The sequence below is a fragment of the Rana temporaria genome, chromosome 6 (genome assembly GCF_905171775.1).
Source record: "Rana temporaria chromosome 6, aRanTem1.1, whole genome shotgun sequence".
NCBI lineage: Eukaryota > Metazoa > Chordata > Amphibia > Anura > Ranidae > Rana > Rana temporaria.
Genome location: NC_053494.1, coordinates 34514660 through 34658838, shown reverse-complemented (window position 1 = coordinate 34658838; position 144179 = coordinate 34514660). Strand labels below are relative to the sequence as shown.

At 43.4% G+C, this 144179-nt stretch overlaps 1 protein-coding gene and 1 long non-coding RNA gene across 2 annotated transcripts; one reads left to right on the top strand and one right to left on the bottom strand.

The window, feature by feature from the left end:
- Positions 1-31236: 31236 nt before the first annotated feature.
- On the bottom strand, positions 31237-110601 carry LOC120944390 (heparan sulfate glucosamine 3-O-sulfotransferase 2-like). Its single transcript, XM_040358448.1, has 4 exons — positions 110479-110601; positions 110239-110388; positions 84796-85421; positions 31237-32674 (listed from the first exon to the last, which is right to left on the bottom strand). The coding sequence occupies exons 1-4, from the start codon at positions 110599-110601 to the stop codon at positions 32056-32058; spliced, it is 1518 nt and encodes a 505-aa protein (XP_040214382.1). The 3' UTR covers positions 31237-32055.
- Positions 110602-111294: 693 nt separating this feature from the next.
- On the top strand, positions 111295-113134 carry LOC120942621. The gene is made up of 2 exons (XR_005750202.1): positions 111295-111376; positions 112473-113134. It is a non-coding gene; the product is annotated as an uncharacterized LOC120942621 (long non-coding RNA).
- Positions 113135-144179: the final 31045 nt, after the last annotated feature.

Here is a 144179-nt window from a genome sequence, read left to right as displayed (position 1 = left end):
ATGCTGAATATACAGTATAATAATAATATATTATAAGAATATTGCATCAACTCTTCAAATCCGTTAACCCCTTCACCCCCAGAAGATTTGTCTGCTCAATGATCAGGCCATTTTTTGCGATACGGCACTGCGTCGCTTTAATTGACAATTGCGCGGTCGTGCGATGTTGTACCCTACCAAAATTGATATTTTTTCACACAAATAGAGCTTTCTTTTGGTGGTATTTGATCACCTCTGCGGTTTTTATTTTTTGCGCTATAAACAAAAAAAGAGCGTCAATTTTGAAAAAAATTCAATATTTTTCCTTTTTGCTATATATAAAAAATATTTTTAAAACTAATCTTTTCCTCAGTTTAGCCTGATATATATTCTTCTAGATATTTTTGGTAAAAAAGAAAACGCAATAAGTGTATATTGATTGGTTTGTGCAAAAGTTATAGGCCCGGATTCACGTAGCACTTACGCCGACGTATCTCGAGATACGCCGCGTAAGTGTCAATGTGCGCCGTCGTATCTATGCGCCGTGCCCATAGAACTAGATACGCTTCCTCCGACCGACGTAACTTTCCTACGCCGGCGTATCTTGGGCGCATATTTACGCTGGCCGCCTCGTTGCAAATATGCAAATAAGGGAGATACGGCGATTCACGAACGTAGTTGCGCCCGGCGCATAATATACGCGGTTTGCGTAAGGCTTACGTCCGGCGTATAGTTATTCCCCATCTATGAGGCGCAACTCATGCAAAGGTATGGACCAGGGAACAGCCGTCAGATTTTACGTTGTTTACGTAGTAGTACGTGAATAGGGCTGGGCGTAGGTTACGTTCACGTCGTAGGCATTGAGCCGTCGTATCTTAGGGAGTATATTCAACGTGATTCTGAGCATGCGCACTGGGATACGTCCACGGGACGGCGCATGCACCGTTCGTTCGGCCCATCATTTGCATGGGGTCACGCTTCATTTAAATGCATCACGCCCACTTCCACCTACTTTGAATTAGGCCGGCTTACGCCTACGATTTTACGTTACGCCGACGCAATGTTGGGAGCAAGTGCTTTGTGAATACTGTGCTTGCCTCTCTGTGTTATGTCGGCGTAGCGCATATGAGATGCGCTACGCCTGCAGAAATATGCGCCGATGTATGTGAATCCGGGCCATAGTGTTTACAAACTATGGGAAAGATTTATGGCATTTATATGGCTTTTTCCTTTTTTTTACTGGTAATGGCGGTGACCTGCGTTTTTTGCGGTATTGCGACATTGAAGCGGACAGGTCGGACACCTTTGACAAATTTTTGGGACCATTGACATTTACAGAGTGATCACTGCTATAAACATGCACTGATTACTATGTAAATGTCACTGACAGGATAGGGGTTAACACTAGGGGGCGATCAAGGGGTTAACTGTGTTCCCTATTGTGTGTTCTAACTGTAGGGGGATGGGACTAACTAGGAGAGATGACAGATCATGGTTTCTACTTTTTATAAACACACAATCTGTCTTCTCTCCTCTGAAAGCACAGAATTTGTGTGTTTACACACACAAAACCCCCGTACTGACGCTCATGCACACTATCATGCATGGCCGGCGCAGCACTGTGCAGCGGGTGCATGCGCACCTCTGGTGGTGTTCGTGCGCCCTCTGGTGGCTCTCCTGGGAGAAGACGTATATGTACGGGATTTCATCCAGTAGAGCCATTCTGCCGCAACAAATCTGTGTGAGAGGGGTCGGAAACCGGTTAAAGAGACCCTGTCGCCAGACCATTTTTTCAACAAAAATCTTTCCATAAGGTTTTATGGACGTTTACCTACAGAAGATTTACCCTCCTTCTTCACCAGGCCATTTTTTTTATTTTTTGGCACTGCGTTATTTTAACTGACAATTGTGCAGTCATGCAACACTGTACCCAAATTAAATATATATCGTCCCGTCCCCCCCCACAAATTGACGCGGTGTTCCCGAAACATTTCTGGTGCTTGGAAGCACAGGAGCTTCTGCCCCACTGTAACTTAGGCAGCTCCGGCTCCATCCACTGATCGTCACCCACATCAGATGAAGAGTCAATGTCAGAAGTATCATACTCCTCAGCAGGCAAACAGACACGTCCTTTTACAAGTGTACTGACCTTGTCGTGTCTGGATATAGGTGGGCCTCGACTACAGCCGTGGGAGACCTTGACGGGGCCCATTTTTCCAGTTGCGAGCCAGTCGGGGACCACCGCCATACACGCGGTCTCTGCAGAGACACCCACCTCTGGAACAGGCACATTTTCCTTATCACTCACTTCTGACGACACAATCGGGGTAGCAGCCGATTGCAGGGTCAGGGTAGAGGAAATAGTCACAACTTCGGGATCAGCGGTCAAAGTAGTTGAAGGGGGTTCAGGCCATGGAACCTCTTCCTCCGCTGTCACTGTTCTGGCAACCTAGTCTACCCGATACTCACGGGGAGACTCAGTTGGTGGCTCCACATGACACAAGTAGTCCCGGCATCTTTTGCACCGAACAAATATCATGATCCGGATGGCCAGCTCCAAACAGCGGGGGCAGGACAGTCCAAGGGCCTCCACGCCACCACTAGAGAACAAGACGAACTTCCCCTGGGTCCTCATTCAGATCCCGGTATCGGTCAGGGGGACTCCGGTGGCAGCAGGCATCGGATTAGTTCCCGGTATAGACATCGGGGGTCTTAGCCTTTCAAACAGCGTCGGTGGCACAGACATGGTTGCACGACTCTCTCTCGTGGGCGGGCAATCACTCTGTCCTTTGGCGCCAAACTCGCCCTACGTCTCACGCAGGGGTGGGTAACTCCTCCCACTCTGAGTTATTTTTCTCGCACGTTGCAGGCTTACGTCACTCCGCTGCACGTGCGCCCAGACTTCACTCTCCGGAGTTAACTCTTTCCTCACCAGCACAGTCCAACACCACGACAATTCCTTGTAGCAATGGTGGAATGAAACTTCTCAATTCGGTTGTTAAAGGTAACAGCCTATCCCGGACGAGCCCCCACGTGTAGCACTACCCCTGTAGGAGCTGCTGGTTTGTTTTGGGTGGCATGTTACCTCATGGCTCCTCCGCCGTCTTAGGGGTGTATAGTGAATATAGCAGTAACGGAATGTCCACGACAGGTGTCTTTTTCTGTGCTCTTTATTACCCAGCCGGGTAAAAACATTAAAACTTGTGATGAAGAGTAGAGGTGAAGTAGAAGGAGAAATAGCAAACTCAGGCGTAACAACAGGAAAACAGTCCTGCTCCCAACAATACTTTGTATTCTTCGCCACTCCAGCCAGAGTGGGTATAGCGTACATGGACAGGCCTCTCTCACTGGCCTATCAGCCAGAGTATCACTCGGAACTTGAAGGAAAAGTGTCTGCCAAAAACCCTCCTGAAATGGACTCAGGGAGAAACCTCTGCCACAGACCCTCTCTGTAATTGTAATTACAGAGATGATCCTCCTTGATAGAATTGCATCTGGATCTCCTTCAGATAGTTTTCAGGTACCGACTGACAGGTGACCAGCCTCTCAGTGTCCGGCTACCTTGATCCCTGGTGGTTTGTCGAGACCCTATTGAATCGCCAGCCTCTCATTGGCTCTCCTCAGATGGACTCCCCACCGAACAGCTATCTCGCTTGGGATCTTCAAGATTGGGAACCCAGTCGACCACTGGGCTCCCCGCCACAGCTTTGATGTTCCGGACCAACATGGTCCCGGAACCAGGAACACTTTGTGGCACGCACACCCCGGCCTGGAAGGCCATTTCGCCGGGGCGCTGTGATGCAGTCACCCTGAAGGTGGGTGCAGCACTCCGAAGAAGAACCCAGACCAATGGCGTCTGCCCCACAAATACCCTCCCCCAGCATGCACAGCGAGGCTCAACCCTCCTGATAGGCCGCTAGGGAAAAGCACCCAAACCTGGACTCCGCTGCTGCCACCCATCGCCCTGGGGTAGGAACTACACCCCAGTAACAACAGACAGCCCACAGCACAGCCAAGCTGAGAGAGAGACCCAGTTTTGAACATAATAATTGGATCAGATTCAGTTAACACTCTGATCCCTCTCTAAATTTAACTAGCACCGGTACTTTTTAAGTAACCAGGCGCTACATATATTAACCATGATTTTTATTACGGTATTTAATTTACACTCCTAATCTACAATATTAATGGTTAATAATTGATATTCAGGTGTATAGATTTAACTTATTCAATTGGTATTTAGTACATCTTCTTATCTTTCTGTTATGTAACTTTTGTATAACCAGTGATTTCTATCATTTTTTGGTAATCTTTGTTAATACTTCCGGCTAGTCCTTGTAGCTTTTTAACTGTACCTGGCAGCTTAAAAGCCTGTTCCATGGTCACCATTGGGTGACTTGACAAGGGGGCAAGGCCCCTGAAACGCGTAGTGCCCGTCCACTATTCATCCTCAGTGTTGCGGTTGAATGTAAAGGATGGCTGAGAGACGCTGCCCTTTCTTGCTTTGGCGGGTCCAGCTCCACGTGTCCCGGCTTTTGCTTTGTGTTATCAGCAGGGGCGGCCCCTCCATCATAGGCCCCCCTGTCCATTGCTGCTCCCACATCCAATGCCTCTGGCCCCTTTAAGGACACTGGCGCATGGATTCCAATGCTGTTTGTTTGAAGCACAGAGACTCTAACAGGCTTCAATATAGGGTGGGCTCAGGTTGCAGAGAGTACACTCTGATCCCACCAAGGTAACACTGATCCTCCTCCCGGCCAATCAGGAAGCCGATTTTGACACCCGTCACCTGATTGGCTGAAATGACAGGCGATCCTATTGGACACCAAGGAGGAGAAGAGGAGCTGGAAGCCGCCATGGAGGAGAGGACACTCGCTGCACCACGCTGTCTGCTGCCTGCCACTGATGGGATAAGTGCCGGACTGACTGGCAAACAGTGAGGGAGGTGGTTGTTTGCCCCCCCCATCAAAGAAAACCACCAGCCACCACTGGTTATCAGCACTTTCGGTGTTACATTGCATCTTTATAAAATCTCCCTCTGTGTTCAAAGCTGCACACCCTCTTCTCAGATGTAAGTGTGGATATCTTTATAAATAAATGTGATGATGCTTTACCAATCCCGCGCCTGCCAACTTTGTTCCTCTTTTATATCTGACTTTGGAGGGACTTGGTGTTAGATGCTACCGGTAATGACTTTTAGGTGGAACTGTCACTTGCACTTCATGAGCAAAGCCTGGGTTCACATAAGGTTTGTTGATTTGTAGGATGTGCAGGTGAGATCATACTGATGTATTTCAGACAGCAGAATCTGGGTCAGACGGGATACACCAAGACTCTGCATTTTCTATATGTCCTCATAGAAAGAGGATTGCTGGGGGGGGCGTGGCTAGCCGAGGAACAAGCTGGCTGCATTATAAGGGAGCTCCGTCATTACTGACATCCCTGAGCGACTCACAGCGCAACTAGAAAGCCTTGGAAACATACCTCTGAATCCGGACAGCAGTGGGAACAAGAGGAACATGTCGGCCAAACGTAAGAACAAGGAGGGACCCCGAAAATTGGCTGAGTTTGTTGGTCCGTTTAGGACACAGGGGAATAAAGATGGCGCTGACTCCTCCCTCCCTCATCACAGCTCAGAGCATAGAGCAGAGCAGAGCTCAGAGCATAACATTGCTGACTCAGATGGGGAAGAGGAGACATCTAGTGGACAAAAATGGTATAGCACCCCTGATACACAAAATGAACTGGCAAGCCCTCTCAGACAAAAAAGAAGGATTTCTTCTGAGGAAGGCAATAACCCCTCATTGGAAAATCACATACCACATATAAATCCGTATGATGAGAAGCTAAATGCTATTCCCACAGCAGGACAACCCATATTGGATTCTACCATAAAAGACATGATCATTTCCCTGAGAGGCGCATTACAATATGATATGATGAACTTCATGCAGAAATCCAAATTGGAAATGGACGCGCTAGGAGAAAGAGTAGACTATGTAGAAAATAAAATGTGTGAATTCACATCTGCACACAATGAAATGGTCGACTCTCACTTTGAATTAGAAGATGAAGTTAAACATCTCAGAATGAAAATGGCAGATTTAGAAGACCGCGCCAGACGCAACAACGTAAAATTCAGAGGCGTCCCCGAAAATGTTAAACCACCGGAACTGAAACGCTTCATAAAGGATATGATTAAAAAATTACTTCCAACAATCCCACAACAGCAACTTGAAATAGACAGAGCTCACAGATTGCCCAAACCGTCTCACATCTCAGAAAAATTACCAAGAGACGTCATAGCCAGAATACACTTCTATGAAGTGAAAGATCAACTAATGCAATTCGCAAGACGAAATTCCCCGCTACCGGACCCATACACAGGTATCATCTTGTATGCAGATCTCTCACAAGCAACAATACTAGCACGAAAAAATCTCAACTCGATTACCAAGATCCTACGGAATCACAACATGATTTACAAATGGGGATTCCCTACGAAAATACTCGTAGACCATAAAGGTACCTCATACTCGATCAACAACTTGGAGCAAGGTCTGAAAATCTTACGCTCATGGGGCATTTTACCAAAGGAACACAACATACCGGATAAATCCACACCTGGAAAAGTGTCTCAAGACTGGCAAAAAAGTCACAAATGACTCCTCTATACATGGTAAGATAATAATATGCCCTGTATATAGTCACATGCTGCAGTTTCTGGAGCTGAAAACTACTCAAAAGTTAAATATCCAAGGCTTTTCTCCTTGAAGATCAGGGATCCATATACCTGATTTACCCAGTATTATTTCCCTGTACCCCCTGGAAATTGGTACACGTTCAATGTACACTAGAGTTGCCCTGCAACTCTTTTATTTTTCTGTTGTTATGTTTGCGTTACAAGACTATGTTTTATTTTTTCGTTTCTTTAAAATCACTTATATTGAATACTCGGTCCAACACCGCCATCTAATGGCAGGAAAATATATCTACATCAAAACCATTACCTTTACAAACTATCTGTATAAAAAATATTTGACTACCTATAGCAAGTACACAAGTAACTATAATGAATCTTAAACTCTTTTCGCTGAATGTGAAAGGACTTAACAGTCCTTACAAAAGAAGAGCTCTGTGGACGGATGCCCTAAAATATGACTGTGACATCATGTGCATCCAGGAGACCCATTTCGCATTAAACAAAACTCCCAAGTTCAACCATCATAAATTTCCTCATATCTTCATATCCAGCTGCAAAAAGAAGAAAAAAGGAGTGATAACAGCAATCAAGGACACTATCTCTTTCAAGCAGATCAACCTAATAACCGACAATCAAGGCAGATACATAATTTTGGTGGCCTCAATAGACAATGTAATCTACACAATTGTTAACATCTATGCTCCCAATAGAAATCCTCACCAATTCATCCGGAAAATTCTCAAGAAAACAAGGAAAATACAAGAAGGAACTCTTATACTCTGCGGTGATTTCAATGCACCCATGGATCCCGTTATGGACACCTCCAAGGAAGGAACTATCTCCAGGAAAGGTTTAGCTCCCATCTTTTCCTCAGAAGACATGTATGACACCTGGAGATGCCTGCACACGACAGAAAGGGACTTCACTTTTTTTTCACAGGTTCACAAATCCTATTCTAGATTAGACCACTTCATTGTCGACAAGCTTCTCCTGCCAAAGATTGTCAAAGCTGACATCCACAATATAACCTGGTCCGATCACGCACCAATCACACTTGAAATCAACCAAGGGCTATCTTGCTCTAATAGCTACATATGGAGGAATAACACCTATATTCTTTCGCAGGAGAATCACTTGTTGGCTCTGAAAAAAAACTTGGAAGAATTTTTTGCAATTAATGATAAAGAACCGATAAACAGCACTACCCTATGGTGTACACATAAAGCCTATGTTAGAGGCCTCCTTATACAAGCAGCAACAAGGGAAAAAAAAAAGAAAACCAATACGATAAATAATATCTTAAAAGAAATAACCAAATTAGAAGAATTGCATAAAAAACAACCCCAAGATATTAATCTAGATCGCCGACTTACTCAACTAAGATCTGATTTGAGAGCCATTCTGATATCAGATCAAGACAAAATTTTAAAAAGAATGAAAATTAATTACTACTCCCAGAACAATAAAGCAGGGAAACTACTAGCCTCCCAACTCCGCCAACGCCAAATAAAGAATAAAATCCATAAACTAGCACACCACACCTCCGGTAAAGTAGTAATCAACCCTCAAGAAATAGCAGATACATTTGCACAATATTATGAGTCACTATACAATCTAAAAGAGGAAAGCAATACTCCTCAACCTAACCTAGTAAATATAGCAAAATTCCTAGATAATATAAAACTACCCAATATTGACCCTATAGACTTAGAACAATTGAATAAACCAATATCACCTGAAGAAACCCTTAAAGTAATCAAAGAATTGCCTAAAAACAAAACACCAGGAGCTGACGGCCTATCAGCGGAATATTACATAGCCTTTAAAGAAACTCTAGTTCCATATCTAACTAACATGTTTAACCATCTAGCTATCTCTAAATCTTTTCCCAAAGAACTATTGGAAGCAATAATAATAACAATTCCGAAACAGGGCAAAGACCCCTCATCCCCTCTCAATTATAGACCAATTTCATTATTAAATTCTGACCTAAAAATTTATGCAAAAATCCTGGCCAATAGATTAATAAACATTACCCCCTACCTAATAGGACCAGACCAAGTAGGATTTACTAAGGGGAGGCAAGCACCAGACAGCACTAGAAGAATCCTTAACTTAATTGACCAAATTCACACAGACCGAACTCCCTCCGTACTTTTAGCATTAGATGCTGAGAAAGCATTCGACAGAATGCATTGGGCCTACATCTCCAAAACTCTAGCCAAATTCGGATTTCGTGGATTTATCCATTCGGCAATTATGGCACTATACTCTCAACCTACGGCCAAGGTATTTACATCGGGTATAATCTCTAAAACATTCTCCCTTACTAACGGAACCAGACAAGGCTGCCCATTATCCCCATTAATTTTCTCACTAGCCATAGAACCACTTGCGGAATATATAAGATCAACTCCCGACATCAAAGGTATAACTATAGGACGATATGAACATAAAGTAGGACTATTCGCAGATGATATTATACTTACATTATCTAATCCTACTTCTTCCCTGCCAGAAGCTCACAAATTATTAGAAAGATTTGGTGAGGTGTCGTATTACAAAATAAATCAAAACAAATGTTACGCTCTTCCTATGAACATCCCTATGACGCTAATTAATACTTTACGCAAAGAAAATAATTTCAACTGGGACAACTCCACAATAAGCTATCTGGGAATACAACTCTCCTACCCACCAACCAAAATTTACGAAGTTAATTTTCCCAACCTTTTAGAAGTAGTCAACAAAGACCTACAAAATATTCAAAAAACACAACTTTCATGGGTAGGGAAAATAGCCGCATTTAAAATGCAAACTCTCCCTAAAATATTATACTATTTTAGATGCTTACCCATCCCAATCCCTGCCAAATTTTTCATGCAACTAAATACAAAACTTAAAAAATGCATATGGAATGGGAAAAAACCCAGAGTGGCATTCTCCATTTTAACCACCAGAAAATCTTTAGGAGGAATGAACCTACCTGACATCAAAAACTACTACTATGCAACCCTATTAGACCAGATGAGATATTGGTTCATCAATAGGGAAGATAAACTATGGTTAAACATAGAAAAACAAGTCACAAAAAGACATGACCTGTATGCCCTAGCAATAGCTTACGCTATACTTCCAAAGATTAACATTCCCAACTTACTTAGTATCAGATCCACATTAATAGCTTGGAAACATATACTTTCAAAAACTAAAAATATCCAAAATAAAATAAAATTGATGATACCGACAGGTGCACTCAACTATTGTAGAATACGTCTAATTGTAGATGAATGGGTTAAGGAAGGTTTTCAGCTTTACGCAAATCTACCCTTACAATACAAAGAGATCACACTAACCAAGCTGAGGAAACACACCAGACTAAAGGAGTTCAATCCGACTGACCCTGTAGAAATCCCCTTAATTATATGGCAATTTTTTACCCGACAAAATCAACAAATGATAAAAGGAATCTCTCTCTTTTACGATCTACTATCTACCCACCCATTTGACAACAAAAACGCACACATGATTAAATGGGAGAAAGATTTAAAGCAAGAATTTACCTGGGACCAATGGAAAAAAGCATTCTATATAGCTAGCAAGTCATCAGCATGTATTGAACACTGGGACAATGCACAAAAAATAATAAATAGATGGTACCTGACCCCATATAAGTTAGCGAAAATATATCCCTCAACGTCTAATGAGTGCTGGAGATGCAACGATCAGATAGGAAACCTTTTACACATATTATGGAGCTGTAAAAATCTACATAGCTTCTGGAATTCAATTACTTCCTTTATAGCAGATCTCACAGGCATCCTAAATAAACTAGACCCTGCCACAGCTTTACTAGGTATCAATCTGGATATCTATCCTAAAGAATATAGAACAATTGTATTCCACACACTAGTAGCAGCAAGACTCACTATAACCAGCCTGTGGAAATCCAAAGACGCGCCCAACTTATCGACAGTTATAGCTAGAATCAATATACAGGCCCAATACGAATTAATGCTGGCTTATAAAAACTATTCCATTACTACGTTCAGAAAGAAATGGTTAGCTTGGATCACCCATCCTAGAGCATCCAAATACTTAAAAGAGTGTAATATTTAATATATTGTCAAGTTTGAATTACGTCAAAGTCAGATATATGCTTGCCCCAGCTGTAATGTATTATCCTGGACCTACTTTATTGATCTGTGTAGCAAGTTTTGTTAAGTTCATTTAATTTCTGTATGTGTGTATGTATGTATGTATGTGTATGTATGTATATGTGTATGTATGTATGTATATATATATATATATATATATATATATGTATGTATATGTATGTATGTATATGTGTGTGTATGTATATGTATGTATGTATATGTGTGTGTGTGTATGTATGTGCATACATTAGCTGTTTCTTTATGATTTTCTATATACAAATAGTTAACACAATTGGGAGCCTAGCCATGCCTACAGATTGAACCCAATAGGGGTAGGCTGGTACAGGCTACCAAATAATGTATTGTTATAAGAACAATCTTATGAACCAAGGTAACTTGGTTGGTTACTTAGGATTAATGTGACAATTTTAATCTGTACTGTTAAGTTAATACTTTCAATAAAAATCTATTGTTAAAAAAAAAGAAAGAGGATTGCTGTATTAAGAATTAGGATTCATAAGGGACAACCTTTTAAATGTAACTCAACTGGTTGCAAAATATTAGTGCAATTGTTCCTGAATTCCTACTTTAGTACCCCTGACACAGCCCAGGGGAGAGGAAGCATTAGGGCAGAATTCTGTACATGACTCTGTGTTTTGATTGGACACCAAAGAAAACAGCAATGCCCCTAACATTTTCTTCATCGCAATATAGAGTGAAAGCGCTCCATGTTCTTCATGAATCCCAACCGTGATACTAACTGCAGGAAGTTTGCATGTTCTCCCCAGGGCCGGATTCCAGACAAGGCCAACAAGGCCAGGCCTCGGGGGGGGGGGGCAGTGGGTCCAGGGGCAGAGGACACTTTCATTCCCCCCCCCCTGTCATTTCACGGATGGTGAGAGGAGAGAAAACAGAGGGAAGAGGAGGTGAGATGGTTTTCAATGTAATTTTCGGCAGCAGCACCCCCCCCCCCCCAATGATCAATGTCATTTTTGGCAGCAACATCCCCCCCCCCAGTTCTCAATGTCATTTTCAGCAGCAGCATCCCCCCTGCTTCCCAGTGTCCTGCCGAAAAAGTCCCCCGTCGGATAATGTCCCCCCTGTACTGCGCAGGCGGGGGCGACATTGAAGGACCCGGCCTTGGGGGCGGCAAAGGGAGTAAATCCGGGCCTGGTTCTCCATGTGTCTGTGTAGGTTTCCTCCAGATACTCTGCTTTCCTTCCATACGCCAAAGACATGCTTGTAGGTTAATTAGCTCTTGTCTAAATTGGCCCTGATATCAGTATGTGTGGCTAGGAGCTGGATAATATTGCCTGCATAGTCAGGGGATAGTGATTGTACAGTGAGACAGTTCTCTCTTAGTGCTCAGCCTGGACTCTATGTCATCAGATCCTGAAGACAGAGTGACTGAGACCTAAGAGTGAAGCAAAGTATCTTGGGACATGTAGTCCAAAGAGCCAGGTTTTTCACTCAAGTCAGGTTGTTATGGACTGCAAGTATCAGCTGGCTGGAGAAGTGAACAGAATGCTGGGAGAGGTAATAAAAAGCCTGGGTGGGGACGGAATAGTCCTCTTGGGACCACGGCCTGGATCTGCAAGCAGTGACTTGGTTCTAAACTGTGCTGTGGCCGAGTTGCGGCCTGTGCTACTGGAAAGCCATATTCCAAGGATCACCAGTCTCCATATGTGGCCCCCTTTCAGGTAAATGTACACTCAATGTCATTCTTATAGGAAGGAGAGCTGGCTTAACCAAATGCCCACATATTGGCACTTCTAATCCTGCTTATCTTACTTCAAAGGCCATGCAGTACATTATGGTTAGAAACAATCTTCCAGGCAAATCTGCACATGAAGTAACCAGAATCGCAGACTACAAGAACAGTTCAGCTACAACAGGAAACTCTCATAGTCAGTCCTGAAGTCTTCTGGGTATGTGCAGACAAAATCTAATTTCTTCCTATAATAATAGACCATCTATTATGTAACCCAACCAAGCCAAGTCTGTTTCCAGCAGTGGGTTTCTTGTGTGGATCTTGCTAGGTTCTATGGGCCAGATTCACAGAAGAGATACGACGGCGTATCTCCTGATACGCCGTCGTATCTCTGTGATCCGCCCGTCCTAACTATGTGACTGATTCATAGAATCAGTTACGCATAGATAGCCATAAGATCCGACAGGTGTAATTGACTTACACTGTCGGATCTTAGGATGCAATTCTATGCCGGCCGCTAGGTGGCGATTCCATTGCGGTCGGCGTAGAATATGCAAATGACTAGTAACGGCGATCCACGAAGATCCGCGCGTTCATCGCAATCCTGTACGTCGTCGCTAGTCGTTTTTACCCGTCGCAAAGTTACACCTGCTTTAACATGGCTTATCTTTAGATCAGCCATGTTAAAGTATGGCCGTCGTTCCCACGTCGAATTTCGATTTTTTTTTTTGCGTAAGAGGTCCGGGAATACGAAACGGCGTAACGCACGTCGCATTTAAAAGAAAACGTTGAGGCGCCGTAATTTCGCGCAAAGCACATCGGGAAAATTAAACACGAAGCATGCTTGAACGCGCCTAATTTAAATGGTGCCCGCCCCATTTGAATTAGGCGGGCTTGCGCCGAGCGCATTTACGTTACACTGCCGCAAGTTTACAGGTAAGAGCTTTGTGAATCAGGCACTTAAATCAGATACGTTACGCCGCTCGGGAGCAACGTAATTGTATCTGAATCTGGCCCAAAGTGCCTTGGAGGGGATAGGAAAGTAATTTAAAGATTATTTACATGAAGTTATAGTTACCCTTTAAATTACAGGTATACTTTTATTATGCTGACCCCAACTCACCCCTTCCCACCCTTTTTGAGTATCAGACCTTGGAGTAGAGATTTAACCACTTCAGCCCCGGAAGAATTTACCCCTTCCTGACCAGAGCACTTTTTGCGATTCGGCACTGCGTCACTTTAACTGACAATTGCGTGGTCGTGCGACATGGCTCCCAAACAAAATTGATGTCCTTTTTTCCCCACAAATAGAACTTTCTTTTGGTGGTATCTGATCACCTCTGCAGTTTTTATTTTTTGCGCTATAAACAAAATTACAGCGACAATTTTGAAAAAATTCTATATTTCTAACTTTTTGATATAATAAATAACCCCCAAAAAATCTATAAAAAAACATTATCTCCTCATTTTAGGCCAATATGTATTCTTCTACACATTATTGGTAAAAAAATTGCAATAAGCGAATATTGATTGGTTTGCGCAAAAGTTATAGCGTCTACAAAATAGGGCATAGTTTTATTGCATTTTTTCTTTTTTACTAGTAATGGTGGCGATCTGCAATTTTTATTGTGTCCGTGACATTGCGACGGACATATCGGACACTTTTGACACCCTAGACGGTGGGGAAGCCCAGGACGTCATATGACGTCCACCCAGGATGGGTGGGGAGGGGGTTAAGTGTGTCCTAGGGAGTGATTCTAACTGTGGGGGGGGATGGGCTACCAGTGACACGACAGTGATCACTGCTTCCGATGACAGGGAGCAGTAGATCCCTGTCCTGTCACTAGACAGAACAGGGAAATGCCTTGTTTACAGAGGATACTCCCCGTTTTGCCACTCCGTGACACGATCGCGGGACAACAGCAGACATCGTGTCTGCAGGTCCCACGGGCACGCTTACGGAGCTCGCTAGGAGGCAGATTCAAAGCAACGTACCTGTACGTTGCTTTGCCTGCCCGTGCCATTCTGCCAACGTATATCTACGTTAGACAGTCGGCAAGCGGTTAATTGGCTTCAGTCTAAAATTGGCCCCAGTATATGAATGTGAGTTAGGGACCTTAGATTGTAAGCTCCTTGAGGGTAGGGACTGATGTGAATGTACCATGTATATGTAAAGCGCTGTGCAAATTGATGGCGCTATATAAGTGCCTTAAATAATAATAATAAATAATTAGAAATTAGTTGTGAATGGTCTATTTTCATGCCCGCCAAGCTGGTGTCTTTTCAGGGAAACAAGGTTACCCAATCCTGGTCTCTCATCTCTAATAACAGAATTTTATGTGACAGTCACAGCAGGCAAAACTCATTATCCAGGAAGCCCATTATTAAGCAGCCCCATAGCTGATAAGTGGTAATGGGTGATAGAGATTCACTTTTTTCCTGAGCAGCGTTTGAAGATCAGCGAGAAGAAGCTCGGAGTAATAAGAGTTTATCTGGCAAAAAAAAAGATACATCACAATCACATTTTAATCTGGAAGCGAGTACCTGACAGAACATTGACTTGATAGTTGTATTCGAGGTCGCTGAGCGGGTTCATTTGTCACGTACAATATTAAATCCATCTATTTCGCCTCTTCACTGGAAATTGATATGCCATCATCTTTGCTGACTGTATGTTGTGCATTTATTTTAAGAAAAAATAGGCAAAAAATAAACTTAAAAAGCAATGCCACTAGACTGTTAACATGAATTGGTGAACTGCTTTTGTCAGAAAGTCTGTATAATTAACCCGAGTTTTACATGACCTATTGAAGGATGTAACAGCGGTGGTGTATCTTGGGTATGGAAGACATGGAAAGTGCCATGGGCGCCATATGAAGGGGGCGCTGTTGAGTGGCTGGGCAGCAAGAAACTTTTCAGGGCCTGAGGGTCTCTTCTTCCCTCCTCCTGAGCATAGGCAGGATCTCCTTTTCAGCACCTTTGCTAATGGACAATGGCAGCGCTATCCCTGCTGTGTTCAGCCACAGCCTCCCCTGTTCTCCCAGGCTCTCCCATTCCATCTGGTCGGATTGGCAGCGCACAAAGAAGAAGGAGGGACATCAGTTTCTCCCTCTCCTCTGTGCTCCGATCCCACCCAGGTGTGTTACAACAGCAAATGAATATTCGCTGTTGTAACACTGATCCTCCTCCCGTCACCTAAACCTTGACTCCACTGTTGCCACCTACTGCACAGGGGTGGGAAGAACACCCCAGCACAACAGAATAAGCCTACAGCACAGCCAAGCCGAGACAGAGACCCTGTTTTGCACATAACAATTTAGATCAGAGTTTAACTACACTCTGATCTCCCTCTAAATTGAAATAGCACCGGTACCTAAAGTAACCAGGCGCTACAAATATAAATGCCAAAAATGTCACAATTTCTGCTAGGGTATACAAACATTTGAGCACATCTGTGTGTGTGTGTGTATATATATATATTCATTTGCACATCAGTATATTGTAAGCAATTACTGCCAATATGTGAAACTGGCAGCATTTGATGGGGCACAGTAGCGGCAATTTATGGGCACACTGGCAGCATTTGATGGGGCACAGTGGCAACAATTGATAGGCACACTTGCAGCAATTGATCGGTACAGTAGCTGCATTTGATGGCACAGTGGCGGCAATTTATGGGTACAGTGGTTGCGTTTGATGGCACAGTAGCTGCGTTTGATGGGCACAGTGGCTGCGTTTGATGGGCACAGTGGCTGCGTTTGATGGCACAGTGGCTGCATTTGATGGGTACAGTGGCTGCATTTGATGGGCACAGTGGCGGCAATTGATGGGCACAGTAGCTGCGTTTGATGGTCACAGTGGCTGCAATTGATGTTTTGTTTTTTTTCAGTTTCTTTGCGCCCCCCCCCCCCCCCCTAAATTTTGTGCACCAGCCGCCACTGTATTCAAGTATGATATTTTAACTGAAAAAAACTCCCTTTCATTGTTCTCAGCCTCCTGCAAATACCCAAATTCTGTTAGAAGGTGACTACGGTTCAATATCTCACTGTATGTTGGAATGTAGCCACCCTCTCTTGCTTACTTATGAGATCGACTATAGACTATGGGGTTTGTAATGTGTATAGAGCGCTGTATTTGACCGCAACTAACGTAGATTTCTCATTATTCATGAAAAATAGATTACAGGGCCATTAAGTGGTATTTATGGATTATTTATGGAGAATAAGGGTATCATTTAATGTCATCTTAAGTGCTAAAATCCAAAGTGGCATTGATTTACTTTACACTTTATATAAGCTCTGGTGTTACTCAGAATGTTGATAGATGGCCCATGCTCACCCACCTTCTACAACAAGCTAATGTTGAAAGACCGATAAGCAATGTTGGATTGGTAAAAACTGTATATAAAAAAAGGTTTCGGATTGCCTAGATCATGGATCTTCAAACTACGGCCCTCCAGTTCTTCAGGAACTACAATTCCCATCATGCCTAGTCATGTCTGTGAATGTCAGAGGTTTACAATGCCTCATGGCATGTGTAGTTCCGCAACAGCTGGAGGGCCATAGATTGGGGATCCCTGGCCTAGATACTCAATAGTACAAGTCATTTGGATCCCTATTGTTACTGCAGCTGCACAAATTAGGGCAGTTGAATTGTGTACTTACAGTGTACCCAAACTTTTAGCACAATATGGTGACAGTTGCCCTTCTCTTCTAGACGTTGGTTACTGACACCAAGTGGAAAAACTGTCTCTTTCAGCCTCTTCATCCCAGCATTATTGTGCCACTATGACGTCCAATGTGATACTAAGAACTGCAGGTTGACAGGGTTGCGGGATGGCACAAGACTGCTGGTCTAGGAAAGTAGAAAGTATGAATATGGCCCTGATAATACTAGGTTGCGGGGCAGTCTAAATATACATGCTTTTGAGTACATACAGAGTCTAAAACCAAGAAAACCTTAATGCCTCGTACACACGATCGGAAATTCCGAAACAAGAAAAGTCTGATGTGGGCTTCTGGTCAAAAATTCCAACCGTGTATAGGCGCCATCGGAATTTTTCTGTCGGATTTTCTGCCAAGAAAAATTTGAGAGCTGGTTCTCAAATTTTCCGACAAGAAAAGTTCTTGGAGGAAATTCCGATTTTCTGTATGCAATTCCGACGCACCAAAACCCACGCATGCTCAGAATCAAGTTGACGCATGCTCGGAAGCATTGAACTTAATTTTTCTCGGCTCGTCGTAGTGTACGTCACCCCGTTCTTGACGGTCGGAATTTGGTGTGACCGTGTGTATGCAATATAAGTTTGAGCCAAGATTCGGTCGGAAAAATATCTACAGTTTTCTTGTCGGATTTTCCGATCGCGTGTACGCGGCATTACTGTCTAATAGAATTAGAAATGTTGAAGGATCAAAATTATAGTAAAACTGCAGATAATGAAATAAAATATAAAAAAAATAATAAACTGCATAACTTTCATATTTTATTTTTTATTTTTTGTAGCCTTGATTATTGGGGGGTAGTGTTGCCCCCAAAATGCATTTGCTGTTTTTATATAACTTATTTGCAAACAATTAAAATGGCCTTGGACTACTTTATCCATTTTTGGTCTGGACCTCCGATTTGAGCTACTGTTGGGTGCTCATTGAGGGAAGCCTTGCAGTGTGGGAGCTGCCTCAGCAAAGCCATTGAGCTTATCTGATGTTTTCCTTCATTTACAGACACATTTGAAAGTTTCCATTGCCTCTTTAAATATGTTTGTTGGCAGGCGTAAGGCCCTTTATTTGTAGCCCTTCAACTGGTGATGTAGTAGGTTGAGTTTGTACCTTTTAAATACCAACCTTGGGTGAGGCCTGACAAAGTTGAGGTATGGGAACAGGACACCCTGGACTGGACCAACACTATTTAGGTCTGTGTCCAGGGTTGAGTGGGAGAGAGCCCTTTGTAGGGCTGTACTGCTGTTCTACCAGGAGGGCTAGGGATAGACGCACTAGGGAGTAACTGGATGAACATGATACCCCTGAAGTTTGCTAAGCAGATCTGTGGTTTGGCTCAGGTCATCCTTGGGGCCTAAGATTGAGGAACACCCTATGGCCTAGATTCACGTAGGGCGGCTTTATGTTGTGCGGGCGTAGTGTATCGTATTTACGCTACACCGCCGCAACTTAGGCCCCGTACACAGGAGAGGATCGATCCGCTGGAATTGATCCGCGGACCGGTTTCAGCGGATAGATCCCCTGGTGTGTACGATCCAGCGGATCTTTTTCCGCTGATTTTTCTGTACAGATTTTTCTGTACAACTATATAGATCAGACTAAAATGAGGGACAATGAGAGGGAAAGAGGGACAGAGGGACTTTGTTGCACATCAGGGACAGTTATGCAAATGTTCTGTAGTGTGAATCAGTAGAGAGTGGCCTAAGTTTACAACTAGACATGTGCATTCGTTTTCGTCCGAATTTCAGGTATTTTCGTTGTCGTTTTAACAAACGAACACTCAGAATCCGAAAGATCCGACACAAAAAATGCTTTATTTTCGTTTTCATTGCTACAACAGTTCGATATAGATAGGAGATTCGACATGACGCTGACAATATCAATCTGTGTCTATTGAACCTGTGGTCGAATGTGCCTAACCTTAGTCCAAGATTATTCTACATAGAGAGGAAAGATTTGACATAGAGAGAAAAGGTTCGACATAAACGACAAAGATTCGACGAAGCAGAGAAAAACATACAAACGTTGAATCTGTCATTGAAGGCTTATGGTGTCTGTCGAGAGTTCTAAGAAGATTCGACAAGCAGCTAAACTGTACGACGCCGCAATCATACATTTCCGGTCAAATGTTTGGCTTATAGGCTATAGAATAATTATAATGTTGGTTGACTAGTAATAATAATTTATTAACATAATTATTACTAGTGTCATACAACATTAGAATTCTTCTATAGCTTGTAGGCGGAACATTCAACGGAAATGTATGATTGCGGCGTCGTACAGTTTAGCTGCTCCAGTCTTCTTAGAACATTCGACAGACACTATGAGCCTTCAATGACAGATTCGACCTGAATTCATTCGGATTTTCGGACTAATGCATTTCTCCCCTGTGAGCCGGGAGACCACACTTCATTAGCGGAGCGTTTTTCGAGGAGAGAGCCACCTGTAGGAATCTGGTGAGGACCAGCTGGAAGTCGAGGAGCCCATTACTCCTGTGATCTCCCATCTTTGGATCGAGTGGGGTTACATGCCTGTTTGACCCCATCTAACAGGGGGTTCTACGTATCTGGTAAGAGCATATACTTACCTTACTCTTGGTGTGATCCCGAGGAATTCCTCCTTTCCCAATCAACTTCAATCTGAATCGGTGGTGGACTTCTTTTTCACTTTTTTCATCTCTACTGTTTTGGATGATTTTGGAATTGGACTATTTGTTCTATTTTTGATGTTTGAACTTTAACCTATCATTAATTTCATATGTAAAAGTTACATTAATTTAGGGATTTTTTAATTTATAATTTAATTACATTTTTCCTCACTTTATTTATTTTATATATTTATTTATTGTTTTGTCCATTTATGTGATACTGGTTGTGTCATCTAATGGGACTGTTCACAACATAGGGCTAGATTCAGAGAGAGTTACGCCGGCGTCAGTAGATACACGTCGTAACTCTGAATCTACGCCGTCGTAAATTTAAGCGTATTCTGGAAACCAGATACGCTTAAATTAGGCTAAGATACGACCGATTCAGATACGCTGCTAGGTGGCGCTTCCGTTGATTTAAGCGTAAAATATGCAAATGAGCTAGATACGCCGATTCAGAAACGTACGTGCGCCCGGCGGATTTTTTTACGTCGTTTACGTAAGGCTTTTTCCGGCGTAAGGTTACTCCTGCTATATGAGGAGTAACCAATGTTAAGTATGGACGTCGGAACAGTGTCAAATTTTGCGTCGTTTACGTCGTTTGCGTAAGTCGTTCGCTAATAGGGCTTTGCGAAAATTACGTGCACTTCGAAAGCATTGACTATTTGCGACGTGATTAGGAGCATGCGCACTGGGATACCTTCACGACGTTTTTAAACCCGCGCATGCTCAGAAGCAAGTAATGAAGCTAGCTTCAATGGAAAAGAGTGCTGAACGTAACCGCGCTTTGCTAGAGCATTTTGAAAAAACGATGGTGTGTAGGCAACGTCGTTTTTGAAAATGAAGTTTCAAAAACTTTGTTTTATTTCATGATTTAAAACGTCGTTTTTTTTCATCACATAAAGTGATGGTGTGTACGCGGCATAAGTGTTGTCACCCTAAGACAGGAAGTGTGTTGCTGGCAGGATCACCAGGTGAAAATAAAGAAAGAGAAACTGAAAAAAAAAATGAATGCAGCCACCACATCTGATGGCTGATGAGCTGAAATATAGTACAATTTTGTTCTTGGGTTTAGATACAATTTAGCATGTATGCATTCAGTAATTTAACTATTTATTTCTCTGTACAGGTATAAAACGGCAAAACCAGATATTATTTTCTGCACACGAGTCCCCTAAACTCTTCACAGACAAGAGGCTCTACAAAATGTAATTTCATCTGGGTTTAGAGCTTTAGTATCCAGATGTGTTACAAAATAACTCCAAAGACTGTTGTAAATAATCTGGATCAATCAGGACTAATCTCTTTATAACAGAGTGAAGTATTCAGCCCAGCTGTGGCAGACCTTTAAATTGAGCGCGGGTTGTCACTGGTATCTCCAGTGTAAACGGCAGCTGGTTTATAGATAACATGTAAATAGATCTATTACGGCACTACTCATTTTTGGACCAAAAGTGGGTAGGAAGTGGGAAGGGCTTATTAAGATTGGTGTGAAATTAGGCAACTATAGTAAAATTACGGGTGAAGTTGTGAAGATGAGGAGGTGGGTAAATTACCATTTTATGCATTCGCATTCCCAAAAAAGCTTTACAATATCATCTATACAATTACTTGCATGTATTAATGCCACGCCTTCTTGGTTGACTTTTGATTGCCCAATTGAACCTTTTGGTTTAAGGCCAGGTTCACACCTATGCGAATTGAGTGCGGCTTAAACCGCATCCAATACGCAGAACATTTCTAAATACATTGTTTTCAATGAGGCTGGTTCACATATGTGCGATGCATTCGCACTGCGCATTGCAGTAAAACCGTGTGCGTCTTTTAGGCATTGCGGTGCGGCTCAGGTGCGAATTCAAGCCCATTATCTTCTATGGTACGCAGCTGATTCGCACATGTGTTCAGTTCTCTTCAGGAATTTCTCTCATTCAGCTCAATACACTTCTCCCCCACTCTCCTCTCACCCGCAACTTCTCCCAGGTCTCCAAATTCGCATCTAAAACGTTGTTAATCTGCTGAACACTTCTCTTATCTCTTAGTGGGGTACATTCATAAAGAAGTTACGCTGGCGTATCTATTGATACACCACGTAACTTCTAGGATGCGCCGGCGTATCTTTTTTCTGTATTCAGAAAGCAAGATACGCCGGAATTTTGCTAAGATACGACCGACGTAAGTCTCTTACGCCGTCGTATCTTAGGGTGCATATTTACGCTGGCCGCTAGGTGGCGCTTCCGTTGATTTTGGCGTAGAATATGCAAATGAGCTAGATACGCCGATTCAGAAACGTACGTGCGCCCGGCGGATTTTTTTACGTCGTTTACGTAAGGCTTTTTCTGGCGTAAGGTTACTCCTGCTATATGAGGAGTAACCAATGTTAAGTATGGACGTCGGGACAGCGTCGAATTTTGCGTCGTTTACGTCGTTAGCGTAAGTCGTTTGCGACGTGATTAGGAGCATGCGCACTGGGATATGTTCACAGACGGCGCATGCGCCATTCGTTAGAGACGTCATTTACGTGGGGTCATGTTTTATTTACATAAAACACGCCCACCTCTTCTCAATTTGAATAGATCGTTTTTCATTCATAGAAGCTATAATGGAAAATTGAATACTGTTGTAATTTTCCTTTCCTGGTGCCTGTCCATGGCATCTAAGGCATAGAGGTGAAGCAACCAACCATGCCTATATTGCCATGGAGGCACCAGGAAAGTAGCTTCTTTGGAGGTCTATCTTCTCACTTCCTGGTGTGTTTCGCAGATAGGAAGTGATAGAAAATGTCCCCATTGGAATAAAAGCAGAAAAAAAACCTACCCAGTTTTTACGCTAATTGAAAAAAAAGTTATAACTTGTTATATCTTCTTATATGTATTTGAGAATATACTGCTAAATTCTCTGAACCTTTGTTCCCAGCTTTATCTACACCAAGTAGCCAGGCAGAGGGCTCACATCAGATGTCTATTAGATTTCATATTACTCTTCAATGGGACACATTGCAAAAAGGACTAATGAGCAAGTATGTTGGATTTGAGGCTGGGACTGGGAAAATCGGAGGTCTTATAAAGTCTCAGAGAGACATAATAACCCAGAAACTGAGTCAACCATTTATCATCTACCCATAAATCAAACACCAGGCTTGTGTGCAATGATTCTTTGAATAACTGCTCAATCGTATAACAACTTTGCTAAAATGGAAAAAAAGGAAACGAGACAGAGAATGTAAAGTTTTTTTTTTTTTTTATGTCACAATGTAGAGAATACGATTTCCTATCATCTGTGCCCAGTCTTGCCACACAGAGTTAATCCAGCGCTGAGCAATCCTCTTTTTATTGTTCAGTGAAATAAAACAGACTTCCAGACAAAGACCAAAGTCCTTGCTTGAGTGACAGGTTATTTACATATCTCGTGCACTAGCTTGCAGACATGCACAGCCTGAAATTGCCGATCGCGGGAGCCTGGTGGACATTGCGGCCGCCAGGCTCGCGCATCGGCAACCCATTTGTTTCACCACCATTATATAGATGGCTACAGACACTTTAACCACTTAAGGACCGCCTAACGCCGATATACGTCGGCAGAATGGCACGGCTGGGCACAGGCACGTATCTGGATGTCGCCTTTAAGAGCCCAGCCGTGGGTCACGCGCGCGACCTGTTCCGAAGCTCCTTGACCACGCCCGCGGGACCCGCAGACCCGATCGCCGCCGGTGTCCCGCAATCGGGGTAACAGGAGCTGAAGAACGGGGACAGGTGAGTGTAAACACACCTTCTCCGTTCTTCTGTGTGGCAGTGTCACTGATCGTCTGTTCCCTGATATAGGGAACGACGATCAGTGACGTCACACCTACAGCCACGCCCCCCTACAGTAAGAATCACTCCCCTAGGGCACACTTAACCCCTACAGCGCCCCCTAGTGGTAACCCCTTCACTGCCATTTTCATTTTCACAGTAATCAGTGCATTTTTATAGCACTTTTCGCTGTGAAAATGACAATGGTCCCAAAAATGTGTCAAAAGTGTCCAATGTGACCGCCATAATGTCGCAGTCACGAAAAAAAATTTGCTAGTAAACAAAAAAATTATTAATAAAAATGCCATAAAACTATCCCCTATTTTGTAAACGCTATAACTTTTGCGCGAACCAATTAATAAAAGCTTATTGCGTTTTTTTTACCAAAAATAAGTAGAAGAATACGTATCGGCCTAAACTGAGGAAAAAATATGTTTTTTTGGGCATATTTATTATAGCAAAAAGTTAAAAATCTTGCATTTTTTTTGAACTTGTCGCTCTATTTTTGTTTATAGCGCAAAAAATAAAAACCGCAGAGGGGATCAAATACTACCAAAAGAAAGCTCTATTTGTGGGGAAAAAAAGACGCCAATTTTCTTTGGGAGCCACGTCGCACGACCGCGCAATTGTCAGTTAAAGCGATGCAGTGCGGAATTGCAAAAAGGGGCAAGGTCCTTAACCTACATAATGGTCCAGATCTTAAGTGGTTAAGATACACTCCCTATTGTTTGTTTCACTTATTATGTACAGTATGATATTATGATATCATATAATGGCCCTGATTTATGAAGCTTAAAACTGCACTTAAAGCATCCTAAAAAATGCTTAAAGTGTTACTAAACCCACAACAGTAAAATCAGTCTGTATATGCAGTAAAGCTTGTTATACTCATTGTGGAAGGGTTAAAATAGATGTAAAGGATTTTTTTTTGCGCATTCATACTTACCTAGGTGGATGCAGCATGGGATCAATGCTGCATCTGTCCCCCGGCGCCTTTACATTGAGAACTGAGCGATCGAACACCGCGATCACTCGGCTTTCACAGCTCCGTGAGCAGAGAGGTGTAGACTGTCAGTGACATATCTCTGCTCTTCTCCCTCCTTGCTCACTGGAGCACTGAGCTGTGGAGGGGGCGGGAGCGGCTGTCTCAGGCTCTCAGCGGCTCATTGAGAGGCTGAGCTAGGTGACAGTCCAGACACCTGGCGCGGTGCCTGGACTGACATTGGTGACGTCAGCAGAGAGCGGATTTCAGCCCGCTCTCTGCTGAAAACGGGTCACAGGAGTGCAAAACGATCTGCACTCCTGTGATCCATAGAAGTACAGCCCAACATACTTTGGCTATACTTCTCCTTTAATCCCCCTTATTGTGTAAAAAGGCTGTTTGATCCTGTCTTCTCTGATTCTCCCCTTTTTCCACTGATTCCAGAACATGTCTGGATAATACAGAGTTAATGGAGTCAGACTGCACATGCTTAGTTTGGTGTGTATTGCTAGAGAGTTGTTTTTTTATTTTCTTGGGAGAGTGCATGTGATCAGCACAGGGCCAGTCAGCACTGTCCAGACAGAGGGTCAGGGGTCCTTTATTCTGATTGGATAGCTCAGTGTAGTATGAAAACTCCTCCTACAAAATTTAACTAGATACTGATAGAAGTCACAAGACTGCTATTTACTGCAGATAAGAAAAAAGTATTTAGCAGTTTATATTTACTAAAATAATTGTATTTCCATGTTCTGTGTACTGTGGGAGACCAGATATAGTGAATGCAGGGTCCTGGGTTTAGTAACACTTTACCCCAAAGACTATGTTGTGCTGCCTTGCCTCCTCCACCTTCTCTCTCCTAAAAATTTTTTTTTTTTATAAAGTATTTTATTAGCAGCACTTCTGCATTTCTCCCCTAGGCAAGAATGTCTCCCTGCGCTCTTTGTTTGCACAGATGTGCTGCAGGACTTGAGCCCCAAGAGAGCCCTGCGACACACTTGTGCATGCACCGGTTTTAGTACAAAGACTGCTGCCAGGGGAGTCTGAAACCGTTCCAGTCCAAAAATAGTAGATATAAATTCTCCACCACTAAGTATTTTGATGAACCTTTTCTGTGATACACTACACACAGAAGTAATCATATAAAACAAAAGCTCCAATAGTGTTATACCGCAACAATTAAATGTATTGAAAAAACAGCCAATTGGCTACTTACAAGGTGTAAAAACAAGATGCGCATGGATAAAAGCAAATGGCAGCAAAGGAACAAGCATACACCTGAGCTTCCGGGATCACGTGTGGCGCGGTGGCGATGGTGCCCCAGGAAGACGTCATGTGTGACGAAACTTGTCGGGCGGTGCTACGCACTGACGCCTTTGCGCCCCACGTGATCCCGGAAGCTCAAGTGTATGCTTTTTTCTTTTGCCTGCGATTGCTTTTATCCATCCGCATCTGGTTTTTACTCATTGTAAGTAGCCAATTGGCTGTTTTTTATTGTTTTTTATTTTATTGTTGCGGCATAACACTATTGGAGCTTTTGTTATATGATTACTTCCCACCCCTGGATATTTTGGACATCCCACTGTAAGGGGAGATTCACTATCCCAATATCCTGGAGACTTGGTTGTCGTCATTATAACCCGCAGAGGTATACTGCCTGCCTGGGTTCACCATCCTAGAGGTGGGTGTCCCAACGAGTCGGTAAGAGTCCAAGACTACTGTGTGTGGTGTATCACAGAAAAGGTTCACCAAATCACTTGGTGGTAGAGAATTTATAGCTACTATTTTTGGACTTTACTATGTCCAAAGGATTCAGTCATCTTTTTTGTTTTTTGTTTATTTAAAATTGATCATGTGCTATTTTTCACCTTTGCTGTTTTAAACACTTTTATGTTTTTCCTTTATTTTATAGTGTGTCATAACACTAAAAGCTCATTATTCAATATATTTAAGATTCTTGCTTCTGACTAGCGTGATTTTTTATTCTATCTATCTATCTATCTATCTATCTATCTATCTATCTATCTATCTATCTATCTATCTATCTATCTATCTATCTATCTATCTATCTATCTATCTATCTATCTATCTATCTATCACAAGTGCAGGATTTCCATCAATAGTGCATGTAGCAAATAGGAAGACCTCTTTTACACAGAATATGTTCTTATTTTACTGGTTCCAGCCTGACTTGGAGTACCGTGGCAAAGTGTAACAATACAAATTAACTTGGGGAAAAAAATAAAACATTTAATATTATATTAACATATATTTTCTGATGATGGGAAAAACACATGGCTGAAACTATACTGGGAAAGTTTTTCTACTTCCCTCTGCCACCTATAGGCAGACCAACATGTATAATTTAAAGAGATAGATAGATAGATAGATAGATAGATAGATAGATAGATAGATAGATAGATAGATAGATAGATAGATAGATAGATAGATAGATAGATAGATAGATATGGAGCTGCATCACCACTCATACATCACTAAATCTCATGTTTATTGCAAAAAGTAACAGAATACATGTTGCTTAGCATGCTGAATGATGTAACTGAGATATTTTAAAGCCAAACTGTAATTAAATAAAAAATGTGACCAGTACATTTGGGTTGCATGAAACAACATTTTTCTTTTCAAATTCCCCCACTCAATGCTGTCCTAGAGCCAAATGCTGATGTGCTTTGTGTGAGAGCAGCAGTCCCTGTACAGCGGTTGGTCCAAGTTTAAAATATTTGCCCAGTCAAAACTTTTTTTAGTTTTGAATAAAGAGTTAAAATCCCAATCAAGTGTATATCTGGGGCTATCTTTTGGCAATTCCCCCTCACTTTGTTACAGTGGGAATGGTTTGGCAACCACTTTGTCTATGGTGCTGTGGGGGAGGGGGGGTGTTTCTCACTTCCTGTCTAGTTAAAGTGGATGTAAACCTGATTCATGAAATTTGAGCTGGGCACATATATCTGCAGTGTTTTGTTATGTCTCGTCAATAAGATAAGTCCCATAGCTCTTTCCTGAACCGTTCCTCTGTTATCAGCCTGATAACTCCTCACAAATTCTCAGACACATTAGATAAAAGCAGCCTGACTTTTCTGTCTGGGGAGGTTGCTATAAATTAGCAGGGAGCTGGTCCCATTACAAAACACCCTGATAGTCTCTGCCTATGAAGAGAGGGGCTGTGTGCCTTTCCTCCAATCAGCAATGTTAGCTATCTTGGCTATATGCCCAAACATCACACTCTGTGTAAAACAGGAAGGGAAAATCTTCTAACAGGATGTGAACTTTCTAAACAGTATATAAATGTGAAGACAGCAGATATACATGTAAAACTTATGTAGGGAGATTTGGTTCATCTCTGTGTATCATCTGAGGCTGTTCACTTCACTGGGTGTATGGAGGGTTTACATCCACTTTAAACCATTGTTAGCATTATAATAATTGAGGATACATTTCTATAAAAATGATATGATAACAGTAAAAATTGGGGAATCTTGCCACTGTGGGACTATTCCCACTGTATCCAAAACAGCAAAACATATATATATATATATATATATATATATATATATATATATTTTGACTGGACAGAAATGTTCAACTAGCTCATCAGGGAGAGTGCTTGTGGATTTTTGGCAGTTTTTTACTATAGGCATTCTAGTTTGACATCTGTTTTTTAGCCCCATTGTGGTTGTAGTGTGCAGTGGGTAAAAATTAACGGTAAGAAAAGTGGGATCAATGTATAGGTATGTTTGGCCCAGCTTTACTTTAAAGCAAACCAAGCATACATGTGAAGGGGGGTTGGGGCTTTATATGAGGACATTACAATGTACCTCCATCCCCGATAATTGAGATATATAGAAACTAAGTTTGGGACTTTGTATGAAGCATGCGACCAGGGAGAAAACACAGCACAATGATATCTGGTAGGTAAACCATAGAAATAGAAATGTTATTCTATATCATAGTAACACAATAATATAGTAACATATAGGCATAGCAACATATAGGTATAACATTGGTAACATCATAAAACCACCAGATTCATTTTGCTTGTCTCCACAATGTAGAACGTAATTAAAATTGGTAGAGTCCACTATAACATAATGTTGATCGTATAATGAGAGTAGTAAGGGCGGCATCCAATAGCTTGACGCGTTTCGTGGCTAGGGTGCCACTTATCAGGAGCAGATGCTGTGTAGATGTCTATAGGGGTATTAAAGGTAGTTATTAGATAGAAAGAATATTATATAGTGGACTCTACCCATTTTAATTACGTTCTACATTGTGGAGACAAGCAAAATGAATCTGGTGAGCCCTCCCATTTGACCAGTTCAAACGAAAACTTACCTGGTTGATGCTAAATGAAAGGTTATCAGCCTTGTCGCAAGACAAGATGGAATTATTTAATAAAGTGTGGGACCCATGGATTTCGTACCTTACTAATGACCCTAATAGGACCACACCTTAGTGTATCCCTAGTCAGTGCTACGGGTGCAGGGCCGGGACCCCCCCTTTCTCCCCCCCTTCTCTCTGGTATTCTACCACCTTCTTCTTGACTTTCCTTTGTTTCTTGCCTGCCCATCTACTCCTTCTCTTACCTTATTATCTAGTAAGTATAATTTAAAAGGGTTGTTGTTGGCTTTGACCGACGGGCTTGGGGTCTGCTCGGCCTGGGGGATGTGCTCCCCTCCCTTACCCAACTGGGTGGGGGAGGGGGCCCCCTGCGGGAACAGCGCTTGTCCTGGTGATGTCTGACCCCAGAGGACACAAATTTGAACATGCTAGGTTTGTTCATTGCTGGACCTGGCCCTGAGGTTGTGCTCTATACTGTTTATTTTCTCTACCTGGATCGAAATATATCGTTCCCGCAGGGTTAATGTTATATGGTTAAACAAATTATTGTGAATGTAACGCATAATTTTTGTATACTTGAAAATTCTTTAATAAACACCATTGAAACTAAAATGAATCTGGTGGTGTTATGATGTTACCATTGTTATACCTATATGTTGCCATGCCTATATGTTACTATATTATTGTGTTACTATGATATAGAATAAAATGTTTCTGTATTTTACTACATTGTATGGTTTTCTATTATGCAATATATACCATATATACTTGACAATAAGCCAAGTTTTTCAGCACATTTGTTTGTCCTGAAAATGCCCCCCTCGGCTTATACTCGAGTCACCTTTTTGCGCCTGATCTTCCAGACTTTGGGGACCAGTTCCTGGCCGGCCGTAGGTCCCCTGGATCCTAAACGTTTGTTTTCCAGGAGACCTACGGCCGGAGAGCACCAATTTTTCAAAGCCTGGCACCCCTTCCATAGACTCCCATGTTGATCGGTAATTTCTGCGGTGACTTTGGGGACCCAGTAGCGGCCAGTCGTAGGTCCCCTGGACCCGGAACTTGGCATACATGTAGCCCTATTTCTTCTCTACATGTGTGCAAAGTCTATTGTCTGACCTAAGTCTGGGGAGCACCGATTTTTCAAAGCCGGGCACCCCTTCCATAGACTCCCATGTTAAATGTTAGTCTAGTCATGGGCACAGTGAGGCATGGGCACAGTGAGGCATGGGCACAGTGAGGCATGCACATAGACACAGTGAGGCAAAGTGAGGCACAGTGAGGCATGCAGATGGACACCCTAGGCTTATACTCGAGTCAATAAGTTTTCCCAGTTTTTTGTGATAAATTAGGTGCCTCGGCTTATTTTCGGGTCAGCTTTTACTTGAGTATATACGGTACATGGTGTTTATTTCTATGGTTTACCTACCAGATATCATTGTGCTGTGTTTTCTCCCTGGTCGCATGCTTCATACAAAGTCCCAAACTTAGTTTCACAGAGAAAGGCTTAAACTTGCGGCGGCGTAGCTTAGCCTGTTTAGGCTACGCCGCCGTAAGTTAGCTAGGCAAGTACATGATTCTTAATGTACTTGCCTGCTAATATACGGCGGCGTAGCCTAAAACGGGCGGCCGTAAGGGCGCTGAATTCAAATGTCTTGGAGGGGGGCGTGTTTTATGGCAATGAGGCTTGACCTCACGTTTTTTACATTTTTTTTTAATGCGCATGCGCCGGGCACCTACATTTCCCAGGGTGCATTGTGGCTAAGTACGCCGCACGGGCCTATTGATTTCAATGTGGACGTAAACGACGTAAATCCCGATTCGCGGACGACTTACGCAAACAACGTAAAAAATTCGAATCTCGCGGCGGGAACGGCGGCCATACTTTAACATTGTTATTCCACCTAATAGATGGAATAACTTTAGGCCTGCTAATGCCTTACGGAAATGGCGTAAAACTACTGCGGCGGCCAGGCGTACGTTCGTGAATCGGCGTATCAACTCATTTACATATACTACGCCGACCGCAATGGAAGCGCCACCTAGCGGCCATCCGAAATATTGCAATCTAAGATAGGACGGCGCAAGCTGTCGTATCTTAGATATGTTTAAGCGTATCTCTGTTTGAGCATACGCTTAAACATAGGTCGGCGTAGATTCTGAGTTAGGTCGGCTTATCTACTGATAAGCCGGCCTAACTCTTTCTGAATCTACCTATATATATCTCAAGCATACATATGACTTAAATATTTGTATATTTCCTCCTCCTTCCAAAACACATGTGGTTTAGAACCCCTCATTATCTCATCATTTTTATTTTAAAAGGGTGCTTCTGTTATATGCAGGGTAGCCATTTGGTGAAATAAACCTGCTATGAATTACGCATCTTACAAGTATATATATATTTTTATATAAAAGTAAATTTTGGTGTATAGTTCCAATCATTATGAACATCGAGGGAGAAATGCTCTATGATCTCCAGATGTTTTGTGTCCTTTGAATGTTCCTCTTTTTCCACGTTATGTTACTGCTGGTAGCCGATGTGTGCTGGTTGCTGTGCCTTTTACATAAGACCAGCTTGTAGTTGTATGTCATGCTTTGGTCTCCATCTACAGATCTTTAATATCTTCTCTGGTACCTGTAATGGAAAAGCAAAGTGCAACGTGCTTTCTTCTTGTCCACTTAGTGTTTAGAACAGACCCTTTGTATAGTGGTTTGTAAGAGTGAAGACTTCTGTACTACCACCTTGAGTTTTATCCTCAACAGGCTTCTCCTTAAGGTACCATCATGGCCATCCCTTCATCTATTTAGGTTATCACCATAGTCATCCCTTCATCCCAGCACTTTCTCTCTTCTCTGCTTAAAAGGACCTTTAAAATTCCCTAAATGATCTCTTTTATTTTATATTCCAATAATGGGCTTCACAGTCTGGTTTCCAATTTGTGTCCTAAGTTTTTAACCCATTTGATGTTTCACACAAAAATCTCCCTCTTTCTACCAGCTTATCTAGTTCTGTCTTGAGACTATTCCCAGTGGAAGTCCTGGCCCACCGTCTCATAGAACTTGATGTTATGAGGTCTGTAGAACTCTCTTAACTGTTCTATATCCTCAGTGTTGATCTGTACATGAGTCCGACCCTTAGATTTGCCTAAACAGCGAGGTGCTCCGCCACCCCCGGGTTTCTTGAGGCAGGGGAAGCCCTTGGTCTTGTTGAAATAAAAGTGCTTGTCTGTGACGAGACGTTTGAGGCCAAGGAAGTCTTGTACTCTAGCCATTTCTCCTGCTGGATCTGTGATCAGTCGCTCTCCACTTACAAAGTGCATTTGGGAAATTGGGAAATGGTTAAGCCAAGGCTGCAGGTGCAGAGCATAAAGTCCAATCCGAATGGCATTCCATGAAGTGTCCACCTCCCAGGTTGTCCGGTTCTGGAAAGCCAGCTCACTGAAGCTAGGGATGTCTGGTTTCTTGGATAGAGTCTGTGTATAGTCTGAGATTGCACGGGTCACGGGGTTACGGACCACCACTATCAGCTTGACCCGAGGGGACATATGTGAGATTCTCCGGGGAGCCTCCCTTGTCACAAAATAGCTGGGGGTCTTCTCTACGGTGATCTGTCTGTCCAGGGATCGAGGCATCAAATTTCTGTATTTGGAAACAGGAAATATCAGTGACATTAAATACGATGCATTAAATATTAAAACATGAAATTCAAAGTAAGCAAAAATATTGCAAGAAAATTATTAGAGAGCTGCAAAGAATGCTATTAGTCCCTATAGGTCTTTTCATATTATATACAAATTATGCTTGATAACCTATAATCATATGCAGGGCTGTTTTTAAAGCAGGGCAAAGGGGGAAGCTGCCCTGGGCCCCATTATTGTTGTGGGGCCCAAAGCAGTTGCCTTATACTTATGTAAATAAAGGCGGCATGCATATCTATATTATGCCCCTCTGCAGTGAATAGATGATGTGCTGTAACCTCTAGCAACCAATCAGTGAGCAGTATTGCTGTACAGTAATCTCTAGCAACCAATCAAAAAGAAGAAATCATGTGCTGTAACCTCTAGCAATTAATCAGTGAGCCGTAATGTGTGCTGTAACCTCTAGCAACCAGTCAGTAAGTGGTAATGATATGCTGTAACCTCTGGCAACCAATCGCAATCGCTGCCTGATCTGATACAGTAAACTAATTTTAAGTCTAGCTGATGTTTTTTGTATGTCTCAGAGCAGGTGGAGAGCAAAATTGCATGGTTTGGGCACCCCTGGCTTACAGTGTCGACGGTTTCAATGTGTATACTCAGAAAACTCTTAAAATAACAAACATGTTATACCTACCTAAACTGTGTAGCTCGTTTTGCACAGAGTGGCCCCGAACCTGGTCTTCTGGGGTCCCTCTGCAGTTGTCTCGGCTCCCCCCTGCAAGAACTTTCCACCTTCTTGCGAGCGAGAACAAAAAAGAAAATATTTGGACAGCCGCACTCCTGGAAAAGATTCCTAAATTGTCCTTTAATGGTAAAATGGAATACTGATGGGCTACATCAGTTGAAGACCACATCAGGTGCCACTCCTGTCACCTAAGAACACAAAACTGAGGATACAATTTGCACAGGCTCACCAAAATTGGACAATTGAAGATTGGAAAAATGTTGCCTGGTCTGATGAGTCTCAATTTCAGCTGCGACATTCTAATGATAGGATCAGAATTTGGCATAATAAACATGAAAGCATGGATCCATCCTGCCTCAATGGTTCAGGCTGGTGGTGTAATGGTGTGGGGGGATATTTTCTTGGTACACTTTGGGCCCCTTAGTACCAATTGAGCATTGTTTAAATGCCACGGCCTACCTGAGTATTGTTGCTGACCATGTCCATCCCTTTATAACTACAGTGTCCCAGGGCCCTCTTAATAGCATCATGGGCCCCTGGGCAAAGTAATGCTATGGGGCCCCTACAAGCCTGGCCCAATTTACACACCTACTCTCAAGAATGAAAGTTCAATATTTCTACTTAACAGCGTGTCACTTGTCACTGTCACCTGCCACCAGATTCAGAGTGTCACTTGCCACTGTCACCTGCCACCAGATTCAGCATGTCACTTGCCACTGTCACCTGCCTCCAGATTCAGCGTGTCACTTGCCACCGTCACCTGCCACCAGATTCAGAGTGTCACTTGTCACCGTCACCTGCCACCAGATTCAGCTTGTCACTTGTCACCGTCACCTGCCACCAGATTCAGAGTGTCACTTGCCACTGTCACCTGCCACCAGATTCAGAGTGTCACTTGCCACTGTCACCTGCGACCAGATTCAGAGTGTCACTTGTCACCGTCACCTGCCACCAGATTCAGCTTGTCACTTGTCACCGTCACCTGCCACCAGATTCAGAGTGTCACTTGCCACTGTCACCTGCCACCAGATTCAGAGTGTCACTTGCCACTGTCACCTGCGACCAGATTCAGAGTGTCACTTGTCACCGTCACCTGCCACCAGATTCAGCTTGTCACTTGTCATCGTCACCTGCCACCAGATTCAGCGTGTAACTTGCCACCGTCACCTGCCACCAGATTCAGAGTGTCACTTGCCACTGTCACCTGCGACCAGATTCAGCGTGTCACTTGCCACCGTCACCTGCCACCAGATTCAGCGTGCCACTTGCCACCGTCACCTGCTTTTAAATTCAGCGTGTCACTTGCCACCGTCAACTGTCATCAAATTTTCAGTGTGTCACTTACCATCCATCCCATCACCAGATTCAGCCTGTCACTTGCCACCCATCCCATCACCAAATTTAGCGTGTCACTTGCCACTGGTTCCTTGTCAATAGATTCAGCGTGTCGCTTGCCACGTCGCCTGTCACCAGATGCAGATTGTCACTTGCCAAGTCACCTGCCACATGTTGCGGATTGTCACTTGCCACATGTGCCACATGGGGAGCTGACAGAGAAGATGGGGTGTCTGGCAGAGAAGATGGGGGTCTGACAGAGAAGATGGGGGTTTGGCAGAGAGGAGGGGGCTCTGGCAGAGAAGATGGGGAGTTGACAGAGAAGATGGGGGGGGTCTGGCAGAGAAGATGGGGGTCTGGAAGAGAGATGGGGGTCTGGCAGAGAGGATGGGGTCTGGCAGAGAGGAGGGGGGTCTGACAGAGAGGAGGGGGTCTGGCAGAAAGGAGGGGGCACAGCTTGTACAGGTGGCAACCGCCGCAACCCCATCTCTCACCGGCATTATCGGGGGGGGCAATTTGTCCGGCTCTGGGGCCCCAGGTGAATGTGGGGCCCCCGGACTGTGCCCAGTCATGCCTGCTCAGTAAGACGGCCCTGCAGTGTCCCCATCTTCTGATAGCTCCTTCCAGCAGGATAATGCACCATGTCACAAAGCTCAAATCATCTCACCACTGGTTTCTTGAACTCGACAATGAGGTCACTGTACTCCAATGGCCTCCACAGTTACCAGATCTCATCCAATAGAGCACCTTTGGGATGTGTTGGAACAGGAGATTTGCATCATGGAGGGGCAGCCTATCCACTATGGGCACACGGGGCGCCACCCCCCATCCATGCCACCGCCCCCCCATATCCAATTCCAATACAAGGGTGTTTTTTTGAAGCACTGATTAGAGCCAGAGGCTCTAATAGGCTTCAAAATAGGTGTGGGCTTGAAGCGCAGAGAATGCGCTCAGAGCCCACCCAGGTGTGTTACAATAGCGAATTAATATTCACAGTTTGTAACTCTGATCCTCCTCCCAGCCAATCAGGAAGTGGGTCTGAGACCCGTCACCCTATTGGCTTAAAAATCAATTGATGCTATTGGGCGACGAGGGGGGTGGCCAATGGAGGAAAGTGCCTGATGCCCGCTACCCAGCTGCCTGATGCCCGCTGCCTAGATGGGGTAGGTGCCGGACCAATCGGCAGACAGCGAGCGGTGGGGGAGCAGGGTTGAGGTGCCACCGTGTGGGGGGGGGTTGTTTGCAACCCCCCCAAAAAAGAAAGCACCAGCCTCTACTGGATGTGCAGCCAACAAATCTGCAGACACTGTGTGATGCTATCATGTCAATATGAACCGAAATCTCTGAGGAGTGATTCCAACATCTTGTTGAATCTATGCCATTAAGAGTTAAGGCAGCTCTGGGGCAGAAAGGGGGTCAAACCCGGTACTAGCAAGGTGTACCTAATAAAGTGTCTGGTGAGTGTATAAATAGGCATTCTCTATCTCTAGTCACCCCTGCACAAGGACTTGAAACAACAACAATGACCTGCAAGTCTTAATTGCCTCTTTTTTTTTAAAAAAAAAGCAACTGTAATAAGAATGGAAGTTCTGCCCTATCCTCCCAGGAGAGATTTAATTGAAACAGATCAGTAAATAATAATGCCCTTTTCACACACTTTGTGGAGCCTGAAATTATTCCGAACAGGCATCATCCCCGTCATACATGTGTGCACCCCCCACCGCTGAAGCCTAAAGTCTCCGTTTTATTTAGGCAGACGGTTAAGTGCAGTTAATTTGTCTCGAAGTAATTAATCTGAGGTGAAATTCCAGCCCAGATAAAGCAAGCTACATTCATTAAAAAAGCTCATAATAAGCTACAGCTGCTGCAATTATTTCCTAATCAAAAGCTTGTCGGGATGTAGATTTATCCATGTACTGCGTATCCAGAAAGCGCGGCAGAAACGGCCTGGAAATTACAGCAGCCGTTCATGTGAAGAGATTAGCTAGACTGATTTTCGCTCTCTCTGCTTGAATGCTGTTATAAAAAAAACAAGGACTGTGATGATCCTTCTACTGCACTGAAGTGTGGAATGGATGGAGCCATTCCCTCTAGTTTTTCCCTGTTGACTGCAGCAGCTTATGTCACCTTTACATTTTTTTTTGCACATCACTTCAATTCAAGAAAACGTAGGGGTATATTCATAAAGAAGTTACGCTGGCGTATCTATTGATACGCCGCGTAACTTCTAGGATGCCCCGGCGTATCTTTTTTCTGTATTCAGAAAACAAGATACGCCGGAATTTGGCTAAGATCCAACTGGCGTAAGTCTCTTACGCCGTCGTATCTTAGTTGCATATTTACACTGGCCGCTAGGTGGTGCTTCCGTCGATTTTCGCAAGGAATGTGCAAATTAGGTAGATACGCCGATTCAGAAACGTACGTCCGCCCGGCGCATTTTTTTACGTCGTTTACATTAGGCTTTTTCCGGCGTAAAGTTACCCCTGCTATATGAGGCGTATCCTATGTTAAGTATGGACGTCGGGCCAGCGTCAAATTTTCCGTCGATTAGGTGGTTTGCGTAAGTCGTTCGCGAATAGGGCTGTGCGTAATTTTTGTTCACGTCGAAAGCATTGGCTTTTTGCGGGTTAATTTGGAGCATGCGCACTGGGTTACGTTCACGGACGGCGCATGCGCCGTTAGTCAAAAGCGACATTTACGTGGGGTCATGTTTTTTTTACATAAAACACGCCCACCTCTTCACAATTTGAATTAGGCGCGCTTACGCCGGCAGATTTACGCTACGCCGCCGTAACTTAGGGCGCAGGTTCTTGGTGAATACAGAACCTGCCTCACTAAGTTACGGCGGCGTAGCGTATCTGAGATACGCTACGCCCGCACAAAGTTACGGCGGGCTATCTGAATCTAGCCCTTAGTCTAGATTGCAAAACTGAATGGAAAATTCTCATTAACTCTTTGTATCTAGCGACCCAATGCCAAGCTTTTCACAGTCTGACAAACGTTCAAACTAAACTTATGCCCATTTCTCTTTGGAGTTTTCTGCAGTCTCAGGCCTCGTACACACGACCGTTTTCCTCGGCAAAATCCATCCAGAAAAATGCTGGCAGAGCATTTTTGCCGAGAAAAACGGTGGTGTGTATGTTTTTTGTTGAGAAAACTGCCGTGGATCTCGACGAGAAAAAAAGAGAACATGTTCTCTTTTTTCTCGTCAGGAGTCTCAAATTCTTTGTTTTGTTTCTCGTCGGGCTGGTTTACAACGAGAAACACAATCGTGTGTATGCTTAGAAACCTTTGCATGTTCAGAATAAAGTATAAGACGGGAGCGCACCTTCGGTAAAAGTAGTTTTCGTAATGGAGATAACACATTTGTCACGCTGTAACAGACTGAAAAGCGCGAATCGTCTCTCACCAAACTTTTACTTAACACGCAGTAACATGAGATTTGCAAAAGCAGCCCCAAGGATGGTGCCAGTGGAATCAAACTTCCCCATTATAGTGCCTTTGTACGTGTTGTATGTCACCGCGTTTGAGAGCGACGAGATTTCGTCTTGACAGTGTGTACGCAAAGAAAGCTTGACAAGATTCTCAACAAGCCTGTCAAGAAACTCGTCGAGGAAAATTACGTTTCTTTTACGACGAGATTCTTGGTCGTGTGTACAAGGCCTCACTGTTTTTGACTGCATCACAATGTTTTCACTATAGGCCTCCCCATCTTGGTTAGTTTCTTTCTCCCAAATTTTCTCTCTTTAACTGTTGCATTTTCCTACACGTTTCACTTGTTCATATCTTCCTGGGATTCAGGCAACTTTTCTGTAGATTACTCTTCTTTGTTTCTCTATTACAATTTTTCATTATTGATATATTTTTTACAGGGTTATTTGTTGTTCACCGGGTGGCGTACCCTTTACTCTGCCTTTCTTTCCTCCGCCCCCCCTCACCCTGCCCTTCTTGAGCTGCCCCCTGGTCTGATGTGTGGACTGTAGGTTTGCGACTTCTCTTAGGCCTGAGGTTTTTCTTGCTTTTTGCTTCACAATTTGGCCTGTATCATCCTTTGGCCCTCTCTCCCACCCATCTGGACCAGTGGGGGATTTTTCCTTGACGGCAAGGTCACTGGTGGACCGCTAGTCTGGGCTCTCGACATCCACCTTGGTATGTATCGTATAATTGTCACCAATAATGACTGTATCTGTACATGGGAGTCATGTGCATATGCATGTGGGTGCACATGTTCCTTTCTTTGTTGGTTGCTTTTGTTCCTACTTTTTTTACATGTATATATCTCATTATAGAACCTATGCTCACAAATCTTTTCTCCCCCTGAAGAAGACCGCCATTACTACAAAGGTCGAAACGCGTTGGGGTTTTGCATCATTTGTAATTATCTACAATATTGTTTAAGTGTTCATTGGCTGTTTTTATACACATGTTTTAGCCTCCATTGATGTTTTTCGAGTTCATGTTCTGATTCCCATCAAATGTTTTTTTCTACTACATATGATTGTTGAGATCAATAAAATGTATACTTTTTTACAAACCTTATTCTTATCATTTTCTTTATCCATTGCTGCAACTCAAAGCCAGTAGGGGTAATTTTTCCTTGTTCAACGTTCAAACTAAAGGGCCAGATTTGGCCAGTCCGTCTGTCCACCCTAAACCCTGGCTGCTGCAACCGGAAGGAATTCATTTAGTGGCACTATCACTACTGCTACTAAATGATGACAGCTACCCGCCGCACCCAGGGTTGTTTAAAATGGAGACAAGCCAGCGGGCATTTGGGGCAAAGTCATTGACCACATGTGGTCATGGCTAAATATGGTCAATTGATACCAATTATTGTTGCACTCCACCCTAAACAAAATTCAAACACCGCTACGTGCAAATAAATAATTACTTAATCAATAAATATAATTCATGCCTTTAAAGGCAATTTTTTTTTCTAATTAGCAGCGATGACTTATATTTATTGATTAATCACTTCAGCCCCGGAAGATTTGGCTGCCCAATGACCGGGTCATTTTTTGTGATACTGCACTGCGTCGCTTTAACTCACAGTTGCGCGGTCGTACGATGCTGTACCCAAACAAAATTTACGTGCTTTTTCCCACTAATATATCTTTTTGGTGGTATTTGATCACCTTTGCAGTTTTTATTTTTTGCGCTTTAAACCAAAAAAGAGCATCAATTTTGAAAAAAAAAAACACAATGGGGGTTATTTACGAAAGGCAAATCCAGTTTGCACTAGAAGATCACTGCAAGTGCACTTGATAGTGCACTCTTATAAGTGCAGTTGCTGTAGATCTGAGGGGGAGATCTGAAATGAGGGAAAGCTAATGTTCAAGTGTTAGGGGACCCCAGCTAAAACCCATTTATTTGTGGTCATTAGGAAACATGCTCATTTCATTGATGATCAGTTGGTAGAATACCCTCTCCATCCCATACATTGGTGATCAGATTGCTTCCATACAGATAGTTAAAAAGATCATTAGTGTCATGCAGGTGGCTCTGCCAAGTGGTGTTAGACCAAGAACTATGTAGATTCATCAGGTTGGAGGTCTGTCAGCCAAGTTCAAGGAACCCCTAACAACCTCTAGAGCAGGGCTCAAGAGTTACTCGCCACCAGTTGCCCCACCCAATGCCTACCCTGCCCGCCCCTAATTCCACCCCTAAACTCACCCTCGTAAATAATCTAATGAAAGGACACTGTTAAATGTTGCATGCAGAATTAAGTTACACAACAAGTTACACAACAATATTAACATTCGTTGATCTAATTGTGATAAACAAAATAATGACAAAATAGGATTTTATCACATTATTACTACCTTGTTAAGTAACTATTTTAATGCTATAATACCAAACCAATGAATGACACTTTCACTGATTTAGGATGCAGAGAGACTTACAGCAGCGCAGAGCACTGGACAGGGGAGTCGGAGCTGCCAAAGTTAACTTTTCCTATTAACAAGCTGGTGATTGGTTGCTAGGCAGTCAGAGCAACCAATCACCAGCTTGTTAATAGGCAAAGTAAACTTTGGCATCTCCCGCCCAATAAACCCCCCACCCGCCCCCACATCATCTAGTTCTTTGACGACTCCCGCTGTATGCTAGAACCTGCTAAGAGACTGGCACGAGACGGAGGCTGGGAGAAGGATTGGCTAGTGTTCAACCCCTACCTGCCGGAGGCACCCGTCCCCCCTCACCTCCAATGCAGCTCCACACTTGCCCTTGGCTTATTTCCACTCTCCTAATGGTGAGCAGGCGAGTAGAAAATTTGAGGGCTGCTCTAGGGGAACCCTGGTTGAGAGTGGTTTCTCCAGTCCATTCCAATAACTTTATCTTTGTTAGGATAATGTCGTTAGTCTGCTGCAGGCAGAAGAAATCACCTACTTTCCTCCAGTGATCAGACTGCAATATAGTAACTTTGTAGAAAATCACAAAGTGAAAGGTTGCAGCAGATGCTTATCTGGGTCAGATATTTGTGAACACAGCCAAAAACTGCACAGGCACAAGGATTTACAAGACTGTATAATCTCTAAGCCTGTATCTCAATGCAGAGAATAGATGCTTGCCTTGAAAATCGGAGAAAAGGTGACACCATTCTTCTAGAGAGAAAGGCAGAAGATGGAAGGAAGTTATGATCTCTGATAAGTAGTAAATATTAGACATGTGTTTTTGTCCGAATATCAGGTATTTTCGTTATCCTTTTAACAAAAGATAACGAAAGCACAGATAACTAAAAACCGAAAGATCCGACATAAACAAATGCTTTATCTTAGTTTTCGTTGCGGTCAAATGTGCCTAACCTTAACTCTATTTGTCCAATATTATTCTACATAAAAGAAAAGATTCGACATTGAGAGAAAAGATTCGACATTATAGAGACATGAAGAAGAGTCAACATAGAGAGAAAGATTCGACATTGAGAAAAAACATTAGACATAGAGAGACACGAAGATTCGACGAAGTAGCTAAAAACATACGATCGCAGCAAGTGGACATTTATGGTGAAATGCTCTGCCCATAGGCTATAGAAGAATTCTAATGTTGGTTGACTAGTAATAATAATTAATAAACATAATTATTATTAGTCATTAGGGATGAGTCGAACACCCCCCTGTTAGGTTCGCACCAGAACCTCCAAACACACCAAAAGTTTGTGTGAACTTTAGAACCCCCGTTAAAGTCTATAGGACTCGAACGTTGGAAATCTAAAGTGCTAATTTTAAAGGCTAATATGCAAGTTATTGTCCTAAAAAGTGTTTGGGGACCTGGGTCCTGCCCCAGGGGACATGTATCAATACAAAAAAAGTTTTAAAAACGGCCATTTTTTCGGGAGCAGTGAATTTAATAATGCTTAAAGTGAAACAATAAAAGTGAAAAATTCCTTTAAATTTCGTACCTGGGAGGGTGTAAAGTATGCCTGTGAAATAGCGCATGTTTCCTGTACTTAGAACTGTCTCTGCACAAAGTGTAATTTCTGAAGGAAATAAAGTCATTTCAAAATTTTATAATGAATTGTCAGCTCCCGGTAATTCAGAGAGAATTCATTCCTGAAAAAAAAAAGCGTGGGGGTCCCCCCAAACTCAATTACCAGGCCCTTCAGGTCCGGTATGGATATTAAGGGGAACCCCGCCGTCAATTTTTTTTTCAAATGACGTGGGGTTCCCCCCAAATATCCATTCCAGACTCTTCAGGTCTGGTGTGGATTTTAAGGGGAACTCCACCCCAAATAAAAAAAAGTGGCATGGATTTCCCCCAAAAATCCACACCAGACCCCTTATCCAAGCACGCAACCTGGCTGGCCACAGAAAAGAGGGGGGATGAGAGGGTGCCCCCCCTCCTGAACCATACCAGGCCACATGCCCTCAACATGGGGAGGATGTCCTCATGTTGATGGGGACAAGGGCCTCATCCCCACCACCCTTGCCCGGTGGTTGTGGAGGTCTGCAGGCGGGGGGCTTATCTGAATCTGGAAGACCCCTTCAAAAAAGGGGGCCCCCAGATCCTGCCCCCCCTATGTGAATTGGTAATGGGGTACATTGTACCCCTACCATTTCACTAAGCAAGTGTAATGAATTGTAAAAAAAACACACACACACACCGTGGAAAAAGTATTTTATTAAAAAAAAAAAAAGAATTCAGCGGTGGTAATCCACTCTCGATGGACATCCTCCCCGTGTTGAGGGCATGTGGCCTGGTACGGTTCAGGAGGGGGGGCACTCTCTCATCCCCCCTCTTTTCTATGGCCGGCCAGGTTGCATGCTCGGATAAGGGGTCTGGTGTTGATTTTTGGGGGAACTCCATGCCATTTTTTTTATTTGGGGTGGAGTTCCCCTTAAAATCCACACCAGACCTGAAGGGCCTGGTAATTGAATTCGGGGGGACCCCCATGCTTTTTTTTTTTATGAATGAATTCTCTCTGAATTGCCAGGAGCCGACAATTTATTATAGCCGCAAGTGATTTTTAAATGACTTTTTTTACTTCAGAAATGACATTGCATCGTCAAATCTTTTTTTTTTTTTTTTTTTTTCGTTTCCGTTGAATCTTCTTAGAACATTTGACAGACACCATAAGCCTTCAATGACAGATTCGACCTTAATTAATTTGGATTTTCGGACGAATGCATTTTTTTATCGAAAAACAAATGAATTTATTTTTCGGACGAAAACAAAATTCCGAAACAAAATATTTCAGTGTGCACATGTCTAGTAAATATGTTACACATTACTTAACATGCATGCAATCAACATGAAAAAAATATATAATGCTATGGCTAGTTTAGATAAAGCTATTCATAATTTTTTTTAAGTCAGCCTCTCTGCCAACCTACAGTTTGTAGGGATGCTTCAAAGTTGATCATCCCTAAAAAGAAATAAAACATTATATATAGTATATATTTTACCCTCTATTTGCCATCTCTTACGCTAACTACAGCATACTTTATAACATAAATGATGGTATTTTTGTAGCCTGATTACTGTACTTGTAAGTCTGTTTGGCATGTTACACTGTGTGGTTTCCAAAAGTGAGATCACTACATTTTTTAAAGTGTACCTGTCCTAAAATACTTTGCTGCTTTTAATAAATGCAAGCATTAGACAAGAAATTTGGGACACATTCTCATATCTACTTCAGACATCCCATAAGACACATCTCAACAAAACGTATTTGATTTCCCTGATTGTACTGAACGATGGAATTTTTTAAAACAATAAAAAAATTCAACTTCAGCCTCACTATGTTATAAAAGGTCATAATGTACTGTAGCAATAAAACTGGTTCTCTCTATAAACAAATCAATAAGAGAGCAGAAGCAGGTTGATGCAATAATTAAATGGTTAGTTCACTCTATATTTTAACAGGCAGTTCTCTGTTTTGTAAAAGAACACTTAATTTTTTTAGATACTCATTTCATTGCCCTTCCCTCTCTACCCTGCAGATGTCAGCATGTACCAAGGATTGGATGCACAGCATGGGAAACTCATGAACAAGCGCTAGTTCTCTACCCATGCATGCGCCATCTGCTCTCTCGTAGAAAGAAAGCCCATCATCACAAGCCCTAATCACTGGTGTGCGCAGCCCCTAACATTAGGGGGTGCCCGCCAGTTGAGAAGCGAGGGGGGGTGGCACCAGTCTCCCGCAAGTTGAGAAGAGCGGGGGGAGGCCGCCAGTGCCCGCAACTTGAGAAAAGCGGGGGGTTGCCACCGGTCTCCCGCGAGGTTGAGATGGGGATGGGGGGGTCCCGTGAGTAGAGAAGCAGGGGTGCCGCGAGCATCAGCAGTGTGTGCCCACTCACGATTAGGGTGTGCCCAGGCACCCCCTGTGCGCTCGCCTATGGCCATAGCTCTTCTTCACAGCCACCTGCCAAAAGTACATAGAGGATTTTCCTATTTTTCCAGAAAGCATATATTTTATTATAACTTACTCCTCCACTTCAGCATTTGATTGGCCTAAATAATATCTAAACTTTCTAATAGGGGCAACTCTGTTGGTTGAAATCCACTGAGAAAATTGTATGTTCCTATTCTTACATAATCCTACTATTGTATTTTACTGATGTTGCTGTAATCTTCCATTTAATTTCCCTTATCTGTACCACCGCTAACCTGCTTTGTTTTAAATGCTGATATATACACCCCCCCCCCCCACAATCTTGAAAGAGAAGCTTTGTTTGAATTGTTTATCCCTCAGTATTTAGGTACATGGTTGTTGCATGTTTGCCACACAGTTTGTTAAAAAAAAAATTGCATTGATAAATCAAATGTATAAACCAGGCATAGCATGGTCTTTAAAAATCACACTATTATCAATAGTGTGCTCAAAGTTCCTTTTGAATGGCCATAGCTCTTTCTGGTGCTTGATTAGCTGAAGAAGGCTTTTGCCGCATACACACGATCGGAAATTCTGACAAGAAAACCATGGATTTTTTTCTGAATTTTGGCTCAAACTTGTGTTGCATACACACGGTCACACCAAATTCTAACCCGCCAAGAACGCAGTGACGTACAACACTATGACAAGCTGAGAAAAATGACGTTCAATGCTTCCGAGCATGCGTCATCTTGATTCCGAGCATGCGTAGGATTTTTTGGAAAATGTTTCGGAAAATTTGAGAACCAGCTCTCAAATTTTTCTTGCCGGCAAATCCATTGGAGCCTACACACGGTCTGAATTTCCGACCAAAAGCTCACATCGGACTTTTCTTGTCAGAATTTCCGATCAGGTGTACGCAGCATTTTACTATGAGTCCACTGTGTATATCTTCATTCTTCACTAAAAGGTATAGATTTTGTATGCAGGAATTGCATAGGACAAGCTCTATTTCTGAAGGTGCATCTCATTCAATGTGTGGTACAGAAGACCTCAATGGAGCAGATGATGATCCGGATGGTGGAACCCTATCAGTGGGAAAGGGAATATGATGATACATCAGAGTAAATGGTAAAAAGGTGTGTTCTAAGCATCCCCAACTTTTCTGTTGGGCCTATAATTTATGACATTGGTGACTAAGTCAATGTTATTTTTTAGTCCATTTAGGACAATTGGGTGCACATTGTCTTTAATACACATAGGAATTTTAGAATGAATAGGGGAAGCTGACAAACTGCATAGAGAGATTAGGGTCAGTTAGGAGATAGGTGATGGCACTTTAATCCTAATTGCCAGTTCTTTAGGCAATCAACACCCTTTTTTCTCTCTTTTTTTTTTGTGTTCATTATTGGCAGCTTTTTTGTCTTTAATTTATTTATTTTGTTTTTTTGTTTTTTTAGGTCAACAGTCACTTTAAGGTGCTATCCCATTGCAAACTTTCCTTTAAAATAAAAGTGGGATTTTGTTTTAGGGGTGATATTTTGGGACTGCTTTTAGTTTGGTTGGAAAGTTTAAAAAGTAAAAAAAAAAAAAAAATACAAGAACAGCGTGCATCTAAACCACCTATATTAGTCACATTCACCACAATCCCCATATTCCCATAGTAAAAATAAAGGTTAGGCATACACCAGTTAGGCCTATTATCCCTGAATAAATCTGCCAATTTTACACAACTGTATCATCTGCAGTCCTATCGAAATTGGCCATCAGCAAGACAGTTTTGTATCAGTGAGAACAGGGGCCAGTTTTTATCTGCTGGTCAAAATGTACCAATTACTGTTTGATGAAAAAATATGGGTCACTACTTAAACTACATGAAAATGTATTTTTTTTAAACTGAAATGAATTCAAATGCTGCTGCTGTATGTAAGCCAAGCTAACTGTAAAAAGTAAAAAAAAATCAATTCCACAGGCAAACATGCACTGCCAGCATAATTGTACTTTTCCATTATAAACACCATCTACAACTCTGAAGCACGTTATTTTAAGAATTTGTGTTTTTCAATGTTGCCCTCAAAGCTGCATGAAAAGAAAAACACTCCCAGCTGTATGGTGTGTGTTAAAAAAAAAAGTTTTTTGCTTTGTACAAAATGCCCGGCTTCCCGTGCTTTACAGTGGTTTTCATATCAGTCCGAAAAATGGCCAGAATCTACAAACAGGATTAGCTCCCCATGGACTTTAATAGGGTTCTCCTGTAAAGTTAAAATTGTATGATTTTTATCGGCATCAGGGACATTACTTACTGTACATAAATGTTGGGTGTTTCATGTGCTGGTAACTACTTGGTTCGTTGAAATATTCCTCGTCCCTGGTTCTGATTTAAAGAATAAATAAATCACTAAACTTCACCTTTTTGAATTTCAAACAGGATTTGCCAAACTCTTGTTAAATTGAACCCAGACCGATTTGCTCATCTTCAGGCCTGGTAACTATTTTCACAGAAAGTGAAGGGAAATGCAAAAAATGAGTTGTCACCAGAGCAGGAGATCAGGAAAAAATCTCCAATGGGGATATCTGACCAAGTGACAAGAAATCAATTCACGTTTGAGAGATTATATCATATCCTGTTTTGTCTCCAGGTCAGAATGTGAAGAGAAATCTCTTCAACAGGACACAGGCAGCAAAAACTAACCTGGTAACAGTCTAACCCTTCCCTACTTAATCTAAAATTTAACAATAATTAAAATGTGTATAATTATGTTTGGTAACTATACAATTGCCAGGAAGGACTGAAGTTTTTGAGTCCATTTTGTGATTTTGATTTGATTAACTCATCTCTGTTTATAACGAACTCAGATAATGCACAACAATTGTATTTTTTTTAATTATTTTATTTTTGTAGGGGACATAAGAAATAATTTAAGAATAAAAAATCCTTGAATCCACCCAACACAACAGCAAAAAAATTGAATAATAACCGATTCGTCCTGCAGACGGGATACCTCCCCAATAGAAACAATTGACTATATAAACCAGGATGGATGGGACAAAGTGATGTCACCTGAAAGCAAATTAGGGGTGGGTCAACAACGGTATAATTAAACAAAAAATAAGGCTTTAGGTCCCTTTCACACTGGGGTGTTTTTCGAACGTTATTTGAGCGAAGCCTCAGCTGCAATCCCAATGTGAAAGCCTGAGTGCTTTCAAAGTCCTTTAACCCCCCTGACGGTAAACCCGAGGGTTGGTTTTCAATGCTAAAATCGGTATCCCCGAGTCACGCTCGGGGTGGACGTGCAGCGGCGCGGCTTACCTTTTGCTGGATCCACGGGCAAATTACTCACCTTGTCCCTGGATCCAGCGATGCCATCCCGCTGTGTGAGCGAGCGGGACCTCCTCGCTCGATTCACAGTCCCCGTGTGCCGCCGATCTCCGTTCCCTGCGACGTTATGACGCACGGGGACGGAGAACGGCGCCAAATTCAAAAAAGTAAACAAACACTTTACATACAGTATACTGTAATCTTATAGATTACAGTACTGTATGTAAAAAATACACACCCCCCTTGTCCCTAGTGGTCTGCCCAGTGTCCTGCATGTACTTTTATATAATAAAAAATGTCATTTCTGCCTAAAAACTGTAGATTGTCCAAAAGTGTCCCTTTATGTCAAAAATGGTTTTAGATCAGCTAGAAAACAGCGATAATAAATTATAATCACTTGCAGAAATGTGCGATAGCGATTTGTGGGGAAATTCGTCATAAAAATAAATAAATAATGACAGCGACAATTCTGCAACTGAGCAAATTTCAGTGATTTTGAGTTGATTACATTATTGAATAATTTTTATTATAATTATATTATTATTTGTTATAATTATTTATAATTATTTATTTATATTATAATTTATAATTTTGTTTTAAAAAAAAAATCATACCCGGGATGCCTACAAGACTCTTGCTTGGTCAGATTTAAGTGAGTTATTTCTAAAAATTACAGGCCTACAGTATAAAACGCCAAATTTCCTTGCAAAATAAATGTACCGCTTTTGGTACGTAATTCCAGACAGAATCATACCGCCAGGGAGGTTAACACTGCCAGCGCCCAAAAACCGCTGGTAAAGCACCGCTAAGACCCTAACGTTTTAGGGCGTTATTGCAGTGCCTCAGTGTGAAAGGGTAAGGCGTTTTTACAGCGCTTTCAATTCATTTCAATGGAGAGGGGCGTTTTTGGAGCGTTTTTTTCAGAGCCCAAAAGCTGCTCCAAAGATGCTGCTTGCAGGACTTTTCTCAACGCCCCACCAGTGCAATGCCTCAGTGTGAAAGGGCAAGGCGTTTTTACAGCGCTTTCAATTAGTTTCAATGGAGAGGGGCGTTTTTGGAACGTTTTTTTTCAGTGCCCAAAAGCTGCTCCAAAGATGCTGCTTGCAGGACTCATGCCACGTACAGACGGTAGTTTTTTGTGATAGAAAAAAACAACGTTTTATGTGATGAAAAAAAACGACGTTTTTCAAACTTAATTTTCAAAAACGATGTAGCATACACACCATCGTTTTTTCCAAAAGTTCAGCACGTACGACGGCACTCTGTTCCATTCAAACTCGCGTCCTAACTTGCTTCTGAGCATGCGCGGGTTTAAAAACGTTGTTTTAAACGTCGTTTTAGCCTACACACGGTCATTTTTTATGACACAAAAAACAACGTTTTGAAAAACGACAAAAAAAATTGAAGCATGCTTCAATTTTTTTTTGGTCGTTTTTCAGAAGACATAAAACAACGTTTTCCCCACACACGGTCATTTAAAATGACGTTTTTAAAAACGTTGTTTTTTTACATCACATAAAGCGACCGTGTGTACGGGGCATCAGTGTGAAAGGGTCCATTGAGATGCATGGAGAGCGTTTTATAAGCATTTTAATAGCGCTTTTTTTAACGCTAAAACACTGTAAAAACGCTTCAGTGTGAAAGGGATCTTATTGAGGAAATACACAGTATAAATAAATAAAGTCCAACCGAATTGGCACAATGACCATTCAGGTGGGCCACGTTCCTACAAAGTACCCATTAAGAAATAACAGTCATTAGATGACAACGATACATGGCTTAAATTAGCCGTAACAATACCTGTACATTATTTGGACAAGTGCAGTTCCACGTGCCTATCAATCAATTCTGAAGAAGTTATCAAAAGATTGCCCTGAAGTCAAGTCTGGCAACTCAGTTGAAATGGCCTGCGGGGGGTGACTGGGAATAATTATGATTTATTACATTTAGATCTAGATTGAGTCTCCAAACTATGACCCATAGGCAAAATCTGGCCCACTGCAAGATTCTATCTGGCCAGCAGCTAGGGACAGTGGCATCTTTCACAGATTTCACACAGATCTTCAGATCGGCATATGGTCTCCATTTCTCCCCAACATCCACAACCACTTACCTCGGGGTACACTGAAGAGGACACTGATGAAAGAGGGGACTCTGGTGTAAGGGCAGACTTTAATGGGGACTCTGATGTAAGGGGGGGTCCTCATGGGGACCGTGATGTAAGTTGGGGGCTATTATGAACTCAACTTTTTGGTGGAATTTCTTTGTTTTGTTTTAGTAAAAAAAAAAAAAAATCTATGTACTGTATTTATTGGCGTATAACACTCACTTTTTTACCCTGAAAATAAAGGGTAAACTGTGCCTGCGCCTGCCAGGGGGCTGTGGAACGTTTTTTTCCTGAAACGTCCCTCTTAAAGTTAGGGTGCGTGTTATACGCCTGTGCGTGTTATACGCCGATAAATACGGTAGTTCAAAATCATACCATTACCAAAAAAGCTCCTATTAAAACCTATTCATTCAATTACATTGAATTCATTCATTTATAAAACAGATTATTTTTTTGGGCTTGCGAATATTTGTAAAATATATGATGTGGCCCTATTACTGAAAGGTTTGGAGACCCCTGCTTTTAATAAATTTTCTAGCTAATACAGATTTTATTACATTACAGTGGAACCTCGGTTTACGAGTAACGTGGTTAACGAGGGTCTTTCTGAGGTTTGCCGAGGTCAGCCGAAGTGTCCGTTTCGTTTCCATTGACTTCAATGGGAAAACTTGCTTTGATATGGAAGTACTTTGAATTACGAGCATTCTCCTGGAACGGATTATGCTCGTAGTCCAAAGTTCCACTGTATATGTAAATCAAAGCTTTCTTTTCCATTTTGGATAGCATATGGAATGGTAAAACCCCTATGGTTTACTTTTTTATCCATCGCTGTCCCATTGCAGAGATTTAAGGCCTCGTAAACACGATAGGTTAAACAGAGGACAACGGTCTGATGGACCGTTTTCATCGGTCAAAACCGATCGTGTGTGGGCCCCATAGGTTATTTAAACATCGGTTAAAAAAAAGCCAACTTGCTTTAAATTTAACCGATGGATTCCTAACCGATAGGTCAAAACCGATCGTTAGTACGCACAACCATCGGTTAAAAATCCACGCATGCTCAGAATCAAGTCGACGCATGCTTGGAAGCATTGAACTTCGTTTTTTTCAGCACGTCGTTGTGTTTTACGTCACCGCGTTCTGACACGATCGGTTATTTAACCGATGGTGTGTGGGCGCGACGGACCATCAGTCAGCTTCATCGGTTAACTGATGACAACGGTCCTTCAGACGGTTCTCATCGGATGGACTGATCGTGTGTACGAGGCTTTACCTTCACTTCTTATTCTGTAGAAATCACAGGGAGTGAGTGGAAATCTCTCCAATGAAAGAAATCCACCCTGAGAGAGTTGTCACTGGAACAACTGTCCCCTTTGAAAGATTTCCCCTCTATTTGTGCTCTAGTGATTAATTAAAAATTTTCGATTTTCCTTCACAAATTTGATCATATGACAAATACAGAGGATTCATATCCCTATCGAAAACAGGGACTGCTATAAAGACCTGACGTGGGTTTTTAACTTTTGATACATTTTAACAATATTAAATCTTATATGTTTAATATGTATTTAATAGGGTGCCATGAAACATGAAACTACTTCTACTGTCCTTAAAATGAAGAAGACAAGCGCGGTACAGTACTGTACATGCTTAGGGGAATAGGTAAAATGGAACAGCAAACCTAGAAATAGAACACACTATATTGTCACTGTAAATTGGACAACATGAGGATTATAGTGATGTCCTGGTACCATTTCACAAACCAAAGATGGACTTTCAGGTTCAATTATTACCATTAACTCTCTCACTGCAGGAATAAATGTTATATTTGGATCCCTTTGAAACCTCATAAATGTGCTTTGGGTCAGCTTTTCTTGTATGTTTTATTAAATGGCCCTTATCACAAAAATGTATGTTATTACTGCATTGGGAAAACCATATGATTAAAATATTCAGCATGGTATATTTTTTATTTTACACACTTTAAATTACATTTTTTTCCCTATAAATATGTAGACCGAGCGGTCCAGCAAAAGTGAGTGTGTCAGGAGTTGGGGCATTGCCTGGGGTGTTTACAATGCTTATCTTTTATTCCAAGAGCTGAAAATGGAACTGAAGTGTTTTATTTTTTAATGCTGACATTTAGAATTTTTATGACTCAAGAGACTTTATAGCTGGCCATATATGATTCATAATTTTTTCCTTCAACCAGCAAGCTAAATGAACATTTTTTTGTAGATGGGGAAATCCTTTCTGCTGAGTTATTGTATGCTGACAGCGGGGACACATCCCCCGCGTTGCGGACTATAGCCATGGGAACTGATCGTTCAGCAAAAACCAAACAGGCTCCTTGTACAGAAGTCAACCGATAGATCAACTTCTGTACAACCAGCCTGTACATACATGGATCTAAATTCAGCCGATCCCTACTGGAGTGAGGAAGGGTGATCCACCACCACTCTGTGATGTCATTATACCCCAGGACGAAGTCTTAGAAGACAAAACGACACAGGGTTTAGCGGCGTGCTGACGCCACTGCGTTCCACTGAGTCCCGGAGCGAACGGGCTGTGTTAGCTGGCCGGCTACAGAACTTTTACATGCGATTTTATATCTACTCAAATGTGAGTGTGTTTTTATTTCATACCTTTTATTACATTTTTACTGGATTACACTATGTGCGCCCTTTTTTTCTTTTCTATTATTCGGGCATGTTCATCATCTTCCTGAGCGGTAGAGGATTCCAGAAACTTGGGGTGAAGATATCCTTGCCAGATTAACCTATAGGCTGGGTTCATAGCCACAGACTCACAGAAGATCTCTAATTGGGATCTTCACATCTGGTAAGAAGCTGCTAATCTCTGTTGGTGGAGGATCCTCTTTACTATTTGGTCACCATTCTGGGGTGTTTTGGATGCCATTTGTTTCAACTAGAGCAGCAGCACATCTTGAGAGAGGAGTTCACTCTTCTAATCATCTTTTTTTATCATTCATTTCTTTGTAATATTTGGTCACAGAGACTTGATTCATGTTGGAGGACTAATTTTCATTCAACTATTTATATAATCAAAATTAACATTTTTGTTTTTTGATTGGGTTCACATTCTCTTCGGAGATCTTGTATTTATATGTTTGTCCACTTGGTGGCCGCTATTTTTTAAGAACTTGTGATGACCTAATGCAGTGTTTCTCAATTCCAGTCCTCAGGCCCCCCCAACAGGTCAGGTTTTCAGGATTTCCCTCAGATGAAAAGGCTGTGGTGATTACTAAGGCAGTGAAGCTGATCAAATCACCTGTGCAAAATAATGGAAATCCTGAAAACCTGACCTGTTGGGGGGGCCTGAGGACTGGAATTGAGAAACACTGACCTAATGGAAGGTGTCTATGTCAACAGAAAGACCCTCCCACTCTGCAGTCCAGAAGAAAGAAAACTCAAGAGATAGGATTATATACATCAAGCTAATATCTTTTACATGTGATCTAAAAAAAAACATTGAAATACTCTACATCCCATTTAACAAATTCATGCAATTTCAAAGAATAAAAAAGGGTCTCCCCACCATTAAAGTAAATCTTAACCCAAAAACGAAAATATTGCAAATTTAAGCTTGCTCATCCTTATGCCCCGCACACACGATCTGAGTTTCCGTCGGAATAAACTCAGACGGAATTTCGTTCAATCTGTCTTGCATACACACGGACACACCAAATTCCGACCGTCAAAAACACGGTGACGTACAACACTACGACGAGCCTAGAAAAATGCTTCCGAGCATGCGTCAAATTGTTTCCGAGCATACAGACGAACAAAATTTCTTCCTAGGGATGGGAATACCATAACTAGTGGAACATGTGAGTAGAAAAAAAAAAACCCTTTGGAACAATGCTCCTAGATGGTGGGTCTTTGATATACATATTCAATACTACTACCACTTGTTGAGTAGTTTGTTTACCATTATATCTATGGGTCTTATACCTGTTCACTGTTCCAACCCATCTACATGTAGCCTATTTTTGTATAATCCCTCAAGTATTACATCATAGGTGTGCACTGATTTGTTTTATATCGGTGCACCTTTGGTACTGAGCTAACTTAACAAATTAGATCTCCCGGCCAATTATCTATATATGTTCTATATATTTTATATATATTGATGTATATTAATTACACCTGTATACGTATGTCTTTTAACGGACTCTATACGTAGACATATACATATTACTTTATTATTACATTTTAATAATTTACAGATTTTTTGTTGATTGCTGGGGTCTCCACTCGCTCTAGTATCTGCACATCTTATGACTAAGTGGATCTGGCTTCCACTGGTCACTGCCTTGGCAATCCTTGCTCCTCGTGCCATTGGGTCCCTTTGGGCTGCGTTCTGACATTTTTGGTTCAGTCACTAGCAGAATTGGTGAGCACACAGATATTATGTTCCTTCTGATAAAAATATGTAATGTATTATATTGTATCATTTGATGTGTATTAATGGCATATTTTTATGTCACACACAGACCACTTAATCCAAAAGAAAAGTTGCAAGGCCCTGACGAAGCACCTTTGTGCGAAACTTGTTGGATACCTGCATACTGTCACGTATCTCGCTTTTGTAACTACTGTGGTCCAATTCATCTTTATAATTGTTTTAATGAATTATATATATTATATATGATAATTTTGTAAAACCTTCTGTGTTTGGTGTACTTGCCTTTTTACAAACATATGACACTTCTCACTTTAAAATCCCCAAATCTGCAAGAGTGTGTATCTCTCCCTGATTGTTTCTTTGTTCTTTTTATTGAACAAAATTTACAATAGAAATTTTTTCCGTCTGAAAAAAAGAGAACATGTTCTCTTTCTAACTCCGTCTGAATTTCCGACGGAAAAAGTCAGATGGGGCATACACACGGTCGGAATATCCGATGAAAAAATTCCGTCTGACTTTTTCCGTCGGAAATTCCGATCGTGTGTACGAGGCATTAGATTAGATTTTTTTTATGGCTTTCTTTCCTTTATTTTCACCAGGTGACCCAGGGATCCTGCCAGTAACACACTTCTTGTCCCTGGATAGCTAGCTCACCTTTCCACTATATCTATGGAGGAAGCCATGGTTGTCACCCAGGCTGGACTACAAACAGGTCTGCATTTGTTCATCTCCATTACATGAAGGATGGGGAGATTAGTGGTTTACATAAGGAAGCTAACATTGTTTTTTGCTTTCAGTTCAGCTCACACGAATTGACAAGTATGGATATCCTCATTTATATTTACAAATCATTCACCAAAATATGATTTAAAAACAAAATAACACATTGATAAGGTTATATACATATATGCACCTAAATATAAAAAAAATTATTGAAATACTGGCAAGTTTACCAGTTTTTTTTTCTGCACTTGCTAAAAATGCTCTTAAAACAAATACAGTCTCCACCTCTATAAATTGATAAGCTGCAGTATATGCAATTTTTGTTCTTGGGTTTAATTATCCTTTAATCCCTAGAATGCCCCCATCAAACTGTCAATGATCTCTATGGCCAGATGGCATTTTCAACTTTCAGGATGAGCAGTTCTGTATAAGCATCTATAAAATGATAAACGTTGAGCTCATACCAAACATTTTTCATTTTGGAGGTAGAAGTTTTTTTAAAGGTGCATTTATCCTTTAAGTATTCCACTTATTAATTGCATTTGGTGTTAGAGAACCTTTCTATATCTATCTGAATCTCTGTAACAAGCTGCATGCTCTTCTACTACAAGTTGCAATTTCCTTGATTTGCCTCTGAGATTTTAGAGTCACTGATAGACTTACAAGCAAATGCCAGAGACTGAATAATCTGTGAGCGAAAAAAAAAAGTCTCTTATGGACCACCTCAATCTTTAAGGCCTTGTACACATGAGAAGATTTCCGCTGGAAACGGTCCGCCGGACCGTTTCCAGCGGATAAATCCTCTGGCGGATTTTGATCTGATGGCTGTACACACCATCAGATCAAAATCCCCGCGGAATACATCCGCGGTGACGTGGCCGCGCCGTCGCCGCGACGATGACGCGGCGACGTGCGAGACCCTGGAAGGTAAATACTTCCACGCATGCGTCGAATCATTACGACGCATGCGAGGGATGGGATCGGACGGACTTATCCGGTGAGTCTGTACAGACGACCGGATAAGTCCGGCGGACAGGATTCCAGCTGATAGATTTCTTAGCATGCTAAGAAATTTGTATCCGCTGAAAATCCGTCGGCTGGATTTTTATCCGCCTGAAAATGTCCGCTATCTATCTGCTGGAACTGATCCGCGGATCAATCCCAGCGGATTGATCCGGTCGTGTGTACGGGGCCTAACAGTTAATTATTGATGAATTACAGCCTTCCCTGTCTATCTTAGTGGTGAGCCAACTAGACCTTGAGATGGTCAGAGTGTGTTCTCAGGGGATCCCCTGACAAAGTCACATGGTACAGTGATGTAACGCTTAGAGAGGAGGAGCTAGTGATGTCACAACGCAACCGGAATTAAGCAGAGCACCATTTTGTTGGAGGTACATAGGTACACAGAGGCTGCATCCATTGGAATGTATACAGGCAAATTAATTTTTCATATATTGTGAGTACATTCTTATATTTAAAAAAATAAATAAAGCTTAAATAACAGTAAGCACTATGAGAATTATTCTCTTTTTGGGTCCTATACAGGAGAAAAAACTAAGAGGAACCATGATGACAATGGATTAACATTATGCAACAATAATGAGAGATTCGTAGTAACCTGGAAGGATACACACAAAATAGCAGAATAACCCTAGGAAAAAGGGTAAAAGCATGTTTAACCTGATATACACTGCTCAAAAAAAATAAAGGAACACTTTTTAATTAGGGTATAGCATCAAGCCAATTAAACTCCTGGGATATTGATCTGGTCAGTTAAGTAGCAGAGGGGGTTGTTAATCAGTTTCAGCTGCTTTGGTGGTAATGAAATTCAAAACAGGTGCACTAGATGAGCAACAATGAGATGACCTTCAAAACAGGTTTTTCCAAGTGAAGACCACTGACATTTTTTTCTCTAATCATCTATTCTGACTGTTTTTCACTAGTGTTGCTTTTGGCTAGGGTCAGTGGGCCATATTCTGAGTATAGTTACGACGGAGTATCTCAGGATACTCCGTCGTATCTCTCTTTTTTGGCCCGCGTATCTATGCGAGTGATTCTTAGAATCATTTTCGCATAGATACGCTTAAGATCCGACATGTGTAAGTCACTTACACTGTCGGATCTTAAATGTAATTACCCAGCCGGCCGCTAGGTGGCGTTTACGTTCAGGTCTCATTTGTTTATGCAAATGAGCCTGATATGCCGATTCCCGAACGGACTTGCGTCACGTAACCGTTGCTAACGTCGTTTGCGTAAGCGTAAGGTTACCCCTGCTATATGAGGGGTAACCTTACGCCAGTCCCACGTACGCCATGTTAAGTATGGCGTCGGGTCCGCGTCGTCTTTTCCCGTCGGGAAAGTCGTTTCCCTAAGTCGTTCTTGAATACGACTTTACGTCAATGACGCACACGTCGGCGTCATTGACGTTTTACGCCGAGAACTGGAGAATGCGAACTGGGCTATTTTAAGCCCGGCGCATGCGCAGTTCGTTCGAATCGGGGGCGCGCTTAATTTAAATACAAGCCGCCCCCTTGGATTTACGCGGGGATACGCCGGGCCAATTACACTACGCCGCCCCAAACTACGGAGCAAGTGTTTGGGGAATACAGCACTTGCTCCTGTAGGTTGGGGCGGCCTAGTGTAAATGGCTTATGCGCCGCCCGCCGAAAATGTACAAGAATATGGCCCAGTGTCACTACTGGTAGCATGAGGCAATACTTGGACCCTGTAGATATTGCACAGCTAGTTCAACTTCTCCAGGATGGCACATGAATACGTGTCATTGCCAGAAGGTTTGCCGTGTCTCCCAGCACAGTCTCAAGAGCATGGAGGAGATTCCAGGAGACAGGCAGTTACTCTAAGAGAGCTGGACAGGGCTGCAGAAGGTCCTTAACCAATCAGCAGGACCGGTATCTGCTCCTTTGTGAAAAGAGAAACAGGATGAGCACTGCCAGAGCCCTACAAAATGACCTCCAGCAGGCCACTATCTCTGACCAAACAATCAGAAACAGACTTCATGAGGGTGGCCTGAGGGCCCGATGTCCTCTAGTGGGCCCTGTGTTCACTGCTTGTCACCATAGAGCTCGATTGGCATTTGCCATTGAACACCAGAATTGGCAGGTCCGCCACTGGTGCCCCATGCTTTTTACAGAGGAGAGCAGGTTCACCCGGAGCATATGTGACAGACATGAAAGGGTCTTGAGAAGCCGCGGAGAACTTTATGCTGCCTGTAACATCGTTCAGCATAGCTGGTTTGGTGGTGGGTCAGTGATGGTCTGGGGAGACATATCCATGGAGGGACGCACCGACCTCTACAGGCTACACAATGGCACCCTGACTGCCATTAGGTACCGGGATAAAATCCTTGGACCCATTGTCAGACCCTACGCTGGTGCAGTTGGTCCTGGATTCTTCCTGGTGCATGACAATGCCCGGACTCATAAGGTGAGAGCATGCAGCCAGTTCCTGGAGGATGAAGGAATTAATACCATTGAATGGCCCTCACCTGACCTAAATCCAATAGAACACCTCTGGGACATTATGTTTCGGTCCATCCGACGCCACCAGGTTGCACCTCAGTCTGTTCAGGAGCTCAGTGATGCTCTGGTCCAGATCTGGGGGGGAAATACCCCAGGACACCATCCGTCGTCTCATTAAGAGCAATCCCAGACATTGTCAGGCATGCATACAAGAACTTGGGGGCCATACAAACTACTGATATTTTTCCCAATTGAGATTTGATGTGTTTTCAGTGTTCCTTTAATTTTTTTGAGCAGTGTACATTAGGTCCCTCTTGTGAAGTGAGAGCGATATTATACTGGTGGAGGGATAAGCGCACTACAAATTCAAGCAAGCCCACATTACCCAATAAGCGTTTATTTATTGGTTTGCACAAAAGTTATAGCGTTTACAAAATAGGGGGTATTTTTATGGCATTTTTATTAATATTTTTTTTTTACTAGTAATGGCGGCGATCAGCGATTTTTTTTCGGTTACTGCGACATTATAGCGGACACTTCGGACACTTTTGACAAATTTTTGGGACCATTGGCATTTTTATAGCAATCAGTGCTATAAAAATGCATTGGATTACTATAAAAATGCCACTGGCAGTGAAGGGGTTAACACTAGGGGGCGGGGAAGGGGTTAAGTATGTTCCCTGGGTGTGTTCTAACTGTAGGGGGGGTGGCCTCACTAGGGGAAATTACTGATCTTCTGTTCATACATTGTATGAACAGAAGATCAGCATTTCTCTCCCTGAGGCCTCGTACACATGACGGGACATGTCCGATGAAAACGGTCCGCGGACCGTTTTCATCGGACATGTCCGCTGGCGGATTTTGGTCTGATGGCTGTACACACCATCAGACCAAATTTCCCGCGGACGCGGCGACGTGCGTGACCCTGGAAGGTCAATGCTTCCACACATGCATCGAATCACTTCAACGCATGCGAGGGCTTTCGGGCGAGCGGACATGTCCGGTGAGTCGTACAGACGACCGAACATGTCCGACGGCGGCGCGCCCCTAGTGGCCTGCACGAGAGCCGACGTTATACTACGTGCTCTTGCGCAGGGGAGCCGATCTGCTGCCGTAAACCAGTTAAATCTTGTACCTCCATGTTTTTTTGGGGGGATTTGTGTTTTATTGAGTGGCCCTGAATTAACCCTAATGACTGAAGCAGTCATATTCATCACGCTATTGCGCCGTTTTCCTTTTCTTTATAGAATAGAACTGCCAGCTGCTGTGGCCAGGGAAGTTTGGAAAGGTGGCAGAGTTATGTATGGTAAAAGCACACTTCTTCAGGAAGGCTGAGAGCAGCACAAATTCCAGACAGAGCGCTGGCAGCATGTTTTCCCCCAGGTATGCTAATATGTCTTTTCCTTTGGCGGCCTAAGTCAGCTCCCTCTCCTGTGCTAAGCCTACCTTTCATGCACCCCGCTGCTAGCTGACACAGCTCCCGGCTGACCCATCACAAACAGCGCTAAGGCCTGCTGCGCACCCCGCCATCGTTCAAGGTATAAATCAAACAACAAACTTGTGACAGAGAGAAATTCCAGCCTTTGCCAGAAACTAATCACAGCCTTCCATAGATTTTCCCATTACCCCTCTAATCAGAATTATTGATCTATCTGAAGGACAGTCTATTAATTACAATCCACATAGATCGGTTTCTTTAGTTTTAATTTTGCTACTGATAAACCCATCTCTTGTGCTATTTAAAATGTCCCTTCACTGGCTAGTTCTAATTCTGGAAGAGGAGTAAATGTTCAGGGCCACTGACGGCAACAGACCTTTCAGGCGAGTCACTCAAAGGTTTTCATTTCTAATGAGTTGTGTTAAACAAATGTAGCTGACTAATTAAAGCTCTCTCTTTTTTTTTGGTTTAGAAAGACTGACAAAGGGTTGGAAACTCCGTCAGACATTAGTTCTTGTGGGTCTCCTCATTGGGGACATTGTCCTCCACTTGTCACCGGTTTTAGGAAATAAAGAGAATTCTCTCCCATGGAGATTAACTGCTTGCCGATCAGCTGCAGTTATACGGCGGCAGGTTGGCTCCCCTGCGCGAGAGCCCGTAGCTATACGGCGGCTCTCGCGCAGGCCACTAGGGGCGCGTGCGCGCCGCCGTCCGCTTGCCCCCGCCGCCCGCTTGCCCCCGCCGCCCCCCGCTTGCCCCCGACTCCCGTGCGAGTGCCCGGCGGGCAGGATCGCCGCCGGGCACACGCGATCGCTCGCTACAGAGCAAGGACCGGGAGCTGTGTGTGTAAACACACAGCTCCCGGTCCTGTCAGGGAGAGAAATGCTGATCTTCTGTTCATACAATGTATGAATAGAAGATCAGTCATTTCCCCCAAGTCAGTCTCACCCCCCCCCCTACAATTAGAACACACCCAGGGAACATACTTAACCCCTTCCCCGCCCCCTAGTGTTAACCCCTTCACTGCCAGTGGCATTTTTCTAGTAATCCAATGCATTTTTATAGCACTGATCGCTATAAAAATGCCAATGGTCCCAAAAATGTGTCCGAAGTGTCCGCCATAATGTCGCAGTACCAAAAAAAAATCGCTGATCGCCGCCATTACTAGTAAAAAAAAAATATTAATAAAAAAGGCCATCAAAATACCCCCTATTTTGTAAACGCTATAACTTTTGCGCAAACCAATCAATAAACGCTTATTGCGTTTTTTTTTTACGAAAAATATGTTGAAGAATATGTATTGGCCTAAACTGAGGAAAAAATGTTTTTTTATATATTTTTGGGGATATTTATTATAGCAAAAAGTAAAAAATATAATTTTTTTTGAAAATTGTCGCTCTATTTTTGTTTATAGCGCAAAAACTAAAAAACGCAGAGGTGATCAAATACCACCAAAAGAAAGCTCTATTTGTGGGTAAAAAAGGACGCCAATTTTGTTTGGGAGCCACGACCGCGCAATTTTCAGTTAAAGCGACGTAGTGCCGAATGGCAAAAAGTGCTCTGGTCTTTGACCAGCAATATGGTCTGGGGCTGAAGTGGTTAAATGACGATTTAAAGCAGAACTTCAGTAATTTTTTCATCTTTCCATCTATTAAATCTTCTGCTTTTGCTGTTTTAACTTTGGATAGTAAAACATTTTTTTTCCTGCCAGTAAATACCTTATACAGCCAACTTCATGTTTCTTGTCTGGGAAAAAAAAACCTAGGCTTATGACATCATGCACAGCTCTCACTCCATGCCGCCGCCATTTTCGGTAAGGGAATCAGGAAGTGAATTCCGAACGTCAAGAACGCGGTGACGTACAACACTACAACGAGCCAAGAAAAATTAAGTTCAATTATTCCGAGCATGAGTCAAATTGATTCCGAGCATGCGTAGGATTTTTGTGCGTTGGAACTGGCTACAGATGATCGGAATTTCCGACAAGAAATTTCGGAAAAATTTAGAACATTTCGACAGCAAATGTCCGATGGAGCGTACACACGGTCAGATTTTTCGACACCAAGCTCACATTGAACATTTGTTGTCGGAAATTCTGATCGTGTGTACGTGGAATTAGAGATTGTTTGCGTGTCAAGCAGACTCTTAGAGACTGCTGACATGTTACAAAAGACTTTCATGACATAGACTGTCAGAGATTTGTTGCATTTTATGTGAAATTGTTAGGGACTGCTCGCATGTTATAAAAGAAAGTCACAGACAGCTTGCATTGCAAAAGACAACAGGACAGCTGACAAATTAGGGCACACCATTGTTCTTTCATTGACATAAAGACGATTCTTTAGGCAGTACAATCCACACTAATTTACCCAAGCCAATACCATAATTAATTACCTTTTTCCAAAAACACAGTTTGGTACAGCAAATGGAAGTTAAACTGTAACTATATTATCATCTAATTCCCCAAATATATACAGTATACACTGTGTTATTAACATACACAATGACAGTGTTTATATATATATATATATATATATATATATATATATATATATATACACACAGTATCTCACAAAAGTGAGTACACCCCTCACATTTTTTAAAATATTTTATTATATATTTTCATGTGACAACACTGAAGAAATGACACTTTGCTACAATGTAAAGTAGTGAGAGTACAGCTTGTATAACAGTGTAAATTTGCTGTTCCCTCAAAATAACTCAACAAACATCCATTAATGTCTAAACCACTGGCAACAAAAGTGAGTACATCCCTAAGTGAAAATGTCCAAAAGGCCAAATATTTTGTGTGGCCGCCATTATTTTCCAGCACTGTCTTAACCCTCTTGGGCATGGAGTTCACCAGAGCTTCACAGGTTGGCACTGAAGTCCTCTTCCATTCCTCCATGATGACATCACAGAGCTGGTGGATGTTAGAGACCTTGCGCTCCTCCACCTTCCGTTTGAGGATGCCCCACAGATGCTCAACAGGGTTTAGGTCTGGAGACATGCTTGGCCAGTCCATCACCTTTACTCTCAGCGTCTTGGAGGTGTGTTTGGGGTCGTTATCATGTTGGAAGACTGCCCTGCGGCACAGTCTCCGAAGGGAGGGGATCATGCTCTGCTTCAGTATGTCACAGTACATGTTGGCATTCATGGTTCCCTCAATGAACTGTAGCTCCCCAGTGCCGGCAGCACTCATGCAGCCCCAGACCATGACACTCCCACCACCATGCCTGACTGTAGGCAAGACAAACTTGTCTTTGTACTCCTCACCTGGTTGCCGCCACATACGATTGACACCATCTGAACCAAATATGTTTATTTTGGTCTCATCAGACCACAGGACATGGTTCCAGTAATCCATGTCCTTAGTCTGCTTGTCTTCAGCAAACTGTTTACGGGGTTTCTTGTGCATCATCTTTCAAAGAGGCTTCCTTCTGAGGTGACAGCCATGCAGACCAATTTGATGCAGTGTGCAGCGTATAGTCTGAGCACTGACAGGCTGACCCCCCACCCCTTAAACCTCTGAAACAATGCTGGCAGCATTCATACATCTATTTTCCAAAGACAACCTCTGGATATGACACTGAGCATGTGCACTCAACTTCTTTGGTCGACCATGGCGAGGCCTGTTCTGAGTGTAACCTGTCCTGTTAAACCGCTGTATGGTCTTGGCCACCGTGCTGCAGCTCAGTTTCAGGGTCTTGGCAAGCGTCTTATAGCCTAAGCCACCTTTATGTAGAGCAACAATTCTTTTTTTTCAGATCCTCAGAGAGTTCTTTGCCAAAATGTAAAAAATAAATATAAAAGTAAATGCCAACGCGGAACCTCAGGGGGATTTAGGGCAAAAAAGGCACTGGGACCTTGCAACTGAAAGTGGTTAACCTGGAAAGCACAAAAAATCAGGACCAAGCACCCACAAATTTACGTCAAAGATGGACATCATTGTAAAGCAACTGGTCAGTGGGGTTAGTCAGTACTAAGTAGGGCTGGCCTACAGATTTTTGCTTGTTAGTGTCCAGTTGTCCGGACAGAGGGGCGGGGCGGAGAGCGGGCGTACAGAGAGCGGCAGGTCCGCTCCCGCCCCATCTCTCCGCCCGCTCTTCGCCCCCGCCCCATCTCTCCGCCCGCTCTCCACCCCTCTGTCCGCCTGCTCTCCACCCACTCTCCGCCCCTCTGTCAGCCCGCTCTCCGTCCCCGCCCCTCTGTCCACCCGCTCTCCATCCCCGCCCCTCTCTCCGCTCGGTCACCGCCCAGCTCTCTGCCCGCTCTCTGATAAAAAGTATTGGACTGGGCATCGGGAGCATATGCACGAGTACAAGTACTCGCGCAAATGCTCGGTATCGGTCCCGATACCGATACTAGTATCGGGACAACCCTAATATATATATATACATATATATAGATAGATTAGATAGATAGATAGATATAGATATATACTGTATATATCTATACATATATATATATATATATATATAGAATCTATATATATAGATAAATATAGATATATTCTCTCTCTCTCTCTCTCTATATATATATATATATATATATATATATATATATATATATATACATATATATACACACACACTGTATACAAAATGGAATCAGTATATAAGATTGTGAATATCATACCCTACAAGACGATAAGATGGCAAATAAATTTCTATATCTCTCTAGGTTTCAGATTTTAATTTTCTATAGTCAAACCTTAGATTGTAAGCTCCTTGAGGGCAAGGACTGATGTGAATGTACAATATATAAAGCACTGCAAAAATTCTCGGCATTATATAAATATCTATAAAAAAAATTAAAAAAGTGTCAGAAATGATTTGTGACTGGTTAGTTACCATGGCTTATTATATTTTTTGTGTTATTGTTGCGCCTTGTATGACTTAGCTAAATCAAATCATAATTATTCATCAAAAGCAGACACTGTACACGACATGATGAACACTATACTGCAGTTATCCACAAGATTATCCCATCTGAATTGATCAGAATTTTATACAGCCCTAAATGCTACTGATATTATACAGCCCTAGATTGTTCCGATATTATACAACCCCAGAGACTGTGTGAACACGCAGCATAAATTCCTGGAATTTCACACATCATCAGTGACCAGCACATTATACAGTCCCTGCAGTGCACAGCAATGTGCAGCCTACTATTGTCAAGCTTAATATACGCACTACAACTGTCCAGCTTATTACAAATGGCACTATGTGGAGCCCTGTAAGCATTAATCACGTTACACTATGAATGTTCTACCAAGTGCTATTGCAGGCAAGTTCAATATAAAATACAACTTTCTTTATATAAAGCCATTTTGTTAACATTAAAATACAAATAAAGTCTCCTCTATGACAGTTGAAACAAGTACCAAATCCAGTTACTATGTGATGCACAAGCCTCATAAAATAAACTTTCGTTAACGTTGATTGAGCCAAATCCTCCTTCATTTGCGTCTCACACGATGTCCCTCCCAGACACTGCAGCTCACTGTGGGAGGGTTTCAGCAACAGAGGCAGTGCTGTCCATCTAAAAAGCAGTGGGTGTGGTCAGGTACTGATTGACAAGCTACATGAGTTGTGATTAGCAGTGACAATGCTGACAGCCACGCCCCCTGAAACATTTTGTCTTCCCACTGTAGTGCAATGAGGCACAGGCTGCATAGAAGTGGCAACACTGCTCTGAATTCAGGAACAGTGCAGCTCAGTTGCCACACCATCACAGGAAGGTGCACTAAGTGGACTTTACTGGCAGGATCAACAGGTATTTGTGGGACTTTTCAGAGGGACTATGGTTAGGGTTGCCACCTTTTTTTTTCAAATCAAACCTGAACACTTTAGCAGCGCACAGCATTTTTTTTTTTATAGTTAAATAACATTTCTAATCATATGACGTTAATAACAAGAGTCCCCCTTTACATTAGAGTCCACAGAGTTCCCCTTTTACATCTGAACTCGCAGAGTTCCCTTTCACTGTAAGGGGGGACTCTGCAGACTCTGATGTAAGGGAGAACTCTGGGGACTCTAACATAAGGGATGCTCTGGAAACCCTGATTTAAGGTGGCAACACTGAACACGCTGATGTACGGGGAGGACTCTGCTGTAAGGGGGAACACTGTGGTCTCTGGTGTAAAGGGGAACTCTGATGTAAGGAGTGCTCTGAGAACCCTGATACAGAAGGCTTGCTTGCTACTTTAATGCAGAGAATGCATTAAGGTAAGCAAACCACTTTAACCACTTGCCGACCGCCGCACGCAGAGGTACGTCAAAAACATGGCCAACAACAACATGGCCTTTAAATTTGACGCCCAGCGGGCGTGCGTGCGCCGTGTGCCTCGCGAGTCTGCTCGCGGGTCCCGGGAACTCCAAGATTGCGGTCGGCAAAAGCAGAACAGGGGGATGCCTTTATAAACAAGGCATTCCCCTGTTCTACCTAGGGACATGTCACTGATCTCACCGTTTCCATGATCGTGAATGGTGATCAGCAAAGTGTCACTGGTATCTTCGCCCCCTAACAGTAAGAATCACTCCCTAGGGTACACGTAACCCCTTTAGCGCCACCTAGTGGTTAGCCCCTTCACTGCCAGTGTTATTTTTACAGTAATCAGTGCATTTTTATAGCACTGATCACTGTAAAAATTACAATGGTCCCAAAATGGTGTCAAAATTGTCCGATGTGTCCGCCATAATATCGCAGTCACAATAAAAATCGCTGATCACCACCATTACTAGTAAAAAAACAATATTAATAAAAATGCCATAAAACTATCCCCTATTATGCCCTGTACACACGATCAGTCCATCCGATGAAAACAGTCTGATGGACCGTTTTCATCGGTTAACCGATGAAGCTGACTGATGGTCCGTCGCGCCTACACACCATAGGTTAAAAAAAGTGATCGTGGCGTAAAACACAACAACGTGCTAAAAAAAACAAAGTATAATGCTTCCAAGCATGCGTCGACTTGATTCTGAGCATGCGTGGATTTTTAACCGATGGACGTGCCTACAAACGATTGTTTTTTTATATTGGTTAGGTATCCATCGGTTAAATTTAAAACAAGATTGCTTTTTTTAACCTATGGATAAATAACCGATGGGGCCCACACTCGATCTGTTTGGTCTGATGAAAACGGTCCATCGTGTGTACGCGGCATAACTTTTACGCAAACCAATCAATAAACGCTTATTGCAATTTTTTTTACCAAAAATATGTAGAAGAATACGTATCGGCCTTAACTCAGGAAAAAAAATGTTTTTTAATATAATTTTGGGGGATATTTATTATAGTAAAAAGTAAAAAGTATTGAATTTGTTTTTATAATTGTCGCTCTATTTTTGTTTATAGCGCAACAAATAAAAACAGCAGAGGTGATCAAATACCACCAAAAGAAAACTCTATGTTTGGGGAAAAAAGGACGCCAATTTTGTTTGGGAGCCACGTCGCACGACCACGCAATTGTCAGTTAAATCGATGCAGTGCCGAATCGCAAAAAGTGGCCTGGTCTTTGGCCAGCGAAATGGTCTGGGGCTGAAGCGGTTAATGCATTCTTTGAATCAATTGAAGACCCGGGACACTCAAAAGAAGACCTGTGGTAGAAGATGTGTGGCACTTAAAAGAACCCCTGGGGTACTCAGAGGACACACTGTAATGCATCACAACACACTGCAGCACATAACAATAAGGCCCCGTACACACGACCGGATCTATCCGCTGAAACTAGTCCGACGGACCAGTTCCAGCGGACAGATCCGGTCGTGTGTAGGCCCGAGCGGACAATTGTCTCCGGCGGATCGGACAGTTTCCAGCGGAATTTTTTTTTCGCATGCGTGGAAGTATTTACCTTCCAGGGTCGCGCACGTCGCCGCGTCATCGTCGCGGCGACGGCGCAGCCACGTCGCGACACGTCACCGCGTATGTTTTCCGCGGGGATTTTGGTCTGATGGTGTGTACAACCATCAGACCAAAATCCGGCAGCGGACATATCCGATGGAAACGGTCCGGCGGACCGTTTTCATCGGATAATCCGCCCGTCTGTACGCGGCCTTACACTAAAGTTTAACCATTTGACCTCCAGAAGATTTACCCCCCTTCCTGACCAGGCCAGTTTATTGCATTTATTCATTTTTGGATATTTCATAGCATACCCTATTTTGCACCCAATGATGTAATCATTGGTTCGCTGTGCATCTCTATGCAATGCAGACAGATCCTGGATGGTAGGAGTGGTCTGCAGGGTGTTGTACATAGCTTCCTAAAAACATCACACCACCCTGCCTCAGTACTCCTCTCAAGAGCCCTCAACCCTGATGGAAGCAGTGGGCTGGATCTTTGGAAGAATTATGCAAATATCAAAATGCCTTAAAGGGTCACTAAAGGAAAAAAAAATGTTGCCTAAAATTAATGTCTGCAAGGTAGACAGACATAATAGTGTAATGATTCTGTTAAAAAACGAGTAAATATCTATTAAATTCCTTCATCTATATCACCTCCGGCATTTTAGTTTCTGTTCTCTCATTCACTTCCTGGTTTGCATAGTTTGTTCATGTAAGAACTACATTTCCCAGTATTCATTGCGGCACGCCCAGTAATTCACACCTCCTTGAAGTCTCTAACATGTAGAGAGCGTCCTGCCACACAGATGTAGTTCCCAGGAGGGGGCGAGCACATTACTGACCACCGCAGTAAAGCCTCCCATCACGGTGGTCAGTAAAATCAGACAAGCAGGAAGTGAACAGAAGAGAGAAGAAATAGAGCAACTTCTGAGCAAAAACGAACAATGAGGAAGTGAAAAGAGGAATGTCTGCAGGTAAAGGATGCTTATTATGAAAAAAAAAAAATTCCTTTACAACCCCTTTAACTGCTTTCCGACTTCCTGACGTAGGAGTACAGGGGTGTCTAGTATGTGATCCTGCACTTCTGGGTAGAGGGCATTAGTCACAGCACAAGCCAATCAGTGGGTTTGATTGACCAATGATTGACCGCTGGCACCCACTGATCAACAAATAGAATGACCGGACAGAGCTCTGTGAATGTATACAATACAGAGCTCTGTCCTGTTAGCGGGGTGTGTTGGTTTGTGTTTCCCTGCAAAGCTCGCCCCTGATGTTAACCCCTTCCCAGCCAGTGTCAGTACAGTGACTGTATATTTTTAGCACTGACCACTGTATTAGTGTCACTGGTTACCACAAAGTATCCGTTAGTGTCAAATTGTCCGCTACAATATCGCAGTCCCAATATGAGTCACTGATCATTGCAATTACTAATATTTAAAAAAAAATTCTGTTATATATACAGTGGAACCTTGGATTACGAGTATAATCCTTTCCAGGAGAATTCTAGTAATCCAAAGTACTCGCATATCAAAGTGAGTTTCCCCATAGAAGTCAATGGAAACTAAAACAATTTGTTCAGCATTGACTTTAATGGCATGCAATACCTCATGTGGCCAGAGGTGGGGGGCGCCAGAGAGCCTTGAAAATGATCGGGGACAGCTTGACTGACCTTGGAAACCCGCGGAAAGGCTTGAAAACACCCGAGAATGGAGTATTTCCGAGAATTTCTGAACACTCCGCTCGGCTCCGGCGCCCCCGCACCTCAGGCCAAATGCGCACACCCCATTAGCTTGAATTCTGCTTGTCTTTCAAAATGCTTGTTAACCGCGTTACTCGTAAACCAAGGTTCCACTGTACCATAGTTTGTGGATGCTATAACTTTCATGCAAACCATGCTTATTGGGATTTTTTTGTAGCAGAATACATACTGTATTGGCCTAAATTTATGAAGAAATTCGATGTTTTAAAAATGTTATTGGATATGTTTTATAGCAGAAAGAGAAAAAAATGTTTTTCAAACTTTTACATCTTTTTTATTTATAACAAAAAATCAAAACCCAGAGGTGATCAAATACCACTAAAAGAAAGCTCTATTTGTATAAGAAAAAATTATATGAATTTCATTTTGGTACAGTGTTGCATGACCGCGCAATTGTCAGTTAAAGTAGCGTATTTCCAAAAAGCAAAAAATGTCCTAGTAATGAAGGGACAAGTGGTTAATAGGTAGGTGCCAGTCTGGAGGAGTGGGTGTTCCTAGGCAGGCTGTGTTTTATATCTTCCAGTTTATTCAACACCACTCTAATATAATACATAGGCTATAAATGCCAGTACAAGACTTTACAAGTGTACAATATAGTAATAATAAAACTTCATGTGATGATGGCTCGTAAGCCAAAAATAATTGTGCCAATGTTCACAAGCTGAAAAGAATTATAGTCCAAATGGAAAGCAGTATATTATGTTATGGGGGTGCAGTTGAAATCCCATGTTCTAGAAGCCCCAACGTCTAGTTTCTATCAGTCCTGCAGAACCAAGAACAACCACCATCTACTTTATGCCCTCAGTCATGGGAGTCCGCTGAAATTTTTTCAGGGGGGGGGGGGCGATTCAGCATTTAACCCTTTCTTCAAACGCTAGCGGGGTTAAAAGCACCCCACTAGCGAGCCCGAATGGCGCAGCTAAAACTATGGTTAAGCACTTTACCGATAACGTGGCCAGCTGGCAGTGTAAAATAGCTCTTGAGATAATTCAGCTTTACTCCATGCCCATATAAATATAGCCTAGAGAATGTACAGACCCCCTTCAGCACAGATGGACCCCCCATTCAGCACAGACCCCCCCATTCAACACAGATGGACCCCCCATTCAGCACAGATCCCCCCATTCTGCACAGACCCCTTCCTTCAGCACAGATGGACCTCCCCTTCAGCACAGACCCCCCTTTAGTACAGATGGAGCCCCTTTAAGCACAGACCCCTTTTCAGCACAAACCCCCCCTTTCAGCACAGACACACCCTCCCTCCCCATCCCATTCAGTACCTCAGATCAGCCATCAGTGCAGCACAGCATGTTCCCTCCCCCTGTGTACACATAAACACTGGAGGGGGAGGCGGCTTCACTCTGCTCGCTGTGCCTGTGTGACATCCGGCACGGGTGGCTCAGACACCCCGCGGTCGCAAGAGAAGGGGTTGGTTGGTCAGGTGCAGTGGTGTCACCCCTTACCAGACCACCCCCCGCCCCCCCTGCAATGCCACGGCCAGCAGCTCGCCTCTCTCTCCCTGTTCTTGTGATGGAAGTACTAAAATTAATATTTTTGTGTTATGATTACTTTCCTCCTGTGCTATTCAAATGTTACATATGTATGTGTGAAAATATGTTACAATGCTGTTAGTTTGTTACAATGATGTTAGTAAGACATTATAGGGTTAAAATCTTGGCTCAGGAGATGATTGAGTGAAGACAGCTGGCCCTTCTACTGCACTCCTAAGCTCCTCATTCCCCATCCCCTCCCTCCTACTGCATTCCTAAATGGCTTCACTTCAAAACTCTCTCCGTCAAAAAACAAATATGGCGATTGTGGAAGGAAAGAATGTGCCTCATGGCAAAAGAGACTGTTCGTGCTAAGAGAGCCCACATACCATATAAGGACTTCCAAGGAAAATGTGAGCAGTACAGACGTCACAGGGGCATGTACTAAGAGACTAAATTATATGGACTGACCAATCAATGTGTTCATGTGAATGATGTCATGATGTTTATAAAGCTGTGTTGACAATAAAATTATTTCTCTGTGCTGGCTGAGACGCTGAAAAAGGTGAGAGAGATGTAGATTTTTTGTCTGCACATTTTACCATATTGATTTGGGTCAACCGGCAGACATGGGGTTATTCTCTGGAATTGGGCCAGAGTACCGCTATTACATTCTAACCTGCCTGTCACCAGGGCGCTCTTCACTCTTCAACGCCTTCTTGATTTTCCAGGGGGGGTCAATTGCCCCCTCTTGCCCTATGGAGCGAACGCCCATGCCCTCAGTGACCAAACAGGTGCTTGCAAGGAGGTGACAAGTAAGCTTAGATTTAGCCTGGAAGTTGGAGAAACCAATGCAATATAAAGAATCTAAACCTAAGAATAAAAATGTAATATTCCGTAGTTAATCAGTCCTGGAGGTGGTAACGTTAATTACATTTTTGGGGCATTTCTCCTTTATTTTCACCTAGTGATTCTTGTGGAAACACATTTCCAGTACTAGGGTGGCAATACTTAATGTACTGGGACTATCTCTACTACCATCTATCATCTTTCAATCACATTGTGACACTTCCCCAATTAGACAGACGCAGGCGTATGCTCGTTCACATCTGCCTGCTCATAGACTAACATGGAGATTCTGTCCAGCTCCACCTGAAAACCTGAAATGAAGATCTGATTGGACTGCCCATGTGAAAGGGACTCTTTTTTTTTAAGATGGTCTCTTTAAAAAGTGTTTTGGTGAGTGAACAAGGAAGAACATCCTTAACCACTTTACAACCAGGCCTATTTTGGCACTTCTCTCCTTCATGTAAAAATCAAAATGTTTTTGCTAGAAAATTAATCAGAACCCCCAAACATTAAGTATTTTTTTAGCAGACACCCTAGGGAATAAAATGGCGGTCATTGCAACTTTTTTTGCGCACGGTATTTGCGTAATAATTTTTCAAACACCTTTTTTCGGGAAAAAAAACGGTTTCATGAATTAAAAAATAACAAAACAGTAAAGTTAGCCCAATTTTTTTGTATAATGTGAAAGATGATGTTACGCCGAGTAAATATATACATAACATTGCGCACACTCATGGAATGGCGCCAAACTTCGGTACTTAAAAATCTTCATAGGCGACGCCTAGGAATCCGTGTGACAGGTCCTCTTTATGGAGAGATGTGGGGTCAATAAGACCCCACATCTCTCCTCCAGGCTTACAAGCATGAGATCGTGAAAAAAAAATTCACCGATCTCAGGCCGACAGCCACGGTTGCGGCTTTGTTTACTTCCGGGTACAGGGCGTGACGTCATAACGTTCAATCATCTCTATGCTTCCCAGCCAGCGCCGACCGATTCACTCTCCGGGCCCCCGATGGCATGGGAGAGCCTGGAGAAGCACCAGATGGTGGCGGGAGGGACACTTTGATCGTTCTTATCGTGCAGAGAATCGGCGGCTGAAGACGGTGATATCTGAATGATGCCTGTAGCTGCACCCATCATTCAGATATTACCGCACAAAGTCGAGGATGTCCCAGGGACGTCCTCGGTTGTCAAGAGGTTAATTGTGAATGGGGAATGCTTGAGAAAATTAAGTGTTTTCCAGTGCTATTAATTACAAGTCTAAATGTGTTTATAAATGAAAATTCATGGTTCTATGCAAATGAAAAATGGTATCCACTGAGCAGATTTCAAGGATAGGATCTAGCTTTCGAATTAAATTGCTGACATAACATACTAAAGGGGTTGTAAACCCTCATGTTTTTTCACCTTAATGCATCCTAACCTTGCTGTGCCTGGCCCCCCCAAGCCCCCGTTTTACTTACCTGAACTCCGAACTTCCATGGGCTCAATCCCGCGTCGCTCTCTCCACGTCTTGTCGGCTCTTCATTGGATTGATTGATAGATGTACACCGAGCGAATGACTCTGGAGCGCGCCTGCAAGGTAACCCCCTTCGGGAGAGCACTTCCCAGAGGGGGTTGTCTATTGTGAGGGGGAGCCATGAAAGCCACCATGGGACCCCAGAAGAGGACGATCGGAGCCACTCTGTGCAAAACAAACTGCACAGTGGAGGTAAGTATGACATGTTTATTATTTAAAAAACAAACCTTTAGTACCACTTTAAAGTTTAGTACATCAGCTGGGCCTTAAAGTGTCACTAAACCCACATCATAAAAAACTATCAATAAAGGGTGTATTACATGCTGTTCATACTCACTCAGTCACTATGGGATCCGTTTTCTGTATTCTGCAAAAAAATAAATAATTGATCCTGCTGCTCTCTATCTCCACCTTCTGTTCATGTCCCCAATTCTGTTTAGGATTTTGCAGAGCAGTGTTGGCAAATCTGTACATGCTCAGTTTTTCTGTGAGTTTCTATGCCAAGCATTTCATCCCTATCACATCTGAGCAGCCCAAGTCACACAAGTGGGTGTATACACAGTGGTAAATGACAGCCCACTCACTCACTCATCCTCCATACCCACTAATTAGTTAAACACAATGGGGCAGGATATTACATGTAGATTGATGTAGGCTTCACCTCGCTCTTATTCTAAGACACAGACTGCAGGAAAGACATTCCAGCAGACAGGATGGCTTTTCTAGGCAGTGTCTTGTGTATAGGTACAGGCTAATTCTTGTTCCTGGTCATGTTAATAGAAATTGTGCACGTGCGCACATTTGCGCCCATCTATTGCTCGCATTGGTGCCAAGCAGGCTATTTAAACTGAGCCTGTGCTATGCTTCTGTGCTGTCTTGCCTACAGCGTTCCTATACATACCTGCAACCTGTTTCTCTGCATCTGACTACTGTTACCGACCCAGCTTGTCTTGACTTCTCCTGAACTCTGGCCTGCCTCTGACCACGCTGCCTGTTTCCCCTCGCTGCTGCTCCACTGATCTATTACCCCCTCGGCTTGCATCCTGACATTGCTCCTGCCTACGCATCTGCACCTGATCTGTTTGCCTGTGTATGACTGTCTATATTCCACCACCTGTCTGCAACCAGCTGTCTATCCACTATGTCCAGAACCAGCCTGCTCCTGTCTTCTGCTCACTGGTGATCCATCCGGCATTCCTGCTCTGCTGCGGTCTACTGAAGCTCTTCCCCTACTTGATCCAGAGAGCCAATACGGCCTTGCTGTCAGCAAGACCAATAGGCACTTGTGCCACTCTGTACTCCTGTACTACTACTGTCTGCTTTATCAGGGGCCCTGAGTCAGAGGTGTAAGGGCCCTTTCACATGGGCAGACTGTTCAGATCCGCCTGTCAGTTTTTCAGGTGGACCTGAACGGATGATCCATTACATCTCTATAGAGAGATGGATGTCAGCGGTAACATGTGCGCTGACATCCGATCCGACCCGCTCTGCTAAATCCACCCTGTGCGCACGCCTATGGCTAGTAGGTTACAGTAATTGGTCCCTGACTATATTGGCCTTAATTTGTGTATGCATGCCACGAAAATTGTCAGCACTATATAAATACTATACTATAACAATAAAAATATATATATATATATATATATATATATATATTTACACACCGGTCCCTTTATTAGGTACATCTTGCTAGTACAGTGTTGGACCCCCTTTTGCCTTCAGAACTGTCTTAATTCTATGTGGTAGAGATTCAACAAGGTGTTGGAAATATTCCTAGGAGATTTTGATCCATAGTGACATGATAGCATCACGCAGTTGCTTCAGATTTGTTGGCTGCACATCCATGATGTGAATTTCCCACCACATCCCAAAGGTGCTCTATTGGATGAGATCTGGTGACTGTGGAGGACATTGGAGTTCAGTGACCTCATTGTCATGTTCAAGAAACCAGTGGTGAGATGATCTGAATTTTGTGACATGGTGCATTATCCTGCTGGAAGGAGCCATCAGAAGATGGGTACACTGTAGTTATAAAGGGATGGACATGGTCAGCGACAATACTCAGGTAGACCGTGGCGTTTAAATGATGCTCAATTGGTACTAAGGGGCCCAAAGTGTACCAAGAAAATTTCCCCCCACACCATTACTCAGCCTGAACCGTTGATACAAGGCAGGATGGACCCATGCTTTTATGTTGTTTACACCAAATTCTGACCCGACCATCTGAATGTCGCAGCTGAAATCGAGACTCATCAGACAAGGGAACGTTTTTCCAATCTTCTATTGTCCAATTTTGGTGAGCCTGTGCAAATTGTAGCCTGAGTTTCCTGTTCTTATTTGACAGGAGTAGCACCTGCTGTGGTCTTCTGCTTCTCTAGCCCGTCTGCTTTAATGTGTTGTGTATTCAGAGATGGTATTCTGCATACCTTGGTTGTAACAAGTGTTTATTTGAGTTACTGTTGCCCTTTTATCACCTTGAACCAGTCTGCCCATTCTCCTCTGACATCAACAAGGCATTTTTGTCCACACAACTGCCGTTCACTGGATATTTTCTCTTTTTTAAACCATTCTCTGTAAACCCTAGAGATGGTTGTGCGTGAAAATCCCAAGAGATCAGCAGTTCTTGGAATACTCAGACCAGCCCGTCTGGCACCAACAACCATGCCATGTTCAAAGTCACTTACAGTGGATATAAAAAGTCTACACACCCCTGTTAAAATGTCAGGTTTCTGTGATGTAAAAAAAAAAAATGAGACAAAGCTAAATCATTTCAGAACTTTTTCCACCTTTAATGTGGCCTATAAACTGGACAACTCAGTTGAACAACAAACTGAAATATTTTAGGCGGTAAAAACTAAAATAATATGTTTGCATAGGTGTGCACACCCTTAAACTAATACTTTGTTGAAGCACCTTTTGATTTTATTACAGCACTCAGTCTTTTTGGGTAGGAGTCTATCAGCATGGCACATCTTGATTTGGCAATATTTGCCCACTCTTCTTTGCAAAAACATTCCAAATCTGTCAGATTGCGAGGGCATCTCTTGGGCACAGCCCTCCTCAGAACACCCCACGGCTTTTCAATTGGATTCAGGTCTGGGCTCTGGCTGGGCCATTCCAAAACTTTAATATTCTTCTGGTAAAGCCATTCCTTTGTTGATTTGGACGTATACTTTGGGTCGCTGCCATGCTGAAAGATGAAGTTCCTCTTCGTGTTCAGCTTTCTAGCAGAAGCCTGAAGGTTTTGTGCCAATATTGACTGGTATTTGGAACTGTTCATAATTCCCTCTACCTTGACTAAGGCCTCTGTTCCAGCTGAACAAAAACAGCCCCAAAGCATGATGCTGAAACCACCATGCTTCACAGTGGGTATGGTGTTATTTTGGTGATGTGCAGTGTTGTTTTTGCACCAAACATATCTTTTGGAATTATTGCCAAAAAGTTCAACCTTGGTTTCATCAGACCATAACATATTTTCCCACATGCTTTTGGGAAACTTCAGATGTGTTTATGAAAAATTTAGCCAGGCTTGGATGTTTTTCTTCGTAAGAAAAGACTTCCATCTTGCCACTCTACCTCAAAGCCCAGACACATGAAGAATACGGGAGATTGTCACATGTACCACACAGCCAGTACTTGCCAGATATTCCTGCAGCTCCTTTAATATTGCTATAGGCCTCTTGGCAGCCTCCCTGACCAGTTTTCTTCTCGCCTTTTCATAAATTTTGGAGGGACAGACAGTTCTTGGTAATGTCACTGTTTTGCCATATTTTCTCCACTTCACTGTGTTCCATGGTATATCGAATGCCTTGGAAACTCTTTTGTACCCTTCTCCTGACTTTAACAATGAGATCCCTCTGATGCTTTGGAAGCTCTCTGCGGACCATGGCTATTGCTGTAGGATGCGACTAAGAAAATGTCAGGAAAGACCTACTAGAACAGTTGAACTTTATTTGGTGTTAATCAGAGGCACTTTAAATGATGGCAGGTGTATACTGACTCTAACATGAGTTTGAATGTGATTACTTGATTATGAACACATCTACATCCCCAGTTATAAGAGGGTGTATGCCACCATATTACTTTTTTTTTTTTACTTCACTCCACCTAAAAGATTTCAGTTTGTTTTTTCAACTGAGTTGTACAGTTTATAGGTCACATTAAAGGTGGAAAAAGTTCTGAAATGATTTAGCTTTGTGTGATTTTTTTTACATCACAGAAACCTGATATTTTAACAGGGGTGTGTAGACTTTTTATATCCACTGTAAATCCCCTTTCGTCTCCATTCTGATGCTCGGTTTGAACTTTGGCAAGTTGTCTTCACCACGTCTAGATGTCTAAATGCATTGAGCTGCTTCCATGTGATTGGCTGATTAGCAATTTGTGTTACCAAACAATTGAACAGCCTAATAAAGTGGCCGGTGAGTGTATATGTATTGTACAATAATGTGCGTGGGTGTGCATGTGCACAAACAAATAGAACTAAGCTAAGTGTAAAAATCCAATGCATATTTCCATACATCAGGGGCGGACTGACAACTCATGGGGCCCCCAGGGCAATATGAGATTATGGGGCCCCCGGGCAATAGAAGATTATGGGGCCCCCGATGCAATAGGAGATTATGGGGCCCCTGGGCAATAGGAGATTATGGGGCCCAGGGCAATAGGAGATTATGGGGCCCCCGGGCAATAGGAGATTATGGGGTCCCCGATGTAATAGAAGATTATGGGGCCCCTGGGCAATAGGAGATTATGGGGCCCCCAGGCAATAGATTATGGGGCCACACAGTATATACACACACGCATACAGTATACATACACACAGACACACAATATACACACAGTATACATACACACAAAATACACATGCAGCTATAATCTTGGGATCTCTAAAAAAACACAGATTTTTACATACTTTCCCTGGTTTTACTAAGGCTGGCAGCCCTGATGGGGCCCCCTAGTGGCATGGGGCCCTCGGGCAGTGCCCGAGAGCCCAAATGGTCAGTCCGCACCTGCCATACATTCATGCAAAGTGTAAATTAATTCGCAACTGATGGCAACCTGTGAAAGATGGAATTATGACTTAAGCTGTACAGCACATAATTATAATTGTGAAAGGTGATTCTAGGACATTGTTAATGTTCACACTGAGAATGAATAGACCCGGTCATTAATAATTGTATAGAATATGATGATTTAGGAAAAGGAAGGAATTATGTGCTTGGCTTCATACAGTACAAAGTACTTAAAAGCTTCCTATTTTATACTGTGTAAGACATGGGTCTATTCTCAATGTATATAAAACAGAGATCTCCAGTGATCCTGGACTTTGCTGCTGGGACACACCATTGTGACGGTATTTGGGGTGAAGCCACTGCAGGTATATCTTCCTGCACATCCACATTATTACAATCTATCATTTATTATCAGCTGATTGGTGCCGCTTGTGCAGCATTGCAAGGCTTCTAGGTAACCACCGCAGTCATATTAAATTAATTGTGTTTCTAATGGGAGTTGTAAAATGTGTCAGGTTAGCTTCTAAAATCTTTAAAGAACAAAATGACAATAGGAAGGCGAAAGGAGATACCGGATGCCCCAATCACGCAGTACATAGCACCATATATACCATGTAGTCATAGGTGTGCGCAGGGGGTGTACCTGGGCACATCCTAATCACCCCGTGCGGTGCAGATTCCCCCTGCTGAAATTTCACCAAAGCTCCTAAAATACATTTGTAAAAAAAAAAATATATATATATAAATAAAATTGTAAAAAAATTATACAAAAATTAAATAATACAAATAAATTAATTCTGACACCATCGACTGGCCTATTGACGCCAACCTCTGCCCTACTGACATAGGTGTGCGCAGTCTATTGCATTAGGGTGTGCACCCCAGAGCTCAAACACACATGCGTGCATGTGTGCATGTATGTGTAATATACACACACACGCTCATTATAAATAAATGTAAAAAAAACATTTTAAAATGTATTAAAACATGGATGGTGTTAGTAGAGCAGTGGACATGTCAGTAGGGCAGAGGTTGGTGTCAGTGGGCCATATTCTGAGAGAAGTTACGATGGAGTATCTCAGGATACTCCATCGTATCTCTCTTTTTTGGCCCGTGTATCTATGCGAGTGATTCTTAGAATCATTTTCGCATAGATACACTGTCGGATCTTAAATGTAATTACGCCGCCCGCCGCTAGATGGCATTTACGTGAAGGTCTCATTTGTTTATGCAAATGAGCCTGCTACGCCGATTCCCGAACGATTTTGCGTCGCGTACCCGTCGCTAACGTCGTTTGCGTAAGCGGAAACTTACTCCTGCTATATGAGGAGTACGTTTCCGCATGTCCCACGTAGGCCATGTTACGGATAGCGTCGGGTCCGCGCCGTGTTTTTCCGTTGGCTACGTCGTTTCCCTAAGTCGTTCTTGAATACGACTTTACGTCAATGACGCACACGTCGGCGTCATTGACGTTTTCCGACGAGAACTGGAGCATGCGCACTGGGCTTTTTTAAGCCCGACGCATGCGCTGTTACTTAGAATCGGGGGCGTGCTTAATTTGAATAGAAGCCACCCCCTTGAAGATACGCGTGGCTACGCCGGGCCATTTACACTCCGCCGCCCCAAACTACGGAGCAAGTGTTTGGGGAATACAGCACTTGCTCCTGTAGTTTGGGGCGGCGGAGTGTAAATGCCTTACGCGCCGCCCACGGACATTTAGAGAGAATATGGGCCAGTATTTTTTTTTTTTGTTTTTTTTTGTTTTTTTACAACTTTTTTTAGGAGCCCCATTGGGTGGTTTGGTGAAATATCAGCAGGGGAAATCTGTGGCACACAGGGTGATTAGGATGTGCCCGTGCACACCCCTTGCGCACGCCTATGCCTACTGACATGCCCACTGCTCTTCTGACACTATCCACTACTCTACTACATTTTAAAATGTCTACACTTATTTGTCGTGTGTATGTGTGTATAAAAAAAAAAAATATATATATATATATATATATATATATATATATATATATATATACAGAGCTTTTTTTCAGGGGGAACTTGGGGGAACTCAGTTCCACCACCTCTGGCTCAGACCCTTTGGTGCCTGCTTACCACAATCACTTGTAAACACAGAAGTCTGGTGACAGCTCTACACTCTGTATGTAATGCAATCCAGGTATTTAATGCACCTTTAAGACCCTGCTACTGTTTATGAAATTTGAATGGGGTCGTGGTTGAGTTCCTGCACCTATTTTTTGAGAAAAAAATCTCTCTCTCTCTCTCTCTCTCTCTCTCTCTCTCTCTCTCTCTCTCTCTATATATATATATATATATATATACATATATATATATATATATATATATATATATATATATATATATATATATATATATATATACATATATATATATATATACATATATATATATACTGTGTTAATGTTCTCCCTATGTGTGCCCAGGTTCCTTCCTAGTTCTACAGGTTTCTTCCATAACCAGGCAGGAAGGTTAACCAGCTTTTACCTAAATCTAGAACATGTGTATGCCTTTAAACAGCACTAGGCTTATTAGATTAAAGCTTTGGTGCTGAAAATTATATATTCTTTAAAGCACTGCGACGTTTCGTTTTGGTATATGAATGGATACTCAAAGTAATAAAAATAGTATTTTTTGGGTTAAGGTCATTAGACCAGCCCTTCTCAACTTATTTACACCAGAGGAACACTTGAAATAATTTCCAAGTCTCCAGGAATCCTTGCTAAAATTGATTATTCAGGGGTGAGTGGGAAGAACATTCCTTACATTGGTGATCATCAGTGGAAAGAATGGAGCCATGCAGCTGACTCTGCCAAGTAACATGGTACACAGGACTATGCGGGCACCCCCAGATGTAAAGTCAATTAACCACAGCTCAGGGAAGTCCTAGCAACCTCTGGAAGAACCTTTGTTGAGAATGGCTACCTGAGACTCTAAACTCCTGTGGGGCAAGGATTTATTAGTACGGTTCTGTGTAGCATGTAAAAGACTAAGGACTATGTTGGTGCCATAGGCGTGCGCACAGGGTGTGCCAGGTGTGCCTGGGCAAACCCTTATCACCCTGTGCTGCGCAGATTCCCCCTGCTGCTTGGCTGCAGAGAAAGAGACTGGGGAATCTTTGTCCTCAGTCCCTTTCTCTGTGTCAAAAGTGAGACATCAGGGGTCTGTTTAGATTCCTGATAGTTCACCAAATGGGGCTCCTAAAAAATAAAAATAAATTCAAATAAATTATTGTAAAAAAATATTGTAAACAATAATAAATAAATAAAGAATAATATTGTTTTTATTTTTTTTAAAGAGTAAAAATAAACAAATAATTTAAATAAACTACTGACACCAATCTCTGCCCTACTGACATTGTCCCCTGCTCTACTGACACCAGGGGCGGACTGAGAACTCATGGGGCCCCCGGGCAATAGAAGATTATGGGGCCCCCAGGCGTACAGATGGCCACCATGCCAGGAGGCAGTGCAGAGGCAGGACAGTTAAAACCTCTGGATTTTTACTTTAAAAGCATGTCGGTTTCAGACATATCAGTGACAGATGTAAAAAAAAACACAAATTTTTACATACTGTCCCTGGTTTTATTGAGCCTGGCAACCCTGATGGGGCCCCCTAGTGGCATGGGGCCCTCGGGCAGTGCCCGAGAGCCCCAATGGTCAGTCCGCCCCTGACTGACACTGTATGTATGTATATATATATATATATATATATATATATATATACACAGACCTATGTGAGTTTGAGCTTTGGGGTGCACATCCTTATGCAAAAGGCTGCGCACACCTATGGTTGGTGCTATATTAAAAATAAAATGTGTATGTACCCATACACAAGCCAATTATAAGAAAATATTTCCTTGATTATGGCAACCTGTATTCTCAAACCAATTTGGCAATAAATGCATGCTAAACACATTTCTGTATTCTGTATTCTGCATTCATCCCTGGCTGGGTCAGAAACTGTCCAACCAAAAATGTTCTGTCCACGTCTAAAGATTTTTACTACTCTGCAAGACTTCTTATATAACCATTAGACCTATGCTTGCCAACTATGGAACACAAAATCGAATCTTTTCCATATCACTTTTAAGGCTTTTTATAGAATATATTATAACAAACTCATCCATTTTTTTCACCAGAAACTGTCCAGTCTGCTAAGAATGTTCTGACCATTTCTGAAGATTTGCATTACTCATTAAGGCTTCTTATATAGACCTATGCTGGCCAATTACAGAACATAATAATTGGAGCTGTTCCATATCACTTTTCAGGGCTTCTTATATAATAAATTTGATTTATGCTGTATACTGACTAATTATAGAACATAACAATCATATCTTTTCCATATCACTCTCTGGGACTTCTTATATAATATATTATACCTTTATACTGGCCAGTTATAGCACACAATAATCAGATCTTTTCCATATCACTCTTTAGGACTTCTTATTATTTTACCTTTATACTGGCCAGTTATATAATAATTATATATTTTCACTCTTTAAAGTGGATGTATACCCGAATTTTTTTATTTATTTTTTGATGTCACAATGTAGAAAATAAGATTTCCTATCATCTGTGCCCAGTCTTGCCACACATAGTTAATCCAGCTCTGAGCAATCCACTTTTATTGTTCAGTGAAAATTAACAGACTTCCAGATAAAATCCTGTCTAAATAAAAAGTCCTTTCCGTCCCCTTGCTTCGAGTAACAGGGTTTTTACATATCTCGTGCACTAGCTTGGACACATGCACATTCCTGGATGTTTATCATAATATGGGGGGTGATCCACAGTTTATTGTGAGAGGTAATGTATGTCACTCGAAGCAAGGGGACGGAAAGGACTTTTTATTTAGACAGGTTTTTATCTGGAAGTCTGTTAATTTTCACTGAACAATAAAAGAGGATTGCTCAGAGCTGGATTAACTCTGTGTGGTAAGACTGGGCACAGATGATAGGAAATCTTATTCTCTACATTGTGACATCAAAAAAGTGGTTTACATCCACTTTAAGGCTTCTTATATATTATATTAGACCTATTTACTGGAGAATAATAAAACATAATAATTTGATATTCCCCCATATAACTCTGTAAGGCTTCCTATATAACATATTAGACCTATATCCTGCCCAATTATAGAACATAATAATTTGATATTCCACATATCACTCTGTAAGGCTTCTTATATCAGACCTATATCCTGCCCAATTATAGAACATAATAATTTGATATTCTCCATATCCCTCTGTACATCCTATATAACATATTAGACCTATATACTGCCCAATTATAGAACATAATAATTTGATATTCCCCATATCACTCTGTAAGGCTTCCTATATCAGACCTATATACTGCCCAATTATAGAACATAATCATTTGATATTCCCCATATCACTCTGTACATCCTATATAACATATTAGACCTATATACTGCCCAATTATAGAACATAATAATTTCATATTCCCCATATCTCTGTATATCCTATATAACATAATAGACCTATATACTGCCCAATTATAGAACATAATAATTTCATATTCCTCATATCACTCTGTAAGGCTTCCTATATAACATACTAGACCTATATACTGCCCAATTATAGAACATAATAACCAGATCTTCTGTATATAGGATGTAACACTATGTACTATAGGTGACCTCATAATTAGCAGTAACCCATATCACCCAATCAATCAGCTTAGAGCCAAGAGAAAGATGAAAACTAGCATTTGATTGGCTGGTGTGGCTTCCAATACTTTGCCCTTTGCCTAAAGATGTTGATCCTTTCTCTAGAAATCTATTTGGCTGCAACATTTTGGGCAAACCCTTGCCAATCCACTAATAAAGGGTCCTGATGAAAATGTGTGACTCCTCCAGTCTTGATGTCCTAAAACGATCTATTATCTCGTGTGCCATCAGTGCCAATTGAATTCCCCCCTTCATTTCCAAATGGCGATTTCTACAATATTTATGGGTGAATGTACATTGGATTTTAGAGTTTAATGAACAAAGTAGCAATTCCAGGAATAAATATTTACACATTGAAAGATATGTAGCGTTTATCATGTATACACAGCCTTAAATGACACAATAGACAAGCTGGGATGCTTTTAGTGTCTGATCGGTGATTGTAAAGTGTAATTCCTGGCTACTATCTGTAAATTACAATGAATGGATGGTTTATGAAATAATACGGAGCCTGGCAGTGCCCTTACCTGTACCAGTCCAATCCCCTCTCGTAGTTCCTATCGAAGAAGTGGGATTCGGTGCCCATGGCTCTCACCTCTGGGTGCACCCGAATAAATTCCAGCACTGCCCTGGTGCCACCTTTTTTAACCCCTACGATGATGGCTTGGGGGAGCCTCTTGTGCCCGTAGCGGAGGGCAGTGGTGCTGTTGGCAGGGGAGTGAGTGTGGTGCTGGCTGGGTTTTGGTGGGGTGCCCGTTATTTGGGAAGGTTCAGTATGGTTCCTGCCAGTCCACTCAGTGTACGGTAGATCGGTGCTGGGAGAGGTGGAAGTAGCTCCGGAGGGTTGGCAGAGGGGCATCTTCTGCAGGAGTTTCTTGCCCCCCAGGATCGGAGGGTAAGGTGGGCAGCTGAGTTGCTGGTAGCCTCGGCTGTGCATGCTGGAGTGTCCCCGGAGGAGCAGGTTGTAGCAGAGGAGGGTGCAGGACAGGCAGAGGGTACATAGGAAGAGGTATCTCCTGGCCCTTCGGGGGCTCACTCTGGGTGCCATGACTCCATGCACAGGGGCCACATCGTGGCCCCTCCGGGCTCCTGCATGTGTGACTGTCCCGGTGAAGCTGCAGGCAGAGCCCGGCACTGATGGCTGGCACACCCCCTTCGTCTGAGATCAGCTGCTGGAGGAGGGAGGGAGGGCTCACCGGATCCCCCCACCCTGCTCCGACTACGGGGCACACACACCGAGCTGGGTACCGTGCCCTGACACTGCCTGCCACAGCACACAGTGCACCCAGATGTCTATCCTGTCTGGTATATACCAGAGCGCACCCCAGATATATACCCTGCCTGGTATATCACATGCAGTGCACCCCAGATAAGTCCCCTGCCTGGTACATCACATACAGAGCACCCCAGCTAAGTCCCCTGCCTAGCATATCACATACAGAGCACCCCAGATAAGTCCCCTGCCTAGCATATCACATACAGAGCACCCCAGATATGTCCCATGCCTGGTATATCACATGCAGAGCACCCTATATGCCCCATGCCTGGTATATCACATGCAGAGCACCCCAGATATGTCCCCTGCCTGGTATATCACATGCAGAGCACTCCATATATGCCCCATGCCTGGTATATCACATACAGAGCACCCCAGATAAGTCCCATGCCTGGTATATCACATGCAGAGCACCCCAGATATGTCCCATGCCTGGTATATCACATGCAGAGCACCCCAGATAAGTCCCCTGCCTGGTATATCACATGCAGAGCACCCCAGATATGTCCCATGCCTGGTATATCACATGCAGAGCACCCCAGATAAGTCCCCTGCCTGGTATATCACATGCAGAGCACCCCAGATACTTCCCATGCCTGGTAGATCACATGCAGAGCACCCCAGATAAGTCCCCTGCCTGGTATATCACATGCAGAGCACCCCAGATAAGTCCCCTGCCTGGTATATCACATGCAGAGCACCCCAGATAAGTCCCCTGCCTGGTATATCACATGCAGAGCACCCCAGATATGTCCCATGCCTGGTATATCACATGCAGAGCACCCCAGATAAGTCCCATGCCTGGTAGATCACACACTGAGCACCCCAGATACGTCCCCTGCCTGGTATATCACATGCAGCTATCGCACAGTGCACCCCAGAAATGTCACCTGCCTGGTATATAAAACAGAGCGCACCCAAGATCTGTACCCTGGCTGGTACATAACAAAGGACTAATCCCAGACCTGTCACCTGCCTGACATGTCACATAGGACTAATCCCAGATCTGCCAGCTGCCTGACATGTCACATAGGACTAATCCCAGATCTGTCACCTGCCCGACATGTCACATAGGGCTAATCCCAGATCTGTCACCTGCCCAACATGTCACATAGGACTAATCCCAGATCTGCCAGCTGCCTGACATGTACATAAAACTAATCCCAGATCTGTCACCTGCCCGACATGTCACATAGGACTAATCCCAGATCTGTCACCTGCCTGACATGTCACATAGGGCTAATCCCAGATCTGTCACCTGCCTGACATGTCACATAGGGCTAATCCCAGATCTGCCAGCTGCCTGACATGTACATACAACTAATCCCAGATCTGTCACCTGCCCGACATGTCACATAGGGCTAATCCCAGATCTGTCACCTGCCTGACATGTCACATAGGGCTAATCCCAGATCTGTCACCTGCCTGACATGTCACATAGGGCTAATCCCAGATCTGTCACCTGCCTGACATGTCACATAGGACTAATCCCAGATCTGTCACCTGCCTGACATGTCACATAGGGCTAATCCCAGATCTGTCACCTGCCTGACATGTCACATAGGGCTAATCCCAGATCTGTCACCTGCCTGACATGTCACATAGGGCTAATCCCAGATCTGTCACCTGCTCGACATGTCACATAGGGCTAATCCCAGATCTGTCACCTGCCTGACATGTCACATAGGACTAATCCCAGATCTGTCACCTGCCTGACATGTCACATAGGGCTAATCCCAGATCTGTCACCTGCCTGACATGTCACATAGGGTTAATCCCAGATCTGTCACCTGCCTGACATGTCACATAGGGCTAATCCCAGATCTGTCACCTGCCTGACATGGCACATAGGGCTAATCCCAGATCTGTCACCTGCCTGATATGTCACATAGGACTAATCCCAGAACTGTCACCTGCCTGACATGTCACATAGGACTAATACCAGACCTGTCGCCTGCTTGACATGTCACATAGGACTAATCCCAGATCTGTCACCTGCCTTGTATTCTACGGGGCTGCAGATCGGTCACCTGCCTGGCATATCACAAAGCGCTGACCCTATCCTGTGCTGCCTGGCATGTCACAGAGCGGACACAGGGTCATGGGTGGGTATGCCTCATCACACACAGATGACCTCAGATCCTTCACCTGCCTGGCACATGACACAGGTCTGGCCCCTGCTAAGTACAGTACTTCACACAAATGTCCCTAGATCTATCTCATGTTGTCTGACACATCGCACACACTGCACCCCAATATGTTCATTGTCTGGCACTTTGCACACAGCTGACCCCGGATTTGTGTCTCTAGAGCATTCAGCACTGAAACCCCAGAGACCTTACTGACTGATAGTGATTTATTACCTGGAAACCTGCCATTCCTAATCACCTGAACATCAGAGGACTTGTCTACTTATGTAAGAGACTTACATAGTTACATAGTTAGTCAGGTTGAAAAAATACACAAGTCCATATAGTTCAACCATAACAAATAAACAAACAAAATAAAAACCGTATAATCCCATACACTGAACTCCATACCCATACTCCATTCTTTCCAAGTGTTTATCTCTGTGCCACTCAATACCACAGTAACAAGATGGGTACATGCCTCTGTCATAGAGCATTAAAAGAACATTTGTGATAAATAACTCCCTGCTTGTTCTCTAACTCCCTGCTTGTCTCCCTCCCTCCTCTTCCTTCTTCTGCCTCCTTCCCCAGTATCTGTCTCTTTACTTTGCCATCTCCCTTTTATCTACTTTCTGTCTCCACATCTCTGTCTTTTCTTTATTAAACTTCTCTATTTATTCTTCTCCCTCCCCTCAACTCTCTATCTTCTTTACACAATTTCTTCTCTACATTCTTTTTACTCTGTTTATCATCCATACAGTATCACTGTCTACCTGCCTCTCTCTTCTTCACCCTTCCAGTATTATTTTTCTTACTATTGCTTTCTCTCTCTCTTCCTTTTTCCACTCTCTCGATCAACCCCACCTCTCTCTCTATCACCCCCCCCTTTCTCTCAATCTCCTCTCTCTTTTTTTTTCTCGATCAACCCCACCTCTCTCTCTCTCTCTCTATCACCCCCCCTCTCTCAACCTCCTCTCTCTCTTTCTCTCTCTATCAACCCCCCTCTCTCAACCTCTTCTTTTCTTTCTATCACCCCCTCTCTCTCAACCTCCTCTCTCTCTCTCTCTCTCTCTCTCTCTCTCTCAATCTCCTCTCTCGCTATCAACTCTCTCTCTATCAACTCTCTCTCTCTCTTTCAACCCCCACCCTCCTCTCTTGCTATGAACCCGACCTCTCAACCCTCTCTTTTTTTCACTCACTCTCCAATCTTTATAATTTTTCTTCCTATTGCTTTTCCTCTCTCTCTCTCTCTTCTTTATTTTTCTTGCTATTGCTGCATTCTCTCTTTCCTCATCTTTCTTCTTATTGCTCCACATTTTCTCTCTGTCTCTCTATCTCTGTTACCTCCACCCCACGCTTTTCACTAATTTTGCCCACGTTATAAAAACTCTTTCTTAACCCCCCCTCTCAATCCTTCTCTTTCCCTCCCACTTTCTCCCTCTATCTCTCTCCACCCTCTCTCTTTTTAATCACTCTCCTATCTTTAATTATTTTTCTTCCTTTTGCTTTCCACCTTTCTCTCTTCTCTCTCTCTCTCTCTCTCTCTCTCTCTCTCTCTCTCTCTCTCTCTCTCTCTCTCTCTATTTCCCTCTACTCTCTCTAGCCCCTCTCTTTCTTCACTCATTTTGACCTTTTTATATGTCTTCCTATTGCTTTTCCCCTTTCTCTCGTTCTCTCTCTCTCTCTCTCGTCTTCTTTATTTTTCTTGTTATTGCTCCATTCTCCCTCTTTATACATTTTCTTCCTGTTGCATACCCCCTCCTCCGTCTCTTTCTTTCTCTATATCTCTCTTTACTCACTCTATCCACTTTATCTTTCTTCCAATTGCTCCACACTCACACTTTCTCTATCTTTACCCCCACCCTTTTTTTACTCACTTTGACCTCTTTATTAATGTTCTTCCTATTGTATTCCACTCTCTCTATCTTTCTCACTCACTCTGCCCTTTTTTTCTTCCCATAGCTCCACACTCTCTCTCACTTTCTTTCCCCATCTCTTCCCTCCCCTCTCTTATCACTCATTTTGCTTGCTTTAATCATTTTCCTTCCTATTGCATCCCCCCCCTTTCTTTTATCCTTCCCTTTCCACTCTCCCTTGTTTACCTTCTTTCCTCCCTTATTATGTTTTTTTCTCTCTCTCTCCCCCCTTTTTTCCCTCTCTCCCTCTCTGGCTCTCCCCCTTCTTTCTTTACCCCTGTCCTATCTTCCTCTCTCCTTCTCCTGTCTCACTTCTTCCTTTCCCTCCCTCCCTCCCTTTCTATCTCTCTGTACTTCCCTTTCTCTCTTTCTATCTCCCTCCCCCTCCCTCTCTACCTTCCTGTCCCTCTCTCCCTCTCTTTCTATCTCCCTCCCTCTCTTTCTATCTCCCTCCATCCCTCTCTTTCTATCTCCATCTCCCTCTTTCTACCCCCCTCTGCCTCCCTCTCTTTCTATCTCATTGTGCCTTTCTCCCTCTCTTTCTATCTCACTCCCTTGCTCTCTTTCTATCTCCCACTCCCTCCCTCCATTCTTCTCTTTCTACCTCCCTGTCCCTCCCTCCCTCTATTTCTATCTCCCTCTCTTTCTATCTCCCTGTCCCTCCCTCCCTCTCCCTTCCTCTTTTTCTATCTCCCACTCCCTCCCCTCCTCTCTTTCTATCTCCCTCTCCCTCCCTCCTGTCTTTTTTGTCCTCGTTCTCTGATTAAACAAGAGGTAATAGCAGCAACAAGATTGGAAAACTAGCATTCTACGAGACACATTTATTATAATTAAATAAATTAATATAAAAAAATAAAAATAAGGCTGAGCTTAGTTATGGGAATTCATTTTCTGCCATTCACCCTGCTATTCACAAGAGTTATAAAATGTCGCTTGCACTATGGGGCAAATGGCAGCATATGCAAATGAGGATATTAGGCTAACGTCCTCTTGTGTGGAGCGCGGATGTGCCATGAATGTGGACTGAGCAGGATCAAGCATGGTGGGTCCCCATAGGGAATAATTCATAAAATATATAAAACTATGCCTACTTTTTTTTAGGTATGCTGCTTTGATTCAATCCAAGCATCCCCCTCCTCCACCATTCCTGCTGTAGCCATATGTCTGTAATGGAATGCAGCACATACAGGTAAACCTGTGTTAGCATAAGATAAACTGGCAGCAGGTGTTACTGCTGCACATAATGACAAGTCCTTAGGCAGGTAAAACACTTTACATATAGTACACTGTATGTTTTTGAACTGTATATTTTGCCGTTTGCCTGAAAATTTAGACCCCCACGTTTGTATGAGCATTATGTATCAGCAAAAATCCCCCCCCCCCCCAAAAAAAAAAATCAAGCATTCATCTGCATGCTTACCCCCTAAGTATAAATTCCTCCTCCTGCTGAAATCCTCTTCCCAGCACATATCTTTGCCAACCCCTGAGCTCAAATCCTCTCATTTGCCATAGGCCTCTAGCGCTAATCCACCCCCTGTGAAAAAAAATCCCCCTCCTAGTACAAATCCTCAACCCCTCATGTTTCCTCTCTTAGCACAAATCCCCCCCCCCCCCCACTCCAAATCCCCCCTTCAGTATAAATTCTCCCCAATCCCCCATCTTATTACAAATTCTCATAAATTCCCCTTAAGCACAAATCCCCCCCCCCCCCATATAAAATTTTCTAGCACAAACCCCCTAAAATTCCCCCTTCTAGCACAAATCTTTATCCCCCCATCCTCACTCCCAACACAAATCACTACTCCTAGCACACCTCCCCAAATTTCCCCTCCTAGAACAATTCTTATCCCCTGCTGCCCCCCAAATCTCCTCTCCCAACACAAATACCCTCCCCCCAACCTCTTTGTGGTGCCCCCCCCCACCTAACATGATATCACAGTGCCCAGTGACCTCCTGCCCACCCCTTGTCTCAGCCCTGCATGTTACTTTAGCGTAGTGGCCAGTGAAAAGCATGCCCTTCCCCCCCCAGATAACTAAAAAGATCATCATGTCAGTGGTAACTTATCTGAGAGGTCACAGTTGCTCATTGCTCAAGGTACGCCTGAAAACTTCTGGAGGAACCCTGATTGAGAAATGTTGATCTAGGCATTCCAGACAGCACAGTAGGGTCTGGACCTTACTTTACTTAAGCTGACCTTTGCCCGCACTGCAAGGGTTAAATGCTTGTTTCTGTCGAGGGGATTCAGTAGAACTTTTATTTACCAAATCCTCTGCTCCTGCAGACTCCTCTGCACTGCTAGACCAGTCATCGCAGCCTCTTCTTCCCTATGCTACGGCAATCTAAATTCTTCTGACATCATCAAAAGGAATCCAGGGACCATTTCCCTGCATTGGATGCTGAGGATGCTGGAGAAAGAGCATGGGTGAGCGCCATCTGCTGGGGAAGCAGAGGATCAGCGAAATAAAACTGCTTTGCTGGCCTAGACAGAAATAAGCAGTTAACCCTTACAGTGAAGGCACTGCCTCACTGCAGGGGGGGGGTAGGTTTCCTGGAGGTGATCTTTACGTCCCTTTAAATCGCGGCGCCCGCCGCGTGCCTTGCGAGTGTGGCCGCGGGTCGCAAGAACTCGATGTTCCCGGGAGTCCTGCGATTGCGGACGACAAGGGCAGAACAGGAGAATGACTTTGTAAACAAGGCATTCCCCTATTCTGCCTAGAGACACTGTCACTGATGACTGTTCCCCGTGATCGGGAACGGGCATCACTGACGTGTCATGTGTAGCCACGCCCCCTAACAGTAAGAATCACTCCCTAGGGAACACTTAACCCCTGCAGCGCCACCTAGTGGTTAACCCCTTCACTGCCAGTGTAATTTTTACAGTAATCAGTGCATTTTTATAGCACTGATCGCTGTAAAAATGACAATGGTCCCAAAATGGTGTCAAAAGTGTCCGATGTGTCCGCCACAATGTCACAGTCCCAGGGATGGACTGGCCATTGGCACTACAGGGAGTTTCCCGGTGGGCCGATGGCTCAGTGGGCCGGCTTTAGTGACAGCGGCCTGGGAGTTTCTCACTTGTGCCTAATCTTGTCCCATGAGGGAGGGGGGGGGCACCAAACTGATTCTTTGCCCCGGGAGAATTAATGTCTAGCTTCCCCACTGGTACTGCCTATAAGAGTACCAGTACCAGCCGTTCTACTCCAATAAAGTAAAACGGCTAGTGGCTAGTGAAGGGGGAGAGGTGGCTTGGATGGCCGGGGTGGTGCGGGAGTTGTCCGGCCGCTGTGGGAGAGAGAGACCTGTCAAAGTGGGCCAGTCTGGATGAAGTCCAGGGCCAAATTTTTGTCCCAGTCCATCCCTGCACAGTCCAGATAAAAATCGCTGATCGCCGCCATAACTAGTAAAAAAACAATTATTAATAAAAATGCCATAAAACAGTCCCCTATTTTGTAGATGCTATAACTTTTGCGCAAACCAATCAATAAACGCTTAGTCACAGCAAAATAAAATAAAACCTGACCGCTGACGCGTTTCGCACTGAAACTAGTGCTTAGTCATATGACTAAGCACTAGTTTCAGTGCGAAACGCGTCAGTGTCAGGTTTTATTTTATTTTGCTGTGACTTGTAGTGCTGTCCTTCTTTTAATAAAAGGCTACAATTTGTTCAGAGTGCGGCTGTCCAGAAATAATAATGGATCCATTCCTAAATTTCCCTTCTCTTGGTTCTTGCCATTACATTGGCCCAGATTCAGAGAGAATTTACGCCGGCGTATCTATAGATACGCCGCGTAAATTCAAATCTGCGCCAGCGTATCTTCTTTCTGTATTCAGAAAGCAAGATACGCCGACATTAGCCTAAGATACGACTGGCATAAGTCTCTTACGCCGTCGTATCTTAGGGTGCATTCTCACGCTGGCCGCTAGGTGGCGCTCCCGTCGTTTTCGGCGTAGAGTATGCAAATTACCTAGTTAAGCCGATTCACAAACGTACGTGCGCCCGGCGGTAGTTTTTTACGTTGTTTGCATAAGGCTTTTTCTGCGTAACGTTGCTCCTGCTATTAGGAGGCGCAGCCAATGTTAAAGCGGAGTTCCGGCCACAATTTCACTTTTTAAATATAAATACCCCTGTAATACACAAGCTTAATGTATTCTAGTAAAGTTAGTCTGTAAACTAAGGTCCGTTTTGTTAGGTTGTTACAGCATTTAGACACTTTATAAAATAGAAATTGACTGGGGCCATCTTAAGTGTGGGCATCATGAAGCCAGACTGTATGACTTCCTGGATTTCAGCCTTGCAGATCTCACACATGCTCAGTGCTGCACAAGCAGTGTCAGATCAGGTTTCAGCACCTGTGCTGTCCTTGTCACATGATTCTTTGAGACTGGGGAGTGCACAGACTCCTGGTAAGTTACACCCACTACATTCCCAGGAGTCTGTGCGGTGCATTAAGCACCTAGGTGCAGGAAGTGGGAAGATTAACTATTCTGCCTAGCAACAACACTTTGAAGGCATCTAAAAAAAAAAAAAAAAAATCGTAAAGGACTAATGACATTTTTTCAAAACTACTGATGTAATGTTATATTTATGGGTGGAACTCCAGTTTACTGTAAGTATGGACGTCGTTCCCGCTTCGAAATTTGAATTTTTTACGTTGTTTGCGTAAGTCGTTTGCGAATAGGGCTAGACGTAATTTACGTTCACGTCGAAACCAATGACGTCCTTGCGACGTCATTTGAAGCAATGCACACTGGGATATGTACACGGACGGCGCATGCGCAGTTCGTAAATCACGTCAATCACGTCAGGTCATCACATATTAGCATAAAACACGCCCCCCCTTCCACATTTGAATTATGCGGGCTTACGCCGGCCCCATTTACGCTACGCCGCCGCAACTTACGGAGCAAGTGCTTTGTGAATACAGCACTTGCTCCTGTAAGTTACGGCGGCGTAGCGTAAATACGATACGCTGCGCCGCCGTAACATTGCGCGCCCCTACCTGAATCTACCCCAATGTCTTTCTTGAAGTCCGGTGATTACTACACAACCTGAGAAATGTTGCTGCCCTGAAATCTCGTTGTTTATGAAGGCGATGTAGACGAGGCATGTACTTCAGACGTTCTCCGCAGAGCCCATCCAGCCTGCAATGCTAATGAGCACACCGACCAGTACAAGGGCAGAGGTGGAGGAAGGACTGTTTAATCTGCTGTCAAAGCCTTTCTTTTTTTTCTTCCAGCCGGGGTCAGCGTACTGGTCATACCTGCGAGAGACCTTTTCCAGTGAAATCCTTATTGTGTGGGCCATTAATAGAGACACTCGTCACAGGAGCTGAAAAATCAAAACCTCTCCGCCGCCGCCGTACCCTGTCTAAAGGAAAATTAATCTTTTCACAGTGTTTCCAGTCAATATGCAAATGAAAGGCTGGAGAGGAAATGGCAAGCCGAGGGGCCGTGGCTCAGCTATACCTTTACACAGTAACTTATTACAGATTTATTTATTAATGATGCGCAGAGGGCACTGGCTAAGAGCAAAGCGCAGTACCCCAGAATAACCAATTCCGTTAATTAAGATGGCTTGAATAAAGCAAGCCAACATTTTAAAGGGAAAGTCCTGTCGTTTTATCAAATCTGTGCAAAGCAACAGGTTCATAAAAATACAAATCTGTTTCAGCTGCTGCTTTATGCATTGACATAGCTGCAAATAGACCCAGTATATTCACCTGCTGACTTGGCACCATCCACAGGCAGTTTAACTCTTCAAAAAGACCCAGAAGCAATGGCGGCTGGTGCTCAATTTTTTTTGGGGGGGCGCAAACAAACGAAAAAAAAACAATTGCAGCCTCACTGTGCCCATCAAACGCAGCTACTGTGCCCATCAATTGCAACCACTGTGCCCATCAAAGGCAGCCACTGTGCCCATCAAATGCAGCCACTGTGCCCATCAAACGCCACCACTGTGCCATCAATCGTCGCCACTGTGCCATCAATCGTCGTAACTGTGCCATCAATTGTCGCCACTGTGCCATGCCATCAAATGCAGCCACTGTGCCATGCCATCAAACGCAGCCACTGTGCCATCATTTATCGCCACTGTGCCCATCAATTGTCACCACTGTGCCATGCCATCAAACGCAGCCACTGTGCCATCAATTGTTACCATTGTGCCATCAATTGTCGCCACTGTGCCCAGCAATTGTCGCCACTGTGCCCAGCAATTGTCACCACTGTGCCATCAATTGTCGCCACTGTGCCCAGCAATTGTCGCCACTGTGCCCAGCAATTGTCGCCACTGTTCCCTGCAAAATGCTGGCACTGTGCCCTGTAAAATGCCCCCCCCGCCTGGCACTTACCTTTCTGGGGTCAGCCATCCTGCTTCTACCGTCCCTCAATGTCAGAAAACCAGAACCGGTGAACCTGATTGGCTGAGACGCCTGTCAGTCTTATCCAAGGAACGCACCCCCTGTGCCTCCCTTGGATAAGCATCCGGAAGCCGATGGGCTGTAATCGGAAAGCCGCTGGCTCTGATAGGCACTTCCACAGCCAACCAGCTGCCGTTATTCAGATGGCCGGCGCTTGCCAGGGGGCCGGCCATCAGAATAGTCGGCGGCAGCGGCAATACATAGATTCATGCAATGCATGAATCTATGTATTGTATACAGTGGTGGTGCGAGAGCGAGAGGGGGTGGCATTCCGGCGCCCTCTATGGACGCACCGCCACTGCCCAGAAGGTCAATGCAATTTTACTTTAATGGAATGCTCTACCAGTCTTTTTGAAGTGTGGAAAGACAATGGCTTTTCTAATCTGTGAAGACAAAACACTAACTGAGGGAACATGGAAGAAACAGGGAGGGTCTAGCTTGGCTTGGTTAAAGAGGAAGTAACCCCCCCCCTAAAAACGGGGGGGGGGGGGAAACCTGCAAGAGAAAGGCATAATGAGCTAGTATGAATGGCTGAAATACGGCATTAATCCGAATAATGCCATTGACAAAAACGGCACGCTCAGTGCACCTGTCATTATTTTAAATATCTCCTAAACCGTGCAGGTTTAGGAGATATTTATTGCACCTATAGGTAAGCCTTAATCTAGGCTTACCTGTAGGTGTAAGTTGTGTGGTTGGGTTTACAACCACTTTAACTAGCACTAAAGAAGAAAAAGGGAGGTACAAGTAAACTAGTTGTAGTAGCCAATAACAAGCCACTAGATGCCAGCTTACATTGCTTTAATGCTGACCCAGGTAGTACAGTAGAACCTCGGCTTACAAGTAATGCGGTTAACGAGTATTTTGAAAGACTAGCAACTTTTTTTTAAAATTCTGAATCGGTTTGCGAGTGTTGACTTGCAAAACTAGCAGAATTCAAGCTAATGGGGAGTGCAGTACCGCATTTGGCCTGAGGTTCCGGGGAGCCACAGCCAAGCAGAGACGAGCGGTCCCGATCAGAGCCATTCTCAGCCGTTCGCAAATGCTTGAAAATTCTCAGTTCCTGGGTGTTTCTGAGCCTTTCCAAGGGTTTCCGAGGTCAGCCGAGCTGTCCCCGGGCCTTTCTGAGTGTTTCCGAGGCTCTCCGGCTCTCCCCCACCTCTGGTCACATGCGGTATTGCATGCCATTGAAGTCAATGCAGAACGACATATCTTCGTTTCCATTGACTTCTATGGGGGAACTCTCTTTGATATGCGAGTGCTTTGGATTACAAGAATTCTCCGGGAATGGATTATGCTCGTAATCCGAGGATTAGAGTTGTTTCCCATAACAGGATAAGGTGTGGGATTTTTGGTGATGCATGATGGATGAATACGATAGATATATGTGTAAAGGTTTAGTCAAACCCCAATCATCTGAATCATAAATACAATAAGCGTTTTATAGAAAAATAAGAAAAATGTATTAATACATATTTTGGAATAAATATATTTTTTAACAAATTATAAAAACAATCATATTTGGATAGAAAAAGTACTGTGTATGCAGATGGCTGCAAATAGTCTTCTTCATGCCACTCGTGTTGAAGGTTCAACTAGTTTCGCCCTGTATGGGCTTCGTCAGGAACCCACGGTGGGTGGTATTCTATGCAAAATAAAACATTTTGATAGAAAGATATAGACAAATAGAAATAATTATTTCTATTTGTCTATATCTTTCTATCTTTTTTTTATATCTAAGATGATGTCTAACCTCTACTGTTCATATGCAATGTTTCAGATATGAAATCCTGTTTATACGATATTATACTGTGATTTTTTTATTTTGCATTGAATACCACCCACCGTGGGTTCCTGACGAAGCCCCTGAAGGCCGGTGCTACCATTAGGCAAACTAGGCAGCCACCTATGGCGCACTGCTGCCTAGGGCACCCGGCCACTGGTGTTCCTACTTTCTTTTCTCTACAGCAAGCAACTAAGTTTCAGCATCAGCAAGCTGCTGCCACTCCGTTCACATAGTGTCAGAGGCATAGAGGCAGCGCAGGACTGTGTCTGTGTCCCGACTCCCGAATGAATGAATGAATGAAAGCAAACATTCATTGTTGGACATTGGTAGGCTGCATTGATGGGCACTGGTGAGGCTGCATTGATGGGGCGCTGGTGAGGCTGCATTTGATAACCACTATGTCAGTAGTTTAGAAAGAATGAGAGTGGGTTTACATCCACTTTAAGGTGTTATTTGAAATGAATAGGACCGCAATGCATCAATGTATAATGCGTGGTGCCGTGTCCTGCGGTAATGCAATGCATCGGTGTATAATGCGTGGTGCCGTGTGCTGCGGTAATGCAATGCATCAGTGTATAATGCGTGGTGCCGTGTGCTGCGGTAATGCAATGCATCGGTGTATAATGCGTGGTGCAGTGTGCTGCGGTAATGCAATGCATCAGTGTATAATGCGTGGTGCCGTGTGCTGCGGTAATGCAATGCATCGGTGTATAATGCGTGGTGCAGTGTGCTGCGGTAATGCAATGCATCAGTGTATAATGCGTGGTGCCGTGTGCTGCGGTAATGCAATGCATCGGTGTATAATGCGTGGTGCCGTGTGCTGCGGTAATGCAATGCATCGGTGTATAATGCGTGGTGCAGTGTGCTGCGGTAATGCAATGCATCAGTGTATAATGCGTGGTGCCGTGTGCTGCGGTAATGCAATGCATCGGTGTATAATGCGTGGTGCAGTGTGCTGCGGTAATGCAATGCATCAGTGTATAATGCGTGGTGCCGTGTGCTGCGGTAATGCAATGCATCGGTGTATAATGCGTGGTGCCGTGTGCTGCGGTAATGCAATGCATCGGTGTATAATGCGTGGTGCAGTGTGCTGCGGTAATGCAATGCATCGGTGTATAATGCGTGGTGCAGTGTGCTGCGGTAATGCAATGCATCGGTGTATAATGCGTGGTGCCGTGTGCTGCGGTAATGCAATGCATCGGTGTATAATGCGTGGTGCAGTGTGCTGCGGTAATGCAATGCATCGGTGTATAATGCGTGGTGCAGTGTGCTGCGGTAATGCAATGCATCGGTGTATAATGCGTGGTGCAGTGTGCTGCGGTAATGCAATGCATCGTTGTAAAGAAGCCTTCAAAAGAAACTCCAGGCAAACAGCAAGCCACACAGATGAGATCTATCTACACATATATATATATATATACAGTATACATGAGCTCTGTCAGTAATTATGTGCACTCTTGTGATCCAGGAGCCCATGACAGCCATTGGTGACCTCAATTTTCTCTACTGCAGTTAGGCAATATCCCTTGGTCACCTCCCTGCCCCCAACATATATTTGAGCGTGTTTACAGCACAAGAGGCTGTCATTCAGTACTTTGGATGCATGCTGATGAAGTCATTGATAGAAATGCGCTCAGGGTACTACCTCGTCCTCACCCAATGTGTAAACTGTGTGCAGGGGTTACACAATGGGGTTTAGGTAAGGTCCAGACCTTTGTGTATTGGAACACGCACAAAATCACGCGCTTTCCCAACACACAGAGAAACAGTGGCCCGGATTCAGAAAGAGATACGACGGCATATCTCCTGATACGCCGTCGTATCTCTGAGTGCGGGAGGTCGTATCTATGTGACTGATTCATAGAATCAGTTACGCATAGATATCCCTAAGATCCGACAGGTGTAATTGTTTTACACCATCGGATCTTAGGCTGCAATTCCAGGCTGGCCGCTAGGTGGTGCTTCTGTATTTTTACGTGAGGAATATGCAAATGAGGATTTACGCCGATTCAGAAACGAACGACCGCCCGGCGTTTTTTTTTTACGTTGTTTGCGTTCGGCTTTTTCCGGCGTATAGTTATAGGTTTTTTCTGAATAAAGAACTTGCGCCCAAAGTTAGAGCGGCGTAACGTATCAGAGATACGTTACGTGGGCCGGACAGATACAGCATTGTATCTGAATCCGGCCCAGTGTCCTTTAGCAGACGCACAGCGGCGTCATTAACTCTCATTAACTGTAATGGCACATCTGCGTGCACATTTTTGCATGCGCTAAACAGCATTGTGCACAGCACCGTATGGTTTGGCGTACCGTGTTTTTTGTAAAAAAAAACAGGACTTCTTTACTGTGTTTCTCCTGGCAAGAAAAAAATAGGCTGCTACACACACGACACATGGGAGCAGAAAATATCGCAGAAACGCACATGCTTGGTCGCGCCTGTATAGGTGTGTGCGCCAAGCCTTACAAGGAGTTTTTTAATCTAAAAATATTCAAATGCTAATGTTATCCACTTCACCTCTGGAAGATTTACCCCCCTTAATGACCAAGCCATTTTTAGTGATACGGTACTGCGTCAATTTAACTTACAATTTTTATATTTTTTTTATTTTTACTAGTAATCGCGGCGATCAGCAACTTATAGCGGGGCTGCAATATTGCGGCAGACAAATTCGGACATTGAACTGACACTTTTGGCACTCTGTCTGCTATTCCGAACTCTTCATAACACCCTCTACCTAGACTAAGGCCCCTGTTCCAGCTGAAGAACCACAGTCACAAAGCATGATGCTGCCACCACCATGCTTCACGGTGGGTATGGTGTTCTTTTGGTTATGTGCAGTGTTGTTTTTGCACCAAACATATCTTTTGGAATTATGGCCAAAAAGTTCAACCTTGGTTCCCTCAGACCCTAACACATTTTCCCACATGCTTTTGGGAGACTTAAGATGTGTTTTTGCAAAATTTAGGCTTGGATGTTTTTCTTCACTTTACCCCATAGCCCAGAAATATGAAGAATACGGGAGATTGTCACATGTACCACACAGGCAGTACTTTCAGATATTCCTGCAGCCTCTTTTAATATTGCTGTAGGCCTCTTGGCAGCCTCCCTGACCAGTTTTCTTCTTGTCTTTTCATCAATTTTAGAGGGACTTCTAGTTCTCGGTAATGTCACTGTTGTGCCATATTTTCTCCACTTGATGATGAATGTCTTCACTGTGTTCCATGGTATATCTAATGCCTTGGAAATTCTTTTGTACTCTTCTTCTGACTGATACCTTTTAACAATGAGATCCCTCTGATGCTTTGGAAGCTCTCTGCAGACCATGGCTATTGCTGTAGGATGCAACTAAGAAAATGTCAGGAAAGACCTACTAGAACAGTTGAACTTTATTTGGTTATTCAGAGGCACTTTAAATGATGGCAGTGTGAGTTTGAATGTGATTGCTTAATTCTGAACACAGCTACACCCCAGTTATAAGAGGGCGTGCACACTTGTGCAACTACATTATTTTATTTTTACTTCTACCCCTAAAAGATTTCAGTTTGTTGTTCAATAGAGTTGTACAGTTTATAGGGCACATTAAAGGTGAAAAAGTTCAGAAATTATTTATCTTTGTCTAATTTTTTTACATCACAGAAACCTAAAAATTTTAACAGGGGTGTGTAGACTTTTTGGCCCAGATTCACAAAAGAGATACGACGGCGTATCTCCAGATACGCCGTCGTATCTCTGAGCCGTCGTATCTATGCGCCTGATTCTTAGAATCAGTTACGCATAGATATCCATTAGATCTGACAGGCGTAAGTCTCTTACGCCGTCGGATCGTAACTGCATTTTTTGGCGCTTCCGTCGAAATCCGCGTCGAGTATGCAAATTAGCTAGATACGCGAATTCCCGAACGTACGCGCGGCCGACGCAGTGAAGTTACGACGTTTACGTTAGGCTTTTCCCGGCGTATAGTTGCCCTTGCTATATGAGGCGCAGCCATTGTTAAGTATGGCCGTCGTTCCCGCGTCAAATTTTTAAAAAGTTACGTCGTTTGCGTAACTCGTCCGTGAATGGGGCTGGACGTAATTTACGTCCACGTCAAAACCAATACGTCCTTGCGGCGTATTAGGAGCAATGCACACTAGGAGATTTCCACGGACGGCGCATGTGCCGTTCGTGAAAAACGTCAATCACGTCGGGTCACAGTAGTTTAACATAAAACACGCCCCCCCCTTCCACATTTGAATTAGGCGGGCTTACGCCGGCCGATTTACGATACGCCACCGCAACTTACGGAGCAAGTGCTTTGAGAAAACAGCACTTGCCCGTGTACGTTACGCCGCCGCTAAGATACGCCATTCTATGAGAATCTGGCCCTTTATATCTACTGTACCTAAAATAAAAAATGTCTTTCAGTTTACAGTATTGTTGTCTTGATACCGATACTAGTATTGGTATCTAGGTTGCTGTCAGCTTTGGCTTCCATCTGCGTCTTCTCCTCCTCGGCAGAAAATACAATTGCTTCTCCTCTAGGCCAATTGGGTCTCAAGACTCGCTTCCTGATTGGCCGGGAAGAGAAGTAGAAAGACAATAGCGAATATTAATTCACTATTGTCACACAACTGGGTGGGCCTAGGGCACAGTGCTCTGCACTCCAAGCCCACCCTTTTTTTAAGCCAATTAAAACCTCAGGCTCTAATAATGTGCTTTAAAAACTAAAAATACATACATCTACATCTGCATGTAGATTAGGGGCCGGGCGAATGGATTAGAGGGGCGGCACCCCTAATGGAGCAGCCGCCACTGGTTATAAGAGAGTTTCATTTAGTGTTGAGAAATCTCTGATTCTTCTATTGTGTTTAACTCCTTGCTGACCACGTTATGCATAGAGATGGCCTTTAATGAATACATGCTACATATACACTATATTACCAAAAGTATTGGGATGTTTGCCTTTACATGCACATGAAGTTTAATGGCATCCCAGTCTTAGTCTGTAGGGTTCAATGTTGAGTTTGCCTATCCTTTGCCGCCATAACCCAAAGTTGTTCTAATTAAGTTGAGGTCAGGACTGTGTGCAGGCCAGTCACATTCCTCCACCCCAAACTTGCTCATCCATGTCTTTATGGACCTTGCTTTGTGCACTGGTGTGCAAGTCATGTTGGAACAGGAAGGGGCCATCCCCAAACTGTTCCCACAAAGTTGGGAGCATGGAAATTTCCAAAATATTTTGGTATGCTGATGCCTTAAGAGTTCCCTTCACTGGAAATAAAGGGCCAAGTCCAACCCCTGAAAAACAACCCCACACCAAATTATTTGGACCAGTGCACAAAGCAAGGTCCATAAAGACATGGATGAGGGTGTTTGATGTGGAGGAACTTGGCTAGCCTGCACAAAGCCCTGACATCAACCCGATAGAACACCTTTGGGATGAATTAGAGCGGAGACTGCAAGCCAGGCCTTCTCGTCTAACATCAGTGCCTGACCTCACAAATGCGCTTCTGGAAGAATGGTCAAACATTCCCATAGACACCCTCCTAAACCTTGTGGACAGCCTTCCCAGAAGAGTTGAAGCTATTATAGCTGCAAAGGGTGGGCCAACTCAATATTGGACCCTACGGACTAAGAATGAGATGCCATTAATGTTAATGTGCGTGTAAAGGCAGGCGTCCCAATACTTTTGGTAATATCGTGTATATATATCTGTAGCGCTACCCCCGCAGGAGCCGCTGGTTATAGATTGGGATGGCGTGTTACCTCTATGAGCGTCTAGGGGTAGATAGTTGAGAGCAGCAATAATGGAATGTCCAAGCAGCAGGTGTCTTTCTTGTGCTTTTATTCTTGCCAAACGCGGCAAACAATAAACTTGAGGTAGATAGGTAAAAGATGGGTGAGGAGGAGTGTGAAGGATATGTCAGTGTAATTCTCCCTGCTTGGTTAAATTGTGGGTTAGAGGTAAAATGGATTCATGTGTTACAAGCTATTGACATGTTAATGACCCGTCTGCAGCTAGCTCCTTATTTCAAAGGGATGTTAATCCTGTTTACTGTGATTAGAGATGACTCATGTTATGTATTCTGATTGCTTCATTATGCGGTGCCAGGCTGCCCAGCTAATATGTTCTGTACACCTTGTAATTAACTTCCCTGATGTCATTATTTAAAGAAAATGTGTCTCAGGTCGGCGTCGAATTGTCTGGCTATATTCTGTATGAGAAACTCCAGAGTGTGTGAAAAGGGGGTGGAGCTCCCATTGTTCCTTGATTAAGGAACTGTATTTATAACCAGCAGCAAGCTGCCAATAAATCAGTCTTGGTTTCAGCATTCAGTCTTGACTCATGTGTGGATGATCCTGTGATGTTCTTGTATGGAGAGGAGGGAATGCTTGACGGGGATATCATACCGATACCGTCACAATTGGTTGGCAGCAGAGGGATTTTCCCTTCTACTCTCCCTTACACCAGGATTCCAAGCAGACACTGGGAACAGTGAATGGAAGGCTGCTACACCCTGCTTAAAAGAAAGAACTACTGGAAGTTCGTGGAAGGATTGCTAGCAACAAAACCAAGCGGGTCATCATAGCAGAATTAATGGAGCTAGACCAGGAGAACGTGATTGCAGCAACGCCAGCAGTACAAGAGATGGAGACACCAGTGATTCAGGAAGAGGAATCACCAGCCAACAAGCTAATGAGAGAGAAGCTAGCGTGGTTCGGCCCGAACCCAACGCCGGATGTGGTGCTGAAAGTGATGGACCTGTTAGTAAACGCAGAACTACAGGAGGCTAAACAAATAAGAGACGCAGAGCTACAGAAGGATAAACAAATAAGAGACGCAGAACTACAGTTAAAACTGGCAGCAGTCCAACAAGCAGCCGCACATTCTCCAAACAGTGAGTACAGCACAGCAGACACAAGGAAGATTCCGTTTAGCGCTTTTAAAGCTTTTGATGAAAAGGACTGTGAAATTGATAACTACCTGGCAGATTTTGAGAGACAATGTAACCTGCACCGAATAGCTAGAGGAGAGTGGGTTGCAATATTGTCAGGCAAACTGTCAGGCAAAGCTTCTGATGCTTTCCGGACCGTGCCAGATCAGGATATCCATAGCTACGCCAGGGTTAAAGAAGTGCTCCTGGCTCGTTGTGCAGTAACCCCAGAGTCCCACCGACAGAAGTTCAGGGACTCACGCAAAACCACGAAAGACTCTTACGCGGAATGGGCATGCCAGTTGTCCCTGTCGGCCTCTAACTGGGTTAACAGCAGCCAGGCCACCACCGCAGAGGACATTTTGCAACTAATGCTCCTGGAGCAATTTTACAATCACATCCAGACGGATGTCAAAGATTGGGTGAGAGATCGCAGGCCCATGACTCTACCAGAGGCCGCGAAGTTGGCGGATGAATATGCGGATACTCTCAAGACAAACCAGGTCACACCACGGGTACAACCTCCACGACCAACGGCGCCCTCACACCCACCAGCCGCTAGATACCAACCGCCTAACAGACCGATGACATCGAGCCCTCGCTATCCACGCCAGGAGGACAACGAACAACGCTGCTTCCGGTGCAAACAGTTGGGTCACTTCAAGCAGAATTGCCCCCTGAATGACAACACCAGATCAAATTGGTCTCAACCTGGGTACCGCCCACCAGCAGCAGCCCATTGTGTAGACTCGGCTTGGGATCCCCAGGAGCTGGGTCAGGAAGAACCATTGGGCACCCCTTACGAAGCCCTCATGGTACAATCTGTTATTACGGACAACAGGGAACACCATTGTCAGCTGGTCATGGGCAACAGCCATGAGCCGGAGGGGCCTTGGAGGGAGCTGGGCAGAAAGAGGCACCGCCAGCTACCCTCCAAGAAGAAGAGGTCCTGGAAGTCATATAACCAGCGGACCTGGGAGGAGAAGAAGCGACTGGAGGAGATGGAATCGCAGCGGGCGCCCCAGATGAGGGCCGAGATGTTCGCCAAGGGCCCACCGGTGGCCCCTTACACCACCACCCAGTTCCTGATGATGAAGGACCATGTGGAAAGCCTGCAGGACATGAGCAAGCAGGAGCTGATCCGTGAATACATGGAGCTGGAGGAGTGCATAAGAGGCATGGAGGAGGAGAACAACCGCCTGAGGTCACAGCAGGCCGACCCCCCCAGGCTCCATGAACTGGAGATGGAGCTGGAGAAGCTCCAAGAGGAGAACCGGCGGCTGCGGAGGGAGCAGGGGGTGGCTGACCTTATGGGGCTCTGATTCCCCTCCCCCCCGGACTCTGAGCACCAGTGCTACAGCATTTCAACAAATATAACTTTTCCTTTTTATGAATCTCCTGTGATTGTCACTTCAGAGCCATAACCTGCCCCTCCCATAGCGGGACACCTAGACGGCGGCGCACAGACCCATTCGCCGTCTTCACACTGACTTCTGGTGACTCTGCAGATCGCACAAAGACTTGGGGACTGACCGGCGTGTGATCTGACGACCCGGTGGCATACCTTAGTCGGAAGCAGTTACCAATGGAGGTCAGTCACGCCAAACGGAGTTAACCTCGGACTAAAAGCTCTGAACCCGTCAACCCTACTGGACCAGGGAAGGTCCAACCGGGTTTGCCGTAGCAGGGAGAAAAAGGGGGGCCATTGTGAAGGATATGTCAGTGTAATTCTCCCTGCTTGGTTAAATTGTGGGTTAGAGGTAAAATGGATTCATGTGTTACAAGCTATTGACATGTTAATGACCCGTCTGCAGCTAGCTCCTTATTTCAAAGGGATGTTAATCCTGTTTACTGTGATTAGAGGTGACTCATGTTATGTATTCTGATTGCTTCATTATGCGGTGCCAGGCTGCCCAGCTAATGTGTTCTGTACACCTTGTAATTAACTTCCCTGATGTCATTATTTAAAGAAAATGTGTCTCAGGTCGGCTTCGAATTGTCTGGCTATATTCTGTATGAGAAACTCCAGAGTGTGTGAAAAGGGGGTGGAGCTCCCATTGTTCCTTGATTAAGGATTTAGCTTGTAAAACTGTATTTATAACCAGCAGCAAGCTGCCAATAAATCAGTCTTGGTTTCAGCATTCAGTCTTGACTCATGTGTGGATGATCCTGTGATGTTCTTGTATGGAGAGGAGGGAATGCTTGACGGGGATATCATACCGATACCGTCACAAGGAGAATTTGCAGATTCAGGCCTATCAACGATGGAAACAATCCTGCTTCCAGCGACACTTTAACTTCGTCGCCACTCCAGCCGGAGTGGGTATAGTGTACCTGGACAGGCCTCTCACACCGACCTGGCAGCCAGGGTATCACTCGGAACTTTGAGAAGGCAACAAGTCTCTGCCACAGACTTGGTAGGGATGAAATTTAGAGTAGAACCTCTGCCACAGGCCCTTTTTCTCTAGAATGTAAATAGTGAAATAAATCTTACGTAGTAGTATTGGTGCCTGAATCTCCCTCAGGTAGTTTGCTTGTTTTAGGTCACTGACTGACAGGTTGCTGACATCCAACCTCTCAGTGTCCGGTCACCCTGATCCCCAATGAATTGTCCAGGCCCTGTTGGATTGCCTGCCTCTCTTGGCTCTCCTCAGGCTGACTCCTCACCGAACAGCTATCTCGCTTGGGATCTCTCCTCAGAACTTGGGAACATGGTCCCGGAACCAAGAACACCGCGTAGCATGTGCGCCACGGCCTGGTAGGCCAAATCGCCGGGGCCTGTGACGTGTGGTCACCCTGAAGGTGGGCGCCACACCCGGAACAAGATCCCCGCCTAATCGCGTCCGCTCCAAAAGTACCCTTCCCCAGCATGCCCCGCAAGGGAAAACCCCTCGCGATTGGCTGCTGGCAAGAGTCACTCCAGCCGGAACTCCACTGCCGCCACCTGTCCCCCCGGGGTGGAAAACCACCTCAGGAATACAGAATGAACCGACAGCACAGCCCAGCTAGAACAGAGGCCCAATTTGCACAAATCACTTGGATGAGAGCTAACTAACTCTCTCATCCCCCTCTGAATTTAAAATAGCACCTAGACTGAAAGTACACAGGCGCTACACATCCATGGGTGGCCAAGACTTCTGTGCAGAGAGCATACTCGCTGCTCGCTTCCAGAACACTGATTGTGCTGTCATAAACAGCTCTCTACTCTCTAGCCATGATGGGGACTGACCTCCAATCACGTGACCACTGTGACAGCCAACACAATGGCCACACGATCAGGAAGTCCCTTCTGTCCCCCTGGTGTAAAGACCCATTTAAAGCGACGGTGGAGCTAGACAGGAAGGGGTTAATGTTCTTTTAGTTCACCAGCTATAGAGACAGGATGGTAGCAAAATATGTCACGTTAGTGCAAACACTTACAGGGCAGAGGCGCCAGGGGCCCTAAACAATATATGCAGACAGGAACTCGTCCGTGCTGCACTGCGCTGTTCCCTGTACCAAGATAAGGAACCTTCATTCTCCGTATGTCATCATTTTCTACAGCATTACAGCAGGTTTCATTATCCCCTCTGGCCTGATGTTATGTTGTAACTTTTAGAAGTCACATTGCCATTCATTCCTAGGTACCCTATTAGATGGTGGGGGTTTAATATAGATCCGATGCGGCAATGGCATGTTTTAAATCTAGATGAGCTGATAAACGTGGCATCTCGTTTTTTTTTTTTCGGTCGTCTTTGAAAAGAGTTTAATCCTCTCACTGCAATGCAATGCAGGCTTCTGGGACAGTAACGAGATTAAAAGGCCTTGCTTCCCTATTCAATAAGTGCATTACATCTTTCTTATCTGTCACCCCATAGTGCCAGTCACAGCCCGAGATCCTAGGTAGAATCTTAACTCACAGTTTGTGCCTAACGCTGATAATTAAAAATCTATGGAGATTAAATTACATTTCCTGTTTTAATAATTGTATTTTAATATAACAGAGTAACATAGGAAGGCACATCTTGAGTTTGCAAGTTGCAAAACCATTCTCTACACCAGTGGTTCTCAATCCTTATTGACATCTGGGCCTGATAAATTCCCCCAAAACCTTTCATGCCACAATAGTAAAATAAATGAAATTATATATATATATATATATATATCATAGTTGCCAACATTGCAAAAAATAAATCCGGGACACTTTTTTGCATGTAGGCGGAGACTTGCTATAATTAGGGGGCGTGACATGACACTTGTGTCATCAGAGCCCCTCCACACTTGTGCCCCCCCCCCCGCACATTCCTTTCCCCACCATCGCCTGCTATAGATCTGTGTGAATAGCTTACCGGCCAAGTTAGAAGCCCCGCGACTCCCGCAACTCGACCAGAGTCCGTACCTGCACTAAGTCTGATGACTCTACAGGCCGGATAAAAGCACATAGCAGGCCGGATGATCAATCGTACCTCGGGGACCCATGAACTTTGCAGACCCATGAACTAGGTGGCGGCAGCGGCGGGTAGAGGAAGTTCGCATCCCATCCACTTGTTCATTGGATATCAGGGAGGGGCCGCCAAAAGAGAGAAGCCGATTGGCTGCCCCTCTCCTCTACACTGAACACAAGAGGACTATAGGAAACAACACAGTGGCGGCGGCGGCCATTTTGGTGTAGCCGTTGCCGTTTTTTGTCAAAAACATTTTTGAATCTCCCGGGACAAAGTCTCGGAAAAAAAATCGGGACAAAAACAACCCGGGACAAGGGTCCTTAATCCGTGAATGTCCCGGGATATCCGGGACTGTTGGCAACTATGATATATGTAGGGCCCTGCTCCCAAATGACTGGGCTCTATGTCAAATTTACTGGGTGTCTGACCCGATAAAGTGGCTCAGACTGTATGATTTTAACTAAATTGGCCTCTGTCCTGGCAGTGGCTGTGCCTGACAGAATTTTCCCACTTTTGCAGGTTGGTGTTGGAACACGGCAAACCATAGACTATTGAGTGTCTCTCCTCGGGAACAGCCCAGTGGGAGTGGTGCCCCGCTGTGCATGCCGGGGAGGGATACTTAAGGGGCAGACGCCATATTTTAGGGGTCCTTCGCTTCGTGGCCCTCCTGGCGCGAGGTATGTGTTGTGTGATTTCCAGCCCCGGGACCACGTTGGCCCGAGGCTGCATCTCTACAGTAGGCCCAGTTATGCTGACTGGGGCCTACGAATCAAGAGGGATCCCAAGCTGTCCATCTGAGTGAAGGAAGCTGAACTTAATGAAGTTACCTGGGGGAGGACCTGCCCTGGAAGAGACCAAGCAGAAGGCTTATGTCTCGGGATAGGCCTGGTGACCTACTCAAGTTGTCTTACAGTAAGACAACTACTCAAGTTGTCTTACAGTTTGCTGGGTCGGCTTAAAGGCTCTTTAACTGTATGGCTGGAAGTTCGGGGGTTACATCCTGTGGCAGAGAATTCCGGACTGTTCATTTGTTCCCAATCAGTCTGTGGCAGAGACTGTTATTGTTAGGAAGGAATAAGTTGTAGTGGAATGGGAAGGTCTCACCTTTCTTGGTGGATTCTTCATTGACTTATACCTCAGTGCACCAGGATGAGTGAGGCTGCAGCCAGGAGTGAGAAAAGGTCCTGGACTTTCAGCAGTTTCACCAATGAAGACAATGGATAAAATGCTATTATGTTGATTCCAGACATTACTCTGCGTCCATAAATGAAATATTAAACATGTAAAATTGTCAGCTAGAATTCTCTCTCCTTCTGTCCCCACCAGGTGGTTTTGGCAACACACCTTTCCAATGATGAACTGCTGGCTCTCAAAATCTTCACCAAGGACAACTATTACGTCAATGAGATCCTCAACGAGAGTCGAAAACTTCAGGAAGTTCGTAGTAGCCCATTCTGATACACCCATGTATATGGTGCCTTCAAGACAAAGGTAAGTGACTCTACCTTCTACTTATTTTGTGAGAGAGGTCGTGTTAAATGGTTATCCTCTCAAAATACTGCTATAAGGGACACCTACCTTTCTCACAATCTACCCAAGATTGCATAGAGATTAACTTAGTGAATAATTTCTATAACATTTAATTTCAATACTTTTTTTATTGTTGTTTGCATACAAAAAGATACAAAAAATGTTACACCATCGTGCATAGTATAAATAAGAAGGCCAGTATGGTGGCCTGAGTTTATGGGAGGAGCCCGGAGGGTATTTAAGCAGCCCACTCACACATGCTCTTTGTCGGTTCAGTGTGCGGTACTACACGTCACTGGGCCGACTCTTTCCAGCTCACCTCATGTCCGTGAGTCTGCGCATTCAATCGCATTCGACACCCTCCCGCCCTTCCCTTTTTCAGGGCACTTCTCAGCATATCCTTCTTCAATTAACTACCCATTACTTACCTTGGGTATGCCCCCTTTTCTTGGCATACTGATCAGACCACCAAGCCACACTTCAGGTCTATTTATGTTGTAAGTCTTGTCGCGTGTTTATGTAATCCACATCTCTCTCTCAGAGGGTAACGACCATAAAAAATACACAACCATACATTTTTCCCCGTTTTCTATAACATTGATCTTTCTTTCCTCTGTATAGGACAAGTAATCTTCGCCATGGAATACCTGAGTGGTGGAGACCTGATGGACTTCATAAAAGAAAGAGCACCACTAGATATTGCGACAATAAGGTAAGACAATGGGGTACCATAATAACAGGGATAGAGGTAGAATATAGTACAGGATTGTCCTAGATATGCGATTGCTGTGGGACTTTTCAGTAGATCTATCCTAGCAAAGCTCTCCCTTTATATGTACAATCACACACTGAGCAGACATCCCAAGCACCGGACATATCTTAGCAGGCCTCTAGTGAGACTGATTTTACCCTGAGAATGATCTGCCATGGTGTGTCTACAGATGTCGCAGTGTGTCCAAACGTTATTAAGCAGTTCATCCAATGGAAGCCTTCGAACTTCCATCTGATTGGGCAATCTGTAATTTATCTCCACTCATATTTACAAGCAATGATATTGTATGTAGGGCCTACAAAAATATGTATTTGATTTCTATCGAAAAGGTTCTTGTATAACATCATGTTTGCTAAAGTTAGTTTGTAAATGTAAAACATTTTTTGTACTTTTGGGTGGGGCGGGGAAGCTCTTTTTTTTTATTCCTGTTTTGTCCTTACATAGGCCAGCCATAGATGCATCAAAATTCAGCCGGTTCAGCAGGGACCAGACGAATTTTGATCCGTCTTTGGGCATGCTGGTTGTACTGAAGTTCACCGACTTCTGTACAACCAACCTTTTTTTTTTTTTTTTATTGCTATAGCCGCCAGCAGTGATCATTGTATTCTGACTGCTAGGAAACCTCCCACTGTCAAAATACAAAATCTCCGCAGGAGGGATTCATCAACACTGACTGAGTTGATGGGGAAAGTGAGCAATTCTCTTTCCTGCAAAATTGCTTAATGTATGGCCGGCTGTACAATCACATTCAATCATATTTTGCCCTTTTTACTTTTACAAAAAAATATTTGTGAGAATTTGTAAAGTGTATGTGCTACAAATTCATCAGCGATTTTAAATATCCATATAAGACTCTTTTATGTATTGTGCTAAATTCTGCCATTATTGATAATATTTTCTTTCAACATGATTTAGTTATAGTAAACATGAATGACTCTACCTGATAATTGTAGCGTTAGGATCATTTTTTTGTTATTTTTTGGCTTAGATTACCATACATAATGCTTACCATCAATCTTTTCTATGTCTCCATCAGATTCCTAACCGCAGAGATCCTTTGTGGCCTGCAAGTTCCTTCATAACCGGGGAATTGTACACCGGGATCTCAAACCAGACAACATTATGCTGGACAGCGTTGGACATGTGAGGATCGCGGACTTTGGCTTATCAGCAATAGGTGTGGGCTCCGACAAGGCCCTTTGTTTGGGGGAAACGTCGCACGACCGCACAATTGTCAGTTAAAGCGACGCCGTGCCGAATTGCAAAAAGTGCTCTAATCAGGAAGGGGGTAAATTCTTCCGGGGCTGAAGTGGTTAAGTGTAAATGTTATTTTTAATATACAGACAGAATTTAATAAAGCTCATTCCCATCCTCACCTCTTTTGTATTCTGTCGGCCTTTGGCCCCAGCATTCTTTTCCTCATCAAGTTGTATTGATGCGAAATAAAGATGTTAAAATCCGTGATTAGAGGTAAACAGTTTATATATAAAACAGTTTTGTGATGATAATCTTTTTAGTAGTCGTTTGGACTGAAATGACCGAAGATTGCAATCTAGGCGCTTCTTCTTGTCTTTTATAAGGCCTTTCTCATTACGCTTCCTTATTAGGTGTTCTGAAGCCAAGGATTGATTAACACATAAAGGCTATAATACGCTGTCATTGTCCCTGTGGAATACACTTTAGACTTTTATGATTAAACATTGATTCTGCTTTTTATGTGGCGGTGTAATATACTGTGACCTACATTCATCAAACTGTGATAAAGTAGAATTAAGCTTTAGATAAGGAGTTGGGACCATGGGATTGAAGAGATGTAAATCCTGAAAAATGACAGCCAAACTTTAGATTTCCATCTGCTGAAATTCAGCTCCTAAAAACTTATGGCCGTGGAGTAGATCCTGGGGGCCCCGATATAAAATGTGTCGGGACTCTCTGACGCGACACCTGCCATGCACGCACACACTCCTATAATAATAATAATAATAAAATGACAGCGTGCAAAGAAAGTCTCTTCTAAGTGCTAAATGCATAGGGGGATAGGGAGGTTATTTTCTAAAAGCAAATGGACTGTTGACTTTGTACTTTGCAAGGGAATTTTCCCCAGAGCTTAGTAAATGAGGTAATTTTTTTCTACATAGGGACACAGCATCGGTCACCTCCCCCAGTCAGTCCCCCTCCACACACAGTTAGAACACACCCAGGGAATAGATTTAACCTCTTCCTCACCCCCTAGTGTCAACCCCTTCCCTGCCAGTCACATTTATACAGTAATTAGTGCATTTTTATAGCACTGATCGCTGTATAAATGTGAATTTGGTCCCAAAATTGTGTCCGATATGTCCGCCGCAATATCGCAGGCCTGACAAAAAAATTGCAGATCGCGCCATTACTAGTAAAAAAAAAAAAAAATCATAAATCCATCCCCTAGTTTGTAGGCGCTATAACTTTTGCGCAAACCAATCAATACACGCTTATTGAGATTTTTTTTAAACAAAAATATGTAGAAGAATACGTATCGGCCTAAACCGAGGAAAAAAAAATTGGGATATTATTATAACATAAAGTAAAAAATATTGTGTTTTTTTTTTCAAAACGTTCTGTCTTTTTTTGTTTATAGCGCAAAAAATAAAAAAATCGCAGAGATGATCAAATACCACCAAAAGAAAGCTCTATTTGTGGGGAAAAAAATGATAAAAATATAATTTGGGTACAGTGTTGTATGACCGCGCAATTGTCATTCAAAATGCGTCAGCGCTGAAAGTTGAAAATTGGTCTGGGCAGGAAGGGGGTTTAAGTGCCCAGTAATGAAGTGGTTAAAACATTTTTTTTTGTTTATATATGTTTTTTAGCAGAAAGTCAAATGTTTTTTTTTTCTATATTGTCTGTCTTTTTTTGTTTATACATATATATATAGTGTGAGAGCGCGAAAATTGGCCTGGTTAGGAAGGGGGGAAGTGGTTAAAGCACAAAGTGCAATAAACTACAGCAGGCAGTCTGATTTTAGCATACTGCAATCAGTGAAATAGACGTTCTGATTGGTTGGTGTAGTTAACTGCACTTTGCTTCTCCTTAACAAACAGGTCTATTTATGTACAGGTGATATGTCTGACTATGACCCAGTGATGCGTTGATGCTGTCAAAAGGCTTTTGCTGACTGCAGCTTGCTGCCATCTCTGTACATTTGCTCCACATAAACAGTCTTATCTGATTTTATATTCTTACATCAGCACTATCTCCAATGAGCTATAATTGGGAAATAAACCTTAATATGTTGGAATGGGCTACCTCTGGATCATGGCATCTTTATTTTACTTAGTGAGCAATTGTTTTTAAAGTGAACCTAGCATTAGTTATATGTATTCATGCTAAGTGCATGCATTCTAAGTAATGTGTAAGTGTAATGTGTAAGTGTAAAACTACTGCTATTTATTATCTCTCGCAGATATCACAGGCAGCACACCCCCTGACAATGCCTTCATCTGTTTTTTTTTTTTTTTTTTTCTTCAAAAGGATGACACCATCTTTGTTGAAGCACTGGACAGCTCAGAGATGTCACTTTCAGAGAGACCAGCTGACCAGGGAGGAGACTGGGAAAATGCTTCCTCCTGCCTGCAGCAGACCGATGGTATCCAAGGCAAAGTCACTCGGCTAGAGCTCAAGGACTTCTTTTTAAAGGTGCTATATAAGTCACCACTGTCTCCACGGCTCCATATTCTTTGGAAAAGTGACGAGTTAGTCACGATACGCATGAGGACAGGAGAGCCGTGGTGACATCACTTCCGGGTACGGCCAAACCTGGAAGTATTGCTTTACAACACTGTAATTTTTATGCTGTAACTACTCTACTGAAATGTGAGTTTTTTTACTATGAATAAAATTGTCATTTTTTATGAATTACTAGACCAGTGGTCTCCATACTTTTAAAGCAAACGGCCAGTTTACGGTCTTTCAGACTTCAGGGGGGGCAGATACTGACCAGTTGGGGTAGAAAATGCCCCAGGGCCGAGCATCAGTGAGAATAAACATGGCCCCAGTGTTGGTGGGCAGTAGGAGGAGTAATAGTGCTCCATCATTGCTATTGGTCTAAGAAATAGTGCCCCATTGTTGGTGCCATTGGGAGGAATAGTGACTCATATCATTGGGAGCAATACTGCCCCAAGGGCCGGATGAAGGCTAGCAAAGGGCCACATCCGGCCCTCGGGCCGCAGTTTGGAGACCCCTGTACTAGACTATGGAGTGCCTATTTATCCCTATATGTGCCTGTCTGAGATATTAAAAAGCAGGAGGTGGGATCGATAGAGTGGAGGGACCTCTTAAAGGATTATAACAGAAAGGCTTGTCTATGAGGCCCTGTACACACGATCAGTCCAAACTGATGAAAACGGACTGAAGTTCAGTTTCATCGGTTCACAGACTGATGGTCTGATGTGCGTACTCACCATCAGTTAAAAAAACGTTTGTGTCAGAACGCAGTGACGAAAAACACAACGACTTGCTGAAAAAAACAAAGTTCAATGCTTCCAAGCATGCGTCGACTTGATTCTGAGCATGCGCGGGTTTTGAACCGATGCTTTTGTGTACTAACCATTGGTTTGGACCTATCGGTCCGCGGTCCATCAGTCCGATTTTAAAGCAAGTTCTGAAACTTTGGACTGAAGGACAAAAGACTGATGGGGCCGTACACACTGGAGAGCACTGGAGGATCAGCACTTGCACTTTTTGAATATCACTGAAACTGAAATTGTATTGTTTCCGAATCGCACTTTTGTGGACTTTTTTGGGCACATTGCTGTGGATCACTGATAGAAATTTTCCAGCAGAACGAACTGCATCTGCACATGCTGTGTGTTTTTTGAATTTGCTCTTAAGACTGTGTTTTTTTTCTGCACTGTACTTTATACTATTTATACTATTTTAGTATTTTTTTTAATAATATTTATTTATTTTGTGTATTTTCTACTTTTCTACCAATTTTTTTTGCCCTACGGCTATTTATTCTTATTTTTAGTTACTTACCTACACGGGTATTACACACTGGATTAGATTTTTTTCACTGAGGATTGTTGCACTTGATATCTCAATTGCACTTTAATAAGAAGTTCTATTTTTTACCACATATCATTGAAGATCCATGCACTTTATATATTTAATCTTTAATTTGTATTTATTAGTTTACACACACAGCTCTCGGTTCTCGCTCTATAACTTTGTTTTTTCCAACTTCATCATTAAAATGACGTTGCCCACACACAATCGTTTTAAAAAAATGCTCTAGCAAAGCGCGGTGACGTACAACACGTACAACGGCACTATAAAGGGGAAGTTCCATGCGGATGACGCCACCCTTGGGGCTGCTTTAGCTGATTCCGTGTTAGTAAAAGACGATTCGCGCTTTTTTGTCTGTTACAGCGTGATGAATGTGCTTACTCCATTACGAACGGTAGTTTTACCAGAACGAGCGCTCCCGTCTCATAACTTGCTTCTGAGCATGCATGGGTTTTTCATGTCGTTTTAGCCCACACACGATCATTTTTTACAACCCGAAAAACGACATTGTTTAAAACGACGTTAAAAAATGCAGCATGTTCGATCATTTTAAATGACGTTTTTGAAAAACAACGTTTTTTTCATGCCGAAAAATGATCGTGTGTACGCGGCATAAGACTATGTTCAGACTTCGATCATGTGTAGCCCCATCGGAGCTTTTTCATTGGAAATTCCGATGAATTCCATCAGAGTTTAGATATAGAACATGTTCTTTTTTTTCCAATGTGATTTGGCCGGGCAAAAGCCCGATTGTGTGTACGCGGCATAAGACTAGAACTAAATCGAAATTTGCTGCCAAAATTAACACTGGTTGCCAGTATCCTCTGAATGGTTCTAAAGATCAACCTGCAAAAATGGCGGACAGTGATTGCCTGGCATAGACCAGTCCTTTCTGTAACCCACTGCAAGCAAGGAGACACACAGCAGAGGGTGAGAGGTAAAAAATAAAAATAAAAAATGACAGGGCGCTATACGGAAGTGCTATGGCAAACCTTTCTATCCAAAGGTAAATTTTTCCTGCATTATTTTATGATAAAATTTAAAAATGCATCCTATGCATTAAGGTGAAAAAACACCTGCCAGTGACCAGCCCCCTAACCCCCCCCCCCCCCATTTTACTTAGGTGAGAAAGCCGCCGCTCCAGGTGAGCACCTCCAGGCAATCACTGTCTGATCAGGAACCAGGTGGGTGCTGGCAATGCACAGGACATGCGAATGTCCTGTGCATTGCCAGCACCCACCTGGTTCCTGATCAGACAGTGATTGCCTGGAGGTGCTCACCTGGAGCGGCGGCTTTCTCACCTGTTTATCGTTTTGGACTTTGCATCCACCCGACTGCCAGCTCGGTCTGCACTCATCGGCTTGTCTGGCTCCTTCTCCGGCCACCGTCCGGACTACAACTCAGAACCACAGCTCATCTATGGAAGACACTATGCCCGCAACAGCAGCAACAGAATCGGGTTACAGTAGAACCCTTAAATCTTCTCTGGATAACCCATTGAGAACACAGCCACCGATATCTACGTCGATTATGGGTGAGGATAATAATATTCCACTATTGTCCATGTTCAGGAAATTGGAATCCCTCATGGCCAAGGAAATTAAATCGTACTGGGACACACATTTTTTATCTGAATACATCACCTTGGCCCAGATTCCTCGGGGTTTAAGGATTAAAAAATTCCCCTCATCCGAATTGTTTGATGATGCTCTCAAAAAAGAGTGGACTGATACGCTCAGCAATTGTTCCTTGAAGTTGATGGATATTCTCATGAGATCCAATCAAATGTCAATTGACAAACTACAGATGGATATGGCTTCCTTACAAAAGGAGCTCACACCACTTCAGACCCACACAGACTTTTCCTCACTTGACGGACATCTCAATAAAAGACTTGACAAGCTGGAAAGGTCTGTGATTGACACGAAAAGGGGCAAGATGAACAGGGACAACACTGACTACGAGAGTGGTAAGGTGTATGTGTGGAAAAAAACACATTTCCAAACCAATCGTCCCCGCAGAAATCGTACCAAAACGGTCGGCTTCTCTGAGCCTGAATCAGAATACGCCTATGACACTATAGGCACTACGGGATCAGACTCATCCCCTGAAGGTATCACCGCATCGGCCACACGGTCTTCTAATATGGACACTCGCAATCATCCACACCCTTACTCGTCCGACAAACCAGCAAAGAAGAAAACTTCCCTTTTAAGAAAACACGAAGGGGGGGGAAGCGACACCAAGGTTCCAAAACCCCATTATACCCTCCGAGGTCGACTGAAGCAATAGTTTCTAATGTCCTGAATACGTCAAGCAGATCTTTTACTCCTGCAGAGACCGCTCTACTTTCTAAAGGACTGAACTTTTGCCCAACAACCCACTTCAATCTCTTTGGGACTATACTGGATGTGAACAGATTTTCTCGAGCCCTTACCTTAAAGAAACACTTTCTTTCGTCTACATCAGAGGACTTGTCTGTTTCTCCTGGCGGCCCGACTATTGGTGAGTCTGTGCTTCTCCCCATTTTATTTCCAGAGGTCTGTGCCTTACAGGACCTCACTGATCTGGCTATTGAGTCTGATCCTCACCCCATTGATCCCACTGATGACGTTAGTCATATTCCTTTTAAGTTACGTTCAGAATTTTACCCGGTGGGATCTAGGGGTAAGGATCTTGACCTGTTCCAAAAACTTGTGGAGAGAGACCTCACTCACCTCTCACGGACTTGCCACCAGAAACAAGGTGGTTGTAATTTGTCTAGCGAGGAATTTGAGGCTTTGAAAACCCTCAGTAACGATAAAGATATTGTCATACGTAATTCAGATAAAGGGGGTACGGTGGTTGTTCTAGATTCATGCACATACCGTAATGAGGCTTTAAGACAACTATCTGATATTGACACATATTCTCCCCTTAGATCTGACCCCACCACCATTTTCAGGGGAGAGCTCAGCATGCTTTTGGATCGTGCGGTACAGGCAGGTATTTTTACCGCTAAAGAACGGGATTTGTTCATTCCTGTCAACCCAATCATGCCTATCTTTCACCATCTGCCGAAAATCCACAAGGGTCTGTGTCCACTTGTCGGCAGACCCATAGTGGCAGGCATAGGTTCATTGAATGAACGATTGGGTGATTGGGTTGACAGTCAACTGCAACCCCTGGTTCTGGGACTTCCAGGTCACCTCCGGGATACCAAGGACCTTCTTAACAAGTTGCATGACTTCACATGGACAGCTGATCACAGGTGGATCAGCTGTGATGTTACGAGTCTGTACTCCAGTATCCCCCATCATTTGGGCATCGAAGCAGTGAGAACGTCCCTGAGGGATTCGGGTAAGTTCTCCCTGGTTCTACAGGAATTCATATGTCAAGCCTTGGAATACCTTTTGAAGCACAACTTCTTCATGTTTGACGGGGACTGCTACCTCCAAAGATGCGGGGCCTCTATGGGAGCCAAATTTTCTCCCTCTCTCGCCAACCTCTACATGGGTTGGTGGGAAAGGTCCCGCATTTTTGGATGTGGTAGTCCCCGTCGCTTGGACACTGCGTTTTACGGTCGCTATATAGATGACCTGCTGTTCATCATCAATGACAGCAGTGTCGACCTGGATTATTGGTTGGCTTATTTGAATGACAACAGTTTAAATTTGAAATTTACGGGAGTTTTGCAGTCCACCTCCATTGAGTATTTGGACGTGCGACTGACAGGCATTGATGGCAGGATCACCACCAGCCTATACCGCAAGAGGACCGCAGGGAATGCGGTTCTACGGGCGGATTCCGCACATCCTGGCCACACCATCAATGCGGTCCCATATGGCCAATTTCTCAGGCTCAGGCGTTTGTGCAGTTCACCTGAGAATTTCTCCTTGGAAGCCGCTGAGATGTCAAATAGGTTTCTGGACAGGGGCTATCCCGTCAAAGTTATCAATAAGGCTCTGGCTAGAGCCAGTACTATATCTAGGGATTCCCTCCTAGGTCATGTCCATCATAAAAACAAGAATACCTCTGACACCCAGTATATTGATGTCCCTGTTTTTTCCACACCGTACAGCACTGAATTCAACAAGGTTAAATCCATTGTGAATAAATATTTACCTGTACTGTACGGCGACATTGGGTATCAACATATCTTGGAGAAAGGCATCAGAACTGTGTCCCGTAGAGCTCCCACCCTGGGCAGTAAACTGTCCCCCAGCCTCTTTCTGAGCCATAATACCAACGCGAATTGGCTTCAGTTTCAAGGCACTTTTAAATGCGGTGCTAATGGCTGCAGGTATTGCAAATTGATCAAAACGGGACAACATGTCCACTCTCATTCCAGTGAAAAGAGCTTCCCTATTAAACCCTATTAATTGTAACACTATATTTGTCGTATATGTGATCGCCTGCAGCATTTGCAAACTTCAGTACGTGGGTCGTACCACCCGCAGACTGAAGGATAGGCTGCGCGATCACTTATATGACATCTCCAAAGATCATGACACCAATGTGGCCAGGCACTGGAATACTGTACATTCCAAGGACCTGTCCAGTTTCACCGTCCAGGGTGTGGAAAAGATCACCACACCTTTTAGAGGGGGGGATAGGTTCAAAAGCCTCTGCAAAAGAGAAGTGTTTTGGATATTCTCGCTCCACACGAGAATTCCTAGGGGGCTTAACTTTGAGTGGGACGTGTCCCACTTTTACGACTGATTAGTCGTGGTCACCCTTGCATTATACTACAGGTATTATTTTCATCAGGGATCCATGCATTTATGGGTATTGTGCCTCCACAGACCCTCTTTGGTACCCAGTAACTTGGTCACCTTTTTTTGGGGTCTATTTATTCTTTAGTGTGTCCATGATGCATGGGTCATTGTATTTGCAAGGAGTCTATACCATATTGGATGTGTGTCTAGTTTCATATACACATGCTTTTTACATATACTATTGGTCTTTACCCTGGCAGGTTTATATGATTTATATGATTTACTTTATACTAGCACATCCACCTTGGGACCACATATGTCATTTATCGACCTCTATACATGGTTTACCTACATCCTAAGATTGGTCTCATCGGGATCTAACTGTGGCTTAAACTGTTTTAATCGGTATCCAGATTTTTCACATATATGCAGTCTCTGCATATTATTGGATTTTAAGGGTTCCACTCCAATATACTTTTTTACTTGTTTTTACCTATAAATGTAAAATGAAATTTTTTTTTTTATATATTTTCAATCCTTTTTTAATGTTTTAGAAACTCTACTAGTTTCAGGGTTCATGGGTATTTTGTTCCTTTTACCTTTATGTATATGGTCTACACATTCTCTGTGTCATGTTGTAGTCGCTTGGTCGACTTCTGTTTACAAATACACAGACTTGAGTGTCTGATTTTGTTCATGCCTATATCTATACATATATATCTACAGGATACTATATCACTTCAGTGATGTACCCCACTGAATCTTGTCACTGGGTTTGTTTCGTTTTTACATCACTTTTATCACTTATATACACACACATAATCGCTTACTTTCCAATATTCGATTATTTATCACTTATCTCTCTTCATATATCACTTATATTCGAATATTTATTAATTTAATTTTTTTACCACATTTAATGCTTAACAGAATATTTTATTCACTTTTCATTTAATATTCTCTCATCATTATTCTCCCCTATAGTTTGCTTTTGCGTTAACACAAAATAACACTTCACATGTCCAAACCAGTGTCCACTTGTACGCCCTATGTGGAGTTTCTTCACAGTTTACATTATGAGACTCTCTTTAACCTCCCTGGCGGTATGATTCTGTCAGAAAAAACATGCTAAAAGCGGTACCATTATTTGCAAGGAAATTTGGCGTTTTATATTGTAGGTCTGTAATTTTTAGAAATAACTCACTTAAATCTGACCAAACAAGCTTCTAATAGGCATCCCGGGTATGACATTTTTTTAAAAACAAAATTATAAATTATAATATAATAAATAATTATAAATAATTATAACAAATAATAATATAATTATAATAAAAATTATTCAATAATGTAATCAAATCAAAATCACTGAAATTTGCTCAGTTGCAGAATTGTTGCTGTCATTATTTTTTTTTTTTTATGACGAATTTCCCCACAAATCGCTATCGCACAATTCTGCAAGTGATTATAATTTATTATCGCTGTTTTTTAGCTGATCTAAAACTATTTTTGACATAAAGGGACAATCTACAGTTTGCAGGGAGAAAGAAACGTTTTTATTATATAAAATGACATGCATGACACAGGACAGACCACTAGGGACGGGGGGGTGTGTTTTTTTTACATACAGTACTGTAATCTATAAGATTACAGTATACTGTATGTAAGGTGTTTGTTTACTTTTTTGAATTTGGCGCCGTTCTCCGTCCCCGTGCGTCGTAACGTCGCAGGGAACGGAGATCGGCGTCACACGGAGGCACTGTGTGAATCGAGCGAGGTCCCACTCGCTCACACAGCGCGGTGGCATCGCTGGATCCAGGGACAAGGTAAGTAACTTGTGCCTGTGGATCTAGCGAGGCAAGCCCGTGACTGACACGGGGTTACCGCTCGCAGCAGGAAAATCTAACCCCGTGTCAGACTCGGGAAGACCGCCAGGCAGGTTAACTATTGGCACGTCACTATATAGAAATATATTTTTCTTCACATTATATGTCATCATTATCATTTATTGTCTAACCACTACACATTCACACTTGTGTCTACTTTATGTCAGACTGACATGTATCTATTTGTGTCACAAGTGGTTATATTTTATATGTATTTTAATGCTTTTCATGCAACGTCCATTCACGGTTTGTCTGCTCATTAGCAGAAAGCATACCTTCTTTATTTGTGACATCCATGATTGGGTTTTCATGTGTTGTTGGTTTGGTTCACTGATCCCCTCCACATGTGCTGGGTATCCCTTGATTATCTGGAGCCAATCACATGTGGGGTGGGACTAATAGGGGGAGTGTCATTATGCGTGTGTATGTATATATATTTGAAATCTTTTTGTTCATTGTTAGCTATGATTAAGCATTGAAAGGCAATGCGAAACGCGTCAGCCATTTTCCCGTTTGTTTGCTGAATGTATGCTGTGCATTTTTCCATTATTAAAGAGCACATTTTTTGGAGTGCGGCTGTCCATCGTTTTCTCTATTCGCATGCCCCATTTTACTTAACTGAGCCCTGTAGTTCCCTTGGCAGGGATGTGATGTCCCTCTCTCCACGGGGTCCTGGCTCTTGATTGGATAGATTGATAGCAGCGCAGCCATTGGCTCTCGCTGCTGTCAATCAAATCCAATGATGGCGCCCCGGTGGGCGGGACTGAGTCATACATTCAGTGGCTATAGATGCCGAATGCTGGACTCAGGAGTGCGCCCACAAGGTAACCCCCCAGGAGACCGCTTCTCCTAGGGGGTTATCTGATGCAGGGAGGAGCTGCGAGAGCCGCTGAGGAACCCCAGAAGTCGGTGTTCGGGGCCACTCTGTGCAAAACTAACTGCACAGTGGAGGTAAGTATGACATGTTTGTTAATTAAAAAAAAAATTATAATTGAAGCTTTACAATCGCTTTAAGACCCGATTGGCCGAGAGGAGAAGTGACCAAATTGTCCGGGAGCAGAAGTAGAGGGGTAGCTGCTGAGGAGGAGATGCAGAGGAAAGTCGCTGAAGCTGCCCACGACCTTGATAGGGTAAGTGTGGGACTGGTGGGCGGACAAGAGAGCAACAGGGGGGTTTGATCGCCAATTGACTGAGCAACGGGGGTGGGGGGTATGATTGATTGACTGCCTGGGGCGGGGGGGATTTGGTTTGTTTGCCGCCACCCCCCAAAAATGAAGCACCGGCCAGCACTGGTTACTTTGCATTTACTTTTTGTTTGCGGTTCAGTCCCCTTCCAAAAATAAATGAAAAATCAGCATCTACAAATACTGTAGCTGCTGACTCTTAAGAAAAGGACACTTACCTGTCCAGGAATCCAGCTGTGTCCTCACCCAGACCGGTTCTTTGCCAGTCTTTGGATCCCCAATGTCACCAGGGCCGGCCTTTAGGGTGTGCGAGCTGTGCGGCCGCACAGGGCGCTATGGGCAACAGGGGCGCTGTGCGGCCATTCAGAGGCGTAATAAGGGGGGGCGAGCCGCCCCCGGGTACCACACACTGGGGGGGTGTCAGACCGGCACCCCCTCCACGATTGTATAACACCAGCGGTGGCACTCGCACTGAAGGGAGAGCTGCACTGAACGGGGGGGTGCACTGAACGGGGGGCTGCACTGAATGGGGGGGCTGCACTGAACGGGGGGGCTGCACTGATATGAAATATTTGTTTCCTCTCTGTGTATGTTTAGGTGACCAGGGGGCGAGGGGTGAAGATGGAGGGGTGGCGCCACAGGATTAGCTCGCACAGGGCGCCTGAACACCTAAAGCCGGCCCTGAATGCCACCATAGTAATTGTGGGAATCCGGCTGTGAATTGGGTACCTATCAAAACCAGATACCCACTCCCCACATAAAAAAATATCCAAAAGTTGAAGTAGAAAAGTGGAACTTCCCCTTTTGGGTTAAATTCTGCTTTAATATGGAGATCAAAGGGGTGACCTTTGATCTGCATATGATGTCAGCTGAAGCATACTTACAAGTAATAAAAAAAAGATTTTTTTCAATTTAAACTTCCTATTTAACCCCTTCTTAATCCTTATTAGCCCTATTTAACTCCTTCATCCCCTTCTCCTCTTAGCAATTTTTTTGCTATTATTTTTTATTTCTTTTTTTAACCATTACTATTTCTTGATTTTTTGTTGTTGTTTTTCTTTTCTATTAGCATTACATTATAATAATCTTTCATTTGTAGTTCGTTTTGCAATGCTTTGTACCAAAAACATAATTGCAGTGCCATTATAAACGGGACACATTCTAAAATGCATGCTTTTTATCTACTGCAACTCTTATTTTTATTTTTTTTAACTAACACTGATCAAAGTAAAAAAAAGTGCATTTTTACATCAAAACAATCTTACCAAGGGAAAGCTTTGTTTATCTTGAAAAGAAACAATATATGTATTACTTTGTTATCTTAAGTAATGACAGTTATCACAGAAAAACAGGCCCATAGCAGAAATGTAAAAAAAAAAAATCTAAAATTGCTGTGATTTATAAAGGTTATATGAGTTCAGAAGATAAATGGTTAAGGAAAAAAATAATAATAATTGAACATACGTTATCCTCCTCTTTAAAGGTAAAATGTACCCACTCTGCACCGCAGGGGATAAAACTAAGCTCTGTCAAAATTGAAAGTGATTGTGAACAATCACCTTGTAAAAAAACCCATTCAGTGTAAAATGGAAATGAAAAGCAAAACATTTGTGTATAGATACTTAGCTAGATTCAGATAGACTGGCTTAATTTTGAGGCGGCGTAGCGTATCGCATATACGCTACGCCGCCGTAAGTCAGAGAGGCAAGTGCTGTATTCACAAAGCACTTGTCTCCTAAGTTACGGCGGCGTAGCGTAAATGGGCCGACCTAAGCGCGCCTAATTCAAATGAGGTACAGGGGGGCGTGTTTTATGTAAATAACTCGTGACCCGACGTGATTGACGTTTTTAACGAACGGCGCATGCGCCGTCCGTGGACATATCCCAGTGTGCATTGCTCCAAAGTACGCCGCAAGGACGTATTGGTTTCAACGTGAACGTAAATTACGTCCAGCCCCATTCACGGACGACTTACGCAAACGACGTAAAATTTTCAAATTTCGACGTGGGAACGACGGCCATACTTAACATTGGCTAGGCCAGCTATTTGTTCGACTAACTTTACGCCGGAAAAAGCCTTACGTAAACGATGTAAAAAAATGCACCGGGCGCACGTACGTTTCTGAATCGGCGTATCTAGCTCATTTGCATATTCTACGCCAAACTCAACGGAAGCGGCCAGCGTAAATATGCACCCTAAGATACGACAGCGTAGGAGACTTACGCCGCTCGTATCTTAGCCTTATTTAAGCGTATCTGGTTTCCAGAATACGCTTAAATTTACGACGGCGTAGATTCAGAGTTATGCACCCCTCTCATCTACATACCACCCACCCCCATAATTTTTTATTTTTAGTAGGGGAGTGGATCTTGGGTGGGACTTCCCACACTTTTTTCCCCAGGACTTGACCACCTGCCTCTCCATTGATAAAAATACAAGGCTTCCTGTGAATGGCTGAGAGCTAATTTCCTTCTGGCAACAGATGGGAATTATCCATACAACTGCATCAATCATGTTGGGCTAAATATTTGGAATCAGAAAAAGAAAAATTGCGCTAATCAATTGTAAATTAAGTGAATTAATGAGGAGGCTGCAATAGCGTGAACTAACACAAAACAAATAAAAAAGAAAGAAAAATTGCGCCAACCAATATTAAATTAATATAGACAGTGAAGTCCTTTGTGCCTTCTAACAGTGAGGCACAAAAAGAGTGTGCACTAAAAAAGTGCATAAGTAATAAACAAATGGTGAACAAAGAGTCCAATAATAAAGTCCATAGACTGAATTCAGTCTATGGACTTTATTATTGGACTCTTTGTTCACCATTTGTTTATTACTTATGCACTTTTTTAGTGCACACTCTTTTTGTGCCTCACTGTTAGAAGGCACAAAGGACTTCACTGGGCTAAATATTTCTCAGCCATCCACAGGAAGCATTGGGCCGGATTCAGCAAGGATTTACGCCGGCGTATCTATAGATACGCCGCGTAAATTCAAAGCTGTGCCGGCGTATCTTCTTTCTGTATTCAGAAAGCAAGATACGCCGACATTAGCCTAAGATCCGACTGGCGTAAGTCTCTTACACCTTCGTATCTTAGGGTGCATATTTACGCTGGCCGCTAGGTGGCGCTTCCGTCGTTTTCGGCATAGAATATGCAAATGACCTAGATATGCCGATTCACAAATTTACGTACGCCCGACGCTATTTTTTTACGTCGTTTACGTTAGGCTTTTTCGGCGTAAGATTGCTCCTGCTATTATGAGGCGTACGCAATGTTAAGTATGGACGTCGTTCCCGCGTCGAATTTTGAATTTTTTACGTCGTTTGCGTAAGTCGTTCGCGAATAGGGCTGGACGTAATTTACGTTCACGTCGAAACCAATGACGTCCTTGCGGCAAACTTTGGAGCAATGCACACTGGGAAATTCCACGGACGGCGCATGCGCAGTTCGGGAAAAACGTCAATCACGTCGGGTCACCAAGAATTAACATAAAACACGCCCCCTCATCCTCATTTGAATTACGCGCGCTTACGCCGGCCCCATTTACGCTACGCCGCCGTAACTTAGGAAGCAAGTGCTTTGTGAATACAGCACTTGCCTCTCTGACTTACGGCGGCGTAGCGTAAATACTTACGCTGCGCTGCCGTAACAATGCGCGCCCCTACCTGAATTCGGCCCATTGTATTTTTTATCAATTAATACAAAGAAAGCTTTCTCAGATTGGCTGAGGTGGAGAGGCAGGCATATGACATCACAATTTCCACCTCAGCCAATCAGCAGAAGCTTGATTAAATACAAGACTTCCGCTGCAATTTTGCTTTTGCAACAGATGGGGAAGTCCCCATACCACTGTGATAACACAGTGCTGTATACTGTATGTGGCTGATGATATATACAGTTTATACAGCGGTGACAGGGGGCACATCTGTTAGTAAAGGAAATAGTTTGTGAACTAGTCATGGAAAATGTGTGTCGCTCAGGCTACAAGGGAAAGCAATCCTGTTTCCACCATTGTGAGTACAGGCCAGGGAAGGAGCTCATCTCAGCTCCAAACAACTGTTGGGCAAAGGATAGATCCCATGAAGCCACACATCAATGCAGACCCAATGGTATTGGAATGAATGGCAGTCTCAGCCTGGACTTTTGCCAGGCCATGCCCCCAATGTGGTTCACTCCGCCCCTCTGAGTTTAATCATGGGGATGCAGCTTGGCCAACTTGGCCTGTATGAAATTTAAAGTGAAAGAATACCTGGTGTTTGACTCTACATGCTTTTTTTTTTTTGCCTAAAGTACTAATAAAAAGTACTTCTACTTACCTTACCTCTCACTCCTCCGGCAGTTAGTACACTTCCATTCAACACTCCAGTTTGTGGGCAAGTACTCATTTTTTTTTATTTACAATGCAAGTTACATATTTACATAGTTAATCAGGTTAAAAAAAACACAAGTCCATCCAATTCAACCTATAAAAGGGGGGGGGGGGGAATCATACAATGCCCATAGTTGATCCAGAGGAAGGCAAAAAAAAAAACAGCAAAGCAAGATTCACTTTGCTCCAGAAGGGAAAATAATGTCTTTCTGATCCCCCGAGAGGCAATCGGATATTCTCTGGATCTACCTATAAATGTTAGTATCAAGTTATATTATGTACATTTAGGAAAGAATCCACTCTTTTGTTAAAGCAATCTTCTGAAGTATGCTGGTCCAGCATTATACATGATGGGCCAGATTCAGGTTGGAGATACGACGACGTATCTCCAGATACGCCGTCGTACCGCTGAGTGTGAGACGTCGTGTCTTGGCGCCTGATTCAAAGAATCATATTTACGCTGGCCGCTAGGGGCGAGTACGCTGATTTACGCCTAGAATGTGTAAATCAGCTAGATATGCCTATTCACGAACGTACGCCCGGCCGTCGCAGTACAGATACGCCATTTACGTAAGGCTTTTTCCGGCGTAAAGTTACCCCTGCTATATGAGGCCTATATGAGGCGTACCAATGTTAGGTATGGACGTCGGAACAGCGTAGAATTTTTCACGTTTTACGTCGTTTGCGTAAGTCGTTTGCGAATAGGGCTGGGCGTAATTTACGTTTACTTGATAAGCATTGGCTTGTTGCGGGTTAATTTGGAGCATGCGCACTGGGATACTTTCACGGACGGCGCATGCGCCGTTCGTAAAAAGCGTCATTTACGTGGGGTCACGATGATTTTGCATAAAACACGCCCACATCTTACAGATTTGAATTAGGCAATGTCATGGACCTTGGGATGCTAAAGTGTTTCTACTTGACATCTGTTACACAGGAGAGGGTTGCTAATAAATCATAATTCATGTATTACATGAGATGGGACATATTACAGGTGATTTCATGTGGGCCAGAGTCACTCATTCCTCTGCATAACAGACTGTTGAAATGCTAATGTTCCACCACCAGCCAGCTCTATATTCTAAAGGTTAATTGATCTATTGTGTGTGTGAAGAACACCTTAAGAGATGTGTATTGTATCGTGGGGAATTGCAGACGAGACACCTATTCACCTCGTCAGGCTAAATGATTAGATAATTGGCTCAGGTTAATTATTCTGATTGCTTCATTGTTATTCTGTTATTCTGTATTCTGTTACAATTAGTAATTAACTTCACTGATGTCATTATCTAAAGAAATGTGTCTTGTCAGGGTCGGCACCAGAGTGTCTACCTATAATCTGTATGGAAGCCCCAGTGTGTGAAAAGGGGGTGGAGATTTCATTGTTCTTTGATTGATGATTAGCTTGTAAACTGTATATAACCAGCTGAATGCTGGCATTAAAGAGAGTCCTGTTTGAACTTACATACAGTCTGCCTGGTGTGTGTTCTTAATGGGTCCGAATGGCACATAGCTGTAATTCGGATCCCGGAACCTTGGATGACTGGACCATCAGACGTTGCAATCTGCAAGCTGACTCAATAGTAGCAGAGGAGTGTCGGGAGAGCAGAATCGAGCGAGCAAAGGGTCTAGTCACAGGCAGGCTTACGCCGGCCAATTTACACTACGCCACCGCAACTTACGGAGCAAGTGCTTTGTGAATAATGGGCTTGCCTGTCAAAGTTGCGGAGGCGTAGCGTAAATAGGATACGTTACGCCCACACAGAGTTACCACTGGTCCTGATTCTCCTGAACTCATCACCTAAACAGGGGTCCCCAGGGCAACTTTTTTGCTAATTTCTTCTAAATGAAGAAATGGATTTTACTAGATCACACCCCCGCTCCTACTTGTTTACCAGGGCTTTAATTACAATTCCCTGGGCCCCATAAGTTCAACAGAGGGGCTCAGGAAGTGGGACTTTTTTTCATTTTCAGGAGGCGTAGGGGGGTAAAGTCTGTGTCGCTATTTCGCTGCACCCCAGGGGGATGGGTGGGGTGTAGGTGGGGTTGGGGGGCCCAGTCAGGAAAGCTGTACAGGGCCAGATGATTTCTAACAGCAGCCCTGGTTCTCACATAGAATGCAGGGCTGCAGGTGGTTGGACAGTGACGACAAGTAGCTTCTCGGCAAAGGTTTTGTGAAGCATAGGGAGCTTACGGGAGAAAGGAATATGGTAAATATTTGACCCTATTCCTACCCTAATAGGTAGAATGAGCTTTTAACCCTTGCAGTGTGGAGAGGGACCCACCACAAGGGTAACTTTTTCTGCAGCCCAGAGTTCAGCATTAAAGTTTAACTAAAGGAAAATTTTTATTTTTATTTTATTTTATTAAAGTTTGTATTGTTTTCTGTGTGCCCATTAGGGAAATTCACCCTCTCTATTTGCCTTGTTTCTTTATGTGTCTTATTTACATTTATCACTGAGCCCTGGTTCACATTGCTGCTACTTTGAAATTGCGTTACTTCACTTGAAGTAGCGCGATTTCAAAGTAGCAAGGTCAACGTGATTTCAGGTGCTACTTGATAGATATATGTGTGGCTTCATGCACAGATGTCTATTGAAGTCGCACCTGAAATTGGAAAAAGTAGTATAGAAACTACTTCTGCAAATCGGTGCGGTGCAGCAAAATTGGCATTGCACCAATTGGAACAGTCCCATTGCCTCCAATAGGCTGTGACTTGTCATGCTTTTTGATCTCTCAAATCGCATGACAAATCGATCCAATGTGAGTGAGTGAGTGAGTGAGAAACTTATAAAGCGCAACACATGCAAACTGAATCGCCTCTGGGCGCGTAGTATCCAATTCACCTACTGTACATTTGTCTTCAGAAAAGATGGGTTTTAATTTTTTTTCTGAAGGCCAGGTGATTCACCTCCATTCGGATGCTGGTTGGTAAAGCGTTCCATAGTATAGGTCCTTGGACTGCAAATCTTTGATCTCCTTTGGACTTGTATCTGGCTTTGGGTATCTGAAGTAGATTTTGGTCGGTGGATTGGAGAACGCGATTGGTGTTGTGACATTTTAATTTTTCGCATAGATATTGGGGGGCAATTCGTTGAACACACTTATGCGTCAGATAGAGTGCCTTAAAGGTAATTCTGTCTTTTACTGGCAACCAATGAATGGATCTCAGTGAAGGCGAGATTGATTCCCATGTTTTTTTTTCAGTCACGAGTTGAGTGGCCGTATTTTGAACGACTTGCAGATGAGTGATTGGTATTTTGGGAGTCCGAGGTAAAGGGCATTTGCATAGTCGAGTCTGGAGTTGATAATTGTTCTCACCACGACTGCTATGTCTTCTTTCGGAATAAAGGGAACGAGTCTACGTAGTAGGCGCAGCAGATGGTGGGATCCGCTGACTACTGACCCTATTTGTGCATCCATTGTCATGTGGGTGTCAAAAATGACTCAGAGACTTTTGACTTTGGTGCTAGGGGTGATGATTTGTCCCAGAATGGGAACCTAGGCTAAACCTAGGCTGAAAGAAAATTCATACACATGACCAGTTTTCCCGTCGGGAAAACTGCCATGACAGCTTTTGGCCGGGATAAGTGCTGACAGGAAAACTGGCGGAAATGGTGGCAGGAAAAATTAGAACGTGTTCTCTTTTTTCCTGCCGCGATTCCCGGCGGTCTTTTTCCCGGCAGTTTCCCTATGGGAAACACTGGAGTGGAGCATACACACGGCCGGGATTCCCGGCCAAAGCTCTCACCGCAGTTTTCCCGACAGGAAAACCTCTTATGTGTACACGGGGAAAGTGACCGAGCAGGTTCTCAGTTTTCCCTCTGGGATTCCCGGCGGTCTTTTTACCGCCGGGAATCCCGATCGTGTGTATGGGGCATGATAGAGGGGAAATCTTGCAATGGGGATCCCAGTGCTATCGACCCTTGGGGACAATCAGGAATTCCGTCACTTTGGTGGGATTTCTTTTCACATCCTGTTTTGGCAAGGGGACAAGAAGAAAAGGAAAATATACCCAATGGAACATTATTGGCAAATTAAAAAATAAATAAAATTACTCCAAAATGAAAAAAAAAAAAGGTTTTACCTTTAGTTCTACTTGAAGACTCAAGTCAAACAACTAATACAAGGGACCCGATAATGGAAGTCATTTCAGCCTTTATATTATTGATCCAGTGCGTACTGCATGACACTCTTATGAAGCTCACTTTATAGAAGGGACAGAACTTCCTGTAAAAGAAATAGAGAGAGAGGGCCGGCGAGCACTACACAGTTCTTAACATTGATTGCTGTTGCAGCACTGCCTTCATTAATCTTTTCAGAATTATAAAGTTTGTTAATTACCCTTGATTAATTAGGGTTCTCTCTGTAATTGTGTCCCCAAGCTAAGTGTCGCTGCTGATAATTAGCAACCCAGAAAGCTGTTTTCAGCCAATTAGCGTAGTGCAAGGAACAGGATAAACCCGGACTTTCTTAGTCACAAGCCTTGCAATTGTTGGATCTATAGGGACTGAAAACCTAGAGCTAATTACTGTGAAATGAATATCTCACTGCTGCTGAACCCTTTCTCTGCCAGCCGGGACGCGACATTGTAGATCATAGTCAAGATGGCAGTGAAGAGCTAGCAAGGACTACCAAGAAATCAAAGGTCAATCCACTCAAAACAAATGATATCCTCTTACTTAATGGTGTTATAAGACGCTAGAACACCTTGAAACACACATGATTAGACTGAGGTTTGGCTAATGCCGCGTACACACGATAATTTTTCAGCATGAAAAAAAAATGTTGTTTTTCAGCATGTCGAAAAAACAAAGTTTTCCCAACTTCATCATTAAAACGATGTTGCCTACACACCATCGTTTTAGAAAAATTATCTAGAAAAGCGCGGTGACGTACAACACGTACGACGGCACTATAAAGGGGAAGTTCCATTCGGATGACGCCACTCTTTGGGCTGCTTTAGCTGATTTTGCTTTAGTAAAAGACGATTTGCGCTTTTTTGTCTGTTACAGCGTGATGAATGTGCTTACTTCATTATGAACGGTAGTTTTACCAGAACGAGCGCTCCCGTCTCATAACTTGCTTCTGAGCACGACGGCACAATAAAGGGGAAGTTCCATTCGGATGACGCCACCCTTTGGGCTGCTTTAGCTGATTCTGTGTTAGTAAAAGACGATTCGCGCTTTTTTGTCTGTTACAGCGTGATGAATGTGCTTACTCCATTATGAACGGTAGTTTTACCAGAACGAGCGCTCCCGTCTCATAACTTGCTTCTGAGCATGCGCAGGTTTTTTACGTCGTTTTAGCTCACACACAATCATTTTTTACAACCCGAAAAACAACATCGTTTAAAACGACGTTAAAAAATGCAGCATGTTCAAAAAAAAATGTTGTCGTTTTTCAGAACCTGAAAAAGGATGTGAAGCCCACACACGATCATTTTAAATTACATTTTTGAAAAACAAAGTTTTTTTCATGCCGAAAAATGATCGCGTGTACACGGCATAACACTTTGTTACTTTGCTATGACACATGAACTGCTATTGTTCCTACATTTGTGATGTGCAGCAAGGTTATGGCATGGTATTGTAATGTCCTGATAAATGGGGTGTCATTATGGCAATTACTCCAGACTCATTAAGAGGCCACTGATGCATTCTCCAGAGCTATAAGGCATGTCTGGAGACCACTGGGTAGTTGCACTTGGCTCATATTTCCTGTCGAATGATGGCTGGCACACATTGCAAAGCCCAATCATCTGTAACCGGAAGTTTGGGGCCTTGAGAAAGAGGTATGGGGGGGGGGGGGGGGGTGCTAGGTTTCAGGCTGCGAAACTTGGCAGCCTTTGGAAGCAACATGCAAATCAGCTAAAATTCCCAAATTTGTTGAATTTATAAAAAAAAGAACTCAAAATGCATTGAAGTCTTTAGGAGACCATTTATTATTTTCAATTTTTGCGCTTTGGATGGCTGCTAGGCAAGCTATTGTCACCTAAATGGCATTGAAAGCCCTACAGCCCCCCTACTGTGTGTTTTTAGCTTATGCTGTTAACAAAATAAATTCACATTGAAGTAGGCAAAACTTTTTTTATTATTATTATTTTGTCTAGGGTAAGGGAGGTTTATAATCCCTTTCAGGTTTTTGCAATTTGTGTCCCATTGGGTAGATTTACTTTCACTTCCTGTCTCATAGCCAAACATGAAGTGATAGAAAATCAATGCAAATTAAATGAACCCCTTGGGGCAACTAGTGTCCCTATGGAAAGATTTCCCCTCTATTACTTTTTTGGGGACAGCACAAAGATTTTTGCATTAACCACTTCCCGACGGCCGTACGAATATGTGCGGCCGCAGGGTGGTTCTAAATCTCTGACAGGACGCATATATGCATCCTCCGCTCTTCCAGGCCACTAGAGGGCGCGCGAGCGCATTCCTGAGATACCGATGCGCGTGCCTGGCGGCCGCGATGTCCGCCAGGCACTCGCAATCGGCGGTTACAGGGACAAGGACATGGATCTCTGTGTGTAAACACAGAGATCCATGTCCTGTCAGGGGAGAGAGGAGACCGATCTGTGTCCCTTGTACATAGGGACACAGCATCGGTCACCTCCCCCAGTCACCCCCCTCCCCCCACAGTTAGAACACACCCAGGGAATACATTTAACCCCTTCCATGCCCCCCTAGTGTTAACCCCTTCACTGCCAGTCACATTTATACAGTAATCAGTGCATGTTTATAGCACTGATCACAGTATAAATGTGAATGGCGCCAAAAATGTGTCAAAAGTGTCCGATGTGTCCGCCATAACGTCGCAGTCCCAATAAAAATCGCAGATCGCCGCCATTACTAGTAAAAAAAATGAATAATAATTCTATCCCCTATTTTGTAAGCGCTATAACTTTTGCGCAAACCAGTCGCTTATTGCGATTTTTTTTTTTTTACCAAAAATATGTAGAAGAATACGTTTTTTAAAATGGGCTATTTATTATAGTAACAAGTAAAAAAATTGACTTTTTTTCAAAATTGTCGCTCTTTTTTTGTTTATAGCGCAAAAAATAAAAACACGCAGAGATGATCAAATACCACCAAAAGAAAGCTCTATTTGTGGGGAAAAAAGGACGCCAATTTTGTTTGGGAGCCACGTCGCACGACCGCGCAATTGTCAGATAAAGCGACGCAGTGCCAGAAGCTGAAATTTCACCTGGTGAGGAAGGGGTATACGTGCCCAGTAAGGAAGTGGTTAAGAAGAATATATGTTTGACGCACAGAGCTCTTTCAATTAAAAATCCCGTTGCCATTGTGTTTATTTTGAAGTCAAGGCACCACAACTCACAAAGTTTTATATTTACTTTTGTGGGATTCAGGGAGACATTCTGTAGGAACTTCACCTCCCCTCTTATCTTTTTTAACTCAATAAGACTTTTAATACTTTTGTTTTTGCTTTTGTTTTGCTAAAAAAAAAAATAGCTCTATAAGCAGAGATATTCATATTTAAATAATATATTTGCTGATTATTTGAGTTGTTTCTCTTTCTTTCTGTAAGAGCTAAAATGCCTGATTATGTGTGTATGTATATGTGTGTGTGAATATATATATATATATATATATATATATATATATATATATATATATATATATATATATATATATATATATATATATATATATATATAAATATAAGTTTTTCAGCACATTTTTTTGTGCTGAAAAAGCCCCCCTCGGCTTATACTCGAGTCTCCTGCCTCACTGTGCCCATCTGCAGCCTTATGATCTCCCGGCGCTGTGATATGCAGTCTAGTCGGCAGCCGCACAGTGTAACAAAGCCCTACCTTCTCCTCATCCGCTGAACACTGACTCACTGCTGGGAAACTGAGTCAGTGTTCACAGACGAGGATGAGGGAGGGCGGGGATTTGTTACACTGCATGGCCGCCGACTAGACTGCATATCACAGCGCCGGGAGATCATAAGGCTTCATAAAGCTTCCAGAAGTAGAGGGCTGAGTCTAGAAGGAGCTGCTTTGAGTATTGAGGAGGGCCCCAGCCAATCCCCAGCAGGTGGGCTGGCAGGGGCGGGCACCTCTTAAATACTCTTGAGTCATGTAAGCAAGGGGAGTCAGGTGGAAGATGGAGAAAGAGTTCTCGAGAGGCTGTCGGTTGCCCTTGAGGGTGCCCCTAGGGCGTGGGCTCAGGTTTAGGAGTGACCCTCTACAACACATGGAGGATATCCTTCCTGGATGCACAGGAGCAAATGTGAGGACAGCAGGAGAGAGTTAGCACGTCCAGGAGTTCTCCAGGAAAAGTCAACTGGGTGGGCTGGTGAGTGTGCAGTCTGGGAGGATTGTGGTGTCAGTATTGAAGGAGTAGCCAGAAGGGCTAGTGAAAGGGAAAGCTGCAACCAGGTGGGCTGGCAGTGCCTGAAGAGGTGGCACTGGGAACAGTAACCACAGGGATGTAAGCTGAACACTGGACTTTGTTACACAACTAAAGGGTCCCGGGGTCCCTGCCCGTAAAGGGCTTTTACTTGATCTGGCTGAGTGATTTGCCAGATTCACTAAAATGTCCCAGCTGAGTCTGTTTCTTTTACAAGCAAGTGAGTGCTGGAAGCAGAAGATGAGTGTACAGAGAGACTGTGTATAGCTGTATATAGGAAAAGTTGTCCCTGAATAGTTTTTCTGAGGTCAACTGGGCTTCCCATGATACTCCTAACCCCATCCAAGCTCAAATCCCTCAATAAAATACAAAAACAAAGTTGTTCACTGACACAGATTTCAGAGTCCCCAACAGTAAATCCCCTCAGCTGAGTGTACAGGTGTTCACACTTGTAGGAAAAGTGTTGATAAGGTAGATGCCTATATAACCCTCTAATTACTGACAGCTCCCCACTTGCTGAAGAAGCTCATCAGAGAGCGTAACGTGTACAGGTGTGAGGAGCCGCCATTCAGGACTTTTTTTTCTATTTTTTTATCAATGTGGAGAGTTGATAATATGCATGTTTTTCACATACCTATGTGAGTATTTTAATCCCTGTGTAGTTTTAATAAATATTGTAGCAGAGAGCACTATGGCTTGCCTTTATCATTTTATGGTCACACACAATTGATTGAGATCCCAGGAGGAGTTCAATGTTGTCCAGGGACACCAGGAGGAGGATTAATTTATCCCGTGGCATTCTAAGAGACATAATACCAGGTGTGTGTGACTCTGTAGTGGGGTCATTATCTGGAGGTGAGCAGGCATTCCAGCTAGAGGTGGTCTAGAATTCACTGGATAATATGAATTAACAATTCTATGAACTGTGACCTAGAGTTGCACAACGGTGGAATTTTCACATTATTTAGACTTTAATTATTGCTTATATTGGTTGCGCTACACTAGTTTTTGTTTATTTGTATTGAATTAAGAGTCACATGTGGATACACTCTGAGAGTTGTTGGCAGCAATCACGATTAGCCTAGTGGTAGGCTATTGATATTTGATTTACTTAATATTGTGTTGCACTGAATATTTTATTTGCATATAGTTTGAATATTGCGCTGATTATATTTTGTTTCACAATGCTGTTAGCCACACTCCCTGCAACATCTTCTTATCCCACTGTAGTGCAAGCAGGCACAGCCTATATGAAAGTGGTCGTGAATTCATTGTTACCACCGTATCATCACAGGAAACTGAATTAGGTGAAATTTACTAGCAGATGTATGTATGGGGCTTTGCTGTCGGACTAAGAGAAAACTGTAAGTACAGATGCACTTATAATTAAGTGCCGCGTTTTATCCCAAGGACATCATCTGGGGTATACCAGTGTTGGTAGGACCCCAATTGCTACTACTTTGCACAAAGCGCTTGTACATCCATCTAAATGTAAGTGTTCTTGCTACATTAAATTTTCAACATTCAACACAGAGTTATGCTATGTGGATGTTTTTTTCTTCCGAATTTATGGTACACATCCTTCCATACACATGGAGATTGATAGCAGCGCAGCCATTGGCTCCCGCTGATGTAAATTTAATCAATAACGCGGCGCGCTGGGGAGCGGGGCGGAGTGAAACACTTGCCTGCTATGGCCGCAACTGTATCACACGGGAGCGCGCCCGCAAGCTAACCCCCTTGGGAGATAGATTCCCAGAATGGGGGTTAGCTCTTGCGGGGAGGAGCCGAGGCAGCCGCCTAGGATCGGGGGCACTCTGTGCAAAAGAGCTGCACAGTGGAGGAAAGTATGACATGTTATTTAAAAAAAAAAAACTTTTACAACCCCTTTAACCCCTTAACGCCCGCCGCACGACTATTTGCGTCCGTAAAATGGCACGGACAGGCAGAAGGGCGTATATATACGTCCTTGCCTTCTAGCGGGTGGGGGGTCCGATCGTGACCCCCCGCTGCGTGCGGCGGGCGGATTCCCGCGGGGAGCGATCCGGGACGACGGCGTGGCTATTCGTTTATAGCCGCCCCGGAGCTGAAGAACGGGGAGAGCCGTGTGTAAACACGGCTTCCCCGTGCTTCATTGTGGCGGCGTATCGATCGAGTGATCCCTTTTATAGGGAGACTCGATCGATGACGTCAGTCCTACAGCCACACCCCCCTACAGTTGTAAACACACACTAGGTGAACCCTAACCCCTACAGCGCCCCCTGTGGTTAACTCCCAAACTGCAACTGTCATTTTCACAATAAACAATGCAATTTAAATGCATTTTTTGCTGTGAAAATGACAATGGTCCCAAAAATGTGTCAAAATTGTCCGAAGTGTCCGCCATAATGTCGCAGTCACGAAAAAAATCGCTGATCGCCGCCAATAGTAGTAAAAAAAAAAAATTAATAAAAATGCAAAAAAACTATCCCCTATTTTGTAAACGCTATAAATTTTGCGCAAACCAATCGATAAACGCTTATTGCGATTTTTTTTACCAAAAATAGGTAGAAGAATACGTATCGGCCTAAACTGAGGGAAAAAAATGTTTTTATATATGTTTTTGGGGGATATTTATTATAGCAAAAAGTAAAAAATATTGTATTTTTTTCAAAATTGTCGCTCTATTTTTGTTTATAGCGCAAAAAATAAAAACCGCAGAGGTGATCCAATACCACTAAAAGAAAGCTCTATTTGTGGGGAAAAAAGGACGCCAATTTTGTTTGGGAGCCACGTCGCACGACCGCGCAATTGTCTGTTAAAGCGACGCAGTGCCGAATTGTAAAAACGCCTTTGGGCATTTAGCATCATATTGGTCCGGGGCTTAAGTGGTTAATGTTTGAAGGTCCAAAGTTTTACTTGAAATAAGTTAGGTGGGATATAAGAATAGGAGTTGTCTTGTTTTGTTATAAGTTCACTTTCCTCAATAATTCCATTGTACTATTTGCAGAAATTTATGAAATGCCACTACATGGGGATCTATAAACAGCAGGAATTTTGGGGTTATAAATGTTCCTATCTAAATACTTTATAGAACGGCATGCATTGCAGAGAATATTTGGAAAGTGGAAGCCATTTCTCAGCATTATATGGCCTCCCTGTGCTGCTTGGATTCTGTGATTGATTGTAGACAGCACAGAGGTGAGACGGGGAAGAATAACAGGGAAGGCTGCTTTCACTACCAAACTGATACGATCCCTTGGGTGTTCCACGCTCCCGTGAAAAAGAAGCGGCGGCTGTACGTGCACTTGGAATAAAAGAGAAATCTGCCTTATTTTCAGCTGTTTTCATCTTGTCTTTTCTGTGGCAGGCCCTGCTGGAAGGAGAAGATGAAAAACACCTCTGATGATAATATAATGTTAGGTGTAATGGCGCTAAAACACTAAAAAACTTAAAAAGACTTTAAAACAATAATCTCATCACTAGGCCCATTAATAAATAAGGAAATGTGTAAGTAGTAGATCCTCCAATATATGTGAATAAATGTGTTCCACTCTGGGTAAAATCCTGGAATACCATCCGTCATTCACAAAAATGTGGAGGGTATTTATAGTGGTAAATAATAATACGTAACCAATAATGCGTGAACAACTGTGCCAAAACACTGCACAATGTTGCAACAATGTGCAGTGTTTTGGCACAGTTGTTCACGCATTATTGGTTACGTATTATTATTTACCACTATAAATACCCTCCACATTTTTGTGAATGACGGATGGTATTCCAGGATTTTACCCAGAGTGGAACACATTTATTCACATATATTGGAGGATCTACTACTTACACATTTCCTTATTTATTAATGGGCCTAGTGATGAGATTATTGTTTTAAAGTCTTTTTAAGTTTTTTAGTGTTTTAGCGCCATTACACCTAACATTATATTATCTGCTTTGAGTGTGTGAACACTTTTCGTCGTGGCTGCTATTTTTTAATTTTAGTTTTAGTTTTTTAATTTAAAATTATCCTTGATTAGGGTGACTTGCGCATTGGTTCCCCCCTCTTATCACCTCTGATGATAGTCGGAACATCTTCAGCTGCACCTCCTAGGACAAATAAAAAAGCTTTTATTCAATAGTCTGCATATCTTCCATCTGTTAATTCTTTGCTGCGTGAGCAGCTGCCTGATCCAGGAGGCCAATGTCAGCCCTTCTCAGGAATTGTCCAGAGTATGTCAGTACATCGGAATAGCATTTCACACCACTATGGTAAGCGATGTTTACGCTTTTACTACGCAGGTCGTTCGGATGAAATGTACCAGAGAAAAGATTTCATGGCTGAGCCGCGTTCTTGTGCGTGGAAAACAACTGAATTTTTATTGTGTTGAAAGACAAAAAAAAGTCCCAACAATGAATCTCCTAAAGTGTTACAGCGCCTTGTTTTATATTTTTGATAAACGCGGTAACCTAAGGCCTGTAAAGGGGTGGTGAAAGGTAATTAAATGTAATAGAGACAATGAAAAATTCACAGCAAATATGAAGACAGTAGGCGGAAACACTGCACACTGGAACCCAACCACTACACACAAAGGGGTAGATTCAGAAAGGGCGTCCTAACTTTGCGGCGGCGTAGCGTATCGTGTTTACACTACGCAGCCGTAAGTTAGCGAGGCAAGTACATGATTCACAAAGCACTTGCCTGCTAAGTTATGGCGGTGTAGCCTAAAGCGAGCGGGCGTAAGGGCGCCTAATTCAAAATAGGCTGAGGGGGCGTGTTTTATGTTAATGGGGCTTGACCTGACGTGATTGACGGATTTTACGAACGGCGCATGCGCCGTCCGCCTACATATCCCAGTCTGCATTGCGGCAAAGTACGCCGCACGGTCCTATTGATTTCGACTTGGACGTAAATGACGTAAAACCGTATTCACGGACGACTTACGCAAACGACATAAAATTTTCAAATTTCGATGCGGGAACGACGGCCATACTTAACATTACTATTCCAGCTATTTGATGGAATAACTTTAGGCCTGATAATGCGTTACGTAAACAGCGTATCTGTACTGCGTCGGCCGGGCGTACGTTCGTGAATAGGCGTATCTACTCATTTACATATTCTACGCTGACCGCAATGGAAGCGTCACCTAGCGGTCAGCCTAAAAATTACACTTTAGGATACGACGGTGTAAGACACTTAGGCCGCTCATATCTGAGCCTAATTTAAGCCGTCGCAAATTCATACTTAGGCTGGCGTATCTACTGATACGCCAGCCTAAGTCTCTCTGAATCTAGCTAAAAGGTGAGAATATGGCTTCAGCTTAAGCTCCTCCTGACTACTCTCCTCTATACAGCAAATGTTACTGGCAGGAAAAGTAAAAAAAGAAAAAAAAGGACACTGGCCAACTACTTGCAGACCATCTAACTGGGAATTTACGTCATTACTTTGACGTTAAATACTTGGGTTATGGCTGCAGCTAGATCCCATAAGCCCGTCAATTTTCTTTCAGTGATCCCTGCAGCGGATTCGGTGAGCCTGGGAACCATCCGGTGTTGGCAGTGTCTTCACATAGAGATAAGCTATGGCAAGATGGCCACTGCTCATCCCTATGCCCTTGGAGGACCAAAGTGACGTCATGACATCACTACTGGTTCTCATGTGTTTTTTTCTTAAAGTGGTTGTGAACCCGATTAAAAAAAAAAAAGACAAAGGCATATTGAGCTAGTATGCATAGCATACTAGCTCATTATGAATTACTTACCTGAGATTGAAGCCCCTACAGCGGTCCTCGTTCCCCCCTCATGCAACACTGTACACAAATAAAATTTATGTCATTATTTCCCACAAATTGAGCCTTCTTTTGGTGGTATTTGATCACCTCTGGGCTTTTTGTTTTGTGCGCCAACAATACCAACAATTAAAAAAAAAAAAAGCAATAGGGTTGAATTACAAAAGGCAAATAGTGTATAGTAGGTGGCCGCGATATTGTAGGCAACAGCGGCTCGGCATCGTCAATATTCAGCCTCCGCGACCCCCGTTGCGCGAGCCAGCGCCGAGCTCTGTCGCTCCTCCGGCTCGCCGCCCCCAATAGATTCTCGTGAGGGCGGCGAGCACAAGAAGCAAAGCCTCACAGTGCCGATTTCACAATATCGCCGGCACCCACTGTAGTTGCCTTCTGCAAGTGCAGTTGCCCCAGAGCTTAGTAAATGAGGCAAAGCTTCACTTTGCAAAGAGTACCTAATCACGTGCAAGGAAAATAAAAAATGAATAAAAATCTGCTTGCACATGATTGGACGATGGAAGTCAGCAGAGCTTCTGTTCATTTACTAAGCTCTGGAGCAACTGCTCTTTGAAAAGTGCACAGTCTATTTACCTTTAGTAAATCAACCTCAAAGTACCAGGAACTCCACTGTCCAACCCATATCATGGTGTACCAACATCCTAAATACATATTAAAGCGGAGGTTCACCCTAAATGTCAAGTTTGTCTGAATCATACCAGTAGCCATCGTCTATGCATAATCCATCATTTTTTTTTTTAAATCTTATTGCTTACCTTGCTAAGCCAGCATTTAGTGTTATTTCCAGGATCCTTCCCCTGCGGGAGTGGGCGTGTATTTTGTTTTCCCCGGTCGTGCGCAATGTCTCCTGGGAGTGATGTGTTGAGCCTGTACTGTACTGTACTGTACTGTAATCCCGCGTTATCTCGCGGGTCACGTGACACTAACATTTCCTATCAGCTGCTCAGTGCACGTTCTGAGCTATAGCTGATAGAAAAGATGCAGTGTGTGTCGTCACAACGGGGGGCGTGAACTTGTCAGGACGCCGGCCGTTGTGATGGCAACTGTGTAGTGTTGACGGCGCTGCTCGACGTCAACACTGCACATGCACGGGGTATAGAGCGGTGAATGCTGGGAGCATTCACCGTATCCAGGAAGCATTTGCTTGTGGGCTTCAGACTGCCCACAAGCAAGATGGAAATGTCCATCACAAATTTTTATAAACTATCTTTTCGTGCAGAATGACTATGCGGGCGGCTCAAGTATTAGGACACGCGAGTATCGGATTAAGCAAGGTAACACCGGCAGAAGAAAAAAAAAACGAACACCCGCGGAACCCCTGCTTTAAAGAAGAACCCCTAAGAAAACCTGGACATTTAAGGTACACATACATTAAAAATATTGCGTGTGGTGAAATATATATTTTTTTCATT

Coding starts and splice junctions, on each gene's coding strand:
- LOC120944390 (XM_040358448.1), bottom strand. CDS start 110,601: ATGGGTGTATCAGAATGGGCTACTACGAACTTCCTGAAGTTTTCGACT. Junction 85,422..110,238: donor TGAAGAATCCACCAAGAAAG/GTGAGACCTTCC, acceptor TCTCAGACGAAG/GGGGTGTGCCAGCCATCAGT. Junction 32,675..84,795: donor AGGGGATTGGACTGGTACAG/GTAAGGGCACTG, acceptor TTCCAAATACAG/AAATTTGATGCCTCGATCCC.